Here is a 144179-nt window from a genome sequence, read left to right as displayed (position 1 = left end):
AATAAAAATAAATAAATAAAATAAATAAGTTAAACCACTTCACCCACTCCCAGCTCTCTCTCTCCCATGGCCTGTTGAATGAGGACTGCAGTGTAGTTGGACACCCTTGTTGCAGGGAAGGGGAAGCAACAGGGCATAAACTTGATCCTTCGCCATCATCTATACCCATTTGAACTTTATTACATTTATATCCCACCTTTCCTGCATGGAACTCAAGGTAACATACATGATCCTCCCCTTTTTATCTTCACAACAGCCCTGTAAGGTAAGTTAGGCTGAGAGCTGGTCCAAGATCACCCAGTGTGCTTCATGGCTGAGTGGGAATTTGAACCCTAGTCCAAGATACTAACCCTATTATCATGCTGATCCATAGTCCAAACTAGTTGCCAAGCAAGGCTCTAATGGAAAGGCGGACTATAAAAGTGACACACATATATGTTTGCATCAGTTCAAAGTTCTGTATCTTCCATTTAGGTAGAGCTGAGCAGGACAAAAAGCCAAGAAAAGACAATTTCCTGGAAGTATCACCCAGCTCCCTTCTAGTTTCTGAACCTTAACATAAATTATTTATTTATTTATTTATTTAGTATCCCGCCCTTCCTCCCAGCAGGAGCCCAGGGCGGCAAACAAAACACTAAAACACTTTAAAACATCATAAAAACACATCTTAAAATACATTAAAACAAAACAGCATTAAAAACATTTTAAAAAAACAACTTTAAAAAAGGGTTAAAAACATTATTAAAAAACATATTAAACAATTCTGACAGAGATGCAGACTGGGATAGGTCTCAACTTAAAGGGCTTGTTGAAAGAGGAAAGTCTTGAAATTAGTCAAGCTTTTCTCCAAATCCATGAGAACTAAAAACTCGCCTGTTTTAACACCACTATGCATTAACAGGCTGTTGATCTCACTAACTCTCCCATCATGGCTTTGTTATCTAAACCTTTCTCATATGCATAAGCAGGCAATAATGTACGTAAATCATGCCCCTTTGATGTCTGTTCACCTCCATAAGGGAAAGTTGTTTAAAGGCTTTACGCAGAGCTTCACATATGGTGATCACCTACACTTCCTTTCTCTACATGTACAAGTGCTTGGAAGCTGCCATGGCCACCCAGTGCAATGTACAAGCAATGCAAGAGATAACATGTACAATCACTGCATGTAATTATCTACATGTGACTATTGGAAAGGTAAGTCATAGCAGCTAGAAATGGAGTGAGTATTTGACTATGTGAGCATCCCTGTTCAAATTGCTTCAAGAAGTGTCAAGTCAGGAACAGTCCATTTCAAGCAAGCTGCCCAACTAAATTCTGCTTGCTCAGTTGCATCCCTGCAACCATTTCCCATTCCTCCAGAAACTTTTTTTTAAAAAGCTTGCTGTAGGGAAGGGGGATCAGGTAAGAAGAACACAACATACAAAAAACCCCATAGGACATCATTGATCGGGGCTTGTAGTGACACTCCATCACCATCTCTGAAAGAGAGGATGCTCTGAGCATCTTTTCCTGCAGAGATGGTGATGGGGGTGTCACTATAAGCCTCGATCAATGATGCCCTATGGGGGTTTTCTATGTTGTGAGCTGTCACTACCTCCATGAGACTGAGAGGAACAGAAGTTGGGGGGTTACCTTCTACACCTTTCCTGCTCCTTTCTGCTTCTTGAATAAATAATGAGAACATCTGAGTCTTCACAAACTTTTTCAGAAACCTGCGGCTGGCCTTGGAGGTGAGGGCCTTGCAGAATGACCGCTCCTGGAAGCAGCCCTGACCATTCCTGTTCCATTTGATGTGCGCTGGATAGTGTCCAATTGTTTTGACAAAGAACTGTACAAAGGTGTCTGAAACACATGTGTTGAGTTCCTCAGAGGCTGGAATGAAAAGAAAAGGAGAGTGTGTCCAGTTCACGTCTTGCAAAAATATCTTGCCCCTGTCTAGTTCTCAGGATTTAGGGCTGTGTTCCCTCCTCTTGCACTTCCCAAGGCATGAGGGTTGGGGGGGCGGGGGGGCAAATGTTCAGAGCTGTCACACGGCTGATGGTTTAGAATTACCTCACATGGTGGCTGTCATGAGATGGAGAACTGTTTGCATGCAGTGGCTCACAATAAAGACTGGACAGTTTTTTGCACAGCATCAGATGACGTTTTGTCTTCCTGTCTCTCCCTCTCTGTCTTAGTCTTTAATATTCTTCCATTTTACAGCGCCTTTAATCAAACACCTTTAAAACTCTGCATACTAATTCATTAATGAAGAAATGTCATCTGCTTCCATTCAGTGAAGGCAGTACAGTGTATTAAATCTTCAAGTGACTACAGTGTACTTGAGTCATAAAATCCAATTTCCTAGGATTAAATTGCTAAGAAGCTGTTACTATGGAAACTTATGGCTCCGAAAGGGAGATCTACCTGCACTGCTAGCTGGCATATAAGCTGTAAGGGAAGAAATAACTATCCCCATCATCCAGAGGCTTCCAACTTTAACAACTCCGAAATGTCACAGATGAGACGCTGTCGATGTTTCATCTGGACCTCCTTCCTCATCCCACCCCCAATGTCTCAAGGTTCTGCCATGGAGTATGTCAGACATTACTCCATTTTGCAGCCTTAGCAAAAGTATGGGGAGACACACTTTTGATATACAAGATTTAATCCAAGTTACAGATCAAACCCACATTCTATCCTCAACCAGGCCTTAGCCCTGAAACATGTGCTGTAATAATGAAGAATTCAGTGTTTCAGCATATGCAGAGTGCAATTTCCCTCGCATCACTGCTTGATCAGATAGATGGTCTCTCCAGTCAAGCATCCCATTAAAAATTGGATTTAAAAGAGGAAGGTTGTTTTATCCCCAGCAAACTAGTATTCAGAGGTATAATGCCTCTGAACATGGATGTTCCATTTAGTGAGTTTAACTAGTAGCAGCTGATAGAGACAAATTCAAGGAGAATTTGTCTATGAAAAGTCTGCCTCATTTTAGAAATAAATCCCATCACTTATGATTTGCCTTGATACCCTGCTACAGCATTATAATCCCTCATCATAACCCTACCCTGCCTTGATACCTTTGAAAAAGGAGTGAGAGCGCAGTAATCCATGCTGCAGGCCCAAATGGATCTATATTGGTCTGGACAAGACCCCAAAGTGGTATGGATTCTAAATTGATCTAGGTGGGTGGAATGGACTCCAAAAAATGCAGTGTCTGAAAGCCATCCCCCCTCCCATACACACACATTTCACAGTGTTCCACCTACAGGCAGACTATGTAGAAATTTTCCTGGTTAACAAGGTTGAATCAAGATCCTCAATACCAGGGTACCATATTGTTTGACACGTTCTTATCCTATCACTTGCATGCAGGTAAAGACCATGACTGCCCACCAGCTATTTGTCTTTCTGCTTTGCCACTTATATAGACCACACAGAAACAGATCTCTGAAAAAGCAGGAATAACGCAACGGAGAGGGCACTGTGCACCAACATCACTCCTCCAGTCTGGCACAGACTGTGTGCCTGGCACACAGCAACCACAGTCTCTTCCATCTTTAGAAACAAGGATCTTCTCTCTCAGCTTATCTGTCCAAGGACAGCCACTCTGGACCCCTGCCTCATCACATATGCAAATTTTTCAAATAGCTCTGTTTTCTGTGTATACAGAAGACAGGCAGGCTTACTCTGTACGCTGTTGTTCATTGTGGGCAGAGAGGACAGCATCTCACTCTGTAGCTTAACAGGCAAAATCTCTTCTTCATCACCAACCTACAGAATTATTAAAAGAGAGTTTATTGCAACAACCAGCCACTGAAAAACAGCAGAAGCAGCAAGGACAAGGGGCTGTAGCTCAAAAAGAACCCTTTTCTAGCGGCACTTTCAGGTCTGCAGGGGAATAAACATGTCTCGCCAGCAACTCCCCAAAGATACATTCTGCATGGTTTACAGACATCTCTGGCCATCTGGATAAGTGGTCTCTGAAGAGCTCATTATCTATCACTAGAAGCTATTAGCCATCCCCTGATACCAGATAGGGTGCTAGGAGGACGGGAAGGTTGTCTCACAAAGGGAACAAGAAACAGGTGATAGAACAACCCGAGAACTGACTTTGCAATTAGATCCTACTGGTCTAGCCTGGTGGAGTGAAGCCTAACTAAAAGATCTCAGAGTGTGGTCTGAAAACACATGATCTAGCAACCTTTTGAAGACTATGCAGGTTTGGATTTGTTCAGATGAATGGATAGATATACATACATGCTATTGTTATGTGCCTTCAAGTTGATTACAACTTATGGCGACCCTATGAATCAGCGACTTCCAATAGCATCTGTTATATACCACCCTGTATGTTCAGGTGTGTGGCTTCCTTTATAGAATCAATCCATCTCTTGTTTGGCTTCTTCTTTTTCTACTCCCTTCTGTTTTTTCCAGCATTATTGTCTTTTCTAGTGAATCATGTCTTCTCATTATGTGTCCAAAGTATGATAACCTCAGTTTCATCATTTTAGATTCTAATGATAGTTCTGGTTTAATTTGTTCTAACACCCAATTACTTGTCTTTTAGCGGTCCATGGTATCTGCAAAGCTCTCCAACACCACATTTCAAATGAATTGATTTTTCTCTTATCCGCTTTTTTCACTGTCCAACTTTCACATCCATACATAGAGATTGGGAATACCATGGTCTGAATGATCCTGACTTTAGTGTTCAGTGATACATCTTTGCATTTGGGGAGCTTTTCTAGTTCTCTCATAGCTGCCCTCCCCAGTCCTAGCCTTCTTCTGATTTCTTGTCTATTGTCTCCATTTTGGTTCATGACTGCCAAGGTATTGATAATCCTTGACAAGTTCAATGTCCCCACTGTCAACTTTAAAGTTACATAAATCTTCTGTTGTCATTACTTTAGTTTTCTTGACGTTCAGCTATAGTCCTGCTTTTGTGCTTTCCTCTTTAACTTTAAACAGCATTCATTTCAAATCATTACTGGTTTCTGCTAGTAGTATGTATCATCTGCATGTCTTAAATTATTGATATTTCTCCCTGCAATTTTCACACCTCCCTCATCTTGATCCAATCCCGCTTTCCATATGATACGTTCTGCATATAGATTAAACAAATAGGGTGATAAAATACACCCGTCTCACACCTTTTCCAATTGGGAACCGTTTCTCCATATTCTGTCCTTACAGTAGACTTTTGTTCTGAGTACAGGTTGCGCATCAGGACAATCAGATGCTATGGCACCCCCATTTCTTTTAAAGCATTCCATAGCTTTCATTATCTACACAATCAAAGCCTTTGCTGTAATCTATAAAGCATAGGGTAATTTTCTAGTGAAATTCCTTGGTCCATTCCATTATCCAATATATGTTTGTGATTTGATCTCTGGTACCTCTTCCCTTTCTAAATCCAGCTTGCACATCTGGCATTTGTCACTCCATATATGGTAAGAGCCTTTGTTGTAGAATCTTGAGCATTACTTTACCTGCAGAGGATATTAAGGCAATAGTTTGATAATTACTGCATTCCCTGGGATCCCCACCTTTGGAATTGGGATGTATATTGAACACTTCCAGTCTGTGGGCCATTGTTTTCTTTTCTATATTTGTTGACAATTTTTTGTGAAAATTTGGACAGATTCAGTCTCAGTAACTTGTAGCAACTCTATTGGTATCTGTTCCTGGTGATTTGTTTCTTCCGAAAGCAGCTTTCACCTCACATTCTTACATTTCTGGTTCTTCATAATATGGCTCCTCCATGAATGAATCTGTCATCTTTGCATTTATTTTATAGAGTTCTTCAGTGTATTGCTTCCATCTTCCTTTTATTTCATCTTGGTCAGTCAGTGTGTTCCCCTGTTGATTATTCAGCATCCCTACTCTTAGTTTAAATTTCCTTTTAATTTCTCTAATCTTTTGGAATAGGGCTCTTGTTCTACTTTCTTTGTTGTCCGCTTCTATTTCTATGCAATTATTGTAATAGTTCTTTGTCCCCACGTACTAGTTGCTGTATTGTTGCATTTAGGTTTCTGACTGTGTTTCTATCTCCTTTTGCTTTCCTTCTATCTTTAACCATTTTAAGAGTTTCTTCAGTCATCCATTGTGGTCTTTCTCTCTTTTTAACTACAGGTATTGTCTTGTTGCATTTTTCCGTGATAATTTCTCTGACATCACTCCCTTGTTCTTCTGGTTTTCTGTCAACTAAGTTTAAAGCCTCAAATCTGTTCCTTATTTGATCTTTATATTCTTCTGGGATGTTATTTAAATTGTATTTTGGCATTATGTTTGCTTTGTTGTTCTTCTTTAGCTTTACCCTGATTTTCAGTATTACCAGTTCATTATCTGTACCGCAGTCTGCTCCTGGTCTTGGTTTTGCAGCAAGTATGGAACTTCTCCATCTTCTGTTACCAATTACATAATCAATTTGATTCCTATATTGAACATTTGGTGATGTTCACATGTACAGTCGTCTTTTCAGTTGCTCAAAAAATGTGTTTGCAAGAATATATACATACGATATACATACATACACACTTGCACACACACCCCTCCCCAAGTCCACATACATATTTTTTAAAGACAGAAGAGTAAGAATTACAGCTCCAAGCTTTACCTGATTAACCTGGTGTTTTATCATCCCACTCAGGGAACATGGCACAGAGGCTTTCCATGCCATTTTCCACACTGAAAAAAAATCACCCCTCCCCTGAAGCTGCTACTTAGCCCTTGAAGCTGTAAAAGCACAAGAAGGCCAGAGAAGAACATTACAAGCCAGGAAACAACCAGAGCATGAGCCAGTGTTTTAACGAATGGGGGAGGGAAGAACAGGAAAGTTTTGCCACATTGTGTACAGCAAGAAGGGGTATGAATTGCCAACATTTTGAATACGGGGAGCTAAAGAAAGGGAGGAATCAAAGAGAAAGCCAAGGCTACATGCCTCGTCAGTGGCATGCTGCTGATGGAGGACAATGGACAGTGATGTTGCTGACGGAGAATGGGTCAGGGAGAGAAACGATTGGGAGGCAAAAGACTGGAGGAGTGATCAGTGTTTGGCATGTTGAATTTGAGTTGGCAACAAGTGGGAATGGAGAAATGTTAGCAGAGTGAGGCAAAGCTGGGTGTTATCTTCTATGTGGATTCATGGAACTGCATGAGGCCACCCAAGGTGAGCGTAAGAGAATAGCAGGGGACCACAACAGAGAGGGAGGAAGGCTGAGGAGGCGTTAACAAGTAGTCTGGCATTTAAGAGAACCAGGAGTGCAAAGAGCCACAGAAATCTATGCCACATAGAGAGCCAAGCAAGAGAGAATAGTCACCTGCATCAAAGGCAGGAGAGAGCACAAGGAGGACAAGAATACTTTTTAAAATGTATCTGCGATTTTGTCTGCAACTGCAGCAAGAGGAGTTTCAGTAGAGTGCAGAGGCCAGATTTGGTGGAGGGGCCAAGAGCAGAACCGGAACAGAGAAAGTCAAGAGATTGGGAGTGAATGGTACACACCAGGAGTTTGTGGAAAAGGGGAGAAGGGAGATTGGCCAATATTTAAAGGGTGAGGAAGGGGCTAAGGGAGGGCTTTCAAAGAATGAGGCTTTTTTCATCACTATAGGAAAAAAGATGGAACAGAGATAGGTTAATGATGGGATGGAAAGGGGAGGAAAGTTTATTTATTTATTAAAACTTTCCCCACCTTTTAATTTCTCTATAGCAGGGTGGGGGGATGTGAATGTGTGGCCCTTCAGATATTGATGGATTCCAATGGCCAACAAAAAAGAATCAAGAGTGTACTTCTGAGGCCGTTAGAGACATGGGAATGACCCAAGAAGTACTGGAAAGCAGGATTTTTAGAAGGTAAAGGAAGGGTGTGGCAAGCAGAGTTACGGAGGGTGTAGAGAGGCTGCAACAGCAACAAATAACTGCGACTGCAATCCAGTACTGTACACACTTGCCTGGGAGTAAGTCCCATTGCACCCAATGGAGCTTACTTCTGAGCAGACATGTATTGGATTGCAGCCTTATTCAGTATCACTGAAGAAAGATGAAAAGTCCTGGGCAGAAGGCGAGGAGGGTAGTGCTGTAAGTGCAAGACTGAGTAAAGCATAATTGCCAAGAAGTGGCCATCGAAGTTGTGCACCTGAAGACAATGTCAGATTCGGATTGAACTTACCAATTTTAAGAACTTTCCTTCACACAGATCGACAAGTAGCACCTAAAAGGCAAAAGATAGCCATCTTTCTTTGTCCAGAAAGGCCTTAAGAATTAGCAAATTAACTAGAGAATGTTCAGAATTGGAGGGATGAAAGAGGATGGGGGATTCTGGAGCTTCTCACCCTTACAGAAGGCAGAGGTTCCAACCAAGTTGAGCCAAACTGCTCATCAATGTTGTAGGTTCTCACACCCAGTAATTGTGGGTGTAGTTATGTTGAGTTTGGGTTTTTTATGTTATTAAGGTTTTGATGTAAGCTCCTTTAAGGGGCTTGAGTCAGGCCAAAAGATGCAAACTGATGACTTAATTAAATTAAAATTAAACCAGCAGCCAAACTACAATTAGAGAGATCACCTTTTGCCATATATACCTAGTAGGTCACTGCAATCTACAGAACAGCTTTTCCTGTAAGTTCCAAAGATATCAGAAGGCCACTCCACTGTTACTCAGAACAGGGCTTTCAATGTGGCTACCCCATTCTGTGGAACAGCATTCCTGTCAAAATATGACAAGCACCCACTATCTGCACTTTCCAGAAACAAGTGAAGATATTTTTGTTCCAACAGGCTTTCCCAGCAGAATTAATGGGTCTGTCGTGGGTGTCGATTTGAACATATCTGCTTTCTTGTATTTTTAACTGTTTTTGCTGTTTTTATTGTACATCACCATGAGACGATTGTGTAGAAGGCAGTTAATAAAAATATCTACACTGAAAAAATCTGGGCATCAGTTTCAGTGTGGGCTCCGCTAATATTGTGGTTGGATGGAACCACATCCAATTTTATGGGTGCGAAATGTCCATGCCAAGCCTTTAAGATGTCATGAAGCTAGCTATGAAACTGGTAGTTAGAAGCCTTGTCAGCGGAAGGGCACAGGGAGTCACCACGAGTGCTGATCCTAGGGGCTATGATAGTTCCAATCACACAGTAATTTTTTGCTCTTTTGCCCATTCAGTGCCCCTTTTTCCTCACTCAGAGACATGCAAGACAATACCTCTTCCATGGGTTGATCCTGAACCTCATCCAGGTAGCGCTTTTGGATCCCAACCATGAAGGGCGTGGGGCAGCAGACAGTGCTGAGAAGCTGCTCTGGAACCACTGGAATGTACGTATGGGCCCAGGTAAAGGGGTAAAGGAGAGCTGCAGCTGCATGAATGCACTTGGAGAGGGAGCTGAAAAGGGAGTCACAATGCTGATGAGAACGTTATGGAGAGACACTCAAAAAGGTAAGGGGAGCATCTGAAAACATCAACTGGTGTACAAATGCCCTTCATGATTTTATTATTTCATTACTTGAATTTATCACCAGCTTTATCTTGATTTTATAAGTGTAAAACTGAAATTCAGGTAAGCGGCTAAGAAACTAAGACAAAAAAAAAGTGAAATATCCCAATTTTCTAATAGCCTATTTCTAGAAAATAAGCTCCAAAGACATGCAACTCTAGCCTTGCAGTGAATCTTGGAGGAGAGGAGGATTGCCAGCTCAGAACCTAGGGAAGCCTCCTGTCTTCGACAGCTCTGCAGCTGCAATTGCAATACAGCCACAGCTTCTCTCGCCCATCCCACCTTGGTCACCACTTTGCTCCCTATCCCTTCTGCTTTGGAACAGAGCAAGAGTTCTGAGGGAGCCGATCCACCAGGCAGCAAGGGAGAAGCAGCTGTAGAAATATTTCTTAGTCACCTTGTCACTGAAGCCAAGGTGTTTTACCTGAGTTCCTCAGCCAGGAATACTATCCGTCGTTCCAGGGCTGCAGAGGCAAATATCTGGAGGATCTTCTCGGGACTGAGACACTGAAAGAGGGCCTGAAATTCCACATGTTCCAAGTGAGAGTCCAGGGGTCGTGTTAGCTCAATTTGCTGTGAGGAACCAACCAAGACATGGCAGGATGATCATGTTAACATATGTAGACAAAAATGCACAGCCTTTGTTTCACAGGCTTAGCAAAGATAGTCCCTGCTCTCCCCACCCCACCCCATTCATGAGCATTAGAATTTGATCAAGAGGAATCTTTATGATCAGCTCAAATTACTTCTCTATAATTTATCCTAAAGGCCCTTTTTGGATATAACACTAAACTACAGTTTAGTGCACGAGCAGCAGCAAGTGACCTGCACACTCCCTTCCACTCTCCACTGGCCCCATGGTTTTCCAAGGAGCTGGTGGTGATGAAGCGTGTCAGACGGGGACTAGAGCGACGTTGGCGGAAGACTCAGAGTGAAGCTGATCGAGCTCAGGCTAGAGCCTATTTGAAGGCCTACTCCGAGGCAGTACGGGCTAAGAAGAAATCTTTCTTCTCAGCCTCCATTGCCTCTGCTGGGAGCCGTCCAGCGGAACTGTTTCGAGTGGTTAGGGGGCTTTAAGTTTTAGCCCCCGTGCGGGTAATTCTGACCACTCAGCAGACCGCTGTCAAGAATTTGCACTGCACTTTGCGGACAAAGTCGCTCAGATTCGCTCTGACTTGGACGCTGAAATTGATACAGTCTCTGAGGATGTAACTTCGGCGCCTGTTTGTCCAATTAAAATGGATTCTTTTCAACTTGTTTTGCCTGAGGTTGTGGACAAGATCCTTGGAGCGGCGCATGCCACCACGTGTGTACTGGACCCTTGCCCTTCCTGGCTCATTAGAAGTACCAGAGGGGGACTGGTCGATTGGGTCAGGGGAGTAGTCAATGCCTCTCTACAACAAGGCAGAATTCCATCATGCTTAAAGGAGGCAGTTATAAGACCACTGCTGAAAAAGCCCTCCCTGGATCCTTCTTTACTAGGTAACTACCGGCCAGTCTCCAATACTCCATTTTTAAGCAAGATAATAGAGCATGTGGTGGTCACCCAACTCCAGAGATTCCTGGATGATACGGATTATCTGGATCCATTTCAATCTGGTTTCAGGCCTGGCTATGGGACAGAGACGGCTTTGGTCAACTTGATGGATGACCTACGCAGAGAACTGGACAGGGGAGTATGTCTCTGCTGGTTCTACTGGACCTCTCAGCGGCTTTCGATACCATCGATCATGGTATCCTTCTGGGCCGCCTTGCTGAGATGGGACTTGGGGGCACTGTGTTACAGTGGCTCCAGTCCTTCCTGGAGGACTGAACCCAGAAGGTGGTACTGGGGGACTCCTGCTCGGCCCCTTGGCCATTGACCTATGGGGTCCCTCAGGGTTCCGTTCTGCCCTCCATGTTATTTAACATCTACATGAAACTGCTGGGAGAGGTTGTCCGGGGTTTTGGGGTTCGGTGCCATCAGTATGCTGATGACACTCAACTCTATTTCTCTTTTCCACCTGAAGCCAAGGAAGCCGTACAGGTCCTAAATCAGTGTCTGGCATAAGTGATGGACTGGATGAGGGCAAACAAGTTGAGATTAAATCCTGACAAAACAGAGGTACTCCTGGTCAGTCGGAGGGCAGATCAGGGAATAGGGATTCAACCGGTGCTGGATGGGGTCGCACTCCCCCTGAAGTCTCAGGTTTGCAGTTTGGGTGTACTCCTGGACTCAGCTTTGAATTTGGAGGCCCAGATTGCTGCTGTATCCAGGAGCACATTTGCCCAATTAAAACTGGTGCGCCAGCTGCGCCTGTTCCTGGAGCTGCCTGATCTGACTAGGGTGATGCATGCCTTGATTACATCCTGCTTAGACTACTGTAACACGCTCTACGTGGGGCTGCCTTTGAAGACTGTTTGGAAACTTAAATTGGTACAAAGAGCTGCAGCCAGAATGCTAACCAGGGCTGGTTACAGGGACCACACAACTCCCCTGTTACAACAGCTCCACTGGCTGCCAGTTTGTTTCCGGTCACAATTCAAAGTGCTGGTTTTGACCTACAAAGCCCTATATGGCTCAGGTCCAGGCTATTTGACAGATCGTATCTCCCTACATGAACCTGTCCGGGATTTGAGATCTTCAGGTGAGGCCCTTCTTGTGTTCCCCACACCTTCGCAAGCACATATGACGCAGACACGAGATAGGGCCTTTTCGGTGGCTGCCCCTAGGCTGTGGAACTCCCTTCCGAGTGAGGTACGATCAGCTCCCTCCTTGCCGTCTTTCCGGCGACAAGTAAAGACTGTTTTATTTCAACGGGCATTTGGGATAGAGAACGACCAGGATTAAGTGTCATAGGTTTGGTGACTACATTATATGATTTTATTATTTTAAATTGTCCGCTGTTTTTAACCTATTTTTTATGGTTTTAATTTTTCTCATAGTTTAATTCTTTTTTAATAGTATACTTTGTATGTTTTCATTAGTGTTGTTTTTACTTGTAAGCCGCTCTGAGTCCTACTGGAAAAAGGGCGGGGTAGAAATAAAGTTTATTATAAGTTTATTATTGAAGTGGATGTTTCTGATATCCTCCTTGCATCTGCACCAGGGAAAAGAGGTGAGAGGCAGTTTGTAGACTTAAGACTTGCTGCTGCTTGTGCACTTAATGCTGCACAACGGCTTGATGTAACATCCAAACTCGGTCAGTGGCCTGAGTCACTCTTCAAACCTCTTAGCAGAAGAAACATCAAGAATTTACTTACCTCCCTATTAGGTGGTTTCATGTATTAATAGACATTGGTTGTTAACAATGAATATGTCAGTTCTAATTTGTTGAAAATGTATTTCCAATATTGGGACTGTTAATACCACTTTAAAGTAAGCTCTCATATTAAACAACCATTTCATACATTTTTATTTAATAAATGTAAATGTACTGCCTTCAAGTCGATTCCGACTTACGGCGACCCTATGAATAGGGTTTTCATGAGGCTGAGAAGCAGTGACTGGCCCAAGGTCACGCAGTGAGGTTCATGGCTATGTGGGGATTCAAATCCTGGTCTCCCAGGTCATAGTCCAACACCTTAACCACTGCACCACACTGGCTCTCTTTACTTCCATGCAATACTATTTAAAGGCACAATCCTAGTTTTCACCTGCAGAGGGCAGAGTACAGAGATTCCTGCTATACCAAATGCATAGCAATACACACCAGCCCACAGAATCTGGAGATCCTAAGATTCTCCACTCCACTTGCTGGGCCATTCAGCAACCTAGGGTCCTGCATGCACACACAATGCATTTGCCAGGATACAATTAATATACAGAACAAGAGCTAGCAAAGCACACAGGTCGACCTCAGCTACCTGCTGTTTTGTGAAGCAAAGCACAGGCTGAAATGAATATCTTATGAGAGTGGCTGGGGTGAAAGGAGTAGTCTGGTGGGACATCTTCTCCCCTTCCTATCTTCACTTGCTATTCAATAAGATTAGCCCATGTTCAGAGACAGCCCTCCCCATTTGCCATCATCACTGACTGGGAAGCAAGCAGAGGACCAGAAAGCAAGGATGACTCAAGCTGCAATCCTACGCACAATGACTTTGGAGTACATCCCATTAAATTCATCCCATTACATTTCCCATTAAATGTACTTTCAGATGGAGACTGTACATCTATTTCCTCCTCTCCATCCTGTCACATGCTCCTTCTTATTTGCACAGATGTTTTTATTTCAAATGGCCACAGAGGGGCAATAACTTAAGCAACCCTTGGATTTGCCATACTGCCTATAACTTGCTACTGCCAAGGCAGAAAAACAAATGCTTGTTTCTGTACTAAACTAACTGTTCCTGTTGCCCTTACAAGCTTAATTTCAGCTGCCCACTAAAAGCGTACACAATAACTAAAGGCAATCCCAGCCAATGCTGCCTATATCCATCTTGGCCCCATGGACTGAGAACAGCTTTCTGCCAAGTGGCAGAAAGAGGACCAGTCTCTTTGGGAGGTACAAATGTATATACCATATGTACCAAGGGTGGGGAACTTTCAACCCATGGGCCAAATTTGGCCCAGCATAGGTCCCAATTAGGTCCACTAGGCTGCTCCCCCAAACCACGTCCAACTGCCCCACACCTGATGTCATATGTGGCATCAAATGCCCAAACAGGGGCCTTAAAGTGCACTCCCAATTTTTCATTGGCAAAGGGAGGCTCGCCATCAGCACCAATCAACTGATAGGCAGTGACTTCAGGCTTGGTAGGATCGGCTGCACAAATCAGTTCACCATGGGAAAAACTCAGTAGCACAGCAGACCCCTTCAGAAAATGGAGCTTAAACTCCATGCCAATCACTAGACTGGCAGTAACTTCAAGCCCCGCTTGACAAAAATTGCTCACCTGACATCATGGGGGCATCAGGTGATTGTTAGGCCCTGCTCACACGTCAACATGGCCCACAGAGAGCAGGGAACCCTGGAACCAGCCTCCTAAGCAGATCAAATTCCCCCTCCCTGAAATATACCAATCAGGATTTGCTATAGGTTCACCCCTCCCTGAGATCTCTAGCTTGGCTTCCTCCTGATTTTACAATACAGCAGACAGAGGCTGTAAATCAAGGTCAGTATATCTTTCCCCACTCCTAATGCTTTAGGCTATTCGGATTTTTGTTTGATTAAATGTACATTTGTTCTCCCTTTTTTACAAAAAGCAGAATCCGTTTCAAAACATTTCAAAACCATTCCAGGAAAGGGAGGGGGAGAAGGTGTTTTAGTGACATCACAACATCATTACAGCCAATCAGTGCTGCCCTAGGGTCAGCTTCCATTGCAAACAAGAGGAACTGGTTTCTCTAAGGTTGATCCTGGAGAGAATGTTTACACAAGTCTACAAAAGGCAGCAAGTAGGCTTCCACAACAGCCTGACTGCTGAAATAATCTGTTTTCCATGGACAGTTTCTCCTTCCCCATAAAAGCCAAGAAAAAAGCGTCTGGTGGAAATAGATACTGCTATGCCCATTTAAGGAAAATGAAAATACGCGGATGCTTTTGAGGAAAATGCAGTCAGTACCCTCTATCTAACTCCTCCAGCTGCCTGAAGCATTGAGCAAGCCAGGAAATCATACCAGAATTTCATTCTCTGGCAGCTGAAAGAGAGAAACTTTTGACATCAGAAGAGGAAGTCAAAAGTCACTAGGACAGAAGGAAGCAGCAGCAAAGCAAGGCAAGTCATGCTTTGTGGCCCAACACCTAAGGAATGCTTCTAAAGCAAGAGGGCACTTCCCCAGGGAAGAAACTTGCTGCAGGCTAGAAGAGATGCCAGAAGCATTAGAATGCAGGGCTGTGACACCTTTCATGGCTGCATCAAAGAGGGAATTTGGGCAGGTCCATATTGCCATGTCACAGGACTGCAGGAGGAAGAGAATTTGTACCTGCCCAAATCTCTCCTTCTGTGGAAATATTAAACGTACACAAGCCCTGTTCTCTATTGTACCTGGTGACTTTTTCTACATGGTAGCAAACCACATCCTAATCTCATTCTAGGGATTTGCTTGCACTATGATTCAATGTACCAATACCAAATCAAACCACTCACGTCATTATGCCCAGACAAGCAATGCTAGACAGGCAAGTAAATGAAGAAGCAGTCACAGTTGCTGGATCTGTAATAGAATAAGGTGTTTTTGGCAGGCACAGCTTACCATACAGTTGTAAGAAAAGCTGCACCTGCAGAAATCCCCTCTTCTATACAGCCGTTACAGATCCAGGAGTGCTTTCCTTAGCCCCTGGTCATCCTGGATGACAATGCAAGCATGCACAGGGCATCTCTATCCAGGGATCAACCTCTAGCACAGCCTTATCAGTTCAGGCCCCAAAGCATCACTTTAGGTAAGTGGTAGAGCACATAATTTGCATACATTCAGTCCATGGCCTATCCACATGGGATGAGGATCAGACAGCTGGTGATGTGAAAGACCTCTTCCTGAGACCCTAGGGCACCTGTAGCTCTCCCCATATTGCTGAACTGCAACTCCAAGCATCACAGATCATTGCCCATGTTGGCTGAGGCTGATGGAAGCTAAGCCAAACAACATCATGATGGCCACAATCTGGCCCACGGGCCAGACATTCCCCACCCCTGGTCTAGAGCTTTTTGACGGGTCCCTTCCATCTAGGCACCATTCAGCTCCATAAGTTCACTTCTACCATTGTGCAGTAGCCTCTTGAGGCAGAGGCACGGGCCTAACAGTGGTTTGTCAATGTCCTGTGAATTCAGATGTAATGCCAACCCACAGTAAGCTCAAACTGAGGTTTGCAAAGCAGCTTCAAACTGTGGCTCCAGATTTGAATAAACCATGGGTTGCAGGCAGATTTGGGTTCAGATGTTAACATGAAACCATGGCGTTCAAACCATGGTTTCGCATTAACATCTGGACCCAGTCATGGAGTGTTATGCAAACATCAGCTCCAGGCTTGTTGCACTCCCAGCTGAACTACCGCCATTACTGACTTATTTACTAGCCACAACAGAACCAGTCAAGATTATTATAAAAAATGCAGCGGTACAAGTGCTCACTGGGGAAGGTATTGCCAATATGTTAACCCTCTGCTGTAAGAATTACACTGGCTGGCCATTAGCTACAGGGCAAAGTTCAATGTTCTGGTTTTGGTCTACAATGCCCTATGCAGCTTAAGACCAGGACACCTAAAAGGTTGTCTTCCCCCTTATATACCCAGTTGATCACTGTGCTCTGTAGGTGAGGGCCTCCTGCAGATACCATCTTATCAGGAGGTCCGTTCTGCACAGGAAGCAGACCTATAAGCATTGTGGCACTGACACTTTGGAATTCTCTCCCCTTAAATATTAGAAAAGCACCATCTCTGTTATCTTTTCGGTGCCTACTGAAGACCTTCTTTCAGCAAGCCTTTTAAGAAGAGATCTTACCCTAGTGTGAGTCTGTGCTGGAACCACTGTTTTTAAAGTCATTTTTTACAGACTTTTTAAGATGTTTTGTTTTAATATGTTTTTTAAAATGTTTTAATATGCTTTAAAGTCTTTTGTTTTAAAGTGCTTTTAGTGTTTTTGTTTGCTGCCCTGGGGGCCTTCTGGGAGAAAGGGCGGGATATAAATTTAATAAACAAACAAACAGGTACAAACCTCTGTCCCCGAGTCAGGGATGAAGCTTTGAATAGTGACCGTTTTTCCTGGTGCTGGAAAAGGGGATTCGCGTAGACCCTGCATAAAGGGATAGATGACTGCTGCAGAGATCTGTCGCCTCTTCTCCACCTCATCCAAAATCTAAGGGAAGAAGAGGGATTATGAGCCACCTAACAGCCACTCTGAATCTGCTCCTGGTAATGGTTTTCACCCCTTCCAGGGATTGTTCAAAGAAAAAAAGAATTTCTATGCAAAGAAGCCACATTGTGATGTGCAAGACTGTAGTTTGCATCTTTACCCTTAAATATTTTGGTGCCAACTCCTCTTGTACCGTGATTTTCCTGAAAGGGCATCACAAACACTCTGTAAAGCAGGGGAGGTTGAGAGAAAGCCTTTCCCATACCTAGTCTACTGTACATTATTGGCTCTTCATTAGCCACACCCAGAGGGGGAATGGGATGATCTGCCTTCGGTTGTAAAATCTCTTTGAAGCCGTATATAAAAAAAAAGCACTCAGGCTGCTCCCACCAGGTTCTACAGTAATAAGGGGCGGGGTTTGAGTAGTGTCATGTGCCCCGGTTTGCAGAACAATGGTGCGCAGAGCACATTTCCACTCATCACTAGTTCTCTGACTCTGGGATTAAGAAGCATGGTTTCCAGGCAGGACTGAGCTTCTCTTCCTTTCTACTGATCCTTCACATAAGAAATACAGAACGCTGTTAGGTTTAATCATGGGATAACAAGGTAAGTAACTCTGAGACATATTTCTGTATATGTTGAAGAGCAAAAGGGAGCACTGTGGGAGAAAAGAGACAATCCAGAACCCCTACCTTTGAAAACAGGCCAAAACAACCCAAGCAGCTTATGATGCAGTAAACCTCTGGGAGACGAGCACCTCGTCCAGATGGCTGAAAAGTAATTTTGCACATACAAAGGTTAACCACTGCTAAATGTCATGTTCTCATTATGCATCTATATCATACAAGTAATACACAATATGTTCCCCCGAAGCAACAAGAAGAAGTGGTCTAAGTTATGAAGCACAACATTTAAGGGGCCTAAACTGAATTGTTGCTTATGGAGTGAATAAAGCTGAATGTTGGAAGACTCAGGACAGACAAAAGAAAGTACTTCTTCACATAGCACATAGTTAAACTATGGAAGACTCTCCCACAAGAAGCAGAGATGGCCACCAACTTGGATGGCTTTAAAAGATTAGACAAATTCATGGAGGATAAAGCTATCAATGGCTACGAACCCTGATGGCTGTGTTCTACCTCTACTGTTGGAGGCAATATGCTTCTGAATACTAGTTGCTGGAAACCGCAAGAGGGGAGAGTGCTATTGCACTCAAGTCCTGCTTTTCGGCTTCCCACTGTGAGAAAAGGATGCGGGATTGGATGGGCCACTGGCCTGTTCCAGCAGCCTCTTCTTATGTTCTTATGAAGCGGCCAAAACAAAAATGCAAGGTGATTTGCAATAACCTCTGTTGGGGTGGGGTTGGACTGCGTTTCTTCTCATCTACGATGGCTTGATCTCTGTACTGTGCAGACATTTGGTCATCCAGGACAATAAAGACAGAAAGAGAGCCCAGATCTCTACATCAGTGCCCCAATCACTGGGATGCCCTCTCACTCTCTTTGAAGACAGCAACAAGACACCAACTTAACCCACTGAACACAGAAGCAGGGGAAATTCTGGATGACTGTGTTTTGTAGAAATCTCCCACAGAATGTGCAAATTGGATTTAACAGCAGAAAGGAGCACAGCCTCAGTATACCTACAGGGCGAGAAAAAACGCTTCTGGTTTTGTTTTTTGGAGTGGTTTTCTTTTGGCTAGTTAAAGCAGCACAATATATTTCTAAATATAGCTGAGTCCAGAGCAAGTTTCAGGTTACATCTCCTCCAAAAAGCATCCTCATCATGACACAAAATGAGCCTCAAGTGACTCTCTCCTCCCCCCCCCCACCTGAGACATGAGAATTCAGTAGATGTGGAATAAACTGGATGGTGGACAGAAGCTTAAGCTCTTTGTCGCCACACAAGCAGCCTAAGCTGCGGAGGGAAAAAGTATAAGCATTTCTGCATGGATGGATGCTGGGAGGAAGACATCTGTGTGGAGTTTCCTTTGGGAGCTCAGTGTCTGCAATCCTGAATCCACTTACTGGAAAGCAAGTTCCATTCATTCTAGTAGGGCTTACTTCTGAGTAAACATGCGCAGGATTGTGCTCCCAAATAACAGCACACTGTCACTGCATGCACAACATCATGCCCGTACATCCCTGCGGCTGGTTTCCTGGTAGTCCGCATGACAAATCAGGGGAAATTACCATGGAAAGTCCGAGCCATTGCAATCTGTTACCTTTGTTTTTTGGGAGAGGTGGGATACTGCTTCCTGAACTCCCAGTTTCACACCAAATCACTGAACTGGAAACAAGGAAAGCTCCAACGGGCACTTGTCGTGGTTGTGAGTCCAGAATTCCCTAAGATTATGGCATGCTCAAATTGGATCACACCAGATCCTTATAAAAAATGTGTGGACATGTGCACACACACACAAATTTAAAGTGCAACATGGCAGATGGGAGTGAAACCCTTCCCTTACCTACATGTCTCACCTGAAGCCACTTTGGGGCTAGTTTTTACACAGTGCAGGGTTATTTCTGGTCACACGACCACACTGGGAGGGGAAAAAAGGCTTTCAAAAACCAGTAAGGGGGAAGAGGCTCAGCCTCCCCTCCCATGGTGTGCTTTAAAGATCCATACTCCCAACTGCAGGGATTTGGTGGTGACCCCATCTTGCCATCATGTGTCAGGATGCGACTCAGGAAACAGACCAGAGGTTATAGTTAATTCGTGTTTTATTAGGGTAATGTCCAAACAAAGACTGCGCTTTCTCATGAAGCAATACAGGGATACAGGTCCTGCGACATTGGGAGAAAGTTGACAGAGCAAGGGGCTGCTTCCCGCCTGTTCTTTAAGAAGGGGCTAAACGGGCACGCAACCTTTCACTCCTCCTTAACTCCCCCTCAGGTACTGCCCGCCCTCCCCCCTTCTCTCCTGTCTTTTCAACCGTCTGCGTGTGCGTGGTGAGGCATCACCTCCTCCTCTTCTGAAGTGTCCGATTCCACTATGGGTGATAAAGAAGAGGCTGAGGGTAAACCATCTCTCCGCCTTTCTGCTGTCATCAGCCCTCCCTCTTGCTCTGAGCTGTGGAGAAGGGAGGGCCTGGGAATGTCTGGGGGGGCTTCTAAAACTTCAAGGCTCTCAGGCTCCCCGTTGCTACGCGACCCTATCTCTGGCATGTCCTCTGTTTCGGCTTCGCTCCACAGACGGTAAGTTCCTCCCTCCTCCCTCTGCCAGCCATCTGAATCCTCTCCTTCCAACCCCCCAGGAGCCCAGCTCATCCTCCCGACACCATCCCCCTTCTCAAGCTGTGCCCCCCTCCCCCTGTCTGGCTTGGGGCGGTGAGGAAAACGTTGATGGAAAAGTTTTACTAACTCTGGAGCATGCACATCATCTGCATTTTCCCATGATCTGTCAGCCACTCCATAGCCCTTCCAGTGAATCAAATACTGCAGCTTGTGGCGTCTGATCCTGGAATCTAAGATCTCCTCAACTTCAAACTCAAGCTGCTCATTTATCAGGAGTGGAGCTCCGGGAGGCTCCTCCGGCCGCAGCTCACTGGGAGGGGCAGCTTTCGTCAAGAGGGATCGATGAAACACAGGATGTATTTTAAATGTGTCAGGTAGTTTCAGCCGGTACGCCACGGGATTAATTTGAGTTTCTATTTCAAAAGGACCCACCCTTTTGTCTTGTAATTTTCTACATTTGCCCGGCATCTGGAGGAAACGGGTGGACAGCCATACCTGGTCTCCTGGTTGAAGGGGGGGGCCCTCCTTCCTGTGCAGGTCAGCAACTCGCTTGTACTCCATTTTGGCTTCGTTTAACTGCTGTTTCAGTGTTTGTTGCGCCGCTTGCAATCCTCAGCTGCCGGTACCAGCATTCCTTCTGAGCTGCTTGGAAAGACTTTAGGATGGAATCCATAATTCGCAAAGAATGGGGTTTGTTGAGTGCTGGAGTGTAGAGAATTGTTGTAGGCGAACTCTGCAAAATGCAAATACGATACCCAGTCAGTCTATTGATAGGACACATAACTTCTTAAATATCTTTCCAAAACGGCGTTCAAGCGTTCCGTTTGCCCATCTGTCTGGGGGTGATGGGCGGAGGAGAGTTTTAATTCCGTCTGCAACTGTTTCCACATTGCTCTCCAAAATTTGGCTGTGAACTGAGTTCCTCGGTCTGAGACTACACTGTTTGGCAACCCATGCAGTCGGTAGACTTCTTTGATGAATAACTTGGCCGTTTCCTTAGCCTCTAAGGCCCCTGCACAAGGGAGGAAATGCGCCATTTTGGTGAGTAGATCTACCACGACTAAAACGGCTGTCACTCCTTGGGATTTGGGTAGATCAGTTATAAAATCCATGGAGAGATCCTTCCAGGGTTCATGTGGGACAGGTAGCGGTTGTAACAGTCCTGCTGGTTTTCCTGTTTGTGTTTTTGTCCGCAGACAGACAGAGCAGGACTTTACATAGCTTTCAATATCCCTACGCATTTTAGGCCACCAGAAGTCCTTGGCCACGTTTTGAATGGTCTTGTAAATCCCAAAGTGTCCCGCTGTGATGGAATCATGGCACTGGCGTAGGATTCTGAGCCTTAATTCTCCTTCTGGTACATATCTGGCTGTTTTGAACCATAATAGTCCATTCCTCCAGTGAAAGGTTACTTCTGAGTCTTGACTTTGTCCCGTCTCCTGCCCATATTTTAGTACGTCTGCATCTTCTTGTTGTGCCTTTTTGAGTTCCTCTTCCCACGAAGACTGGCATGATCCCAACATTAATTTCTCTGGCGGGATCACATACTGAGGCTGGTCCTCGGATTCACTTTCTTTGTACTGTGGCTGTCTGGATAAGGCATCAGCTCTCTGGTTTTTGGCTTGGGCTTGGTAAGTGATCTTGAAGTTAAACCTGGTGAAGAACTGGGACCATCTTATTTGTCTCTGGTTCAGCTTTCTGGCAGTTTGGAGGCTTTCCAGGTTCTTGTGGTCGGAGCGCACTTCGATCTGATGAGGGGCCCCCTCTAGGTATTGTCTCCAGTTTTCAAAAGAGTCCTTGATGGCCAGCAGCTCCTTCTCCCAAACTGTGTAATTCTTCTCTGCAGGCTTTAACTTCCGAGAGAAGTACGCACAGGGATGCAGCTCCTTTCCTTCTTGGTCTAATTGCAGAAGGACCCCCCCGATAGCAAAATCTGAAGCATCTGCTTCCACGATGAAAGGGCGGGTTGGGTCAGCAAAGTGCAGAATGGGCTTGGAAGCGAACCTTCTCTTCAGCTCCTCAAAGGCCTGGGTGGCATCCTCTGTCCATTGAAACTTCTTCTTTCCCCTTAAGCAGTCAGTCAGAGGAGCTGTCAATTTGGAAAACCCTGGAATGAACTTTCTGTAATAACTGGCAAACCCCAAAAACCGTTGTACATCCTTTTTGGTGACAGGTTGGCCCCAGTCCAATATACAGCTTACTTTCCCTGGGTCCATCTCCACGCCTTCCGCTGAGATTCGATATCCAAGGAAGTCTAGAGACTTGAGGTCAAATCCACATTTCTCTAATTTAGCATACAGGTGATTTTCTCTCAGTCTCTGCAACACCGTCTTCACATGCTGGTCGTGGTCTTCCTGGTTCTTTGAGAACACCAGGATATCATCTAAGTAACAGATTACATTTGTGTCCAACAAGTCTCTAAACACGTCGTTCATGAATTTTTGAAAAATTCCTGGACTTCCACAAAGTCCGAACGGCATGACCAGGTATTCATACTGTCCATAAGCGGTCAAGAACCCTGTTTTCCATTCATCTCCCTGCTTCATCCTGATCAGATTGTACGCTCCTCTCAAATCCAACTTCGTGAAGATTTTTGCAGAGCGCAGTCGGTCCAACAACTCTGAGATCAGGGGCAGCGGGTAGCTGTTGGGGATGGTGATCTGGTTCAATGCGCGATAGTCGTTACAGGGTCTGAGTTCCCCCCCTTCTTTTTCACAAACAATAGTGGCGCTCCAGCAGGGGATTGTGAGGGGCGTATGAATCCTCGTCTCAGGTTTTTATCCAGGAATTCCTTCAGGGCTCCCTCTCAATCTCTGTGAGAGAGTAGATTCTCCCTGATGGAATGCTGGCTCCTGGCACTAGATCAATCGCACAGTCGTAAGGGCGGTGGGGGGGTAAAGTCTCTGCCTCCTTTTCATCAAACACATCTTTGAATTCTTCATACTTTGGCAGCAGGGTCACTTGCTCGATCTCTTGCACTGCCCCCGCTAAGGTGTTCTTGATTCCTTCAGGTTGACAGTTCTCCTGGCAATACTGTGAGGTGAACCACACCACCGCCTCCTTCCAACTTATTGTGGGTTCATGCTTTGCTAGCCAGGGCATTCCCAGAATCACCTCAAAGTTCGAGAGATCTGACACATATAGCGAAATGAACTCTTCGTGCCTGGGGATTTGAAGTTTCACTTCCTCCGTGGCTTGTGTCACCCCTCCTGACTTCAGGGGTCTCCCATCGATAGTCTCCACAGCTAGGGGAGCGTTCAGTTTCCACCGGGAAATTCCATGACGCTTGACTAACTTTGCATCAATAAAATTTGTGGAGGCTCCACTGTCAATTAAGGCAGTGGAATTAAACACCACTCCTCTGGAAGTTGTAATCCGAATAGGCAAGACCAACACCCCCTTTGAGGGAGGTTGGATCGTTGGGGGGCCTTTATACAACGCTGCCTCCAGTCCACCGGCCTGCACGTGGACTGGGTATTCTAGTTTCCCGACGGCTCAGCTTTCCCCCCTTTTAGTCCACAGTCTCTGGCCACGTGGCCCGGCTTTGAACAATAAAAGCATAAACATTCTCGGCGGCGTCTTTCCTTTTCTTCTTCCGACAGTCTTGGCCTAGCCCCTCCCTGTCCCTCAGCTGCATTACCTGCCATTCCTGCAGAGGGAAGGGTCTTGCTGCGAGATGCCGAGGCTGAGTATCTCGGGACCTCCTGCTTCCTTTCCAGGCGCCTTCCTTCCATCCGGTGATCTATCTGTAGGCATAGCCGGATGAGCCCTGGTAGGTCAGCGGGGGGGGAGGTCCTGGCCAACTCATCCAGGATTTCAGCATTTAATCCACTCCGGTACATGAACATCAGGGCGGCGTCATTGTAACCAGTTTCCTGGGACAGAATTTTAAAAGCGTTAGTGTACTCGGAAACGGTCCCTTTAACTTGCTTCAGAGCGCCTAGTTGCCGCGCTACTGTTTCAGCCCTTTGCGGGTCTTGAAACATCTCGGTCATCTCCTGTATAAATCCTCTGTACCTTCCTAAGACAGTATCCTTTCTCACGAGATACGGAGTCACCCATTTTGCAGCTTCTCCCTCCAGGAGGCTAATCACGAAAGCTACTTTAGCCCCATCGTCTGGAAATTCCGTGTGCCTGACATCCAGATATAACTCACATTGAGCCACGAAAGTTGCCAACTGATCACTTTGTCCCGCGTATTTTGGGGGCAATCCAATGGGAACCTTTACTGCGGCAGCTGGAGGGGCTGTTTGCATCTGGTCTATCGTGGCCTTCAAGGTTTGATTATCCGTCTTCAGCGCCTTGACTGCTGCTAGCAGGGCTTGGACATCCGTCTGCAATTCAGCTACCTTAGTCCTCAAGAGTTTCACTTCTTCCGTCTCAGAAGTGGGGTTCGTCCCCCCCGCTGCTCCCTTTGACATCTTGTCCCAGTCAAGTGAAGAGAGCGTTGAGGGTGATTTAGGCGGCTCTGTCAAGCTGTCAGGCCCAGGATGCGACTCAGGAAACAGACCAGAGGTTGTAGTTAATTCGTGTTTTATTAGGGTAATGTCCAAACAAAGACTGCGCTTTCTCATGAAGCAATACAGGGATACAGGTCCTGTGACATTGGGAGAAAGTTGACAGAGCAAGGGGCTGCTTCCCGCCTGTTCTTTAAGAAGGGGCTAAACGGGCGCGCAACCTTTCGCTCCTCCTTAACTCCCCCTCAGGTACTGCCCGCCTTCCCCCCCTTCTCTCCTGTCTTTTCAACCGTCTGCGTGTGCGTGGTGAGGGGGGAGGCATCACCTCCTCCTCTTCTGAAGTGTTCGATTCCACTATGGGTGATAAAGAAGAGGCTGAGGGTAAACCATCTCTCCGCCTTTCTGCTGTCATCAGCCCTCCCTCTTGCTCTGAGCTGCGGAGAAGGGAGGGCCTGGGAATGTCTGGGGGGGGATTCTAAAACTTCAAGGCTCTCAGGCTCCCCGTTGCTAGGCGACCCTATCTCTGGCATGTCCTCTGTTTCGGCTTCGCTCCACAGAGGGTAAGTTCCTCCCTCCTCCCTCTGCCAGCCATCTGAATCCTCTCCTTCCAACCCCCCACGAGCCCAGCTCATCCTCCCGACATCATGTCTAGTTTGGCTGCAAGACAATTCCTTCTTTATGTCCCATCACTCACCCAAATGCCTCCCCCCTTCCTCTGAATCTCTGATACATTTACCCTGAAACATGTGTGCGTATTTCTTCTCGCCCTACATCTAACATCAAAACAAAATGTTTATCTCCATTGGAAAGTATTGCCCTTTAATCTTATGCAGCAGTTCTTACATGCAAAACACTTTCTCATTTGTCCTCACAAAGTGTTATGGTGTGGGTGTGTGCCAAGCAAAAAATCCATGCTTGAGTTAAGTCAACTGGGCACATCAGCAGAGAAGTAACAGGAGGTACCTCTGCCTCAAACCTTAGCCTCATTGTACAGATGCAGGGACTAAGCCTGAAAGTTTAAAGCTTGTGCAAGAGTTCATCTTTCCAAATGATATCATCTGGGGGAAGGATATGAACCAGATCGCCAATATGTCACCTACTAAACAACAATGGACTTTTGAATCATGGCAACTGAAAACAGCCATGTCCCAATTCATTAAGATAAGAAACAGTTGTAAACTGCTCCATTATTTGACATTATTATTATTGTTTATTAAATTTATATCCTGCCCTTCCTCCCATAAGGAACCAGTATTTTGGCTGGTTTTGGGGTGTTTTGATTGGTTTTGGGGTGCTTTGATTTTGGAGTGCAAATACATTAATTCGTTAAATTATTGCTTAAGAATGTAAAAGATAATCTGGAATTTGGGCATTATATGACAAATACTGGTTCCAAATGTATGACAATTTTCCATATTCAGCTTCTAAATCACACAAAAGAAATCAGTTAGCTGATGCAGGCACCGAGTCTGGATTCCAGATGCACAAGAAATGCCCTTATTAACAAATAACTTGGGACTGTTCGACATGCAAAAATGAAAGTACTGCAGCCCAGCCCATCTCTTTACTGTTTTGAAGATGTTCTGGTTCAGAATATAGAGCTGGTCCTGCCTATAGGTAGAGTGAGTCAACAGTCCCAGGGCAGCAACTGAACTGGGCATAGTAGCAAGGCGTTGAAAGATAGAGCTGTGTGTGCCATGGCCTGACCTGCATCCCCTAAGCTAATTCTTTGTCCTCCAGTGCAGTGGAGAGCAATGACCTTCCATCAGTATTGACGTAAGATTCAACTGCTAATCTGGTTAGGTCCTGTACGTAGAATGGGTGTGTTGCCATCTTGTCCTTTGCCTTAGACAGCAAAATATCTCGGGCCAGCCCTGATTTAAACAACAAAAAAATCCAACCACAAGCTGTCCATATCGTTGTTCCCTGATCAAAGGACCAAACAACTCACACAAATATGTTCAACTGGTGGGACTAGCAAATAGAATGCCAATATGCAAACCTTTGAGAAGAACAAATAAAACCACCTCTGAATTAGACTGCTACAGATCAGTTCGTAGGGCTGTTGCATTAGCAGACGGTTTTGTTTTCAGTAAACTGGAAACAAGCAAAGACAAAACTATCAACCACAGAATAAACTGTCAACTACAATTCAAAGAGCTAGTTTTGATCCATACAGCTTATGCAGCTCAGTACCCCAAAACCTCAATGACCATTTCTTCCCCCTCTAGACTCTTCTCTATGTGCCCCTTCCTAGGGAGGTGTGGAGGGTGGCAACATGAGAACTGACCTCAGTGGTGGTACTCCATTTATGGAATGCTGTCCCCAGGGAGGCACACCTGGCGCCATCACTATCTGTGTTTAGGCACCAGGCAAAATTGTTTTTATCCATCTAGACTTTGGGTCCTTAATTTGTAGGGTACTTAAGTATTTTATGGCCTCTTTTTTGCTCATAGTTTTAGTGGGGAGGGCTTAGATGGATCTGCCCTTTTAGACATTTATTAATGTTTTAGGTTTTTACTCTTGCTTTTATATTTGCTTCTGTTTGTTTTGCAAGCTGCTTTGTATTACTTGTGATAAAAGCAGCTGATGATTATAATAAAATTATTATTATTATTGGAATATTTAAAATAAACTAAAACAGGAAGGAAGGAAGGCAGTGCAATATGCCTCACAAGATAAATTAGGATATGGATATTCTGGTTCATGGTCTCAAATTTAAGGAAGTGTACAAAATAGGCTTCCTCAAAAAGAGGTCACAAAGTTTATGTGAAAATGAAATAAGGACAAAACACAACTATCCCTGCAGAATAGTAAGGGACAACAGACACTGCCTTGTGTTAAAAAAGGAACATATCATAGTGAATAATTGTTCTTAGATCTAAGGCTAAACAATAGAGGTAGCTGTGAAGAGCCCTGTTTCATCTTTACAAAGAGTGGTCAAAAGGCCTTTTCTGGCCTTGTTCTTAGCAGTCCTTACTTGAGTGCTCATTGCTTTTTCCTGTGGGACTTGGAGCCTCACATCTTTCAAAAGCCTGACCCTTTGTTATAATCTGAGTGAAGTATTTTCAAAATGGCTGAGAAATGTCATCTATTTCCTGTTGATAGCCCACCCATTAAGCCTGGTAACCAACAATGATGGTTCAGCAGCACTTCACCCCAAAGGCATTTCCTTTCCCACTTTCAGGTTGCCCTAAATCTTGAGCAGTAGGCAATCTGTGACCCTAGGGCCACATGCAGTCCTCAGCCTAACCTTCAATCCAATCACAAAAATCCAATCCGCTACTATAGAGAATAAACAAATTAATGGAAAATTCTATACCAAATCCGAATTAGGCAGAATTCTAGCACATCCCTATCTACAACTGTCTCGGGGATTAATTTCTGCACCCCAGCATAGCAGCTCCACCACTTGGCCTTATGCTACTCAGATTCTGGGCATCTTCCTTTGTTCCAGGGCACTTCTTTCTGACTGTATATGGACACCCAACAAGTATTCTCCTATAACCTCTAAAAATTGGGGTGATGGTAAGCTCCACATTACCACAAAATAAGCTCCTGGCGTTACACTGGGTGGAGGGCTGCAGCTCAGTGGTAGAGCATCTGCCTTGCATAAAGAAGGTCCCAAGTTCAATCCTCCATATCTCCAGGTTGGCCTGGGAGAGAACCCTGCCTGAAACCCTGTAAAGTCGCTGCCAGTCAGTGTAGATAATACTGAACTAGATGGACCAGTGGACTGATTCAGTATAAGACTGCTTCCTATGTTCCTATGTACACCAGAGACCACAGGAGAACTGGCCATTTTCCACAGTAGTATAAGTAGTACACAGCAATGCATTCAGAAGTGCACCTCCCCAGTTGTTAACCTGAGTGTCACATGACTTACTCTGTCCCTCCAAAAATCCTGGGGCAGCTGAGACCACATTTTGCTAGTGGCTTCACCAACCTTAACACATGGACAGCAAGCCAGCCAATGCAAACAGACAGACAGAGAGAGGCCTTGGTTTTAACAGTGGAAGACTGGGTAAAGGTGTCTACTTTGGAAAAATAATCCCTGTTGGGGAAAGAATTAGCTACAATTACTACCAGCGTTCAACAAGGAATCCAGAGTGGTAAGCAGTGGTAACGCAGCCGAAGCTCTGCTCACGGCCGGAGTTCGATTCCAACGGAAGGAGGAAGTCGAATCTCCGGTAAAAGGGGTTGAGGTCCACTCAGCCTTCCATCCATCCATGGTCGGTAAAATGAGTACCCGGCATATCCTGGGGGGTAAAGAAAGGCCGGGGAAGGAACTGGCAATCCTACCCCATATATACGGTCTGCCTAGTAAATGTCACAAGACGTCACCCTAAGAGTCGGAAACGACTTGCACTACAAGTGCGGGGACACCTTTACATTTTTACTACCAGCGTTCAACAAGGAATCCTTCAAAAAACTAAGAATAAAATTAGCCCAGTGACCATTTGGACAAACACATAAAACTTTTAAAAATCTGGAAAAATACATTCTAAGAAAACCAGCAAAGAGTAGAAATATTCCTCCATATAAATCAAGATGTTTGCAATGCGAGTCTATGCAGATTTCTAGTGCAGGCAATGCCCATCCTAAGCAATATCCACCACAGGTCATCTGTCCCCCACTCCAGGGTTATACCTGGCGCCAACATTACTATCTTTTCGGCGCCAGGTTAAAACTTTTCTCTTCACCCAGGCATTTTAATTAGTTAGTATATGTTGGAACGGTTTTAATCTTAACATTTTTAAATTTTAATGTTTTATATTGTTATATGTATATTGTATTTCTGATGCTGTTCTTGTTCTTGTAAACCGCCCAGAGAGCTTCGGCTATGGGGCGGTCTATAAGTTTAATGAAATAAATAAATAAATACCTACAGTTTCATTTTGACTCTTATCATTTCTTCTATTTCTGTTATTCAGAGGTTAATCCATTAGATTATGTAGCCAAAACGGCACCACTCATGCACAAGAGGGAAGTATTCTTATAGTTGGGGAAGCCTAAAGCTTACAGAAGTACAGTCAAATTTTTTGGGGGGAGGGGGAAACAAAATTTAAGAGGGAAACCTCTTTCCCAAAACAGTCCATTGCAGGCTGTGCATGTGCACAGAAAGCTAATTGACTGCAGGACATGGGGAGAGAAGGCACGACGTTTACTGAACAGGAGCATTTTATAGTGCAACATTTTGTTGCAAGTCCAACTTGTGACTTTCTAAAATGTAATCAGGCCCAATCAATAAAATCAGGAATATCAATGACTGGCGATACCATTACAGTAACAAACAGCATACATTTTATCTGTTTTTACACTTCTGCTGGAAACACTGGAACATAGGAAATTTCCATATATCGAGTCAGACCTTTGGTCCAACCAGCTCAGCATTGTCTGTACTGACTGGCAGCAGCAATCCAGAGTTTCAGACATGGGACATTCCCAGCCCTACCCGGAAATGCCAGAGATTGAAGCTGGGACCTTCTGCACACAAAGCAGATGCTCTACCATCAAGCTAAGGCCCTTCCCCAATTAGAAAGCCCCTCATTAACACAGTGTGGCATAGTGGTTAGAGTGTTAAGACTACAACCTGGGAGACCAGGGTTCGAATTCCCACACAGCCATGAAGCTCACTGGGTGACCTTGGGCCAGTCATTGCCCCTCAGCCTCAGAGGAAGGCAATCGTAAACCCCCTCTGAATACCGCTTACCATGAAAACCCTATTCATAGGGTCGCCATAAGTCAGGATCGACTTGAAGGCAGTTCATCATCATCATCAAGATATACAAATCTCTTTCTTGACACCCACTTAGTATTTATTTATTTATTTCATTTCATTTTTAAACCGCCCATAGCAAGTAGCTCTCTGGGCGGTGTACAAAACAGAGTTAAAATACAATGTTACAATAAAATCCATTTCAAATAACAAGAAAATTTAAAACATTAAGATGAACAATTAACATTAAACATTAACATTAAACATTAAAATGCCTGGGAGTATAGCCAGGTCTTAACCTGGCGCCTAAAGAAAATACCGTAGGCGCCAGGCGTATCTCCTCTGGTAAGCTGTTCCACAATTCGGGGGCCACCACAGAAAAGGCCCTAGATCTAGTAGTAATCCTCCGGGCATCTTGATAAGTTGGTACCCGGAGGAGGGCCTTAGATACTGAACGAAGTGGACGGGTAGGTTCATAGCAGGAGATGCGTTCCACAAGGTACTGCGGTCCCACACTGTGTAAGGCTTTATAGGTAAAAACCAACACCTTGAATCTGGCTCAGAAACAAATAGGTAGCCAGTGCAAACGGGCCAGGACAGGTGTTATATGCGTGGACCGATTGGTCCTCATCAGCAGCCTGGCTGCCGCGTTTTGCACTAGCTGTAGTTTCCGAACTGTCTTCAAGGGCAGCCCTACGTAGAGCGCATTACAGTAATCCAATCTAGAGGTTACCAGAGCGTGAACAACTGAGGCGAAATCGTCACTGTCCAGATAGGGGCGTAGTTGGGCGACTAAGCGAAGATGGTAAAACGCATTCCGTGCCACCGAGGCCACTTGAGCCTCAAGTGACAAGGAAGGGTCAAAAAGGACACCCAAGCTACGAACCTGTTCCTTCAAGGGGAGTGTAACCCCATCTAGAACAGGTCGGGCATCCACCATCTGGGCAGAAAAGGAGTTCACCAACAGCGTCTCGGTCTTGTCTGGATTGAGTTTCAGTTTATTAGCTCTCATCCAGTCCATTACCGCGGTCAGGCAACAGTTTAGTACATTGATAGCCTCACCTGAAGAAGGTGAAAAGGAGAAGTAGAGCTGCGTGTCATCAGCGTACTGATGGCAACGCACTCCAAAACTCCTGATGACCGCACCCAGAGGCTGCATGTAGATGTTAAAAAGCATGGGGGACAAAACCGATTCCTGAGGGACTCCACAATGGAGAGTCCAGGGTATCGAGCAATGTTCCCCAATCTGGCGACGATCCGCTAAGTAAGAGCAGAGCCACTGCCAAGCAGTGCCCCCAACTCCCAGAGCCTCCCCAGAAGGATACCATGGTCGATGGTACCAAACGCCGCTGAGAGATCAAGGAGAATCAACAGGGTCACACTCCCCCTGTCCCTTTCCCAACAGAGGTCATCATACAGGGCGACCAAGGCTGTTTCAGTGCCAAAACCGGACCTAAAACCGGATTGAAACGGATCCAGATAATCGGTTTCATCCAAAAGCGCCTGGAGCTGGATGGCGACGACCCGCTCCAAAACCTTGCCCAAAAAAGGGACATTCGCCACCGGTCTATAGTTGTTCAAAACATCTGGGTCCAAAGAAGGTTTCTTTAAAAGAGGTCTCACTACTGCCTCCTTGAGACTACCAGGGACTACTCCCTCTCTCAAGGAGACATTTATCACCTCTTTGGCCCAGCCAGTGGTTACAGCCCTGCCAGCCTTCACCAGCCAAGATGGGCAAGGGTCCAGAGCAGACGTGGTCGCCCGCACCATTCCAAGTACCTTGTCCACTTCCTTGAGCTGCACCAACTGAAACTCATCCAATAATAAAGGACAAGGCCACGCCCCGGACACCTCAATGGATTCAACTGTCATAATATCAGAGTCCAAGTCCCGACGGATGCATTCAATCTTTTCTTGGAAGTGCTCCGCAAATTCGTTGCAACAGGCTTCTGATGTTTCCTTAGTATCAGGAGGGCCAGAATGTAAAAGCCCTCGTACCACCTTAAATAGCTCCGCTGGGCGGCAAAGAGATGATCTAATAGTGGCAGCAAAATAAGACTTTTTCGCCGCCCTGACCACTTTTACATACAACTTAGTGGAAGCACTTACCAAAGAATGACTACATCCGTCAGGAGTACGCCTCCACCTGCACTCTAGCCTCCTTCTCTCTTGCTTCATCACTCTCAGCTCCGGGGTATACCACGGTGCTGTATGAGTTCTGCACCGAAGGGGGCGCGCGGGAGTGATCATATCAATGGCCCGAGTCATCTCCGTATTCCACAGATCGACCAGGGCCTCGACAGGCGCGCCAGTACTATCAGCCGGAAAAAACCCCAGAGCCCTCTGGAAAACTACAGGATCCATAAGCCTCCGGGAGTGGACCAACTAATAGGTCCCCCACGTCTGCGGAGGGAAAGGGCTGTTGTGAGTCTAAAACTCAACAAGCGGTGATCTGTCCATGACAATGGAGTAGATGAAAAATACCCCACCCTCAGATCACCATCTCCACGACCAGTGGCGAAGATCAAATCAAGAGTATGTCCTGATACATGCGTCGGGCCAGTAACAATTTGAGACAGCCCCATGGTTGTCATGGAGGCCATGAAGTTCTGAGCCGCCCCAAACAAGACAGTCTCGGCATGAATGTTGAAATCCCCCAGTATCATAGGCTGTGATATACATTTTGAAAGCATTACTCTGAATCCATGATGTTCCACTCTAACACCCACATCCACAGCATGAATGCTGTAGGATAAACTACGCATGATCCAAGACAACAACAACAACAAAAATGGGCTGTCTGATACAAGCCTGGAGCTTCCTCCCAGAAAAAGTTTCCCCTTTGCTCTGTTAATTGCTTCTGTTTACCATTGACACAGGTGAGCCAACGGCAGTGTGCCTAGTACACCAAGGTTTTCCCCTCAACTTACATAGGAACGACTCCAGAAATGATCACTGTTACAGCCAGGAGCAGCTGATGCAGTGGGAAGGTGCCACAGAGCTGTCCCCCCTGACAATGGCGCCATTTACCTGGACAGTGTGGGGGCAGGGCAATGGTTATGGCGGGGCTGTGCAGGTACACTAATGAAGCCAATCCAGCACTCTGTCAGTGCACTTGCACAGCCTTGACCTCGCCACTACCCTGCCTTCTCTCCACGCTGTCTAGGTAAACGGCAGATGGCTCCTCCAATCTTCTCTCTCTTTCTCTGGTATTACTTTATCTACTGCTAAGGAAAAATCCCAACCCAGGTATGCATTTTAATAAAGCAATCCTTCAGTCACCTCACCCTGTACATTTCTGGTCAGAAATTTCAACTGACTGTCCCACTCCCACAGGTCTCTGTTGGATTACCCCCTCCCTCTTCCTATGCCGGTTCTGTCTAGTAGTCAGACTGGAAATCCTTCTGGCTAATGATTATTCCCTGCCCCCCCCAATATATGCATGACTCATTGCACAACTTAGCCTTTCCCCTCCCCCACCCCAACTGTTCCCTTGAAGGAATTATCATAATAAACATCAACCCACAAACAACTCAAGGGCAACTGTGCTATAACTGATATAAAGGCGCACACACACAAAAATCAGTTGTTGTTTCATTTATCTGGGAAATTGCCCCAGAATCAGATGTGTTGGAATGTAGGCCCAGATCCCTCCAGAGGTTAAAGGGGCCTTGGCTATAATCTAAGTGTCCTCTGTAACATACAGTGCAGAGCTCTGGCTGATCATTCTCAACTTCTTTAGAAATGGAAGTGGATCCAAGCTACTTAGAAAAAAAACCCCTCCCTCTCAGCCTTCTCTTTCTCTCATCTCAAAATTCTAGAGCCAATCCAGTCCTAAATGCTGTTGCAGATTCTTGCTCTTTGGCGGGACTATGTGTGTACTCTCCAACACAGAAAAGGTCCACATTTTTAGAAGTCTGACGGCATTAGGTGCACCTACCACAGATGCTTATGTAGTGCAGACGTTTAAAGCCAAAGGTGCCACCGATATAAAATTTAGATTAGCCCTTGCCAGTTTGGTGCCCTCCAGATATTTTGGGCTATAACCAGTATTGTAGTGGCAAATTCAGAAGTGCAAGGTCCTGTCATGTTAGTAACAGCCACGCCTCCTCCCCCCCTTTTTTGCTGCTGGATTGAGAATGAGATCCTTAATGCCTTCTCACAGAACGACATCCCTAGGAGCCAATAAGCATTAAAGGAAAGTGTTGACTACTGAGAAGAGTCTTCCCAGTAGCTGACTCATCTCCTTTCTTTTATGATTGGCTCCGATCAACAGGAAAGGACAAGGAAGCATGTTAGAAAATTCTTCTCAGTGGCTAACACGCTCCCATCGTGCTGATTGGCTCATAGGATGCTGGAGATATAGGGACCCTGCTACGACCTTGCTCCCTAAAATGTAAGAGGTCTAAGACACTCCCTCTCCAAGACCCTGGGCGACTACACCCCTTATTGCAACCCCCATCAGGCCCCAGCCAGCTTGGTTTGGGAAAGACTGCCCTACATAATGGAGAGGTATAACAAAGACTGCATACTAGATGTGGATTTTACAGAAGTACTCATGAGGGCTGTGATCTCTTGAGACAATTTACTATTTATTTATAAATGTCATAAAAATAGTGGGCACCTTTACACATGTGGAAAGAGCTGCATATGCACAGGGGGACTGGACACTTTGCAGACACTGTACGGCAGCAGACAACTATGTTTGGATAAGGGCACATATTTTTCCAAGCATGGTTATACTATACCCAATTCTTTGGCAGTATGGTCCAATCTCCTCGTGCCATCATTACCATTATTCCTAATTTGTACCACTTTGGTCATCTGAAATCAGTACTATTTTCATTCCTAGAGCTTGACTTTCACTCTGCCTCTCTTTTTTAAATTGACTTTTTTTTCATATTTATTTTTTGTAACTGATAACACTCTTTTATTTCAGGCCCCATGCATTTTGGGGCAGAATGTGGTGGATTTCATACAATCCTGCTAATAGCCCAGTCCTGCTAATGCATTAGGACCTGACAAATTCTCACGCCCTGGAGAGGGCCCAGAGCCTCCCACCCACCCCAAAAAAATGCTGCTGCAGAGTCAAGAATTTCCATCGCACCCTTTGCCCTTGCCTGCACTGCTAACCTTTGGAAAGAAAAATTTCATTACAGCTAAATTAATACATTTGTGCATTATATTGTGTTGTAGCTGTGTAGAGCTCCACTTGCTGAATTTATCAAACTTGTTTTTAGATACCGAATTTAGGACTAAATTAAATTTAGGCAGCTAAATTACATCTTTAGAAAGCAGTGCAAAACAGATATGATCAAGGGTGAAAAGGATGAATGACTGGTTCATATTATCCAGACTTCACTGAAGGAGGCAGCAAAATCTGTTTGCCCCAATTACTTCTAGCCAGGTATTTTGTGTAAGAGCAATTTATGGTCAATGCGTGTGGAGATGGAATGGCTGTAGTCCATAACGATCCTATTCCCTTGCCAGATGCCCAGTCCATTTGACTGAATACTTGGTGTTGGACAACTGGCACAAAACAGATTCTGTTGATGTACTAACCACCTCACTCCCTCACTCTGTCCAGCGGAGCTCTTTAAAGTTGTCCGTGGGCTATTGTCTTCTGGCCCTAGGGACTCGGTGGAATCATCTGAGGCCCGCTGTAATGAATTTGCTAGGCACTTCCAGGATAAAATCTTTTGCATCCGTCGGGACTTAGACTTATTACAGCAGTTGAATCGAATGAGGTATCCAGAGCACGGCCTTGTCCTGATTCTTTGGATGAGCTTCAGTTGGTACAGCTTGAGGACGTTGACAAGGTGCTTGGATTGGTGCGTGCAACCACTTCTAAGTTGGACCCTTGCCCCTCTTGGCTAATAAAAGCTAGCAGGCATGGAACAGCCGGCTGGGCCAGGGAAGTGATAAATGCCTCATTGTGAGAGGGAGTGGTCCCTAGCTGCCTGAAAGAGGCAGTGGTAAGACCACTTCTGAAGAAACCGTCCTTGGACCCAGAAAATCTTAACAATTACAGGCCGGTAGCAAATGTCCCATTCCTGGGCAAGGTACTCGAACGAGTGGTTGCCAGCCAGCTCCAGACACTCTTGGATGAAACCGATTATCTAGATCCATTTCAATTGGGTTTCAGGCCTGGTTTTGGTACGGAGACATCCTTGGTCACCCTGTATGATGACCTTTGTCGGGAGAAAGACAGGGGGAGTGTGACTCTGTTGATTCTCCTTGATCTCTCAGCGGCTTTTGATACCATCGACCATGGTATCCTTCTGGGGAGACTCGCTGATTTGGGAGTTGGTGGCACTGCTTGGCAATGGTTCCGCTCCTACTTGGCGGGTCGTCTCCAGAAGGTAGCGCTTAGGGAACACTGCTCGACACCCTGGGTACTCCAGTATGGGGTTCCACAGGGGTCAGTTTTGTCCCCCATGCTTTTTAACATCTATATGAAGCCCCTGGGTGCGGTCATCAGGAGTTTTGGAGTGCGTTGCCATCAGTAAGCTGATGACACGCAGCTCTACTTCTCCTTTTCATCTTTCTCAGGTGAGGCTGTCAATGTACTGAACCGTTGCCTGGCTGCGACAATGGACTGGATGAGAGCTAATAAACTGAGGCTTAATCCTGACAAGACCGAGATGCTGTTAGTGGGAGGTTCTCCCGACCGGATGGTGGATGTTCAACCTGTTCTGGATGGGGTTACACTCCCCCTGAAGGAGCAGGTTCGTAGTTTGGGAGTTCTTTTAGAACCTTCACTGTCACTTGAGGATCAAGTAGCCTCATTGGCACGGAGTGCCTTTTACCAACTTCGTTTGGTGGCCCAACTTCGCCCCTATCTGGATAGGGATGACCTCGCTTCAGTTGTCCATGCTCTGGTAACCTCTAAACTAGATTACTGCAATGCGCTCTACGTGGGGCTGCCTTTGAAGACGGTTCGGAAACTGCAGCTCGTGCAAAATGCAGCAGCCAGATTGATAACGGGGACCAGGTGGTCCAAACATATAACACCGATTCTGGCCCGCTTGCATTGGCTGCCTATATGTTTCCGGGCCCGGTTCAAGGTGCTGGTTTTAACCTATAAAGCCTTATATGGCGCAGGACCACGATACCTGATGGAATGCCTCTCCCGATATGAACCTACCCGTACGCTACGCTCAGCATTGAAGACCCTCCTCCGGGTGCCTACTCAGAGGGAGGCTCGGAGGGTGGTGACAAGAAAGAGGGCCTTCTCAGTGGCGGCCCCTGAATTATGGAATAGTCTTCCTGACGAGGTACACCTGGCGCCGACATTACTATCTTTTCGGTGCCACGTTAAAACTTTCCTCTTTTCCCAGGCATTTTAGTATGTGTAAAAATGTTTGTTTTTAAATTTAAATTTTAAGCTTTTAAAAATTGTTTTAAATATGTGTTTCATTGTATTTTATTGTATTTTATGTTGATTGTTGTGAACCGCCCAGGGAGCTTCGGCTATGGGCGGTATATAAATTTAATAAAATGAAATGGAAATGAAATGAGTGATCAGAGAGAGGTTGTGTCAGACATGACACTAGACGCTCCCAGGAGAATAATCTTGGGGTACTTCAACTCTGAGATCGCTTTAACAGGTGCAGCTCATGATTCATGGTCATCATGGGTCTAGTGGTCCAACATCTGTGACAGGGCAACACTGAATCAAGGTTAAAAACGTAAGAAGAGCTTGCTGGATCAGGCCAATGGCCCATCTAGTCCAGCATCCTGTTCTCACAGTGGCCAACCAGATGTCTGTGAGAAACCTGCAAGCAAGACCTGAGCACACGTGCACTGCACAGAAGAGCACTCTCCCTCCTGTGGTTTCCAGTAACCGGTATTCAGACATGTACTACCTCTGATCACAGAGGCACAGCATAACTATCATGACTAGCAGCCACTGACAGTTTTATCCTCCATGAATTTTTCTAATAATCTTTTAAAGCCATCCAGGTTGGTAGCCATCACTGATTCCTGTGGGAGCAAGTTCCATAGCTAAACTATGTGCTGTGTGAAGAAGTACTTTCTTTTGTCTTGTCCTGAAACTTCCAACATTCAGCTTCATTGGTCGCCCATGAGTTCTAGTATTACAAAAAAGGGAGAAAAACTTTTCTCTGTCCACTTTCTCCATGCCATGCATAATTTTATAAATTTCTATAATTTTATAAAGTTTCCTGTACTGAACAAGATTAGAGAGGGATGTGTGCAAGCCATTGTTTATTACTTTGTCAGGTTAAGGTAGGATTAACCTCCACAAGGAGTGGAAGACTAGTTAGGATAGTCTGTCCTTGAAGGCAAATGGATCGAGATGATTTCCTGATGACCTCAAGGGAGTACTCTGCATACTCTGCCAGCTTTTCTATTGAAATTCTAGTAGATTCCTAGAATAGAGAACTAGCTTGGGCACTTCAAGTAATAGCCTTTGCATCTAGCCAGAGATTAAGCTTATCCACAGTTTATTGGGGAACAAGGGACAATGGGAGTGAGATCATCTGATTTTTGTTCACTGCTCCTCATTTTGCCATGTGAATTTTAAGAAATTGTGCTAAGATTAAGTAATTGATGTTTTTTATTAGTGATAGCAAGCCACTTTGAGGGTAGAAAAGCAGTGAGTAAATCTAGTTCAAGTTCAGGTTTAGATATAAACCTACATACATACACATGCAAAATTTATGGGCAATGATTCAAAATCATTCACATGAACAATGAAGAGTCTTTGACCATAGCTGATGTCTCCATCAGTCTGGGTCCTCTATGGCAGTGGTCCCCAGAGTTTCCATCCCCATGGACAACTTGAAAATTACTGAAGGTCTTGGTGGACCACTTAATAATTTTTCGGCCTGTTGTAACCATTCTAATGCTCTGTGCTTGGTGCTGTATGAGTTTTCATTGTTTTGTGTGTTTTTACAGTCATGCTACGGACCACTTGAATGAAGCTCGTGGACCACCAGTTTGGGAACCCCTGCTCAATGGCAATTCTCTCTCCTTTGTTCTGTGTCTTCTCCCAATTATAATCACCACTGCACACCTCCCCCATTAAGAACATAGGAAGCTGCCTTATATCAAGTTAGACTATTAGTCCATCAAGCTCAGCATTATCAATACTGACTGGCAGCAGGCTCTCCAGAGTTTCAGACAGGGTATTTCCTAGGCCTACCTGAAGCCAGGGATTGAACTTGGGACCTTTTGCATGTAAAGCATGTGCTATGTTTGCTTTTGCCGTGAGGCTAGGCAAGCGCAGCAGACAAGAGGTCTATGAACGTGGCAACAATGATGAAGAGATGTGTGCCTGCACATACCCAAGTACCAGGCACCCATTAGTCAGGCTCTTAGATCTTGTCAAAATCAATTTTGCCCCTTCTCCTAACTCGGGCTAAAAGCTGTGGGCTCCAGAAACCAGCATATTAATTTTGGTAATTTAGTTGTCAACATGCAGCTGTTTGTTTCCCCCCCCCTTCACCTTCACATTCTAGTTTTCCATGCCCAGGGAACCACCCAGCCTCAGGTTTGGCACTACAGTATGAACTAGGCCTAGGACATTTGATTCAAACATGTATTAGCAACTTTTTTCTTTTGTAACTCTTAACTACTGGCCAATATGAAAACTATTCCTATTCAGGCATAATAAGGATTCATCCCGGGGTTGGGCCTGACAATGAGAAGTGTGTTGGCTCATTTGATTAGCTAGCCCACCCCCATCTGGGCCTAAAGAACAAACTAAGGTAACAAAAGCGTTGTGTGTTTTTTTTAAAAGGAATATTCACCAACAGTCGCCTGCAGTAGCCAATCTTTCTACTCCCATCGACATTGGTGAGGACAAAAGAAAATGTTTCACTGTAAAGAAAAATAAAAGACATGGGGTTTTATCAGTCTGCTAAATATCATATCGGAAAAGCAGAAGAAATCAGCCAGTGAAACGAATAAAATGCTGTTTTGGGACTCAGACCGCAATCCTAGCCCCACTTACTTGGGAGGTAGCCCTATTGAATTGAATAGGGCTTACTTCCAAATAGACATGACTGTGATTGCATTTTCAGTCTCTTAATATTTCAGGGCTCAGCTGATGCAGTCTTCAGGTGAAGACCTGACAACTTTACTAATCACTTACTGGAGAGGTTCTATGCCTGATCCAAACACGCAGATAAAAAGAAAGGAAGTGTCCATTATTAGCACCGTTATTAACAGAATCACAGACTGCATTATTTTTCCTGCCTGATTTGCATCATGTTTGGGGCAAACAGATCATCTGGACCGTTCACCACAAGCACAAGCTGCGTTTCTGCACTCCAGCATCAGTCTTCCAAACATAAATTGAGAAGTGGCATGAAAAACTGGGATTTCTTCTTATGACAAGCAGTTCAGATGATCCTGTTCACTACAAATATGGAGCCACCAAAATAGCATTTGTCTGAACATCTTCAATAACTCAAACTGGGCACAGATGTTATGTTTTCTGGGCATATTACTCAATGGTGCTATCAGCTTTGTTTAGCAAAATGCACTGCAAAAGGCAACAGAACTAACTCTTCCTGTGAAGGGAAGTGAGAGTTAACAATGGTTTACTCAGAACTAGGGTGACCAGATGAAAGAGAGGATAGATCTCTTGCCCTTTAGTAGTTCTGTAGAAGAAGAAAATTAGCAGGAGTAGCTTACATCTGTCTACCCTACTCAGAACTAAACTTTTACATTTATGAAGTGTGGCCAGTACATTTCAGTGGCGTGGAACAGGAGATTTTTTATCAAACTGAAAAATGTGGCATCTGTTAAAAAAAAACCTTGGGGTTTTTATCATGATGTTATATCATCATGCAGAACTGTAAGAGATGGTAGAAAAATAAAGCAATCAAATATCAGATATAGTCTTCAGAGAGAGTTTTAAATGATTGTAACTTAGACCTTTGCAACAACAACAAAAAAGTAACGCAAATACACTCCCTAAACTAAAGATATTGGCTAAATGAGAACCAGGATTATAAAGCTTTACGCTTGATGGGAATTAAGATCCAACAATCCTGAGCAAGTGGTTTTGCAGAATTAAAAAAAAAAAGTTCTGCCCAAAAAGATGCTATTTGAGGTCTCAGATCTTAGTCCCTTAGAGTCCCTTTGGCTTTCCTAGCATGCCTAATCTCTTGTAATACAATAACAGAAATAGCTCCTTGCTGCTCCATAGCCATAGGACACTTACCTGTTGTACTCCGTAAGTGGTGCCCACTCGTTGCCATCTGGAAAGCAGAACAGGGGAATAGCTTGCAGCAACCTCTCCTCCTCTTCACGCTGTCCCCTCATCAAGTTCTCACGCTGAAACAAAATAGAAATGAGAAAAGCTGCTTTCCCATGACGGAGATTTCTTTTGAAACATTAGGTATATAAATTAACTAAATAAATCAAAATAAATAAATAACCCAGAAGAAACAAATGTCTAGGCTTGCCATGAGCTATAAAAGTGATGATCCAATGGAAGGACTCAGCTGCTACAGAAGTCAACTCTGGCAGATACATATCACCCTCAGTCTTATAGGATATGTAAAATGCATATATTTTTGAAATATTATCTAGTTATGGTTGTAATTTTTAAACTGTTTTAATGTGTCTTATATGGTTGTGGCCCACTCTGGGACCTTCTGGTGAATAACAATAATTATTATTATTCACCAGAATTAGTATAACAATAATGCAAACATATCCTTATAGCCATTCTCAAGTAATATCTGTATGCATTATATATGACCAAGGATCATACGAATCTGCAAGAATGGACCTTAAGAGAAACCCTCACGCATGGGTCACCATTTTTATATTTGTAACTGCTTCACAGCCAAAACTACAATTACTGATGTAAGTATTAACAAGAGAATATACATAAAGCACTTTGTATACAGTTATATAAATACTAAGATTATTCATTGTGCATGGCCAACCAATTTGTAGGATTTTTCTTCCTCCGTTTAGAAGATTCAGCAGGGAAACAGCTTTGGTTATCACAGAGAGATCTGTCTCAAGAAATGTGGGTCCAAAGAAAAACCACCACGTATCTGGGAAGGGACATGACTCAGTGGTAAGGCATACACTGTAAGTCTTTTAGCTGGCCCTAAATCATAGTCTATTTAGCATCAAGATGAAAATCAAGTCCTCATTCTGAACACACACTATCCAAATTGTCAGTTTACAGTACTATGAAGCATAAGTGACCTGAGATCATGGCACTGAAAATGAACAGTCAAAACATAGAAAGCAACACTAGTTGAGAAATAATTGTGTAAAAAATCCTTTTTTTTTTAAACAGATGCTTTAATTCACTCACTTGCTTGTGAGGGTGTTTTTTTCTGGGTGGGATTATATGAAGTGGATCAACTTAATTAAAAACAGAAGATGAGACATTTGAGACCCTGTGCACTAAAACTGTCAGCAAGGTTTTCAAAAAACAAAACTTTATTTAATTCCCTGCAATATTGATGATGTTAATTAATGCTCATTTGTGTTTTTATTTGACTACTACGTGTATTTGGTTGCCTTATTAATAAATTAATTGAGAGCATATGCAGGAGGTCCCAAGTTCACTTCCTGGCACTTCTCCAGGAACAGCAAGAGAAGAGAAAGACCTCTCTCTACCCTCTGTTAGAGACCCAAGAAGGTAACTGGCAGTCAGAGCAGACAATGGCAGCTAGATGATCTGAGTCAGCATAAGAGAACTTCATATATCCATATCTGCTGAAAATGTTCCTATGCCCGAGATGGCAGGAACCAAGGAGTAGGTAGTACTTTGCAGAAGAAAACAATTGCTGACTAGCAAGAGCACAGTGAGCACCTGCTCACCTTCCCTCTTATACTCTCCCCCCTTACCCAGTGAAGTAGAAGGTGAGAATGAAGCTATCCAGCCACTCTCCTTCTCATCCAATTGGTTAATTTGCTTATTAATGTAAGTGAGATACATTTAGAGACTAGGGTTGCGTACATACCATACAATTAAAGCACATGGCTTTCCCTAAAGAAACCTGGGAACTGTAGTTTACCTCTCACAGAATTACAATTCCCAGCACCCTTAACAAACCACAGTTCCCAGGGTTCTTTGGGGGAAGTTGTGTTTTAAGGGTATGGTGAGTACAGAACCAGGTATGTTTGACAATCCCACTAAACGTTTCTTAAGCAAGGCTGCATCTGGGTGTGGGATGTAAGGATACCAGCACAGCTCTCTGCATAAAGGTCAAACTGGAGCTAGAACAGTAGGTTACACATTAAATTTACACACTATGTTGAGGTGGGAGTAATTGCTACACAGCCTGTAGCACAGATCCAAGAAAGTTCTGTTTAAATATATATATATATACTAGCTGAAGCAATTCTGTAGATTTCCTCACAAAACAGACTAAGTCATGAAAGCGTATGTTCAGATAAAGTACAACCGCTGCAGTGTCAAATGAAGTCACGTGACGCAAAGCCACAAAGAAACGTGGTTTTATTTTGTTTTTAAAAGAAACACTGAGGCACAGACTTTCACAAGAGCCATTCCATCTGAAAAAACAAACCTGTTTCTGTGTTCTCTTTGCAAAGACCAGCCATCCCCCTCAGTGACAGCCTCCCAGTAACTTGTTCTATCAGACAGAACTACTTGGTGAAACACAACACTAGATCAAAACACCATGGGATTCAGTGGAAGATCCCTGCATTTCTCTGGCAGCCAGGGAACTGAATCTTGATATAATGAGCCACTGATTCCTGGCCCAGCAGCATTAGATAAGGGCAAGGAAAGAACACACAAGCCATCTCCTACAAGACATTAAAAAAAACAAAACCCCACACATGAATTGGAAATACTTCCAGGAAGTTGCATCAGCTTACAGCAGTGTTAGGGAGCCTCAGACCCAGGGTCCAAATGTGGCCCTCCAGTCACACCCTCTCCCAGAGGTCACATCTTCCTTGAGTCCTTTTCCTGGCTAGAATGTGTCCTGAAACTGCAATAATGCCTTGTACTTCCCTGGACGGATGGAGAGACATGTGGCACATGAGTGCATGTGCATGCGTATGTGTATGTATCTGTACACAGCACATACTTAGGAAAACAGGCAATTGCCTTGTACAGAGTCAGGCATTGATCTGTCTAGCTCAGTACTGCCTACACTGACTGGCAGCAGCTCTCCAGGGTTTCTGGCATGGGTATCTCTCAGCCCTAACTTGGGACCTTCTGCATGCAAGAAAGATGCTCTACTACTGGGACACAGTCCTGCACTGAGTGTAGAAACCTCTGGTTTTTGCAAGGATGGAATATAAGCTACTGTACAAAGGTAAGAGTCATGTCTGTTGCTGTACCCACTTTTGCATCTGACCTTGCCTGATATGCGGCCCCCGGAAGCTTGCCCACGAGGGTAAGTGGCCCTAGAGCTGAAAAAGGTTCCCCACCCCTGACTTACAGGAGACAGTTTTAACCCAGGAATGGTTTGCTCACAGGAGTGGGGATTTGCATGACTAAAATGCTCCACCATACAAAAAAAATCCCAAAAACTTAAATCCCTCCACATATTATATGCAAGTTTGATTCATGGAGGGAATGTTTGATATGGAGGAGCATTCAGTCACATGAGCTCGCACCCCTGCAGTCTGAAATGGTACAGTCCAGACACAGGCCTACCACCCCAGTGAACTGAGCACTAGCCTTAAGACAAAGTGTGCGGGGAGGGGGGGATGCAGTTGCCACCACAGCAGAACTTCAAGGTACCATCCCCAGCCACTGAATCACAATCAGAGATGTTAAGAAATTGTTTGCCATCGCTGCAACACTGTTCTCCCGCCTTCTCATTGATCCAACAAAGTGGCAACCTGGGAACAATGGCAACAACAGTGGATAGGGTAAAAGAAGCTAGGAGAAAGCCAAAACACATGTGCATGAGGAGAGAAAGACTGTTTTGGCCATTAGGAGGATGGACGGCTGTTTCCACCTGCCTTGCCCCACTCACCACGCCCCACAGCAACAGAGACCACTTCATGTTGGTATTCTCTCTCATACCTGCTTGACGCTCTGGGCCTGACGTTCCTTCCTTCCCCCCATCAGCAGCATCTCTCCTGCTTTCATTATGATCAAGGCAGCCCTTTCTACAACACAGCTTTAACCAATATAAAGATACGCCGTGAAGTGAAACAGCAACGGACACTTCAAAAGAGAATGATGCTAGATACTGGCTTTTACAAGCAGGATTTTCTGCATCTCTAAAGATAAATCAATTTCACAGATAGTTTCGCAAAGCAGGGCAAACTCTGTGGAACTGGAGAGGAAGGCAGACCAAGAGAATCTAAGAGATGTTGGTTCCAAGTCAGCATTTTTTCCCAGAGTTCCCCATGCCTTCATTTTCTAGGAATGGTTGAGCCTGCCAGTATGAACTGCAGCAGCAAATGTGGCCCAATGTTCATCCAGATACCAATTCCCGTTTTGAAGGAATCCCAGCCCTTTTCAGATGTCACACAGCATCCCAACCTGTCTGTGATAGTTTCAACATCTGAAAGGCTGCACATGTGCACTTGTATGCGCATAGGCTCATTTCAGAAATGCATGTAGGTTGGGGTAGAGCAGCCTTCCCCAACCTGGTGCCCTCCAGGCGTTGTTCGACTACAGTCCCCATTATCCCTGACTATCGTTGGCCATGATCAATGGGGCTGATGGGAGTTGTAGTCCAAAACATTTGGAAAGCACCAGGTCAAGGAAGGCTGGAACAGAGCCTGCCATCACGATGCTATCCTGCTGAGAGGCCACCAGGTATAATATAGGCATAATATCTGAAGAGAGCTTCTCACTAATATGTTCCGATTTCTTCATCTGACCAGAGAATCAAGCTGGATGTCTTACCTTTGGGAACTGATACGTAATTTTGGGCTCATAATCTCCTTTAACATTCTTTTTAAGCGAGACCACAACCAAATATTCAAAGAACAAGTGTCCTGCAGAGTAAAGGAAACTGCTTCTCTCTCCTGGCCTCTCACCAATATCCAGCTTTCTTTCTGTAGGAACAGCTTCCTGGGATTCATCTATAATGCAACACAGACAGCGACACAAAACAAGGGTTAAGCCTTACAGCAGGATTTGAGAACCATTTCTAAAATCAAACAGATCAATATACTCCGTATAAGGAAAACGGTTTGAACACCCATTCATGGATCTGAAAACAAACGCCCTCAGAAAGCAGTGAATTTGTGTGAATAAGTGGTGGCTGATGCTCATTGGGACAGGGGAGGTAGAAGGCAGTGAGACTAGCAGTAGGTAGAACCAGAGCCAATGACAGGCAGAGCCACCACCTGACTGGTTGCAATTAAAAAGGCAGACAGGTAGGGGCTGGCTGAGGGCAGACTGAAGTTGGAGGGGCAATGCCCTACTTCCCCATATGGACCAGCCTCCATTGAAGCTACTGACTACTCTTAAAAAAGTGTCAATGGACCATGCCCCCCACCTGCTATGTTTAGCTCTAATAAGAGAAAGGGCCCTAGGCGTATACAGCACAGCTGTATTCATGTATGGCTCTTCCCTGGCTATTGTAACCCTTATAGGCCCAGGACTCCTGTTTCAAGTTAAAGAGCTGCACACACTGTATATGTGGCTGCCAGAGGGATGAAGGCAGCTGTTGCAGCAGCATCAGGGGTGGTGATAGCAAGTATGGTCCCCCTTCCCCCTTACGTAATCAGTGAACTCGTATTCGCAGCTTCATCTGCACAAACACCCTCCGTCTTCATGCAAAACTCCCCCCTTAGTGAGTTCCGATCTTTGCCTTATTGTTCTTGACTTGGAATCATAACAGGTATAAGCATTTAATATTCAGGAGATATCACCTGCATGAATTTTGCAGGTTACATTGCCGCATTCAAATTATCCTGAGCATATCTGAATGCTTTCATGCAATTCGGAAACCCAGTTGCATAAGACTGAAAGCCACTATCCTTCCCATGCATGTGCAAAGCTACATGTGCAAAGGCTTCATTAGTACAGACAGCCGTGCTGTTCACACAAAGGTTAAGGGACAGGCTACTCCACACATCTGTGCTCTCATGTTGAACAACACAGGAGTATTAACACTCATGACTTCAGTGCCTGTATAACCTGGGCTTTTTTAATCCTTTGGCATACACCTCTGATGGCTAATGAAGTATAGTGTTCAAACCATAAACTATGAGTTTGAACTCCCCATTTCAAATTTCAGCTCCTGAACTCAATGGAGAGATTTAATCAAATCTCTGAACACACAACTCCATATTTGTAATATTGTAATGCTGAAACTAATCTACCTAACAGTTATTGTGAAGATTACGGAAATAACATGAACTGTTCTGAGCAGCTAAAAAAAATGCTAAATAAATACTTATTTAAAATCTCTTGTCTGCATTATCCTGTAGTCTTGTCTGCATTATCCTGTAGTCCTGCAACATCTGGGGGGGGGGGCACAGGTTCCCTACCCGTGCATTAGCCACACTGTCCCTGTTGCAGAGTATGCTTCAAGCAGAGAGCAGGCACGAGAGCCAGTGTGGAATAGCAGTGAAGAGTGTACGACTGGGATCCAGAAGACCAGGGTTCAAATCCCCACTCAGCCACCCATGAAGTTCATTGGGTGACTCTGGGCCAGTCACGCTCTCTCAGCCTAATCTACCTTGTTGGAATGATAAAATGAGAAGGAGGTGAAGCATATATACCTCAATTTGAGCTCCTTGGAGAAAAGGTAGGATAGAAATGTAAAAATAAAAAGGTTTGCCATGCCAGTGATGCCTGCAGGGCAAAAAGTATGATCAATACATCCCAGTATGTTATACTAAAATAAGGAGCCAAATTCAGTGGAACTTTTTATTTATTTATTAGATTTATATCCTGCCCTTTCTCCCAGTAGGAACCCAGAAGGAATAAGGTGATACAAGTAGCCATGAAAAGTGCTGACCTTTGAACAAACAAAACTGGATATCATCATGATCCAGTAAATATATACACTGAATTGGAAGTACTTCCTTCCCTTTTCTACTGACAGTCTTGGAATGGCATGTCTTTACATGGGGCACGATCCAGCCAAAACATGAGCTTAAGGCTGCAGTTTTAGGCATAGTAAGTCCCATGGTACTTCATTAGAGTTTATGAGTTAGCATGTTTGGGATGGAGCTGTAAATCCTCCCAAAGCTTTGCTTTATCCGGATCATACCCTTATCATTAGCTTGTTGTTAAACAATGGTCATTGCCTCATCAAATAAGCCTGCAATCCTATCCTATACACACTTACCTGCCCTGTATCTGTGTGTGCTGGGAGGGGGGGAGAGAGGGAGAGAGAGAGAGAGAGAGAGAGAGAGAGAGGTTGTCCCAAGGTTAACACAAAACACTCAAGGCAGGTGACTTGCACAACTGTCGATTAACAATTCTGGTTTTTGAGGTTTTATCATTTTTTCCGAGCACTTTTTTTTCCTGTGCAGAGGAGTGGGGTTTTTTTGTTTGGCTTTTTTAAATCGCAGCTAGAATGTTTTGAGGGGTTGAGTTCAAGCTCTGCCAAGACAAAAAGAAAATAACCGCAATTGCATCAGACAGGTTGTGTGCAGGAATGAAGAATTACCACCACCCAGGAAGTAAATTCACTTCAGTGAGCCCAGAAAGGAAACTGAGCAAACAGAAAAACTGTGTCATTTGGTACAACAGTTTTAGAAGCAATTCTGCAGCAAGGAATGAGGATTTATACTTCAGAACGTGATTTTGGCGGCTGCTGAAATAGTTTTTATCCCCACCTGCCTAAACAGCAGCAAGTACAAGGAGCATATAGGTAGCAGTTTGCAGCAGAATAAAAGTGGGTGTAAATCAGGCCTCTGTTCCAAGCCAGGGAATTGTGCTTGTTGCGATTACCCCTTGAGGGCACTAAATGCTAGTTGCTGATACTGGATTGCTGCCCTATGAGAACAAATAGATATTCAAAGTTAGCAGTGGTTCTGAAGCATTGAGCAAATAAGAGGGAAATTAATTCCTAAGATTACATACAAGCCATATACACACCAGGTGTGTGCCTATCATGCACGTTCAGGAAAGCACATTTCTTTATGGCTAATTTTTTAAAACTTTGCTTTAGAATCTAAAGATTCCCAAACTCCACACACACACCCAAAAACACTTGAAAATGGCTTATTAATGTTTATTTGCAAATTTAGCAATAAAGAAATAGAAAACAAAGTAAAAGTTATGAAATAAAATAAAAAATGTTAAAGATACAAAAAATAAAAAATAAAGAAAGAAATAATATACTACTAACAACAAATCATCAGTTTACACTATGGATACAATAATCATCAGAAAATTACTGAGGGTCCTAAAGAAACACTTAATTATTTTTCTACCTGTTGTAATAATTGTTTTTATTGATTCTTTTATTTATTTCTTATTGTATTACAATGTGAATTCCACAGAATCTAAATTGTAATACAATAAAATACATTATAAGAAAAGAAGCAATAACAATACAATTAAAAATCAATGTAAATATTTAATGTGATAGATGTGCCTTCCCCTGCCTTCAAGCGCAAATGCCATGGACCACCTGAATAAAGCTGATGGACCACCAAATGGTCTGCAGACCAGGGTTTGGGAACCCCAGCTTTAGATGATCAAAATTTATAGAAATCAGCAATATCTCAACTTTAAGAAAACAGTGATGCCAGTGAATATTTCCTAATATTTCAAAACTGAAGTTAGGTTTGTTTGGTTTTTTCCTTTTGACCAAAACAACCTTATAGTACAACAGTGTACATGTCTGCTCAGAAGTAAGCCCCACTGAGATCAATGGGACTTACTCCCAGCTGAGGAAGTATAAGATTGCAACATCAGCCAGTTTTTTTTAAAAAAAAAAACTGTTAATTTCTCTAGGCACTTAAAAAAATATATGTTTATCTTCTTTCCAGTTTCAGGACCAGACAAATGACTTGTATTTTTAAGGGGGCACAAACATTCCTGGCTAAGCTTGTGCCATCACTCTGGGCACTTGCATGGGATAGAATTGCATCAGTAACAGTTTGGGAGCTGTGTGCAGTGGACATAGACGTTAATTTTACTTCCTTTATGCATTTTTAAAGTAATTGTTCCAGCGTCTTAGGACCCGTCTTAACGGCAACTTTACTGCTCACTGATTGTGAATTCATTTAAATTTCACATCCATTCACCATGGGTATTTGCACCACACTTCTACAAATCAAAGCGATCCCAAGTTATCTCACTTCTGTTAGTGGTGCAATTAGGCAACTTTATACTCTTGACTTGATGGTTTTATGGATTCTCCCCCTCCCCCATCTTTAGATGGTAGTGTGTATTACTTTGCTTGTTTCAACAGATGGTAAACCAGCCCTGCTGCATTTGGAGGCCCTCCTGCTCATTCTGCTTCATGTGACTCTGAACTTTTGCCCTGAAGTCCTGTCCTGACGGCACCACTAAGTGTAATTCATTAATTCTGACCCACCACCATGCCATCCTATTCGTAACACCAGCAGTAGTAGCCAAGCTTCAGAGTACATAGGATATGAAATACCACACAGGAACTGAATCCTGAGATACAGACACATATATTTGCTTCAAATGTGCTTCATTAATAAGGTAAATGTAAGTAATAGACTGCAACAAAGGAAATGTTGTCTCCCCATCTTCTCTTAATAATTTGGCAAGGTTTTCTTGTCTCTGCAGCTCCTCTGCAACCAAGCCTTGTTGCAACAGTGTATTGTTTAGGCACTGCAAGCAAAAGTGCAAACAGCATGGCTGCTTTCAGAGACAGATTTGTTGGATTTTTCCACAGAAAGCTTTACAGGATCAGTGCAAACTATGGCCTCCTGGTCAATCCCATCAGCATCTTGGCTAGCTTAGGGCTAGGTTACGTTGGATTTTAAACACTTCCCTTGAGACTTGCATGAATTTAGCTGGCAACAGTGGGGCACACCAATGGCTCACTAAACATTTGCAATCCAACTTCAGAAATGCTTTGTTTATCTACAGTTCTCTAATAATTACCCACTGTTTCCTGGAACACAAAGCTGTAAACCCACAGGCCAAAATAAACAGAACCAATATCCAAACAGAAACATGCCCATTTTTATAGGGCACAAAGACACTTTCAATTAAGAGTTGGATTAGTGATTAATTCCCATTTGTGACAGCAGGAGGCAGAGGAAATGCAAAGCAGCTTGCATCAATTGGTGCATTCAACAGAGGGAGGAGGAAAGGTGTAGGTCTCAAAGCAGAAGGTATGTAGGAAAAAACCCTTCCGTGTTTGCCGTAGGCAGGTGACTCTGCAGATAATAAGCCAATAAATTCCTATTCCAGAGCACAGGGTGCATGTGGGCGTGCAGAAGGAGCAACTGCTTAACAGGCAGTACTGCTTTACCAGCCTAACTGCCAGGGAAAGTTTACCAAGCCTGTTTCCAAGCCGATATTTAGACAAGTCTGCACCATATCCCTCTTGGGGGCAGTGGTGCAGATTGGGAAGGCATTTTCTTGACCACAAAAGAACATAACATTGAGTGGCTATTAAGCCCCTTTGCTTCCCACTCCACAAGGCTGGTGCATCTGGACAGCCTTGAGATGATTTCATCCATGGCATAGGAGCAAGCTGGGTCTGCCATCATGTCAGGTAATGACATCTCAGTGAGTGTACCTGTATGATACATGTGCTTGCAAATGTGCAGTTACACTTTTACATTTGTCTCTCTCATTTACACCTTTACTTGCTGGCTGGGGCTGATGGGAGCTGGGAGTCCAAGAAATCTGGAGAGCCACAAGTTCCCCATCCTTGCCCCTAACCTATTTTACTTCTTCCAGTCCTAGGGCTTTGCCTCTCCTCCTTTCTCCCCACATATGGGGTTGGGCTAGATTCCAAATGCAAATAGAGCCTTGGTTGTATATCTAATAGACTCATTGCGTAACTCAGAAAGCACCAGCACTTCATTGCTTTACAGCCTCACAGATATCAACTAATTACTCTTACACAACTCCTACAAACAGAAATGTCCCGCCACTGGAGTATTTGCATGGCAAGGGAGCAGCTGTATCCCACCACCCTACAGGTAACATTTTAAGTGCTGCAGTGACACCACTAGGGTGGCCAGGTACAAAAGAGAACAGGATCCTGCGCCACTTGAGAAGAGAGAATTTCTGCTGGTTCAGCAAAGGGCAACCAGTCCTTCTTTAAGGCCCTAACCCACCATCCACCAGAACACACCAAAACATATTGCCTTCCTTATTGGCACATAATTGGACATATGGCATAAGGCCTTGGTTGGATAAGTGGATTTGCAGACTTGCAAAGATGATCTTTCTGAAACAATAGGTGAACCAGAACACAATCATCATCAGATGAATCACAAACTTCACACTTCTCCCAATTTTGCAATGCAGTTCTCCAGCCAAGATATGCATAGATGCAGCCAAAAAATGCATAGATGAGGGTAAAAGGTACATAAAAATACATATATTAGTGAAAATAGCAAAAATCTGAAAAATGCAAGACTGGAAAAATGGGAAACCAAGAGAACAGATACTGACAGATCCATCAATCCCTAACCACCACACAGCTCAGCAATCAAGCCATTTTGCCCTTATTCTGTATTACAATCGTCAACCTGAATTAGAATCAGTACTTTCCCCAAAAGTGTACATTAAAAGGAAGGAAATGGTGCCTTTAAAAAATATTTGCAATGTTAACTTGCAGGCCACACCTTTGTTCTCTGCATTAGTTAATCCAGAGCAACCACCGCCTGCCTTGGTACTCAGTTATTAATACAAACGTCTAGTCCTCACAGTCTCTCTCACACGCTTGCTTCCCTACAACACACGCTTAAACGGTGATGACTTGCTTCTCTCTCCGGTAACACTTAAGCACGCTTGAGGCCTTTCCGACTCCCGGCTTCTCCTGAACTCGCCAAAGGGGGCGGAGGAAAAGAGAACCAGGGACTGTCCAGCCCGCCGGGAACGGGACTGGCTGATCTGACCCCCGGGGCGTGCCTCGCTCGGCCAGTTACTGGAAGTTTGGCTGCGAGGTTCGCGTTTACAGCAGAAATGGGCCTGATCCCGCAGTCCGTTCCCAACACACACAAATACACTGTGGCGGGCATGCCTTCCCACAGAAGCGAGACCTGTTATAGCCGATAAACTCGCAGAGGAGATCGGGGCTGGCGCCAGACTGACGGACAAGAGCGATTGGAGAGGGAAACCGGTCCAGTAGCGCCGCTGAGGCTCTGCTCACCTCTCCGGGCCGATCTCCGGCGCAAGCTGCTTCGGAAGAAGCGGATGATCCCCTCCCCCGCCATGCCGCGCCGCTCAGCTGTGCTGGCCGCACTGCCGGGCTGGCCACTCTCTGTCTCAGCGGCCACCAAGCTTCCGCCTCACTCCTTCCCTGCCGCCCGTCCCGCTTTCACTTTCGGCGCGGCTGGATGAGAAGAGAATCGCACACCTGAGAGACGGGAAGGAGCAGTGATGTCAAGGGGACTTTTAGACGCGGGAGACGTGCATCAGCGGCTGCCAGGAGGCACTTCGTGCCTCCCAGGCAGAAGAGAAGAACTGCGTGGAGAGTAGCAACCCCTGGAGGAAGGCGAGAGGACACCTGAAGGGGCTGGGAGAACCCGGCCAGGATTGGTTCAGCTCTCAGGGCCTGTAGGCAAACAGCATGTTCTAACCCACCCACGACATGAGCGCACGTGTGTGACTGTGTACTGTTGCACGGGGGATGTGCGTTTGTGTATTATCTGACAGTATTTCTAGAAGGCTTCTCAGCAATGTTGGAGTTGATCAATATTTATAAAGGACTTTTCAACAAAAAAATTAGCAGTGTGATTCACATCAAAATAAAAATGCAAGCATGAAATGAACCCTAGTGGCAGAGTAGAAAACAAGCATTTTAAAACTACACAAACACAATAGTACATTTGCCAACTGATTCCCAATTGCGCATGTAATGTGTGTACACTTAAATACATCACTGAAATGCACAAATGTGGGTTTCATATGTAATAGGAATGTTACATTTCATGTGGTTCTAAATATACTTACAATCCCTTAATTTTCTAATGAGGCATGAAATCCCTGCTTTCAGGTGGTCTCTTAATATGTACAGTATTAGGGATAGGGAAGCGAGTGTGTGAGAGAGAGAGACTGTGAGGACTGGACATTTGTATTAATAACTGAGTTCCAAGGCAGGTGGTGTTCTGGATTAATTAATGCAGAGAACAAAGGTGTGACCTGCAAGTTAACACTGCAAATGATTTTTAAAGGCACAGTTTCCTTCCTCTTAATGTATACTTTTGGGGAAAGTGTTAATTCTAATTCAGGTTGGCGATTGTAATACAGAATAAGGGCAAAATCAGCTGTGTGGTGAGTAGGGATTGATGGATCTGTCAATATCTGTTTTTCCAATCTTGCATTTTTCATATTTTTTCCTATTTTCACTAATATATGTATTTTTATGCACCCTTTACCCTCATCTATGCATTTTTGTACACATTACTTGGCTGGAGAACTGCACTGCAAAACTGGGAGAAGTGTGAAGCTTAAAGGTGTTGTTGTGTAAATTTGTATATTTGTTTAGCAGAGAACAACAGCTGTCTCAACAACAGGATTATTGTGTTCTGGTCCACCTATTGTTTCAGAAAGTGTGGATTTGGTAGGTTAACCTTTAAATGCAAACTTAATCAAATTTATCCTCCATCCCTAGTGGGGAGATATATATATGAGTACAGCATAAAGGAGAAAGTTGGAGATGCTGAGGCCACAACATCACTGTGCTGATAGGAGATGAACTTTGCCAATGTTTATGGTTTATCTGAGTTTTGGTAACAGTCTTTGATTTTTCCAAACATGTCCATTTTACAGCTTCACTGACTGACTCCAGCTACCTATTCCTAGAGGTTCTTCCAATATTCATTTTCCTTGGATGCGCCTCAAGTTCTAGAGGGAGAGAGGGAGAAAACCTTTTCTCTACTAGCTGCTTTCTTCATGCCATGCATAATATTACATAATTGTATCATGTCTGCTCCTGCTTGCCTTTTCTCTGAACTGAAAAGCCCCACATGTTGTAACCTTTCCTCACAGGGGAGTTCTTCCATTTCCTTGAATGTTTTGGCAGCCCTTTGCTGAAACTGCAGAAATTTCCTTTTCTTTGCAAGACTACAAATCCACTTGTCCAACCCAAGGCCTTATGCCATATGTCCAGTTATGCCCCAATAAGAAAGGCAATATGATTTGTTGTGTTCTGGTGGATGGTAGGTTTTATTTGCATCACGGGGTCTGCCTTTTTGGTGTTGTAGTTTTAAAATGAACTATTTTAATCTGGTTGTGATTTTTTCTTGGATGTGTAGTATTTCATGTTGTATTCCACTCTCAGGGCCACATGTGTCGCTGAAAAGTGGCATATAGATACAGGAATGAATAAATAAATGTGTTTCCTCAAACTTTACCATGCTGGATTTAGACATTTATATTGTCATATCAGCATCAGACATTTTAAGCACTGTTACACAACTTTAACAGTTAAGAACTATGGGAACTGTAGTTTGTTAAGGGTGCCAAGAGTTGTTAGGAGACCCCTATTCCCTTCACAGAACTACAGTTCCCACAGTTCCCTGAAAAGAGGGTTTAATTGTTAAACAACTCTGAGAATTTAGCTCTGTGAGGAGAATAGGAGTCTCCCAACAACTCTCGGCACTCTTAACAAATTACAGTTCCCAGGATTCTCTGAGGGAAGCCATGGCTCTTTATAATATTGCTTTAAAAGTATGGTGCGGATGTGGCCATAGTTTGTTCCAGCACTGTAGATTTCGTATTAGTAATGTACAGTGGCAGCTGTCCACTGAGGCTGGTGGAGCAGAGGGCAGGACAGCCAGAGCACATTTGACACCTACACTCACAGGTAGTGGGGGAGGGGGGGAGCAAGGCTAGGGGCTGAGAGGGGGAAGAAACAGGTTAAGGGATGGTAGGAAAAGTGTGGGGCTAGTGGCTGGGAGGAGGAAGAAATAGCAAGGTTAAAGGGTGGGAAAGACAGAAATAGGGAAGTTAAGGGGGGTAGAGATCTTGTCATGGTTCTCTGCTTCTGCTTTAAACCAAAGCAGAACAACTTTTCTATTTTCCAACCAGTCTCCAAAGTGGTTGCCTCTCTCGGAACAGAACTGCAATTGCAGCACTGTGATTGGTTGAAAGCATCTGAATTAATTTTAATTGGTCCAGGGACACCAGAGTAAAATGGGGAAGGGGTCTTTTGAAGGGCTTGAAGTCGATTGGGTTGTGGTCACCTTGAACAAACCACTTTATGCAAATTGCAACAAATAATTATGTCAGGATTGGCTAGGTGTTTGCAATCTCAAGGAAATAAGACTATTTGGAGAACAATCTTGTCGCCCTGCCTGAGCACTATTTTTCTATGGGAGACTCTTTTTGAAAGCTGGGTCGTCCCTCCCTCCCTCCTGTAGAATTATGGGTGTGGGGCCAGGCTACAGCAATGCAAACTCCAAGCAGAAACACGGGCCGAGAGTTAATTTTTATAATTTAGGGTGAGAGGTAGAGTAGGTTCAAGCTCTGGAATTAAGGGAAGGAGCTAGGGATTGCAGTGGAGGGACGACTACCTGCTGTTGATGAATCTCTGCCTCTTTTCACCTTACAGGCTAGCCAGCTCTGGGAACATATTATTGACAAATTAGCAACAAAGAAGCAACAATTAAAACTTCACATATTGTGTGAAGACATCCTCAATTCCCTTCCATTTAAGTGCTTTTTTTTATGGCTTCCCTGGCCAAATAAATCTTGCTGCCTGAGTTGAAAGAAAAAATGGCACTCCATCTCTATTCAATATACAAAAACCAACTGGACAGGTAATTGAATGTTACTTCAGCACTGGTGACAGGTGAGCATCTTCCACCATACATGAGGGAAGCAGGACAGTTTAGGGTATGCCATGTAGATCCTCCGTGGCGTAGAGTGGTAAGCGACGGTAACGCAGCCGAAGCTCTGCTCATGGCCAGAGTTCGATTCCAACGGAAGGAGGAAGTCGAATCTCCGGTAAAAGGGGTCGAGGTCCACTCAGCCTTCCATCCATCCATGGTCGGTAAAATGAGTACCCGGCATATGCTGGGGGTAAAGAAAGGCCGGGGAAGGAACTGGCAATCCCACCCCATATATACGGTCTGCCTAGTAAACGTCACAGGACGTCACCCTAAGAGTCGGAAACGACTCGCACTACAAGTGCGGGGACACCTTTACCTTTTTATGTAGTACACACAGCTCTATTCTCCCTCACTGCTGTCACCTGCCCCACAAAATTTGCCGCCTGAGGCAGCTGTCTCACTTTGCCTAATGATAGGGATGGTCCCAAGAACATAACAATATTTCTTATGCTTTACTACCCCAGGAAAAGGATCCCCTTTGTGTAGACAGTATAGCTGAAGTTTTCAGTTTGAAGAAAATGCCTGAAAGTTCATTCTGGGGAGACAATAACAGGCTCCCACAATGTGAAAAGAAGAATGGTCTCCTCATAGGGCATGCCTTGTGTTGACTGGGCTGGTAGCCAAAGCAGCAGCACAATGTACAGCAAGGTCACATTTCCCACTGATGCTCCCAAGAAACAATAGGAAGGGAGATATCCTTTACAGCCAATCAATAGAAGCTGGGCAGTTATTATCTGTCAGCACTGTACTCTTCCTGCGGAAATATCTTGCACTCAGAATATGTAAATGGATAGATACTTGTGGCAGCTTGTGAATACTTTCAAGTAATTCAAACTCCTTGAAACTATAATTTCACAACTGACATCATTTATTAAGGTTACATTCTGAAAGTGCAGGCATAGTACCATCTTGGCACCCAATAAATATCCAGGTTGCGACCATCCCTTCATATTGTAGTGGTGTTCCTGGAATGCAACACCAGAAGCTGTGTATTCAGCACTGTGAGCCCAATGGAATGCCCTTCCAGTTGAGGTCAGACAGGCCCCCTACTTGTTGAACTTCTGAAGACCTTTTTATTCCAGCAGGCCTTTAAACTGAATTTTGATTTTATAGTTTTAACTCATTTTTATTTTCATGTTATTTAATTTCTTGTACACAACCTAGAAATAACTGTAATTAAATGGTATATAAATTGTCTAAATCAATTAATTAAATAAAGTGATTATACTCAGCTATGTTTATTCTATGATGCCTGATGAGAAGGTAGGTAAAGTGGACCCTACCTAATAGTGGGGTTTGCAATGCCCTAGTATAGGGATTCCCAAACTGTGGTCCATGGACCACCAGTGGTCCACGAGCTTCATTAAGGTGGTCCATGGCATGTCCGTGTTAAATATTCAGACTGATTTTAATTGTATTTTTATTGCTTCTTTTATTTCTTATATTGTATTTATAGAGCTACAGTTCGAATCCTATGGAATGCAATTGGTAATACAATAAAATACAATATAAGAAATAAAGGAGCAATGAAAATGCAGTTGAAAATCATGCAGCATCTAGCACAGCAGGTTACAGTTGCTAAAACAGGCAGAAAAATCATTAAGTGGTCTGCTAAGACCACTGGCAATTTTCAAGTTGTATGTAGGAAAAAGCATTTGGGAACCAGTGCACTAGTACTTGTCTTGCAATACGTGTTTCAGAAGGAAGTGCTAGGACTGTAGATAGTAAGGCCAGAGTGAAGCAATGAGTGATGTGCTTGGCTTTCTCTTCTAATAAATCAATAGAAGTTCATATCCTTGGGTGGATTTGCTCTATATATAATGCAATATATATTATATTACATTTGGTACTACTATATTTGAGAACGAATGTGGTGTTACAGTGTTGGACTAGGTCTTGGGAGACCAGGGTTCAAATAGCCAGATGGCCCCCTGGGTGTCCTTGGGCCAGTTGTTGTCTTTCAGTCTAACCTACCTCACAGGGCTGTTGTGAGGATAAAATGAGGAGGGGAAGAACTATGTATGTCGCCTCAAGGAAAAGTGGAATACAAATTTAATAATAAATTAATATCTAATTTTTCTGCAGTGTTAATTATATACTCTGCAATAGTTTGTGTACCTTTCCTAATAATCCCCAACTTTGTTAATGGCTCCAAGATAGTGTCAATATTTGACTCCCAAGATACCAAGGTGTGAGTATAACTGAAGTTATATCACCACTTATGTTGCATTTAGTAGTGTTTTATCTGCCACTGTCTTGTTGTCAATGACTTCTGTTACTTTTCATAGGATGATTAATAAAACTGATGTTCTTGGTTCTGACCTGGCAAACTTAGAGTTGTTCAAACATCCACTTTTGTATTTTTATTCATTTTATACCAAGGATGGGGAACCTCCAGAAATCACCAGCCTACAGCTCCCATCTTTCTTGATCATTGGTCATCCTGGCTGCGGCACATGGGCAGATTCATAGAATTCTATGAGTGTTAGACTCCAACAGTATATCTGGAGGGCCACGGATTTCTCATCCCTTGTTTAGACCCTGTTTTTTTTGGCCTAACAGGGTCCTCATGTTGGCATGAGGCCTAGTAGTTTTCCATCAAGTCTGAACGTTTTGAAAGTTAAGAGGAGTTATGTCTTTGCCCAGTCTGGGAACGGACAGTGAAGGTCGTTGTTATGGTAACCATCAAGATAGACTGGAAAAGTTCTAACAGAGTCTGTAAGTTGTTGTCTTCTGTGTATTGCCTCTGAACTGAGAGGTTCTCTTCTGTGTTTACCCCCAGAGGGGGGGGGGGTTACTGAAGAAACTCTACATGTATTTACTCTTAAGCCTCTGGCCATAATGTCTTAATAAAGACTCTTAACATGCTCTATTGCTCTGAAGAAGTTTCTTGCTCAACTTAACTCCAACGTAATGTATGCTGTTTCACGCAACAACGCACACACGCCAACAGGGGTTATGGGCCCAGATCCACAGCGCATTACACGGGAGTAAGTTGCTGGTCTGAACGGCAGACGGAGTTCCAGAGAGGGCAGCTTGATTGATCGTACCAGACGGAGGTGAGCAACATGGCTGTAAACCTGTCTGGGGGAGGCTTGCCGATGGAACGGCTTAATGAAAAGAATTATGGCAGCTGGAAGCCGAGGATGCAGGCTTTGCTGATAACAGAGGATTTATGGGACATTATAGATGAACCACCCCCGGCAGTATTGACCGCGGCCTGGAAGCGTCGAGACCAGAGGGCGCAGGCGTTTATAATCTTGGCTCTATCGGATTCTCAACTGATGTGTGTGAGAGATGAGCCATCGGCTAAACAGATGTGGGACGCGTTGCAGGATTTGTCCCAGGAATGGCAGCGGAGACAGGAGGCGAAAAGAGCCGAGTCGATGGAAGCTGTCAGGAGGCAAGAGGTGAAAAATGCCATGCCGAAGGATAATAAACAGGAGCAGCAACAGAGGCTGAAGGCTTGTTTTATTTGCGGAGATCGACGGCATCTACAGCGGGAATGTCCCGTCAAGCGCAACTCCAGGGACAGAGGCTTGAAGCAAGGCAGTGTGAACTTTGTTTGTAAACAGAAGTCTCAAGATTTACGACCTATTGACTGGCTGCTTGACAGCGGGGCAAGCCATATATTAATTAAAGACAGAAGTTTGTTTTATACTTCAGAAAAAGTGCAGGATTTTGTGCAACTTGCTGATGGATCACATAAACGGGTGGAAGCCCGTGGACTGGTGAGATTTGATAAACTTGGGATAATGTCAGATTGTTTGTTTGTTCCGGAATTGGCTCATAACATATTGTCAGTCAGAAAAACTGGTGAGTTGTGATTTTTCCATATTTTTCCACAGACCAATGTTATATAATGAGGGGAGATCAAGTGTGTTTGCAGGGAAGCCTTAATGATTCACAGTTTGTAATAAAGAGCAGTCAAGCAGGGTGTGCTGTGTTAAACGCTGAGGCACAGGTACATCAGGGCTGCGTTCATGAATGGCATCAAAGGCTGGGGCATGCAAACCTTGACACGATTAAGAAAACCCCAATGCATAGTGAAGACATGCGTTTAAAAGATTGTGGACAGTTAATGGATTGTGATGCATGTAATAAAGCTAAAATGACTATTGCACCAATAAACCGGGAGGCTGAGAGAACCACAACAGCTCCCTACCAACTAGTTCATGTTGATTTATCAGGGCCAATAAATGCTTCACGAGGAGGTGCAAAATTCTTCATGGTACTGGTAGATGATTTTTCAAGATTTTGTCATGTTTTTCTGTTAAAGCATAAAAGTGAAGCTGAGCAGAAGCTGAAACTGTTCATTAAGAGAATTGAAACTCAACACGGCGTCACGGTGGGGGCTATACGCTCGGACCAAGGTGGGGAATTCACGAATAAGGCATTGAGTGACTTTCTGGAGAGTAAGGGAATAAACCAGAATTTCACTGCTCCATTTAGCCCGTTTTCCAATGGAACTGCTGAGAGAAAAAATAGGGTGCTTGGGGAAGCAATGAGAGCCATGCTGATGGATTGCAGTTTAGGGAATTCTTTCTGGGCAGAAGCAATTCTTTATGCGAATTATATTCACAACAGGGTGTTACACAGTGCACTTGGAATGTCTCCTTATGAGAAACTTACTGGCAGAAAGCCTAAAATACAACACATTCAAAAATTCGGGGCAAGGTGCTGGATCCACATTCCACAGGGAAAAAGGAGGGGCAAGCTTGCGCCCAGAGCACAGCAAGGTTTTGTTTTGGGATTTCAGAATGCATATTTCAGAGTTTGGTGTCCAGAAACACAGCAGTTAATTCTGAGCAGAAGCATTAAAGTCTCAGAAAAGCCTTGGGATCAAAGGGAAACAATTGTTCTTACAGGGTCAGATGACACACAAACACGAACACAATCACAGACATTTAAGCCAGATCTTGACATTAAAGTGGAAGGCACACAAATACCTCTCAGAGATGCTTTGAATGAGCTCATTTGTGCAAAACGCAGATCAAAGAAACGAAAAGCTGAGGAAATGGAAGATCCTGGGCACGCGGTGCCAAGCACAAGCACAAGTACAAGCACAAATGGGGGGGCAGAGAGAGCCGAAGCCCTGGTTCCTTTAAGACGCTCTACAAGAGCAAATTTAGGCAAACCGCCTGAAAGATTTACCGTGGGATTAATAACAAGTCCTGGAATGAATAAAATTGTAGAAATGGATCCTGAGACACTTTATTTGACATGTGTTCAACCAAAGTTTGAGTGAATAAAGTTTTGAACTGTACTGAGATGTAATTTTGAACTGTACTGAACTGAATATGTATGATGCAATGTACTGAAATGTATTGCAAGAGGTATTGTAGAAATGTATTACCGTATGACTATGTATTGTGGAGATGTATTGTTGAGATTTCTTTGTAATTGACAGACATGATGAGAAAAAGGGGGGCTTGTTGGCATGGGGCCTAGTAGTTTTCCATCAAGTCTGAAAGTTTTGAAAGTTAAGAGGAGTTATGTCTTTGCCCAGTCTGGGAACGGACAGTGAAGGTCGTTGTTATGGTAACCATCAAGATAGACTGGAAAAGTTCTAACAGAGTCTGTAAGTTGTTGTCTTCTGTGTATTGCCTCTGAACTGAGAGGTTCTCTTCTGTGTTTACTCCCAGAGGGGGGGGGTTACTGAAGAAACTCTAAATGTATTTACTCTTAAGCCTCTGGCCATAATGTCTTAATAAAGACTCTTAACATGCTCTATTGCTCTGAAGAAGTTTCTTGCTCAACTTAACTCCAACGTAATGTATGCTGTTTCACGCAACAACGCACACACGCCAACACCTCAGTCCATCTAAACATTGAAAATATTAAAAAGCCTTAGCAAAGCACACATACACACACACAAAACTTAAAGGCTTGTCTACATGAGAGCATTACTTCATAAAGATGCTGTTTTTACCTCCGTTTTCTCTTTTCGACCTCCGCAATAAGGGCTCAATGCCAGCTGCAAACATGGTGTTTTCTATTCACACTGAGGGGAAGGATCAATAACACAGTTTCCTAATGACCACATCCTCTAATTTAACATTTCCACTCCCTCTTGTTGCTTGGCAACCAGCATGCTGCAGTGGGTTCCTTTAAAAATAAACCCGAAAGTGCAAATATCTTGTGTTTTCCCTGGCAGGATACAGCTGAAATACAAATCTTTGTTTGAATAGTGTTATGGTTTTACGCACAAGGGGGGGGGAAAGAAACTAAAGGCACCGTTTGCAGCAACATAAAAATGTTAGCAGAACAGGGAAAAGCAGCCAGAAGTTGCTTCTCAGCCCTCAGGAAACAAAATGAACGGAGGGGGAAGGAGGGAGTGGGCGGGGAGAGGGGAACTATTGACACACCCACGTAAAAGCATCAGAGCAAAGCATCTGCAGGCATACACGGAATGAAGACTTTTTTCCTTCCTGTTCTTATCAGAGGATCGGGTTAGTACAGATTTACAGGGGCGAAACTGTGATAGCTTCTGTTTGCCAGTAACATCATGTGAACCATGTGAATTAAAAGGACATGTGAGTAGCACTAAACACACAGTAAACCACCATGTAGATGAGCCCTAAGTCCCATTTGTTATTTCAAAGCCCTTCCAAAACAGCCAGGGCTCACCCATGTGTGATATGGTGGTCTGTAGTTGGATCTCTGCCCTAACTCCACACGCAACACCTTAAAGTTGTTCCACGGGGCACTAATTTTGGAGCAGCAACATTAGGGACTAAGAGTTCATCCTTACCCCCAGATGCTGCTATTAGCCTCACAGCAGAAAACATGCAGGCTCTAGTGGAGTTAATAGCAGATTCAGTTAGGGGATTTACATCTGGGAAATGGCATGGGAGAAAGGGTTAAGCATCATTTCCAGTGCCTCTGCTTCAATCAAAATCAGACCCACTCCAATTACAGATTTCTCACATGTGGTTTGGCCTTCAGTTAATCTCCTAAAAGCCAAAACAGAGCAGAACTGGCCCCCTTAATTTATTACATGTATTTCCCACCCTTCCTCCAAGGCAGCATACATGGAATTTGCCCATTTTATCATCATAACAACCCTGTGAAATAGATTAGACTGAAGAAGTAACAGTGTCATCCACTGGACATGGAGACTGGAAGGCAAGTCCCCCCAGTCTAAGGGCTTATCCACATGGGAGAATTACTTCATACTAAAGATGCTGCTTTTACAGTTTTATTTTTCCACTGTCCACAGTAAGGGCTCAGTGCCAGCTGCAAACACAGTGTTTTCTATTCACACTGAGAGGAAGGATCAATCACTCAGTTTCCTAATGACTACTAATTTAACATTTCTAAGCCATTTGGTTACTTGGCAACCAAGCATGCTCAGTTTGTTCTACCAGTAAGTTTAATTTAAAAAAAAAAGCAAATGTGCAATTATTTGTATTTTCACTGGTATAATACAACTGAAATACTAATCTTTCTTTAAGGAATGATATGCTTTTGCGTACAAGTTAGGGGGAAAAGAAAAATAAGGCACTGTATGCAGCAACATAAAAAAGGCTTGCAGAACAGGGGAGAGCAGCCGGATGTTGCTTTTCAGCCCACAGGAAATAAAATTAACAAAGGGAGGAGGAGGGAGTGGGCATGGAGAGGGGAACAATTGATACAGCCACCTAAAAGCATCAGAGCAAAGCGTCTGCAAGCACTAGAGATACAGAGTTAATACTTTTTTTCTTCCCTTTTCATATTATCAGTAGATTGGGTTAGTACAGATTTACAGGGGGGAAACTACATGATAGTTTCTGTTTGCCAGTAAGGTCGTATGAACCATGTGAATTAAAAGGAGATGTGAGTAGCGCCAAACACACACTAAACCACCATGTAGATGAGCCCTAAGTTCACTGATCTTGTCCACTGCACCACACTGGTTATTTGAAGGGAATTCCAAAAGAGCCTGCCACCATCAAAAAGGCTCTGTTACTGTTAGGCTATTTTCATGTATTTATTGCCACTCTGGTGTGGAAGTGAAGAATGAAGTACGTTGCATGTCATGGATCTCAGAAAGCAATACAGTTCCTGAAGTCAGGCAGATATTGTGACAGCAATAGCTTCACGGCTCATGCTAGGTTGCAGTATAGTTCCTATTGCTTAGTGATGGATTGATACCCAACTAACATAAAATACAGCTGCAGCATGATGCAGGTCACATTTGATGCTAAAAATGGCATTCAGCTTCTCTTGATGTGCTATTGGTGAGCATATGAACAAGAATGGATTACTGCACAATGCTCTGTAGGGAGCTGCCTTTGAAAAGTTTTCAGAAACTTATGTGCAGTTTTGCATCTTTTTATGTCATTGGTTTTATTATTATTGTTTTTACTCCTGATTGCTAGCCACTCAGACGGTCCCACATGTGGAGAGAATGGCAGGGTAATATGACACAATGATCATAATGATAATACATTATTATGTCAGGGTAGGAAAGTGGAAAAGAGATATTGGTAATACATAAAATCTTAGCTAAGCCTATGTGTGAAAATTGCCATTGACGATGCTAAATTTGCTGCCCTGGGCTCCTACTGGGAGGAACGGTGGGTTATAAATCTAATTAATTAATTAATAATTAATTGTTCTTTCTTTCTTGCCCAGACACAGCTAAGAATTAATGCATTCATTATGTTATCTTCCCTAATTTGCTGAAATAACTGCTCTTGCAAGTGGTTAACTGTTATGAGCAGTGAAAGGTGAAATAAACTAATGTGAAACAAAGTATGCACAAAAATCTATTTATTTATTGCATTTTTTATCCCACTCCTCCTTCACAGAGTTCAGAAGAGCTCCACTCGGCTCTTCTTATTACGTCAACTTCATGAAATTGGTTAAGCATAGTTAAGCTCATTGATTAAGCTCAAGTTTACCCAGTAAATTTCATGGCTGAGCAGGGATTTGAACCTGGGATTTCTCACTTAAATCTCAACACTCTGCGCTAGGGATGGGGGAGAAATTTGATTCAGTTCGCATTTAAAGCCAAATATATCCAATTAGCACTTTCCAAAACAATATGAGAACCAAAACACAGCCATCCTTCAAAATTTGCACTTATCCAAATTTTGTGATGCAGTTCTTCAACCAAGCAATGTTTACAAAAATGAATATATGAGGGGAAATTGTGCACCAATTGAATATATGGGTGAAAACGACATACAAAATGCATTATTTTAGGATAAAATTGCTTGCAACATTATCGTCAAAACTGCATACAAAAATGCATATATTAGGAGAAAATCACACTAAAATGCTGAATTTTCATGAGGATTTTTTGAAAAAAATTATAAATTGCTGCAGAAATATGGAGAATCAAATTTAAGATTAAAAAAATGAGAAACTGAGAGAACCAAAATTGACAGAACATTCTATACCTACTCTGCACTGCACTGTCCTTCTCAGCAATGACATCTTATCTTCCATAAGGAGGCATCCTTGGCTATGCATCCTCCTCCGGGCAACCAGCTGCTGGAATTTGCTATCCTATCTTCCATGAGCACTTAAAAAAAAAATCAGACCACCCTGCTCACATGAGTAGGCCACTCCTGCAAATGCAAATACATGCAAATACATATAATGGGAAGATGCCATGAGACAGTGGTTTCCACACTGCTAGTGGGAAGTGTGAATGGAGCCAGGCAACTGGGTTGCCCAATGGCTATAGGCACTATAGTCAGGCTGGCTGCATACACACTAGCCCATTTGTAGCAAAAATGTAGCTTTTCTCAATATAAAATTGTTCATGCTGGTCTTCAACATGCTGTTTTCAATCTTGATTGATTATAGATCCTACGGTCCAGACATGTGAGTGTGGTTAACTGATGTTTTTGAAAAACCTCCCCTTGATTAGATTACATGTTTGAAATCCCTCCCCTTGTGATCTTGGTATATGCCCACCCACAATGTAATTGGGCAGAGTTGCATAAACTCCCCATTGCTGGGACTACTTGTTTTCAAATGGACACACTGCTGGGTAATGCCAGTTTTTATTTTTGGAATGAAACCAGCTTGTCAAGAAATGCTTTTCAAGGGTAAAAATATGTTGGTAAATTATTGTCTGTATCCACCCCAAAGACATGAAGCTTCAGCGATTTAAACTGAATCCAATCAGACTAAAAATCAGGAAGAACTTCCTGATGGGATGAGCTGTTCAACAATGGAACAGACTGCCTTGGAAAGTGATGGATTTAGAGGTTTTTGAGCAGAGACTGGATAGCCACCTATTAGGAATACTGTTGCAGCTGATTTCCTGTAGGGATTTTAACTAGATTACTTTTAAATTGAATAATTCAACTCAATTATTCCAACAAGGCCCTGCTAAATTGTAAAAGCAAAACCCCAAGGACACTTCCAGACTGCCACTATTTTACAGATGCGATTTGATCACATATCTGCAATTAAAGTAGAGTTGGTTCTCTTGTGCAACAAACCTACTTCCAAAAAATCAGGAGGAGGGAGGGAATGCACTGGAAAGTATGGGATAATAATTGCTCCATCTTATAAATTCCTTATAAACAAATCAGAATGAATGCTCAATAAACAGCCAATGTCATCTAACCTCCCCACAAACTTTGAGCAAACAAATCAAGATTACTGAGGGCTTATCCACATGGGAGCATAACTTCGTGCTAAAGATGCTGTTTTTACCTCCATTTTCTATTTGCACCATATAGTAAGGGCTCGATGCCAGCGGCAAAAATTGTGTTTTCTAGTCAGGCTTGAGGAGAAGCATCAATCATGCAGTTTCCTAAAGACCCACACCCTTTAATTTAACATTTCCACTCCCTTTCATTACCTGGCAACCAAGCATGCTATGTTTGTTCTACTAGTAAGCTTCATTTAAAAAACAAAACAACCGGGAAGTGTGATTATTTGTATTTTCACTAGTACAATACAGCTGAAATACACATCTTTGTTTGAGCAGTGTTTTGCTTTTGTGCACAAGTTAGGGGGGGGAAGAAAATAAAGGCGAATTTGCAGCAACATAAAAAAGCATTGCAGAATGGGGGAGAGCAGCTGTAAATTGCAGGAAATAAAATGAACAAAGGGAGGAGGTGGAAGTGGGCGTGGAGAAGGGAATGATTGACACATCCACTAAAAGCATTGGAGCAAAGTGTCTGGAAGCCATAAAGATATGAAGTGAAGACTTTTTTCCTTCCCTTTTCGGATTATCAGATGATTGGGTTAGTACGGATTTACAGGGGGGAACCTGTGTAATAGCTTCTGTTTGCCAGTAACATCATGTGAACCATGCAAATTAAAAGGGGATGCAAGTAGCACCAGACATACAGTAGAACCCTGTGTAGATGAAAATGGAAATGGACTGCCTTCAAGTCGATTCCGACTTATGGCGACCCTACGAATAGGGTTTTCGTTGTGAGCAGTATTCAGAGGGGTTTACCACTGCCTTCCTCTGAGGCTGAGAGGCAGTGACTGCCCCAAGGTCACCCAGTGAGCTATAAAATGTCATCTGAAAGTGTACTTAGTGAATTGGTTTGATGCAGCTTTTATTCGTTACCACTAGGTGTCAGGGTTACAACAAAGAAACTACAAATCAGCAAACTGGGCAAAGATGGTTTTGCTGTGCAGGGAAGATCCATTTGTAACATACAAACTCCCTCATCTTCCCTGGCAGAAATATAACAGATAAGATTCCTTGTTTTGTCACCATTTTGAGACTATCCTGAAGTGGAACATTGCTTTTGAAACAGCTTCATATTGAGGGGGTGCACATTTACTTTTATTACCTGACCATGCAAGAGAGATGCTGCTGATGGAGAGGGTGGGGATATTTTATTACTAGAGCTTGTAAGGCCCGTGAGCTGAATAGACCTCTTTCTGGCCCTCAGGACTCTTCCTAGACTGCACTCCCTCTCCCCAGGACACACGTCTCATGATCCTGGCCCAAAGCCTTGAGTGCTTTTGCCTGGCTGTAAGTGGCCTTCAACTGTGATAATGCCTCTTATTTGCCTGGATGGAGGTCTGTGTGGGTAGATATAGTGTTTGTATTATTGTTCAGTATCTCACTCCTAACCCTCTGCTCAGCTTGCCACAGCTGCACAAGCCAGCCCCTTCCTTGTCTGCAACTGCCAGGTGGGGGGCAAATGGGCTCCTTGGGACTATGCAGCTTGCCCATGGCTGCACAGGTGACAGGGCACGTAACCCCTGAGCCACTCACTGTGGGGGTGATCTTTAGCTGGCCCTTTACACCCAGGAGACACAAGTGGGGATTTGAACTCACAGACTCTGGACTCCCAGCCAGGCTCTCCTCCCCACTGTAATTACCCACCTGTATTAAGAGTTCAAATTCGTCCTGCTTGTTTCCCATGCTTTGCACATTAGTATACAGACATCGAAGACCATGTCATTTATGGCTTGGCTTCCTTACTACATTTTTCTGAGGACTGATACTGGGCCATTAGATCCAATCTCTCTGGTCCCATTACTGTGCACAAGCGTTCATCCATCATTACCACAAAGTTTACATCTCCCTCCCTCTTAGGATTCGGTTTAAAGCCCTCTTGATGAACTTCTCCATGCTGTGGCCAAACACATTCTTCCCAGTCTTTGTAAGATGCAACCCATCACTTGCCAGCAGTCCATTTTCCAGGAAGCATAGCCTGTGGCCCCAGAATCCAAATCTCTCACGTCAGCACCACTTACGTAGCCATTCATTCACACGGAGTATTTTTCTTTCCCTTTCTACTCCTCTTCTACATACTGGAAGGATGGATTAAAAACGATCTGGGCCCCAAAGTCCTTGAGTTTCCTTCCTAGAGCTTCAAAGTCTGATGTGATTTCTTCATAGCTCCGTTTGGCAGTATCATTTGTTCCCACATGGATGAGGAGAAAGGGATACCTGTCGGTGGGCTTGATGAGTTATGGCAACCCTTCCGTCACAACTCTAATCCGTCCTCCTGGTAGACAGCATACCTGGCAAGTCCACGGATCTTCTCAGCATACTTGGGTTTCAATCCCACGCAGTAGGGAGTCTCCCACTACTAGTACTCTTCTCTTCTTGTTGTGGGCCGTGGTTTCATTGCCCCTGCTTGATTGAGCTTCAGTCTCTTGCTCATTGTCTCATGGCATCTCCTGCAATTCTTCTACCACAGGCTGTCCTCCAGTCTCATCCTCAAGTGGTTGAAAGCAGTTCTATAGTTCTACTGGTGAAGGGTGTCTTCTAGCTCTTCTGCTCCTGTCACCCTTACCCATGGAGTTTCCTCCACTTCGTTGTTCCTCTCCAAAGCAGGCTCCTCTTCTGCTACCACATGCTTTTGTTCTTCCACCTCCACTTCTCTTTGCAGCTGTTGTTACAGCGTTCTGTCTAAGAACTCTTCATCTTCTCTTATAGTCCTCAGTCTGCCACCCACCGTTCCAGGCCTCTCACTTTTTCTTTCAACAGTGCCATGAGCTTGCACTTGTTGCACGTGTATGCCATGTTGTTCTCAGGCAAGAAAGTGCCTCCCATCACCAGGCATCACCTGCCTCCCATCTCCAGGACATACATAGCAGTCATTCATAAAAAGCTCTCCAACAATAACCTAATAAGCAGGTACCACACATTGCAATTGCTTGTAAATAATGAATGTGTGTTTCAAGCTTATCTGCCAGCTGAAGTATATTTGGAGCCAAAGTAGCCATTATGTTTATTGTACAAGTAAAGTTAACAAACTTTTTTTTTTTGTAAACTGCAGCTGAGGGGAAGCCTGAACAGCTTCAGGACTGAGGTTTTGGGGTGGGGTGGGGAGGGGAGATGTGCAAACAGAAGCTTTGCTGAAGTGATTTTTGTTGGGATCCTAGCAGGCAGAGAGACTAACACTTCCCATTCTTCATGGACCTGAGGCTGCTCAGGTTTCCCTTTGCTATATACATAACAGCATGCAAGCAATTAACATTGCCTCTAGTTTGACCTTTAGAAATTGGACAGGTGATAGTATATTTCACACTGAAGCATAACTCTTTGTTACACTTTGTAACCCTCAGTACCTTGCAATATTCTTAATAATTAATATATTGCAATATTATTTATTCTTATTCTGCAGCCCTTGCATTCATGTATAGTTCTTCCCAAATTAGAAGAAACAAGAGTGACAACAAGAAATAATCTCTGCTTCCAAGATTCCCGATGACATGGCAGGAATAAAGGGTCTGTGTAGGCCTCCTGCTTAGGTTTGCCAGAAGATAATTATTAAGGTTGGAAGCTTCCTTGGCCAATCAGTTTGGAACCCTTGTTTAATAAATTCTGATAATCCTTAACTATCTGTTGGCATTTGAAGCTGTAATTTACTATGTGCCTTACTACATGGAGTACTTTCTGAAAGGCCATGCTAAATTTACTCTGGAGCTTATAGGATCAGGTATATCTCCTTTTGTAGTCTGGCTTTGTAGAACCTGACTTATTTGTGCATTTCACTGGTTGGTTCATAAACCACACAGCAGCCTACAAACTCAAACACCTCAGATATTCAACCCTACTATAGAAGATGATGCTGTGAGGAACCCTTCGGAATGAGGCATGACAGCTGTGTATAAAATAAGTTCCTTGACCTCCCCACCCACACAACAGAGGTGTATGGAGCTGTCGCAGTACCAGAGATTATTAAACTAAGTTCCCAGGTTACAAGGGTAATGGCTTTTTTAAAAGGATTAGATAAACTGCTAATACTTTTGAATATACTTCCGAATACCATTTGCTGGAAACCATGAGTAAGAGGGAGAGTGCCCTTGTGTTTGCGACCTGCTTGCAGGCTCCCCATGGGCATCTGGTTGGCCACGGTGAGAACAGGATGCTGGACTAGATGGGCCAGTGGCCTGATCCAGCAGGCTCTTCTTATGTCTTCTTATGTTAAATTCAGGGGGGGCAACTCAGCAAGTCATAGCTCTGATTTCACTTATTGCCTAAAAACGCTGACAGGCAGGAGCAGCCGGGCTGGCTCATATCAGAGAAATCATTTAGAAGGGTACCTGCACGTTTTGCTTCATAACTTTTTTCTAGGGCTAGAGACATTAAAAATGAACGCTCAGAGTCTGGGGCCCCTGCCTAGGGTTGCCAATGAAGTGCTTTGTGGGTGCCATGGTGCCTAAGGGTGCTGTGTTGGCAACCTCTACAATAAGCTTTGTGATTGAGTGGGGATTTGTATCTGGGTCTTCCTAGTCTACAACCAACATTTGAGTGACTACACCACACTGGCTCTTTTGGGGATTTACCAAGCCAAACACAACACATCAGTGATGTGCGGTGGCCCACCAAGGGCTCCATTAGCACGTATTTTTGTTGGGAATGCAAAAGCAGGCATTTTATTGCTGGGAATGCAAAAGCAGGCATTCCCTGTCAAGCACCCACATCGAACATCTGGCAGGACACAATAAATAACTGATGGGTTGTGTCTCATTTGGTCAACTGTTTAGGATTGCTCAAGAGCTATGTCACCATAGGAAAAGAATTTGCTTTTGTTTAGACACTGCTGTGTCTGCCCAGCAAAGAGAAAAGAAAGCTGCCAGAGTGGATATATGCCTTTAATATTAGTCCTGCACAGAGAAGAGATCCAGATCTGTAACACAAATTTTTTGTGTTTTAAAATTTGTATATTTGTTTTTAATTGCTGTAAACCACCCAGAGAGCTTTGACTATGGGTCAGTATATAAATGTAATAAATAAATAAATAAACACACAAGAAAAAGAATACACAGATCATGATGGAGCATGGCTTTTTGAAACACGGCTAACCCTTCACCTCTCACTGACATATTTTGCAATAATAAACCCATCATTTTAGTAGATTTCCATATAGGGGATGTAGAGACTAGATCTTCTTGGTGGTGGTGCCCTGGTGATGGAATGTTCTCCCCAGAGTCTCTCATCTGGCATCCATGTTACAAGTTTTTCTATGATAATTGAAGACTTTTCTCCCAGGCTTTTTCTGGGATTATTTTATCTTCCCCCTGTTGGTTTTTAACTGCTGCTTACTGGTTTTATCCGGTTGTATAGTACAATGCTGCTTTTAAAATTAATTTTGTGGTGTTCCTTTTACATATCGTTTTTAGTATTTGTTGACTATATGTATTTTTTTGGTTTTAAAATGTGAACTTTTCAGAGAACAGTTGATTGTATAACATAAACATGCCAAAATAAACAAGCAGTTCCTTTAAAAGATTTCTCTACTACTGAGCCTTGTTCTGAAAACTAAGAGTATCTCTCCTGTTCTCCTTGATAATTGTGTTAAGAGTTCTGTAATTATTCTTGAAGTTTCTTGAAAATTTGCTGCCAAGAACATCCTTAATTTTGTTGTTCATTCAGCTCTGTTTGGTATGTGAGGTGGGGGGGATCAAGATCTCAATTTAGAAATGTTCTCCTTCCTCTAGGGGTGTCAGCAATTGACTTTTCTAGGCATTTCCAAGGTATACACATAGAGAGCTACCTAATGGAAAGCAAAATGGAGAAATTATGGATGTGTGCTTGAGGGAAATTATGTATTTTGGAAATATGGTAAAATCTATTTGTTTGGGTTGGCTTTTTAAAAGTCATAATGTGTAAGCCAGCAGTTAATAAGTTTGTTTCTTTAAAATGTATTTTAATGCTTGACTTTTATTCTGTTTCTCTTCCACTTTCATGTTCTTTTTCCATGTTACATGATCCAAAAGTTATGATGGCAGTGTATTCCAAGAATGCATGCCCCTAGTTATTTTTTCTTTGCCATGTTAAATACTTATTATTTTAATATAAAATTGAATATTTGGAATTGTAATAAGCTCCCTGAAAAAAATATGTACATGCAGGGAAGCCTATGCATACTTACAGAAGTAAGTTGTCCCACTTGTTTAATGGGGCTTACTTCTTAACAAGCATGCACAGGATTGCAGGCAAACAAGACTATATTAATCAATTCGAAGTATATGTTCTTGGTCTGCAGGTAGTGTACTTCTGGTGGGCCATAGTGACTGCACGGTAATTGGTGGAGAACTTGCTCCACAATGGGTATAATAAAAAATACATTGTGCTGAAAGTGGTATATTGGTATGGTGGGTCCATACAAAAGAGGATGTTTCCCTTAAAAATGAATGTTCTGCTGAAGCAATCATTATTCACTTGTACTATCACTGAAAGTGGGATAGTTTCTCACCATCTCTCCTAAATATAAAAAGCTAGGAAATATGGTCACAACAAATCTGAGAACAGCGAAATGTGCAACTAGTTAGGATGCAACAACATGGGAGTACCTAAAGATAAAAAGATGAAATTCAGCATTAGTTCATCTACAGACACAATAGAGAAATCTGAAGTCCCAGAATGGGAGTTACTTCCTTCTTCTAAAATATACACACATAGACCTGCAGTCACACAGACAGAACTCCCAAACCATTCTTTCTCTCTCTCCCACACACAACACTTCATACATTTGACACTTACCCCAGCCTCCCTCCTCAGCAAAATGATACAGTAATGCAGGAGCAGCTAACCGATGGCCTTCAAGAACCTGCTCTACTCCAAATCCCATCAGCCCCAATCAGCATGTCTGATGGTCAGGGATGATGGGAAATGTAGTCCAAGAACATCTAGAGCACTGTTTTTCAACCTTGGGTCCCCAGATGTTGTTGGACTACAACTCCCATCAACCCCAGCCCGCTTAGCCAATGGCCAAGGATGAAGGGAGTTGTAGTCCAACAAAATCTGGGGACCCAAGGTTGAAGGACAGCAATCTAGAGGGCTCCAGGTTTGCCACCCCTGCTCTAATGGCTGTTGTTGAAGCAGTTTCCTGTTTTGCCAACCATAGGGGCCTTCTTCTCCCCGACTTTTCTTCTCACATGTTTTGAAAGGAATGCCTGATCTCAGTGGAGCAATCAGATGCCCTTTCAACCCGTTAGGGTTGTGCCTCACCAATGAGGAATTGGGCCAGTGATTAGAGCTGTGGTCCCTCTCTGCCTCATCATAAAGAAAGACTATTTTTGATGACAGTGCTTCTCGCATGTCAGTGCCTTGTTGACTGACGTGTGGGCAAGTATCCATTTTCTTCATCTGCACTCTGAAATGGAGATCAGAAATAGGCCAAGGATTTGCATTTATCTCTTTTGACATAAACAGAAAGTGATGCCTTCGGTTGGTCAATCAGTGTAATACTATGTCTGACACAGTAGATAGGAATACAATTTGACCTGTTACTCAGGCTGTATGTCTGGATATGGATAAAAAAAACAAAAACAAAGTTTGGTTGCCTGGTGGCAGCTCTTCCATGAGTCAGACCCTTATTACAGTTCTCAGCTGCTGTCTCAGATTGTGCAGCCCATAGAAGTGAGGTAGCCTTTGTAAGGACAAGCACGGATGGATGATGCGGGCAAGATCCAATACATACAATCCTCAAAGATTACTTCCATGATATGAAGGCTCTTGTTGGGTATTTTTGTGGAAGTGCAATTTTCAAAGCATGTGTAGTAGAAACAGGATCCTTCCAAAGAGATATTTCACTTACCTTTTCCCTGTTGTTGTTATGTGCCTTCAAGTCGATTACGACTTATGGCGACCCTATGAATCAGCGACCTCCAAGAGCATCTGTCATGAACCACCCTGCTTAGATCTTGTCAGTTCAGGTCTGTGGCTTCCTTTATGGAATCAATCCATCTCTTGTTTGGCCTTCCTCTTTTTCTACTCCCTGCTGTTTTTCCCAGCATTATTGTCTTTTCTAGTGAACCATGTCTTCTCATGATGTGTCCAAAGTATGATCACCTCAGTTTCATCATTTTAGCTTCTAGTGACAGTTCTGGTTTAATTTGTTCTAACACCCAATTGTTTGTCTTTTTCGCAGTCCATGGTATGCACAAAGCTCTCCTCCAGCACCACATTTCAAATGAGTTTATTTTTCTCTTATCCGCCTTTTTCACTGTCCAACTTTCACATCCATACATAGAGATCAGGAATACCATGGTCTGAATGATCCCGACTTTGGTGTTCAGTGATACATCTTTGCATCTGAGGACCTTTTCTAGTTCTCTCACAGCCGCCCTACCCATTCCTAGCCTTCTTCTGATTTCTTGACTATTGTCTCCATTTTGGTTAATGACTGTGCCGAGGTATTGATAATCCTTGACAAGTTCAAAGTCCTCATTGTCAACTGTAAAGTTACATAAATTTTCTGTTGTCATTACTTTAGTCTTCTTGACATTCAGCTGTAGTCCTGCTTTTGTGCTTTCCTCTTTAACTTTCATCAGCATTCGTTTCAAATCATTACTGGTTTCTGCTAAAAGTATAGTATCGTCTGCATATCTTAAATTATTGATGTTTCTCCCTCCAATTTTCACACCTCCTTCATCTTGGTCCAATCCCGCTTTCCATATGATATGTTCTGCATACAGATTAAACAAATAGGGTGATAAAATACACCCCTGTCTCACACCCTTTCCGATGGGGAACCAATCGGTTTTTTCATATTCTGTCCTTACAGTAGCCTCTTGTCCAGAGTATAGGTTGTGCATCAGGACAATCAGATGCTGTGGCACCCCCATTTCTTTTAAAGCATTGCATAGTTTTTCATGATCTACACAGTCAAAGGCTTTGCTGTAGTCTATAAAGCACAGGGTGATTTTCTTCCTTGCTCCGTTCCATTATCCAACGTATGTTTGCGATATGATCTCTGGTGCCTCTTCCCTTTCTAAATCCAGCTTGGACGTCTGGCATTTCTCACTCCATATATGGTAAGAGCCTTTGTTGTAGAATCTTGAGCATTACTTTACTTGCATGGGTTATTAAGGCAATAGTTTGGTAATTACTGCATTCTCTGGGATCCCCTTTCTTTGGAAGTGGGATATATATTGAACTCTTCCAGTCTGTGGGCCATTGTTTAGTTTTCCATATTTCTTGACAAATTTTTGTCAATATTTGGACAGATTCAGTCTCAGTAGCTTGTAGCAACTCTATTGGTATGCCGTCTATTCCTGGTGATTTGTTTCTTCCAAGAATTTTAAGAGCAGCTTTGACCTCACATTCTAAAATTTCTGGTTCTTCATCATATGGTTCCTCCGTGAATGAATCTGTCATCCTGTCATCTCTTTTATAGAGTTCTTCAGTGTATTGCTTCCATCTTCCTTTTATTTCATCTTGGTCAGTCAGTGTGTTCCCCTGTTGATTATTCAGCATCCCTACTCTTGGTTTAAATTTCCCTTTCATTTCTCTAATCTTTTGGAATAGGGCTCTTGTTCTTCTCATTTTGTTGTCCTTTCTGGCCAGGCAACTACAAGTGTGGGGTTAGTGGCATCAGACACAATCACCTCAGATGATCAGGGGAGAGAGCTTTCTCTCTGGCAGCCCCTAAATTGTGGAGTTCTCTCCCTACGGAAGTGTGTCTGGCACATTCACTATACAGTTTTTGTTGAATGCTAAAGACACACCTCTTTATCCTGGCCTTCGGTTCCTGAGATGTATGTTTTCAGAACAAATCCTATTCTTGTGATTGAAATATGTTTTACATCTTTTTAATATTGGATTTTAGATTTTGTAACCCGCTCTGGGACCTATCGGTGAAGGGCAGGCAAATAATAATATATTTTCTGCAATATGGATCTATACACCCCTTAATCAGTATATACTTACATTAACAGGGAAAGTAACATATGAAGCAGTCCTAATTCTCAGCTCATGTAAATTCAGCATATTTGTCTATTTCAGCAGGTGCATTTTTCAGTACCTAGAATTTTGTACATTCAAACCCACTCAAGCAACTGGGGAAGGCTAGTGGTCAAGGGGGAGATGGGTAGAAGATAGATCAGGATCCGCTAGTAAATTTCTAGATGAATGACAGTATATCAGCAAGAATTTCTGAAACACTCACATTCTGATTGTTTAAAAATATCAATAACAAAAAGGCTTTTTTAGGCTACTCTGATGAAGAAAGTGTGAGGATACAACAAAGAGTTGATCTATGTGTGGAATTACTGTAAGCACCATTCTGGCACTGAACACAAATTCCTGGGCTGAACATGTGTTCAAAGGCATCCTGCTTCTTTATTTCCCAAGGCACTATTGTGATCCTGGCTCTGGTTGGTTGGAGGTGAATACCAACTTCAGATTCCCTTCTTTACTACACCTGCTCCTACACCTGGAGTACTTCAGCCTGCTGAGGAGCCAGAAGGCTGAGCCAGCTATCCCTACCCAGGAGAGCAACTATGAGAACTTTGACACAGCTGTAGCTACTTCGGAGGGGAAGCTTATGGTATGGGCTCTTGTTTGTGGATAGCAGCTGTGTTTGTGGTATAACGTGTTCTTCATTTATTCTGTTTATGGGCCTTTGTTATTTTAGATTTTTATTGATACATTGTATTGTATTGTGCTTTTAAATTTGTATTTCATTTTATTATGTTTTCTTCTGTTCACCACTTTGGTGGGCTTGTCCAAATGTGGTATACAAATAACCAAATGATGAAGGCGATGTCACCTTTGGGTCTCTAGTAACCCCTCCCCTCTCTTCAAAAAAGTAGATCTTGGAAACCTGAAGTCTTCACATCTCTGGTGTAAGAACATAAGAAGAGCCTGCTGGATCAGGCCAGTGGCCCATCTAGTCCAGCATCCTGTTCTCATAGTGGCCAACCAGGTGCCTCGGAGAAGCCCGCAAGCAGGACCTGAGTGCAAGAACACTCTCCCCTCCTGAGGCTTCTGGCAACTGGTCTTCAGAAGCATGCTGCCTCTGACTAGGGTGGCAGAGCACAGCCATCACGGCTAGTAGCCATTGCTAGCCCTGTCCTCCATGAACTTGTCTAATCTTCTTTTAAAGCCATCCAAGCTGGTGGCCATTACTGCGTCTTCTGGGAGCAAATTCCATAGTTTAACTATGCGCTGAGTAAAGAAGTACTTCCTTTTGTCTGTCCTGAATCTTCCAACATTCAGCTTCTTTGAATGTCCACGAGTTCTAGTATTATGAGAGAGGGAGAAGAACTTTTCTCTATCCACTTTCTCAATGCCATGCATAATTTTATACACTTCTATCATGTCTCCTCTGACCCGCCTTTTCTCTAAACTAAGAAGTCCCAAATGCTGCAACCTTTCCTCATAAGGGAGTCGCTCCATCCCCTTGATCATTCTGGTTGCCCTCTTCTGAACCTTTTCCAACTCTATAATATCCTTTTTGAGACGAGGCGACCAGAACTGTACACAGTATTCCAAATGCGGCCGCACCATAGATTTATACAACGGCATTATGATATCGGCTGTTTTATTTTCAATACCTTTCCTAATTATCCCTAGCATGGAATTTGCCTTTTTCACAGCTGCCGCACACTGGGTTGACATTTTCATCATGCTGTCCACTACAACCCCGAGGTCTCTCTCCTGGTCGGTCACCGCCAGTTCAGACCCCATGAGCGTATATGTGAAATTAAGATTTTTTGCTCCAATAGGCATAATTTTACACTTTATATTGAATTGCATTTGCCATTTTTCCGCCCATTCACTCAGTTTGGAGAGGTCTTTTTGGAGCTCTTCACAATCCCTTTTTGTTTTAACAATCCTGAACAATTTAGTGTCGTCAGCAAACTTGGCCACTTCACTGCTCACTCCTAATTCTAGGTCATTAATGAACAAGTTGCAAAGTACAGGTCCCAATACCGATCCTTGAGGGACTCCACTTTCTACAGCCGTCCACTGGGAGAAGATGCAGGTGTAGTAGGAGATGCAACAGGTACATCTTTTCCTCAACACTCTGGGCATTGAAAGGGATAGCTAAGATCTATCTTTCCAAGCAGTAGGCATAATATAAAATGTCCATATTAAGTTCACATTAGCTATATTTCAACTGCAATAAAGGAATTAATCAGATAAAACAAACAGTAACAGCAGCATGTGCTGAAAATACCCAGGATAAAGTGGTTTCTATCTACAAAATTGTATTTCCTGCTATATTACTATAACTAAGGGTGGGGGAGAATCCAAACACATTTTAATGACAGCTCAGTCATGTTTATCACAATACAGATGCCATGGAAGAGCTGGTTTTTCCATTTTGCCAATTAATTTCTGTGGCAATACTTTCTAGTCAAGCTGCCCCTGTATTTTGAGGCAGGCATATGAGAAAAATCAAGCCCCTCCAATTGTGGAATTATCTTCTCAGGGAAGCTTGCCTGGTGGTGCCAACTTTGTCATCTTTCCAGTGCCAGGCCAAGGCATTCATCCCGTGTGGATAATTTGTGCTCTTTTAGATTACTTTTTATTTGAATGAACACTTTCAGTGTTTTACGGTTGCATTGTTACACTGAATTTTTAATGCATTTGTATTTTATTATTGTAAATCACTTTGGGACACCTCTGGTTGTGTGAAGAAATATATAAATGTAATAAACTCAGCTATTATTGGGATAGCTAGCTACGTTAGTGGCCAGTATACTGTAATTCTTTTTTGTTTCGAGGAGTACCTTCATTTACTATTTAACAATAACCATCTCCACAATCCAGTCAGGTTTAGCAGCATAATCCCATTGAACTCAACAAGAACCAGTTCTCTTAAAACCTACCATTTTGCCTGAAATGCATTATGAATTATGTTCTTAATAAGATGAATAAAAAAACTATTCCCCCAAATGCACTACCGCTGAGAACAGATCAGAATGTTCTGTCTTACTACAGTGAAAATTTCCTAATACTGCCTAGGCTCACACCTGCCATAATTGTTCACAAGTGAGATAAGCAAGCAATTGTGTGTCATACACATGAAAAGCTTCTCTGTTTATGGGTCCACCTGCTGGGTATCCAAGAGAATATGACTAAGCTTGCTCAGAAAGTCATGATGACAGCAAGTCTAGAAACGTTACATCTTCAAGCCTAGGGACATATGAAACATCATTGCATTCTGCCTTTAAGGTAGCCTTGTCTTCAGTAGTATTTGCAGGCAGCATTTGTGAACTTTCCTCTGGAGTAGACCTTTCCAGATTGTGTATAGCTCTTTTTGTCATTAATGGGACAAATCAATGCAAGGGATAAGAGATCAAGGGGAAGGCCTGAAGCAGATTGCATGTACCAATCATCAAATGCCCTTTGATTCTTCCAAGTTGGCATGGCTTGTAGAAGTCTGACAACTAAATGATCGGACAGAGTATGGGTAACTTTTCACTTTTGCAGGATTGTATCCAGTCACATTCAGAGCAGATCCACTGAAATAAATTTACTTGATTACTAACTTAATTGATTTCAGTAGGTTGACTCCAAGTATAACTGGATTGGATTCAACCAGAAGTTCTTCAAAGTTGGACAGTGCTTTGTACAAGTCAAGCACAGCAGCAAATTCTCACACATCTTCTGAAATGAAATTATCTTAATAGATCAGCTCAAACAGTAGTTTGTGCACTGATTTCATAGCTGAACAAGCCTACACCACTGGAAATGTGTTTTTCAAATTGCACTCAAGGGAACCATGGAGTTCCTTAGTAGCTTATCAGCAATTCCTCAATGAGACCAGTAATGGCAGAAAATCCTTCGTGAAAGGCAGGCTGTCCACCATTATACTTGAATGCCCACTTGGTCCTCTTCTGCAATGTGCAGTAAGAGAAAGATTGCCCCCTCTGTTGACATATGCCTACCCAAATCTTAAGACCCTCTTTAGAAGCTCTGCTCAGCCTGCAGAGCAAGGTGAAGTTAGGTATGTCGTCATCAAAGAGGAAGCCTTTTTGGATGTGCCATCTCAGCTATGGAATAGCCTGCTCAGAAAGGCTCGCCTTGCACCTTCCCCATAGTCTCTTCGGCACCAGATGGCGACCTTTTTATTCACCCAGGCTTCTAAATTGTGATATTTATTTATTTATTTAAAATATTTACATACCACTTAGAAATGCAAATGATTAAATGGTACATAAAAATAAACCATACATAAAATAAACAATAAAATCATCACAAAACCAATCATCTTAAAATGCTTGCTGGAGCTCCATAGGCTTGGGCCACTACAATAAAAGCACAGATTCCAGTCATTATGACCCTTGTATCTGAGCCATGGGGGACCACCAAGCGAGTCCCCTAAACATCTCAGTGACTGGGCTGGAACATAAGGGATCGGGCGGTCCTTAAGACATCCTGGACCCATGTTTTTGTTAAATACATACAAGAACCTTGAACCTGTCCGGGTAACATATGGGCAGCCACTGCAAGCTTTTAAGCACCAGAGTCGTGTGCTGGTGGCAATCTGTCCCCATCACAGTCTAGGTGCAGCATTTTGCACTAGCTGGAGCTTCCAGTTTTAAACTGTTGTGGCCTGCTGTACTTTGGTCTGGAAGCTGTTTATACTATTTCAGTTGCAAGGAAAGGATTGGGTTTTTGACTGTTATTTTAATGACTGTATATTGTATTTCAGTATTATCTTGCTTGTAAGCTGTCCAGGGAATATATATTGACGGGCAACTATATCAATTTAATAAATAAAATAATGTGTGTTCCCAGGCCAGGCCTCAACTGCTGTGGAGCAACAATGGGACTCAACAGGCCTGGCCAATGTCATGCAGAAACTGACTATGCACCCTAAAAAATGCCCCAGAATCCTCTGCAACTGCAAGGGTCCTATGACAGATAGGCAGAAACACATTGACAGACCAATCTGTTTGCCGCCCTGGGCTCCTACTGGAAGGGCAGAATATAAATTTAATAATTAAATAAGTCAATGTGGTGTAGAGTTTCCAGACAGTTTCAAAATTGCTGCCTTAAGAGTAAACTTCAATCACTGGACTGATCCCCTACAAAAGGGTGGAGAACTAGTAGTCCATAGGCAGGATGCAACCTCTGGAACCTCTTCATCCTGCCCACAGCCTCACACCCTTCTCCGAGTGTTATAGGCAACAATCACACCATACATTTATTTATTTAAAATATTTCTATCCCGTCCTTCTACCCTATGATAGGGCACTCAGGGAGGATTACAAAAATAAAATCAAACACATACATAATAAAATTGTAAACAGTAAAATCACAAAAACATTAAAATACATAAAATACAATTAAAATACATAAAATACAATTAAAATACATAAAATACAATATATATATATTTATTCCACTATTCCACTTTAACCAGTCATGGCTTCCCCCACAGAATCCTGGGAAGGGTAGTTTGTGAAGGGTGCTGAGAGTTGTTCGGATAGTCCTCTTCTCCTCACAGACTTACAATTTCCAGAGTTCTCTGGGAAGAGGGACTGACTGTTAAACAGCTCTGGAAATGGCAGATTCCCTATGCCTACCATAAGAATAATAAAAGAAACAATTTGTTTCTGATTTTAGATTTCATAGCACTGAACTGCGATAATGCTTGGCTGCTGTGTTTTGACATTATCGCAATTCTCTTGTACAGTTTTGAATTTGCTCAGGCCAAAGCACAGCGGTGTGCTACATGTCTCACAGGACTCCCATAGTTGTTCATAGTGATATATTTGGCCCTCGCGCCTGAAGATATTTAATACCTGCCTGCCTATGACATACAAAACATTACCACCTTGACTATCTAGACCATTATTTGCATTGTTAAATAAATATAAATTAAATAACAGATCATTGCCAAACACTGAGACAGATCTGAAATGCATTTAAGAAAAAACACAGGAACATGAAGTTAATGAGATTTATCTTTTTAGAGAAGTTAGCCTTGCACTCTTTGACTTTAAAAATCTCTATCAACTGCTTTCTCAAGCTACAGAAAAGTTGCTGGCTGTTTCTTTACCGAGTCACTGGAGATGAACATATATCAAATTAAATCAAACACCTGTCATGGTGTTTCAACAGATTTGAGACATATGCCCAGGACATTAAGCAGTGACATAGTGCGTGTCTGCTTCCTTAGAAAATCAGCATCCAGATAAACAGAAATGGTTCCTTGTTTCTCACAACCAATTTCAGGACAGTTTTGTCAGGAACAATGCTTTGCAACAGGGTCGGAAGTCAGGACTATCTTATTTAAATACCGTAGGAAAATTGTGTAAAATCAATAGTGTAAACATGCTCCAACAGTGGGCTCTTTGTTAAATCTCTTTCAACACCCAGATCTGAAAAGACAAGCATGAGGAAGAAACATCTTAAAAGGATGACTGTACCACCACATCACCACCACCACGAGGGGCTCAGTACTGGCTCCGCACTTATGAATGCAACTAGTCTCCTCTGATTCTAGTACTATAGTACTTTTTAAAACATCACCTACTCTCCTAAGCAAACTCTTATACACCTTCAGGCACACCAAGTTATCATATTATGATTTAGGAAACATGTTAAAATCACAACTCCTGAATGCTCACATTTATTCCAAACCTCCTTCATTTGGCAAAATAGGTCTTTATAAAAGTAACAGTTTCATTACATTTTATGTATTTGTTATTTACATATTGTTTGTTTATTATTACGCATCATTTTCATAGTGCATTTTATTTCACAAAAGATTATCCCACAATAAATCTACTTATCTTTAATGTTTAATGGTGCCACATTGTTTTTCTTGCAGCAGATACACCTATTCCTCTGGAATGTATAATGTGATTCTTTAGAGAAATTTGTTATTCTGCATATTGCAAGGTATTGTGTTTACCTGCCTTAAATTTTCATCAGCTGTTCTCCACAGTAGCTCATTCTAGTGTGCAATCCAGACCCAGCAAGTCACATGGTCCCGCACTAACTCTCCTATTAGTCTCTTTGGAAAACTGGAGAATCACAGTGCTGGTGGGGGGTGGGAAAAGGACTCCCAAATTCCTACATAACACAAAACTTGAGGTGGGTACTGATTCCTTAATTTCCAGTTTTAATCAAAAAATGGTGAACAGGAAGCTTGTGAAGCTTTAGCACCCCCTCCCCTCCATCTGCTTCACTGCAGGGCATAATTTTTCTTTAAAAACAGGTAAGGAGAGAGATCGGACAGGGGAAAGAGATGCGTTGGGGTTCAAATCTACTTGGATGTTATATACTTAATTAACCCCCCCCCTAAAAGTGTAGGTGCTCTCTGTGTTTACCTATGGCTGAAACAAAGTTATTCTACACATGCTCAGCGGCAATCCTGGGCATTACTTCTCTGCTTGAGGGCAGAGCTTCATCATTTCAAACAAAACACAGCTGAACTCCGGAGGGCCTCGCAAAGCCTTGCTTTCATGATAATTACTCTTGTTTACCGAGGGCTGTAGGAAAACTGCCGGCGGGATAGTCCCGCATTGGCCCAGAGGCCGCAGCTACTGCCGAAGTGGTGCAGAATTTGCAGCTCGCAGCTGCTGGACGGCTATTCCTGGCTCCCCCGCCCGCCTAAACAGGTGGGCCAAAGCGGTGGGAGAGGAGGGGGCAGACTGAAGACCCTATAAAACCCCGGACCCTGCTGAGAGCAGAAGAAATCCTTGCTTCCCAAGTGAACAGGGAAAGGGCGAGCAAGGCCCCCTAGCCGCAGAACATCCATACGCGGGATCGTGGACACAACTGAGCCATACGCGACAGTTCTACCGGACGCCACATCATCACCCCGGGGCAGAGAGCGGAGTCCTCGAACCATACAAAAGGCGCCCCCACCAGAGGCCACTCTCTCTGAAGCACCCGCAGAACCCTCCCCGGCTCCCGAATCGGGCATAGCAGTAGTAGGAGCAACAGCCATCGAGCATCCAGCCCCATCTCCACCAGGGCCCCAAGGCGCCCCACCCGCCACTCCAACTTCAAAGATGTCCAAAAAAGGTAAGGGTGGAGGCCGGCAAAGTGTTGGAAGGAACAAAAGGGAGAGAGCGGGACCACGTGCGGTTCTTCCTTTCCAGACGAAGCCCTGTGGCGCTTAGAGGGCGTGGGTGGACCAGGGAGGCCGTTTACCAATCCTGCCTTTAAAAGAGGTACTTTCAGCACGGCTGCTGATGGCACCTTTGTGCTTATCGCAAGGCTGCAGATAATTCATTTTTCTAAGAAAAAAAGTTGAAAGTGGTTTGTGTGAAGCATTATTGCCCTGTAGAGGTAGTTTTCTTTTGCACCTCATTTGCTTCTGTAATTAAAGGGTGCTTCCAGACCGATGTTTATGGATTGGGGTTCCTTATGCATGCCTTTTTATTGTTGTTGCAGTGCCTGCACACGTTCATTAGTATCAAAATGCCAACTAGCAGTGGCGTCACTAGGGTTGGTGTCACCCGGTGCGGTAACTCATGGTGTCACCCCCATGGACCTCCTCCCGTACCAGACCATACAGAATCCTTAGTAGTTTTTTTGTACTAATGTTACTCGTAAATCGTAATTCCCATATATCACTGAATGTAATGGCAGTAGTAGTGACATAAACAACTAGCAAAATTAGAATTACACCTTTAAATTACAATATCATATGCACAGCTCAAATTCTTGCTCTTATTACTAATGGGAGTTAATCATCTTGCATATGCCCATAGTACATTTTCAGATACTTTCAGACCCTCAGCAATTTTCAAGTGGTCTATGTAGAAGAAAGGTTTGGGAACCCCTGGAATAAGACACCTGCTTATGTCCCTATGCTGTTCTCACCCCTCATTTAGGTGCCTGGGATGCATGCGTGTGGACACACCTCCTTACAATTATGGAAAGTGATTCTTAATAATAAGTCTCCAGACACAAAGTTACATAGGTATTTATCAGTTGTTTAGTAAAAAATTCAGAGCTGCAGGATCCCTTCATGATAGTTACAGCCACGTACACCCTTTTTTGCTCCTGGATTAAGAATGAGATCTTTGTTAATGCATTCTCTCACAACAACAAACATCTCCAGGAGCCAATCAGCATGAAAGTGGAGAGCGTTAGCAACTGAGAAGAGTCTTCTCAGTGGCTAACTCACCTCCTTTCACTCTGATTGGCTCCAATCTGCAGAAAAGGCAAGGAAGCATATTAGAAGACTCTTCTCAGTGACTAACACACTCCCTTTTCATGCTGACTGTAGGATGCTTTGAGACATAGGGACCCTGCTCCCAAAAAAGCAGAGGGACTAAGATCCCCTGGGCGACTACCCTCCTGGTGCTTATGGACACGACCGTAATATATTTTGTGACATGCAAGTTCGATATTATATATTAAGTGTGATTAGGATTACACTGATGGCATTCCCAAATATGTACTTTCACACAGACTTTGGTTTTCCATAACACAATGTTTGTCCAAGCCTCCACACTTGGGGGGGCACTACTTGCACACCCCTTCCATAAGCACATCAAAGTTGGATACACACCTGAACCAAGACCCAGACAAAAGGGCACTCAAAACAAAAAGGTAATTACAGTGGCTGAGTAGATCTTGTACAGAGGTTATACTGACTGGGCAGCCACTGTCCTTCACATTTTACAAAATACTTTTTCCTATACAAAGATTAAATTTCTGTGTATGAAAAAGCAATATATGAAGCGGTCTCAATAGTGAGAAAAGTAAACAAGTGAATGATGATCCAAATGTTTTTCATTCTCACGTTACGAAGCTAGCTGCCAGATGATGTATCAGCTTCCCTGCGCATGTAGCGTAGACTGAAAAAACAGCACCCAAGCCACCATTCAATATGTGCACGTGTTCTTTCCAACATGAATCTACAGGTCTCAAAAAGTAATGTGTGACAAAGTCCTCAAACACCTTATAACATGCCTCAAACATGGTCTCTTGTTCTTCTAGCATGCCTTCACACCATCACTTTGCCAAAACATAAGGATAGGTAAATTGCTTTTAGGGAGGTTCACAATTATGATTTCCTATTTATTTAATCTAAAAATATTTAAAATACATAAAAACAGCCAGGGGAAGATGTTGGAGAAATATAAAATAAATACAAATAAAAAAAGGGGGGAGGTGAAGAGACCTTAAATGTGCTACTCACCATCTCTCAGCCTATCCTCCCCTCAGGATGAAAACAACGGAGAACCATGACCACCCCTAGGAAGAACGGCACACTTAAAAAGTAGAGGAAAAAATCATCTACAACCGTAGTGTGAAATCAAATACTTATTGGGACATAGTATGAAGAAATATTTATATAAACATGACTATCAAATATGTTTATGAATTACACAATCTGTAAATATATTTATAGTGCAATCCGATGTTTGTTTACTCAGAAGCAAGTCCCAATGTATTCAATGGGGCTTACTCAAACTGGGAAGTGTGCAGAGAACTACAGCCTCAAGTGATAAGGAACTTGTTCTTTCAACTTGTTCTTTTAAGTTGAGACCTTCTCCAAGTCTGAGTCTGTGTTGGAATTGCTTTTTAATATGTTTTTAAGCCTTTTCCTATTTTTTTTTTAAATTTAAGCTTTTAAAAAATATTGTCAAAGATGTTTCAATATATTTTAAAGTCTGTTTTTATGATGTTTTAAAGTGCTTTTAGTGGCTTTGCTTGCTGCCCTGGGCTCCTACTGGGAGGAAGGGCGGGATATAAATCAAATAATAAATAAATAAACTTCATTCACCCAACCCAAAATTCAGAATCATGCCTCTTTAGGCTGTTTTCCAACTGTTTATTCTTGCTTTATGGTTATTGGATTTTAAATGGCTTTATTTCTTGTTGTGAGCTGCCTTGGTTTCCAACCCTACCTCACAGGGTTGTTGGAAAGACCACACACACACACACTGCAGATGTATAAATACATACAGCCCATATAATAGTTTATTGTCAAACCAGTTGGTCATTGCAGAAAAATCAGTATTAGTTTTTAAAAAATCAGTATTAGTTTCCTACAGAATAAAAACTGTAATACCTAAGTAAGCCCTGCCTACTTGCTTTAAAATAGGACTGGAGGAGGGGGGGGGGACAGAAAGACAACACAAACACAATTCTTTTTTACATTCACTCCAAAGTCCCATTGATTTTCAGCACATTCATAACCATGTCTACTCAAAAGTAAATCCCATTGAATTCAATGGGATTTACTCTGGAGATATGGGATTAGCAATGCTTTTACCCCCACAAAAGCAAGTATTGGGAAGGTTTTGAAAACACTGCCCAGGATCTGACTCCTACGCACAAGAGGGGAAAAAACTGAAAAGTATATACTTACCCGATTTATGAGATTTTCAGATAAATGGGGGGGAAACCACAATTTTCTGGCCTTGCAATGAGGTTTACTAGACACTGCCACAGGTCAAACAAACACTTCACTGATTGGTTGCAATCCTGAACGGGCGGGGTTAAAGCTACGAAGTGCTATACAGTAGTTTAAAAAAAGATTTAACGGGGCGGCTGACGTTTTTATGTATATCTCGAGAACCGGACCACCTAGAAACTTAATTTTTTTTAAATTAAAGCTGAGAGTCACCCCCCTCTGATGGTGTCACCTGGTGCGGTCTGCACCCCCGCACCCCCCTAGTGACGCCACTGCCAACTAGTATCCGGATTTGCCCTTTCTGGGGAAAATCTGGGAAGTTATATTGCGACCCTAACCATATCTACCCAGAAATAAGTCCGATTGAATTAAATGAGCTTAGTTGCAGCTAAGTGGGGCTAGGATTGCAATCTTAAAAAAAGCTGTTGCCACTCTCTCATTTCCAATATCTAAACCACCCATTTACAATGTTTAGCCCCTGTCTGGACACATTCGAGGTCTTGTGAATTTTGTAAGAAAACTCATTATCCATGCCTAGGGATGGCCGAGAATTCTAGTTCAGTTTGCATTTCAAGCCAAACCTATCAAATTTGCACCTTCTGAAACAATGTGAGAACCAAAACACAGCCATCCTTCAAAATTCAGACTTATTCGAGTTTTGTGATGCAGTTCTTCAACCAAACAATGTTTACAAAAACGTATATATTAGGGAAAAGTGTACATAATGAATATATGAGTGAAAATAACATGCAAAATGCATTATGTGTTGAGAAACAGCTTGCAAAAATGCGTACATTAGTCAAAAAAGCCTAAAAAGGGGGAGTTATTAGGAGAAAACATAAAATGCTGGATAATTTTCATTAGGATTTTTATTAAAATAAAGCAATTTGCTGCAAGAATGTGGACAATGGAACTTAATACAGGAAAAATGAGAAACGGAGAGAACCAAAATTGGCAAAGCTTTCCATCGCTATCCATGTCAGAAATGGAATGAACCTGTAAACGAGGACCAATAATCCTCCATCAAAACACTTTCAGTTGAGCTTCCTTAGGAGCGGAGGATGCACTCAACAGTTGTCTGTCTTCAGCTGTTTGTGCTCCCAGTGACTGCTATAAACAGTATCATAGGATAGTAAGCAATCAGAGCTGCAGCAGGATTATAGTGCTGGTTTCTTTCCAGAAATCTGAAGGTGGTAGGAATGAGACCTGGTTGCCCAGGGAGTGCATGCCCATGAGTCATATACATTGCTGGTGTATTTTACAGGATTATAAGGATTACTGCTGAGACAGCATTTGAAGTTCTTTCGGCACTTTGGGACAGCACTATAGATTTCTTCAGCTGAAGTGCTCTCACATGAACCAGGCATACTTCAGATGTTGGTGTTCCCCTCTAGTCATACCCCTACACACATTCTCTTGTTCAGTTGAACAAGTGAAAGGGACCCCACATGCTTACAATTGTACCTGTGTGAGAGCTTCCATGCAGTCAGAAACCCAGCACAATTCAGGTTCCTGATCACATAAAAATCACTATGTCCATACATGTGTAGGGGCTCCTTTCATGCATTCAGCTTAAAGCTGGATATTGGGGCATATGGCCAGAGGGATGCATCAGTGTGTGGGGAGAGCATAACCCTACTGCCTGCTCACACATTCACTGAATGTGTGAGTGCTTCATCTCAAATAAGCATTTACATAGCTATAAAGCTATAAAATAAGGTTGGGACGTGCATTTTCTGATAATCTGACTAAGTCCTTAGTCTAATGAAATAGTATTATGAATTTGCACGGTTTAAGTACTGGACTAGTGGGGATGGAAAATGCTTTATTCATCCTTTTGTGTTTGTGGTGGCAGCATCTCCCGGTGCACCAATGAATTTGACAGTGGATGATGTGAACGACAACTCTGTGACTCTGACCTGGGATGCACCAGAGATTGTGGGCTCTTCTGGCGTGGATGGATACATGGTGGAGTACTGCAAAGATGGAAGTAGGCTTGGGCTTCGACTCTTGCAAGCATGAAGAGCTGCATGTATTAATGTGGAAAATAGCATAATGTGGTCAGGATAAATTGCTTGTCTGTCACGTGGCATATCTGCATGTGCTGGAACCAGATGACTTTCATGTAAAGTTCATTAAAACCTTAAAACTGCCAAAGGTGTGTAAAGAAGATTGCGTGTCTACTGTTGTTAGTATGTAATGTTCTCTGCATACCTGATCATTTGTTTTTATGCTGTCAGGGAACCCCAGGTCCCTCAGCCTCACTTCATGTGCACGCAGGTTTTCCTTAACTCTTTGCTATCACCAGTCCACACAAAATACTTTTAACATCCTCCTAGTTGCCTGTATGGAAGGCTTTAGGTGTGAAATGAACACCAATGCTGAGACAAGATAAATCTAAAACTATGTTCGTAGGCTTGTTAAAGGGATACTATTTACAAAAGGGAGTACGGAAACTTATTTGGGAATTTAAAAAGTGTTGGCTGACTGGTTCTAAAGACTCCAGAGACACAGTTGCTGACCATCCACCCCAGCCCACCACTCTCATCAGCAAGCCCAGCTACTGGGGCCAATCTACTCAAATTCTTTCAAGCTACACAGAAATGGATTGGACTGTGAAAGACCAACCCAAATTGTGTTTGCATGTTTACAAATGTGTAGGGCAGTACAATATCTCAGAGAGGAGGTCAGTTCTCCTGCTCCTCTGGTGCATTCTCTATAATGCCCAATTTCCCTGCTTTTTAAAATTTGATAGAAATATCTGTGGGCTATAGCATATAACATATTTATATGTTCTTAAACTGCAAGGGTTTTTTTTGTTGCCTGTTAGTGAATTTCTCTGCTTTTTAATCCGGGAGGTAAGAAATGGGATCCTGTGCAAGTTTGCTGAGAATGGATTGATCATTTGCATGCTTATTGAGTTCAATTGAATTTACTCCCCTGCAATCATGCTTAGGATAGGTGAAACTCAGCATGGGGGAGGAGGAAAGACAGAGGGGAGGAGGGGGGATGGGAGCAGGCAAGAGGGGGAGGGGGAGGGCAGGTTTGATCATTTGTATGCTTACTGAGTTCAGTGGGATTTACTCCTGTGCAGTCATGCTTAGGATAGATGAAACGGACCACAGGGGGGAAGAGGAGAAGGGGAAGGGGGTGAGAGAGGGAGGGCTGGAGTGGGCAGGGGAGGAGAAGGAAGGGGGGAGGGGAGGGGAGAGGAGAGGGGGAGGGAGAGGCAGAGGCGAAAGGCAGGTCTGATCCATTGCATGCTTATTGGGTTCATTGGGATTTACTTCTGTGCAGTCATGCTTAGGATAGGCAAAACTGTCCAAGAAGGAGGAGGAAGGGAGGGGCGAGGGGGCAGGGCGAGGAGGCAGGGCGAGGGGGCAGGGCGAGGGGGCAGGGTGAGGGGGCAGGAGGGAGGAGGGGAAGGTAGCCATGCATTTTTTAACTTTGAAACTGCAGAAGATGAAGGTCAGAGAATGGGACAAGGTCAGTAATAGGACTACAGGTACTCTGTAAACATGGCTGATTTTTAATTAATTTCAACAAGTTATGAGAGCACTGACAGAAAAGTCCAACGGGTCTGAATTTTTTTCTCGTTTTGCATTTTGAACTCTAGATTCTCTCTGAATGTTGTGTATCACCATGAAAACTTAGAGGATTGTTAAGCAAGCATTTCTCAGTTCAGGACTATAAGTTTTGTAAGATTTTGTTTTGAAATGAGCTTATGGGAAGCAGCAGAGTGGCATGGCGGAATGTGAAAAATCCATGCTGGGTATTTTATATAGCCACTCTTGTGGCTCTATAATAACACAAGGCCTCATGGCAGTCACAGAGGTCATGCAATTTTTTTTGTTCTAAACACAAACAAACAAAACAATATACAGTGTTTCTGCACATATGCCTGTTGTTGTTGGCATGTAATGGGTATATTATGTGAGCTCAAGTTGAGGAAGGCTCAGAATGCCAGAAGCAGCAAGTCACAGGGTTGTAAACTCTACAACCGTGCTGTGGGTCTGCTTTTCAGAACTCCAAGGCAGGAAGATACTCCACAGATGTAGCTTCTCCTATTCAAGTTTTGCCTTAGTTCTTTTGAAGTGCTGAGAAACAGAATTTGTATGCTGGAGCAGGAAATACTTGCACATGTAGAAAGTCTGCTTTCTGTGAAATTACTGAAAGAAGGAAATCTACTTCCATTCGGGAAATGACAGTCTTGGCATTCAGCCTTTTTTATATGATGACAATGGAAATGGCTTTCCAAATTGGGAAATGAGGAAGAATAGTTCTTTCTACCTTCTTTCTTGCAATTTTAATCCATTATGTTGCAAGGATAGATGTCATGCCATCAACACTGCTGAATATGCCCCCTCCTGAGTAATGCTTTTCTAGAATATAGAAAATACAATAGAGCAGTGCTTTATATTGTGCAAAAAGGTTGCAGAGTCTGATATCTGCTTTTAAAAACTGAATAATATTAGGAACCAAGATTGCACTTGTGAGTAAGTTGGTTTATAAACCAATGATGGATTGATCATATCACAGTCTGAGTGGAAGATAGTTGTTTTTGGTTTTTAAACAAGGTTTATCTTATACAATAAGTATGCTATAATGATAATAAATAGGCGATGTCTGCTAAATTCTTCAGCCATTGGTGGCATTCTTACTGATTGCTATGAACAATTTATGTTACCTGTTTTCATTCTGAAAAGCTGATAGGTTTAAGTGGGTTGTTTAGTTATGGTGTCTTGTGAGCTATAGCTGGATGAGGAATAATTTCTCATAAATAAATTATTTTGAATTTAGCTCTTTTCCTTGCTTTCAAATTACTTTTTGAAATCCAAATTGTTTGTTGAATATTTTATTTGAGCCAGTTTCAGCCTGCATGAATGCATTATCACATATTTATCACTCCATAGCTGCATGGTGTATTAGGAAAGCTGTTGTCATAGGGTAGCATTTCTACTCACTGATGATTGCTCCAACCTTACACATCTATTTTGTTAATTGAGTCCAATAAAAAACTTGTTTTTGTTGTGGTTAGAAGCTGATATCCTTGAGCCAAGAAACATTTGCTTTCAGCATGGCACAAATGTACACAAAAGACAGCCTGGGCACAATTATACCAGAAACATATCTAGATGTTGACAAAATAAATGCTGCAGCCCAATAGGCATAATTGGAATGTAAGAATGAGGCTATACACAATCCTTTCAGACTTTGAAAGCTAGAATGGACATCTTGCAACCTCAGATTTGTTTTTTGTTCTTTAAAGAAGTGGACATGTAAGTTAGCAGCAAGGCATGGCTTTGTATTTTAAACTGTTTTTGAATAGCTCAGTCTTACTTTGAAATAAGTCCTACAGTGTTCAATGGGATTTATTTGGAAGTGTGTTTAGGACTGCAGCTTTCATATTTCGTTCCCAATAAAGAACCGAGTGTACTCTATAGACAGATACATTTAAAATGTCTCCTCATTGTCCACTGAATTGACTGTTTTTGCAATAGCCGAGTAGCTGAAGGTGTGGTAGAGCAGCAGCATTCACCTGACCTGACAACCAAGTTGCTGATGCTTGCCAGGAAGAGGAGGGATGAGGTGGTGGGGAGGTTGGCCCAATGCAAATGCACCAGCTGAGCCAATCCAGTGCTCCTGGCAGTGTCTTTGCACCATGCCACCACTCCTTCTTCCCATCCTCTTCCCAAGTCAGGTGTTGGGAGGTCAGGTGAGTGCCACTACCCCACCACACCACTATTGCAGTAGTTTTTCACTACGAAACTGATTGCTTTTAATCATTTGTCTCATCGTGTATTTTTTGTTCTAGCTATAGACTGGGTGACAGCCAACACTAAGCCCTTCCTTTCTACCCGTTATATAATCGGCAATCTGACATCTGGAGATAAACTTCACATTCGTGTGAAAGCTGTGAAAGGTGATGGAGTTAGTGACCCAGCAGTCCTGGACCAGCCACTCCTCATCAGAGAGGTTCTTGGTATGTACCTTGAATGCATTCCATATAACAGAACATATGCATTAACAGGGATTATTTGGTCAGTTTTGCAACCCGGACAGCAGAGGGCCATCATAATATAATTCCTCAAACCCAATTGAAAGTGCAGTCATAAATGGCTAAAATATATATGTTACTGGGAGAATTGTGATTGATTTCCTGATGAGTTTTTTAAAAATGAAATGCAGTTGCAGGAGGCTGCCAAATTGTAGATAGGAAGAGAAGATTTAACCCTCTCTGCCCTCCTCCCTATCCTCCCCCAAGCTGCTATTTATTATTTATTTATTTATTTATTCAATTTATATACCGCCCCACAGCCGAAGCTCTCTGGGCGGTTTCCAACAGGTAAAAAAACATCTGACATACAATTAAAACCTCATATTAAGCAGTTTAAAAATAAGTTAAAAATATCAGGAATTAAAACATAATTAAACACACAGTAAAATGCATATTAAATACTACTAAAATGCTGAAAATTCCTGGGAGAAGAGGAAGGCTTGCCTCATTGGGTAAAGTATTTTTTCCCCATGGAAGTTGGAACTATGTGAGTCCACAATTTTGATCAGCAAAACAGTATGGTGTGAAAGGATTAAACAATCCCCCTCTCCCTCTCCCCCTACTGCTCCACACAAATTGGTAGTCCTCTGCAGCTATGTTTCAAGTTTTTGCTTTATTAAAGCTGGGGATATCAGTTGCAGATCATTAACATGTAGTTTGGCCCTTAAATACAAGCAGACCTGATTCACTTTATTGTTTTCATTTGCTTCAGGAACCTCCATAAGGCTGCCTATGGCCCACATTAGTATACCCTTGGGAATTTTGTCTTTGTTACAACTAAAGCCCCACCTGCCCTATGCATTTAAAGCAGTATCACACCACTTTAAACAGTCATGGCTTCCTCTAAAGAATCCTGGGAGCTGTAATTTGTTAAGGATACTGAGAGTTGTTAGGAGACCCCTATTCCCCTCACAGATTTTGACAGTTAATCCATCTTTCCAGGGAACTCTGGAATTGTAGCTGTGTGAGGGGGAAAGCGATAATAGTTCAAAGTAGTATGATACTGCTTTAAATGAATAGTGCAGATGGGGCTTAAAACCTCCTGGTGACTAGTGTGAATAGTTGTAGGTAAAGACACTATGGTATACATTCGAGAATTAATTTTAGATGACGTCTAGTTTGGGGAATTTTTCCTTTGCCCTCCTCATTACTCTTCCATCTGTTGTCCTTATTTCTTTGGTTTTTAAAAAATTACAAACTTTTTTGTGTCATGTGCAATTTCCTGAAATGAAAATGAGGCAAACATTCCACTATACAACAACCAGGCATGCCTGTGGGGAAAACATACTCACATTTAAGTAAGTGAAGAAATGCTTTTTAATAAATACGTGCCATTGATGCTCCCACTGCACCTGTTTTTGGACAGCACAATGAGTATGTAGGGTAAGTGAATATCTCCTATGACAATATGCATTGAAATGGCCACCAGACATTGCGTATGGACCTTAAATGTGCATCTGATAGGCCTTCTACAAACATGTTTCATCAAAACATCATAAAACTGTTCTTCAGAATACAGGAATAACAGTGCAATCCTATACATGTCTATTCAGAACTAAGTCCTTTTGTTTTAATTTAGCTTACTCTGATAGTTCTGCCACTTCCCATGCTCTTTCTTTAGCATTGTAGCACACAACCGGAAGTGCTGGATACCTGTCTGGACAAGGCAGGTTCCTTATAACCCAAGATGCCCTCATGGCTGTGATACTACCTTGTCTTGATGCTTTGGATAACAGGAGATCAGAGCAAGTTGAAGTCAGTGATGATGACTGCCCAACCACATTTAGTTCTCAAAATAAATTCTGTGCAGACTGCAGATATGTCCTCACAGTTTTCACACATAAAATGCAAGAGCATCCTGATCGGTAAGTCCTGGATATGCTACAGCTCTCACTTTATGGTATCAGCTGCTGATAACATTAATGGGCCAACACGATGTAATAATAAGTACATTGCACTTTTAATTGTAATTCGTTTAGCATCAGTGGTCATGGATCTGAGTGCTGTAATGTGCTTTGGAACCCATACGTAAATTTCTTCTCCAGCTAGAGACCAGCTGGATAGAAGAGGAAATTTTGCCAAGTATGGCTTTTTTAACTACATGACAAGCTGCCAAAGATTTTTTTTATACATCTACTAAAGATTCAGGAATCTTGTCCTCCTTTGCATCTGGTCACTTTACTATTAGCTCCTTCACTTCCAGTTACAGCAAGGATGTGTGACCTTCAATGCATTGTCATGAGTTTTAAAGCACCTTCAGCCACCTCAAGGTATTGCTGGCCCTATGGTGTGTTGAGTATCTTGAGTGGCGTATGAAATTCTAAGACCCTGTAAAGCCTGGATAGAAGGATTACACTTCAGACTAACCTAAATTCTGTTTCCACTGTGAAGAGGAATTATTTTTAGACAAACCTGTTGATGGACAATGATGAATGCTGGTGATGAACATCTTTCTCTGTCGGCCAGTCTGTACGTGGGTTCTCTAATGTAGCATGTAATCATGCTGACTGGGGTTGGGCTTACGGAACAATCTTCCACTGTTTATGCACCACTAGCATGAGGTGTGCAGGAGTGAGGACATTGAGACATCTGCCGCTGTCTTGTAAAATTTGTAGGCAGTTCTTTTTTAACCTGGCTCTGAATGAGTGAAATGCAGGGATCACATTTAAGATATTGGCAGTACTACATTGGCAGATGGATGATTTTAACAAACTGTCCAAGTATGAGCAAGATCATTGTGTGTCTTTGCTGTATTTTACTATCTGTATTTGAAGGTGGCTTCCAACTATAGTTGCTTACTTGGTATATACAGTGCTTTACTAGAAGAGCTCAGTTTCGTGCCATGATCACCATAATTATAACTCCAATGTTTCATGTAACATAGTACACACAATGCAGATTGACATTGATAGCACTAATTTTTCATGGCAGCCAAATCAGGTGAGAACTTAGATCTCAGTGAATGTTCATAGAAGCTGGATGTCATCTTCCTGCCCTCAAGTGCAAAAACTTTCTTGCTCTGTTAAAGGATTTGAGGGCTAGGAGACATCTCACAGATCATCCAGTCCACCACTGGACATCAAACCATTCCAGTTACTATAGCATCAAGTCCCCAAAGCAGTGTTTGCCAAAATACTATTTTTTCATAATTCATATGTCTTTGCAATCATAGTTGAACTAAATTTAAATTGGCTTCTTTCAGAAAATTGATTTGGCATACTGCACATTGTGATGGGGTAGGTTCTGTAGCTTAAGTGTCCCAGATTTTGCAAATACAAAATCAAGATCAGGATGTTGTATTTAAATTGTTCTTGCAATTAATTCTAGCTGTTTCCATAATAATGATGCTTCATGTATGCTTCTGGAAGCAAATTGCAGTTGAGTGCCTGTGCTCTTCTGTAGTAGCAGGTAGACAAAAATAAAACAAAACAAAATGCTACGGCACCTTAGAGACGGAGGGTCTATTTACACAATTAATTAATTTTCAATTAGTTTTATAGAGAATTGGAGCAGTGTAGCAGCACCAAATCTTGGCTTAGCCATGTACTCAGGCAACTCACCATCTCCCACTCCCAGCCAGACCTTCCTATGTACAATATGGAGATAATACTGATCAACTGTATTGCAAGTTGAAAGGATTGTTGGGATAATGTAATTACTGCAATGCTCTCTCCCTTTTCTTTAGCCATATCCTAAGACTAATAAGATGGATAAGTGTGCCTTTGGAACCCTGCAAGGAGAAAAGTGGCTGGAGTAGTGAAGCAGCAGAGAGGGGAAAGATTAAACACCCCCCTCCCAGACACCTCCCCCTCAGACACCTCCCCATTCTAAACTGCCCCTTATCAAAGAGACTTTTCTCTTCAAAATGGTTTTAAAGGCCATTCAAGTTTCATTACATGCAAATGTTGAATCCCCCCCTTTTTAATAAGAACATTCATTTTTGGAGGGGGAAATCATAGCAGCTTACTGGTTGGGCAGTGGAAATAGTAAAGAGGGTGTTGGAAAGAGAGAGAAAATGAGCCCACTGACCGCCAGCATTCTCATTTTCAGGGTCCCTCCCAAGTGGCTTTTCTGGCCAGCAGAATTCCAAATATGTTGTTATATGGGGAGAAGAACCATAGCTCAGTGGTAGAACATCTGCTTTGCACACAGAAGATCCCAGATTCAATCCCCAGCATCTTCAGGTAGGGCTGGGAGAGAATCCTGCCTGAACTCTTTGGAGAGCCACCGCCAGTCAGGATGGACTGTATTAAGCCGGATGGACCAGTGGTCTGATTCAGTATAAGGCAGCTTTGTACATTTCTTTGGTTACCCAAACGTGTTAACCTTCATGCTAGTCTTGGAGTGTGGATGAGGAGGATGGAGCAAGAATTCTTGGTAATTACATTGTGTCACCATCTTTTCAACACCCTGTAACAGGGATGGGGAACTTGCAGACCAAGGGTTACATGCAATCCTTGGACTAATTTTATATGGAGGAGGACCCTAGTCCTTTCAAGAGTGATCTGCCTCTCCCCCTGCAGTTTGCTGGTTGGGGAATAGGAATAGTAAAGGGGTGTTGGAAAGAGATAGAAAATAGGCCCACTGACTGCCAGTATGCAGCCCTCAACAGAGTAACCTGAGGAAATGCAGCCATCAACGGGGGGGGGGAAACCAGTTTTTCACCCCAACTTATAAAATAGGTCAGTATTATCACATATTGTGTGTATTTGCACACAGTGGGGAGGAGAGAGAGTCTGTGAGTTCAAATCCCTGCTCGTGTCTCCTGGTTGTAAAGGGCCAGCTAAAGATCACCCCTACAGTGAGTGGCTAAGGGGTTACATGCCCTGCCACCTGTGCAGCCGTGGGCAAGTTGCATAGTCCCAAGGAGCCCAGTTGCCCCCCAGCTGGCAGTTGCGGACAAGGAAGGGGCTGGCTTGTGCAGCTGTGGCAAGCTGAGCAGGCCCTAGCCAGCTGGGGAGGACTAGCCTCAGAGGGCGGCAATGGTAAACCCCCTCTGAATACCGCTTACCATGAAAACCATTTATAGGGATTGACTTGAAGGCAGTCCATTTCCATTTTGCATATATAGTTAGACGCAGGGGAAATTGGGGGGAAGAGGAAATGTTAAATGTTATAGAGAGTTAACTGTCCCAACTATAGAAGATTCTAAAGAACTTACGAGGGAAGAGAGAATGTGCCTGTGAAGATAAGGTGGTAGGGCAAAGGGGGCAGGAGGAGCTTCTGTGTCAGGGTAGCAGTAACATAACTAGGGGTGTGTGACTTGTGTCCCAACACTGATTGCAAGATTAGGGGGAAGGGGAGCAAGATTTGTTGGAGGGTGGCTTTAAAATAGGATTAGACCAATACCTGAAGGATAAGGCTATCAGCGGCTACTAGTCATGATGGCTATGCTCTGCCACCGTGGTTGGAGTCAGCATGCTTCTGAATACCAGTTGCAGGAAACCATAAGAGGGGAGAGTGCTATTGTGCTCAGGTCCTGCTTGCAGGCTTCCCCCGGGCACCTGGTTGGCCACTGTGAGAACAGGATCCTGGATAGATGGGCAACTGGCCTGATCCAGCAGGCTGTTACGTTCTTATATGGCTTAAAATTGTAATAGCATGAATTTCACACAAGAGACTGTTCATATTTATTTTGTTATCAAAAATTCAACAATACCCATGTGTGATTAATAAAACCATTATGAACAGTGAATGTTTTTATAGCAAAATAAATATGAAAATCATTAAATGTATGAAGCTTTCTCAATTTTAATGAGTTAGCTCAAATTTACTGTTGATTAATACATTGCACTAATGTGGTTTTGTAAAATTGGAATGTTTATTTGAGCCTCATTTTAATTAGACTGAATTAAGTCTCCTTCAAATTATATTTTTGGTTTGATTGTTTATAGTTTATACAAATAGCAATATGAGGGGGTACAATACATGGTTCGCGGCAGGCACAGTTATGGCTTGGTTACAGCACTGCAGGGTAGTGCTTAGTCACAAACGTAAAGATTCATTTTCATTATTGTCAAAAGGCACCTCTGCATTTTTGATGTGCTGTTGAGTATCCTCTCAACCTTAATCTTAAATGTCCATGTTGTAAACATTTAGTGCTGGAATATCTGTCCTAAATGGTGATATATTGCATCTCAACACCATCTCAGCTGACAGCATAATATGGTGGTTATGGCTTGTGACCTTGTCTTGGCACAGCAGTTAGTACACTTCATCCTAAGCATGTATTTGGCAAGTCCATGCAATATTCCAAGGAACTCTATTTCATGTTATTTTCCTGGTTTAACTTGTTGCTTGTTGAGAGAACTTGTTAATGTCTATACATTGTTCACAATAATCTATGATATGTTATGGTTTATGTCTAGGCCACCTTCTGGCGAAAAAGGCCCCCAAGGCAGCTTACACACAAATAGAAAAACACATATACAAAATACAAATAAAAACAATACAATTTACAAAAATTCAAGCCAACAAAATCCATTTTTAAGAAGCAACATCTAAAAACCAAAAGCATTCATCTTCCTGGTCCTCAGAAAAATGTCACTAAGAGTAGGGGTGAGGGGGCAAAGAACTGGTTACCCTTTGATGGTCCCAGCACAGTCTCACCCCTGCAGCAGTCAAAGAATCACCCTATCAAAAATTCAGCATGCGGGTTTAATAAAGCTGGATGATGTGATATGATTGGTGAAACTGGAATACAATATGTTTATTGCTTAGTCCGAAGACCATTGCATAACAATACAAAACATTGTGTAAATACAAAACATTAATTAAGACATTAAATGACTTTCATACAGTGTCAGTCGCAATTAAAATTAATAAAATTGATAAATAAAATATATAACTAGTCTTAAGATAAATAGAGCTTTACTTGTAAGACAGTTAAACATTGCTATAACAGGAAATGATATGATATTGGTGATTGGTGAAATGATTGGTGAAACTGGAAAAAGAATCATAGAATTGTAGAGTTGGAAGGGACCTATAAGGCCATTGAGTCCAACCCCTTGCTTAATGCAGGAATCCAACTTAAGGCATACCCAACAGATGGCTGTCCAGCTGCCTTTTGAATGCTTCCAAGACTGAATGCCCTGCCCATCAATCATTATTTACATTGCTGTCATTGTTATGATATTTATAACCCATCTTTACTCCACAGAATGTAAGACAAAGCACATGGCGGGGGTGGGTGTATCTCAATTTATTCTCACAACAATCCTGTTAGGAAACTAAGGCTGAGAATGACTTGCCCAAGGTGAACTATTGAGTTTCGTGGCCAATGGGGAGCTAGCTATATTTTGTGCTAATCACACTTTTTTTTAAAAAAAGTAATGCTTAATGTTGTCATTCTTATTTTGAAAGAAAAGCTGTAATGGATTCCCAGTGCTCCCAGTTGGGAGGTTTCTGTGCTTGAAAATCTTGCCCTGCTATTTGCCTATGAAGATGCTGTTTTGTATAGTAGGGATTCAAACAAATTTCCCCTGGTGCAAGTCTAATACTCTAGCTACTACACCACAGTTGGGTTAGCATAGAAAAGATACTTTTCTGCACATGTAAACTATTAGCATAATATCTTGAATACCTTGCTTTGCATGTAGGGTAGGGATATGAAAAGTTATATAGAAAGTAACTTCTATATAGAGTGTTGTATTTCCTAGACTGATAAGGATAAATGCCAGCAAGGGATTCCAGGGTGACATAGATGGATGAGTAAAGATGCTGTTTCAGTTGTTGGCAGGACTCTCCTCTGGTATATCCTAGAGCACTGCCAATGCTTTATGCACACAGTTGCTAAAGTATCTTCTAGCTTTTTAATCCTGGGTCTTTCTTTACATGATCACTTGTGGAATGTAAGCTGCTGCATGTTTAAGTCTTAGAGGCACACAGAGTTCTTTTATTAAGCCCCAACATAGTTCCTTCACCTTACTAGGGAGGGTGTTCCACAAATGGAGAACTATCACAGAGAAGGACATGCCACAAGTCAACACCAACTGGATAGCAGTCAGAGGTGGCACCACCAAGAAGGCCTCCCCTGCTAATTATATTATATTATTTATTTATTTAATTTGTATCCCTCCCTTCCTCCCAGCAGGAGCCCAGGGCGGCAAACAAAGTGCTAAAAATACTTTAAAACATCATCAAAACATTATTTGATTTATATCCCTCCCTCCCACCAGGGCCCTGAGATTATGGAAACACTGCAGTACAGGAAAAGTGTGCAAGCAGACCAGCTTAGGAAGAATTTTCTTTTGTCCTCACCAATGTTGATGGTAGTAGAAAAATTGGCTACTGCAGGTGACTGTTGGTGAATATTCCTTTAAAAAAAGAACACTTTTGTTACTTTTAGTTTGTTCTTTAGGCCCGGGATGGGGGTAGGGGATAGCTCATCAAATGAGCCAACACGCTTCTTGTAGTCAGACCCAACCCCAGGATGTGTCCTTATTATGCCTGAATAGGAGTAGCTTTCATAGTGACCAATAGTTAAGAATTACAAAAGAAGGAAGTTGCTAATACATGTTTGAACCAAATGTCCTAGGCCTAGTTCATACTGAAGTGCCAAACCTGTGTTTGGGCAGTACCCCTTTAGACTGCAGATGGGGTTCACACAACTGAATGATTTTCCTTAAAAAAAAAAAAAAAAGTTTCCTGGACATAGAAAACTAGAACGTCAAGGGGAATGGGGGAAGAAACCAAATGGCTATACGTTGGCAACCTTTATTAGGACTAACCAAAATGTCACAAAACAGTGGAAATGTTAGAGTTATCTAGCAATCTTAAAACAGGCTAGATGTTACCTGATTTAAGAGTGGTACAACATTATAAAAATTAGGCTGGATGTTATATGCTCAGTTCCAGGACAGATATTGCAAGGTGACTAAGTCTCTGCTAAATGCTACAGACATCAGGTAAAATGTAAATGTACTGCCTTTAAGTCGATTCCAACTTATGGCGACCCTACGAATAGGGTTTTCATGAGGCTCAGAGGCAGTGACTGGCCCAAGGTCACCCAGTGAGCTTCATGGCTAGGTGGGGATTCGAATCCTGGTCTCCCAGGTCGTAGGCCAACGCCTTAACCACTACACCTACAATTCTGAATAAAGAAGCAATGGCTGTTGCTCATTTTTCAGAATATAAAGCCTGGCTGTAACCAAGATCTGCCCAACTGTGGATTTTGGAATGTTTTCTTATGGACTAACATTTTATGTAGCTTAGGATGGATATAGATTACTATTTGCTGAGCGATCACTTATCACAGTGAGCAGACAATCATAAGAGAGAGATTGGCCTGGTTTACATGTAATATTAACCATAGTTAAAGTAGATTGTTGGAAACTGGCCCTGCAGTTTAACTATGGTTTATCAACCATGGTTAAAATTCTTGTTAACTAAGGTTTGTTGTTGGTTTATAAACCTTCATGAATGTTAACTGTAGCTTAGCATTACAGGTGCTAATGCCCAAAAGCTGCAGAACAGCAATTGAAGAGTGACAACAAATTTAAACTGCTCTCAAGGCTTGCCTGCTCTTGCTGGTGCATTTAAGGGATCATTCGCACAGCAATCTAATATGAGATCGAGGCTGGCTGCATTCCCTTTTAATTTGCAGCAATCGCATGACGTTTTTTGGAAAGGGAAGCCTCTGCATTTCCCTTTAAATGCGAATCAAACCAATGTGCTGAAAATCTGAATAGTAAGGGAAAAATCGCCTCTGCTTCGCTGTATCCCGCTCATGTAGTCCCTTATTCCGATGTTTCCTGCTGGGTGTGTGTGTGTGTGGATCGTAACTTGCAGATACTCCCCTTTCTCCACCCACTACCCATCAACTCCATTTCATTTCCGTCTGCTTAGCCGGCCATGTCCGCTGCTCTAGCCTTCCTTTCCGTCTCTTCACTCTCCCTCCCCCCGTAACATTAATGCAGGTTTGTGGGTGTGCAAAAGGGCAATGTTAATGCCTCCCCCAAGTGCAAGCAAAATAAACATCTGGATTGTTTCAGGCTGGGAGGAGAAGAACACAACTTATAGCGCATGTGTGTGCTCACACACGCACACAGAGGGAGAGAACCTGATTTCCCCTTATGTTCCTGGATTTTTAGCTCCCCATCAGCTGTTGGGCAGGAAAAAAGAGGCTTTTCAGCCCAAGGAAGCTCAGTTAAAAACCTCCTCTAAACTTTGTGTAATATTGCAAAATTGCCGTTGTGGAAATATTATTCATTGAACATTTGATTTTATGTTTGATTGCTAAATAGTAAAAAAAATTTAAAAAACCAGATGAGAGAGGAATACCCCAGTTCACTGTCAGAAGCAGGGATGAAAGGAGAAGGCTCCATGTCTCTCCTCGGCCTGCAAAAACTGCCCTACTTTGCTTTCACTCATTCCCCCCATGTTTCATGTCAATTTCTCCCCCCCCCCAGGCTGCAGAGAGGTATGTAATTAACAAGAAACAATGAAACTGGAAAAAAAACACCATTCCCTTCTTCAATAGCAAAATTGAGAGAGAAGGGTAGTAATGACTTCAGGAGAGCCCAGAGTGGATAACTACTAACAACTTCAACGGTCTATCTGTTGGGAGGAACCTCTCTATGGTTATCAGTGATGAGCCCTGAGCAGAGGGTAAGCACTGTTGAAGCTTATTTCTGAGTAAGTAAGGACTGGCTAGTCGCTTGAGGCTGCAGAAGGCACACACGCACTTGTGTGCGCGCGCACACACACATCCACTAAAAATCGCATTTCATTGGCAATACTCCAGAGGGAGTAAACATGCAGATTTGGGGGCAGGGCCACAATGAAACAGCGATATTTATTTATTTATTTATTTAAAATACTTATACCCCGCCCTTCTTCCGAGGAACTCGGGGCGGCTCACAATTAAAACAATAAACAATCAGAACAACCAATATACATGTTAAAAACAATTAAAAATAGATTAAATCAAAATAGATTAAAACTATAACATTTTCAGTTAAAAGCCCGCCTAAATAAAACAGTCTTCACCTGGGCGCGAAAGGATGATAGCGAGGAAGCCAACCGAACCTCGCTAGGGAGGGAATTCCACAATCTAGGGGCAGCCATCGAAAAGGCCCTATTCTGTGTCTCAGCAAGAAGAACTTGCGAGAAAGGTGGAATAGTAAGGAGGGCCTCACCGGATGATCTTAAAATCCGGACAGGTTCATAGAGGGAGACACGGTCTAACAGATAGCCTGGACCTAAGCCGTATAAGGCTTTATAGGTCAAAACCAGCACTTTGAATTGTGCCCGGAAACAGATTGGCAGCCAGTGGATACTAACCCTTTCCAGAGGAACGCCATGTGAATTGAAAGTAAAAAAAAAACTTATTGGAAGCTGGGGAGTGTAAACCTTCTAAAGCTATCACGATGGCAAAAGGTGCGTATTTACTATGAAGTTAAGCTACCACGTGAACCAGCCCTAACTCTGCCTGTCAAAGGCCACTTATCCCACTCCCATGTTATGTTCTCAAAGCACTTTTTAATTTTGCCTCACTGCTGCTGCACTGCAAGGCAGGGAAGTTTAAAGGCACTGACAAATGGGGAAGCATTGAAAAGGGTGTGCATAAGGATCATTGGCATATTTTGTTCAGGTACTTTGTAAAACAAAACAGGATGTGACTGCAGGCTTCAAGGCCATCAACACCCCCTTTCATCCATTTAAATAGAACTTGGGAAACTTTGCAAGAAATGTAGGCTGGAGTCATGCTAGAAACAGTAGGTCCATTTTGAGAAACGTTTGAGAAAAGGGGGTAAATCTAGCATTGCAGTTTGTGAAAAGTGGAGGAGAGAAGGGGGCAAATTCCCCCCTTCAGCACCTGCTTTTAAACTCCTAGTTTCCAATTCAGTACTTGGGAAAGGAAGGGGGAATATCAGGACTGGCCTCACAGTTGCTGAGGGGAGATTTCTCATGTCCTGTCAGTCCATTCGTCTAGCCAATAACAAACAAGCTACTGCTGCTGAGGTGAGGCATTGCGGATCTAAAGGCGCCACAAAGGCCTTCTGGATAACAGGCTGGAGCTGCAATGAGAGAAACTGTTCTATAACATAACAAGCCATGATTTAAGTGATCATCTGAGATGCCTTAGCTTTAACTTTGGTTTGTTTGTTAATATTAATCATGGCTTAGCATTATGTGCAAACCAGGCCATTGTTTATTTTATGTTGTTACCGAGTTAGCATAGGTAAGTAATTTATCATCGGTCTTACTGTTTCAAAACAGCAGTAGGGGGACATAGTGAGAGAGGAGGGGGAATATAGGGTTCATTCTGTTTTAATGTTAATTTAGATTATTTGGCCATTAGCTGTAACAACAATTATACCAACATATTAGACCAGTCTCCAGGTTTGAAGTCTTCCCTCAGCAAACTGCTGTCTGTGGGTCTGCTGACATCATTGGGTCTCAGCCCACTAGACATCAGCAACACTGCAGTTTGCAATGGGTAGCTGCAATTTGTCCACCATGATGTCCTGATGAAGTACTGCTCTGGGGAAATGTAGGAAGTTTAAAATGATAGGCAGCTTCCTAGACTTAGCTGCTGTTGCCAGGTACACCACAGCTGTGAGCAGGTGGAATAGGCAGGTAGGAGGGCCAAAACAGACACCAGCACTGGTGCGATCCAGGCGGACATCACTGCTGGTGCTGTGGAGGGGGCATGTTGATGCTGACTCTGATAATAGCACAGAATAAAATCCCAGGCTAACAGTACACACATAGTTTTATCCAGTATAGATAACTCAGTTATCCAGGTGACTACAAGATGAGAATTTATTGTGAGTAGTCTTGGTTTGTCATTGTGGAGGCGGGACACTAACTCAGTTCTAGGCTTTTATATATGGTCCTTTAATTCCAGATGAGGAAAATGAACATCCAGTGTTCATTCGTCTCTGCCCATCAAGATGCTGGGGGAGAATTGGAGGAGTCTTGAGGAAAACTCCAAGACAGGAGTTTACTCAGGCAATGCTCAGTCTAGAAATGACTCTCCTTACTCTTAGCCAGGGAGCCTTTTTATATCTCACAGAAGTACACCTCCAACAGGTGAAGAGGATCACAGAGCCAAAACACATTGTACATTGCTTTGCAAACAAAAAACAAACCCCTAAATATTGCATCACTTCCATATTTTCATTTGGCAACAATTATGTATTTTCTTGCAATTTGCACCAGTACTTTTGATTCTTTAATTAAAATGGAAGAAGCTTTCTACACACATTTTGAGTAACGGAGCAATAATTGAGTAATTTATGTGGCATATCCTTTGGGACTACACAACGAATAGTTATGTTTTGCAATAAATACTGAGAGATGCTAGCAGTTGCACAAAGCTATTTTAGAATAAGCAGGTGTGAATCCAGCTTATTGTTCATGAAGATTCTATTTAGCAACTGGCAACATCAAGTCCTCCAGTTTATATAAGAATACTAGTATTCAACACTAGTCCTACACAGAGTATACCTACTGAAGTTAATAGACATGACAAACTTAGATTCATTCATTTTAGTAGGTCTGCTCTAAGGTGAATACAGCCCCAAGTATTAACTTCCTCATCTTGGCTCAGCTAGGGATCTGCTGGCATAAGTCCCTCAATCCAGTTGAGCCAGAGCTGTGCTGGCTCAACTGATAGAATTATTCCAGTGAAGTCCCCAAAATTGGGATTCAGGCCTGGAAACTGCCTTGGTCACCCTGTATGATGACCTGTGTTGGGAGAGAGATGGGGAGTGTGACTCTGTTGATCCTCCTTGATCTTTCAGTGGCTTTTGATACCATTGATCATTGTGTCCTTCTGGAGCGACTGTCCAAGTTGGGTTTTGGGGACATCACATTACACTGGCTCCATTCTTACTTGGATGGATGGCTCCAGAAGGTGGTTCTTGAGGAGCATTGCTGAGCTCCATGGGCTCTCCAGTATGGAGCTCCACAGGGGTTGGTTCTGTTCCCCATGTTGTTTAACATTTACATGAAACTCTGAATGGGGTCATATGGAGTTTGGGAGTGCATTGTCATCAGTATGCTGATGACACACAACTCTATTTCTCCTTTTCATCTTCTGCAGGTGTGGCAGTGGATGTACTAAATCGGTGCTGGGTTGTGTTAATGAACTGGATGAGGGCCATTAAACTGAAGCTTAATCCAGATAAGACTGAGATGCTGTTGGTGGGTGGTTCCTCTGCAACTGAGTGGTGCGCGGCCTGCCCTAGATGGGGTCACACACCCTCTGAAGGAGCAGGTTCATAGTTTGGGAGTTCTCCTGGATCCACTGCTGTTGCTTGAGTCACAGGTGGTCTCAGTGGTGCGGAGTGCCTTCCATCAGCTTAGGCAGGTGGCTCAACTGCGACCCTATCTGGACAGGGATAACCTGGCTACAGTAATCTGCTCTGGTAACCTCAGGGTTGAATTATTGCAATGCACTTTACGTGGGGCTGCCTTTGAAAATGGTTCAGAAGCTTCAATCAGTGCAGAATGCAGCTGCCCGATTGTTCATGGTTTCAAGGCAAACAGAGCATATAACACCAATCCTGTTACAATTGCCTTGGCTACTTATACATTTCTGAGCCCAAGTCAAAGTGCTGGTTTTGACCAATGAAGCTCTATACAGCTCAGGACCGCAATAAATTTTGCAATGCATCTCCCAATATGAACCTACCCAGACCCTTAGATCTTCCTCTGAGGCCCTTCTGCAGATCCCCCTTTTGAGGGAAGTTCAGAGGGCGGTGACAAGAGAGAGGGCCTTTTCAGTTGTGGTTCCCCATCTGTGGAATATGCTCCCCAGTGAGGTCCGCCTTGCGCCATCATTGACATCTTTTTGGCACCAGGTAAAGGCATATCTTTTCTCCCAGGCATTTGATAGATTGAGATGATGTGGGTTTTTTTTAATATGCTGCCAAGCCTTCCTGTATCTGTGTGGGGGTGATATTGCTATTGTTTTGTTTATTGTTATGTTTTAATAGTTATTTTATTTGTTTTGTTTTAACATTGTGTAAGTCACTTGGGGACCTTCGGGTATCAAATGACTAATAAATTTAATAAATAATAATTATTGATAATAATAATAAATAATTACCCCTACTCCAAATCTCTTTCAGCTCATTCACATGATCTGGCAACCTAGTGGAAGTTACATGGCAAATAGGGTGGTATAAGTCAACTCTATTTTAAAGGCTTGCTATCCCTCTTCCAGGCTTGGGCTGGCTCAGTGACAGTAGCCCCATGCCTGAACTGAGTTTGGAATTAGGTTACTTATGCCGGCTTAATTTATGCCTATTTCCGGTACTTAGGATCGGGGTGTAGTTGTCCAGGGTCTCAGGTGTGTGTGTGTTGTAGACCTTTTACTTTTTTGTGAGCAGGGTCCGAGCAGGGTCTCTGTGACTCTAGCATCCTGTGAGCCTATCAGCATGAAAAGGGAGTATCCTAGCCACTGAGAAAAATCTTATAACATGCATCTTTGACCTTTCCTGCTGATTGGAGCCAATTAGAGTGAAAGGAGGTGACTTAGCCACTGAGAAGAGTCTTCTCAGTAGCTAACACTATCCCCTTTCATGCTTATTGGCTGCTAGGGATGTCTATTGTGGGAGAAGGCATTAACAAAGATCTCATGCTCAACCTCACAGCAAAAAAGGAGAAGGGGCATGGCTATGACTAACATGAAGGGACCCTGCACTTCTGAATTCGCTACTATACTACTGCTTAGGATTGCTGTGTTAAGCATTAGCATCTCTAAGTGTTTGAGGCAAAGTGAGTGTTCCAGGCAAAGGGGATTCATCCATCTGTGATTCCACAACAGACTTCTGAAATACCAATGACAGACTGCAATAATTCTGCTTTGTCCAGAGCACCCCAAGATCCGACTGCCACGCTACTTGAGAGAATTATACATGAGGACTGTGGGAGATGTGGTGAATCTGATGATTCCTTTCTGGGTACGTAGATCATGACTCTTGTTTATGCCTTTTGCCCTTTGGGCTTTGAAGAGTATTGGTCAAGAAGGTAACAATAGTGGAGAAACTGAAACAGTTGCAGACAGATTGCAAAGGAAGACTAGCCCTGAGGATGGTTTCAGTGGACAGAAGGAAGAGTTCAGCAACCCAAAGCAGGATCCATAAGGGAGCAGTTTGATCTGACTTTAAATAATTAAAAACAAAACAGTACATAGGCAGTGGAGCAACACTTCTTGGAAGGCTACACAACAGAAGCCCTCCAAAAGCCTTCCAAAGTTAAGAACCAAATGCTTGGGAGAAGAGAAATGTTTTTGCCTTGCGTCTTAAGATATTGATGGCGCCAGGGATATCTCCATAGGGAGAGTGTTTCTGCCACTGAAAAGGCCTATTCTCATGTTGCCAACTCTCCTCACTTCCTTTGGAGGGCGCACACACAAAGAAAGGCCTCCAATGCCAAGTGCAGGGACTGGGTTGGTACATATAGGGAGAGGCAGTCCTTGAGGTATTGGGGTCCTGAGCTGTATAAGGCTTTATAGGTCAAAACTGGCACTTTGAATTGAGCCCAGAAACTAATTGGTAGCCAGTGCAGTTGCACCAGAATAGGGGTTATGTACTCAAACTAGCTTATCCTGGTGAACAGTCTGGCAGCTGAATTCTGCACCAGCTGCAGTTTCTGAGCTGTCTTCAAAGGCAGCCCCACATCTAATACATTGCAGTAAGCTAACTGAGAGGTTGCCAGAGCACAGACAACAGAAGTCAGACTATCCCTGTGCAGATAGGATGAGGAAATACTAGATCTTGAGAAGAAATGTATATTAGGACAAGGTAGGACTACAAACTAGCATGTGCTAGAATTCCCTCCAATTCGGATTTGGTACTGAATTTTCCATTAATTCACTTACTGTCTATTGTTGCAGATCAGATTTTTATGTAGTGATTTTCTGTGGCTATTTTCCAAAATTGATTTTTTTAAAATCTGCCTGTAAAATATTGATATTAAGAACAATAATTGTATCAATATTCCCTTTCAAACTATCAATATTCCCTTTCAAAATATTGATATTTCCTTTAAAATTATTGATATTTCCTTTCAAAATATCGCTATTAGTATCAATATTTTTAGGAAAGAGAAAATGAATCGATAAAAGCAGTGGATAGCAGACAAAGAACAAACTTGAATCGATACTGGCCTGTAGGTCAACGGAATGCTTTCAAATCGGCACCGGCCATGAATCTCAACCTTACTATAAACAAGGTACTCTGCACTAGGGATGTGCTAGAATTCCACCCAATTCGAATTTGGTACCAAATTTTCCATCATTTCACTTAATCGCTATAGTTGTGAATCGTATTTTTATGCAGTAATTTTCCATGGATATTTTCAGATTTTTTAAAAAAAGTCTGTCTCTAAGATATTGATACTAATATCGATATTTCTTTTAATTTATTGACATTTCCTATCAAAATATTGACATTTCCTTTAAAAATATCAATGTTGCTATCAATATTTTTTCCCAAGGGGAAAAAATGAATGAGTAAAAGCAGCAGCTAGCCGGCAAAGAACAAACTTGAATTGATACCAGCCTGTCAGGTCAATGGACTGCTTTTGAACCAGCTCTGGCCAACTGATCCTATTCCTATTCTACGCAAGCCACTGAACCCCAGGCTGTAATGTGTAAACAAGCCTAAGCTGCATTTGGCTGATACATATTTTACAAAGGTATTTCATCTGTCCATTGCAAGTCATGCAAAGCCCATCAGCTCTTGGTAGCCTCCTAATTCCTGAAAGCAGATGAAAAAGTGTCTTTTGTTTTCTTTGATTTTTTTTTGGCACTACATTCTGACACAGGATTTCCTTCTACCTTCCTCTGATTTAAAGAGCTCTTATCTAACAGAATACCTCTACATTGTAATCAAGTTTGTTATCTGCATTTGGATGGCACAGGCAATATGTTCCAGTCAGGCACGGACGGGGGTAGGGGATTGTAGCCCAGAGCCTAAAATAGATCTCTACCAAAAATAGGGAGCACAAGCCATATGGAGTGGCATAGAGAGGCTTGTAACAGAGTATAGCACTCCATGCATTTTCTCAGTTCTTGGGTATTTGTAGACATACGATGGATCTAGGCCCCTCCCTTAAAGGGCCAGCTGTCAGAAGCAACTGCATTTGACCCATATTCATACTAGCTTCAGCTGCCTCTGTGTATTTTGTAGGGGAGGGGACTTCAGAGCTCAGGGGTTTTGGCAAAAAAACCTCAGTATGAGCATTTGTGTCTCTCTAATGCAGGGACACCTAGACACATAAATGCTTTTGCAATTGCCCTGCCTCTAGTGATAGGGAAGAAATTAGATTCAGTTTGCATTTAAAGTCAAATCTATCAAATCCACATTTTCTGGAACATAAGAAAAGCCTGCTGGATCAGGCTAGTGGCTCATTTAGCCCAGCATCCTGTTCTCATACTGACCAACTAAATGCCTGTGGGAAACCGGTAAGCAGGACCTGAGCGCAAGAGCACTCTCCCCTCTTGCAGTTTCCAACAATTGATATTGAGAAGCAAACGGCCTCGTGAGAACTGAAGCACAGCCATCCTTTGAAATTAGCATGTATCTGAATTTTGCAATGCAGTTCTCTACGAATATATACAAAAGTACATATATTAGGGGAAAATACGTATGCAAATGAAAAAAAAACATACAAAATGCACTATACTAGGAGAAATTGCTTGCAAAAATATGTACATTTGTCAAACCTGCATACAAAAATGTATGTATTAGGAGAAATTCACACGTAAATGTTGAAGAATTTTCATGAGGATTTAAAAAAAATGCAAATTGCTGCAGAAATTTAGAGAACTGAATTTAAGATTGCAAAAATGAGAAACCGAGGAACCAACATTGACAGATCTTTCCACCTCTACCTGCCTCTGAATAAGAATCTGAAAAATGTCATGGCTTATTGCATCACAGTTTAATCATGCGTGACTAGAAAGTGGAAGCCAATGAGCCATTGTTTCTAGAGTAAAATTTGGGTTCCCAAACAGTCATGATGAGTATGGCTTTTTCCCATGAGACCATCAATCTTATACACTAGTTTGGCTTGGGCACATGACGCAAGTGAGCTTCTAAAATCCTGCCACAGACATTCTGCTTAATAGTGTTTTACTGAGGACTGATCTACTCAAGGTCACTATTTATTTATTTATTTATTTGAATATTTATGACCACTTCCATGAAGAATTTCAACACAGTTCACACAATAAAACCACAATAAAGTATTCAGTAAAATCTAATCAGTAAAATCCAATTAATAAAGTCAAATCAAAACTAGACAATGTAATTATAAGAGGAACACCAGGAGCCTTCATAATCATGGAAGACCAGCAGCTGTCCATAGCTGACAAGTCACTGTGTGTTCCTAAGAGTTAGTGGCTAGACAAATAGAACAAAACCAAGTTCTACTAATTATTTTCCATATACTTTTCCTTAGGGAAAGCCAAAGCCACAGGTGACCTGGACCAAAGAAGGCCAACCTTTGGATCTCAAGCGAGTGAATGTGCGCAACAGTGAGAGGGACTCCATCTTCTTTATCCGTGAAGCACAGCGCAAGGATTCTGGAAAATATGAAATAACCGTTAAGATCTTAGATGAACTAGAAGACAAGGCTACCGTTGATCTACAGGTGATTGGTAAGGGCAATGAAACTATATGGTTTGATTTACTATCTAAAGTTTGCGTAGCTCAAGTATATTTTCCTTTGCAGCAAGATTCTCTAAAGTAAGAGCCACAGAGTGCTGTTTTCCATGTGGCAGTTAGCTGGGCCTGGCATCATTGCAGGAGGGAGTGGTTCCAGCTGCCTTGAAAGAGGCGGTGATCCGACCACTCCTGAAAAAGCCCACCCTGCATCCATTGGTTTGTGACAACTACCGACCAGTTGCAAATACCCCCTTTTTAGGGAAGATGATTGAGAGGGTTGTGGCACAGCAATTGCAAGTACTCTTGGATGAAACAGATTATCTTGACCCATCCGAGTCTGGGTTCAGGCCTGGTTATGGGACTGAATAGGCCTTGGTCACACACCCTGATGGATGACCTTTATCGGGAGAAGGACGGGGAGTGCAACCCTGTTATTCTTACTTGATCTCTCAGTGGCTTTTGATACCATTGACCATGGTATCCTTCTGGGCCGACTTGGTGAGCTGGGTATTGGAGGCACTGTTTTACAGTGGTTCCGATCCTATCTCCAGGGTCGCTCTCAGAGAAGAGCATTGGGTGACTGTCTTTCGGACCCCTGGCAGTTGTGCTGTGGAGTGCCGCAGGGTACCATCTTGTCCCCCATGCTGTTTAACATCTATATGAAGCCGCTGGGAGCAGTCATCAGGAGCTTTGGGGCTAGGTGTCAGCAGTATCCTGATGATACCCAGCTCTATTTCTCCGTAACATCTGAATCAGGAGAGGCCGTGCAAGCCCTGGACCGGTGATTGAACTCGGTGGTGGACTGGATGAGGGCCAATAAACTGAGTCTGAATCCTAGCAAGACAGAGGCACTGTGGGTTGGTGGTTCCCGAGTTTGGATAGTTGGTCAGTTGCCTGCTTTGGATGGGGTCGTACTCCCTCTGAAAGAGCAGGTCCGTAGCCTGGGGGTGCTCCTGGATCCATCTTTGTCACTAGAGGCCCAGGTGACCTCCGTGACTAGGAGTGCCTTTTACCAGCTTCGGCTAGTAAGACAGCTGTGGCTGTTTCTGGACTGGGATAGCCTGATCACTGTTGTCCACACACTGGTAACCTCCAGGCTGGATTACTGTAATGTGCTGTATGTGGGGCTGTCCTTGAGGTTGGTCTGGAAACTGCAGCTAGTGCAAAATGCTGCGGCGAGACTGCTCACTGGGGCAGGGTATCGGCAACATGTCACCCCACTGCTGAAAGCATTGCACTGGCTGCCCATTTGCTACCGGGCCAAGTTCAAGGTTCTAGTTTTGGTGTACAAAGGCCTATACAGCTTGGGACCAGGTTACCTGAAAGACTGTCTTATCCCTTATATAAGCAGTCGATCACTGCCCTCTGCACATGAGGGCCTCCTGCAGATACCATCTTATCAGGAGGTTTGTTCTGCACAATATAGGAAACGGACCTTTAGTGTGGCTGCACCTACCCTGTGGAATTCCCTCCCCTTGAATATTAGGCAGGCGCCATCTCTGCTGTCTTTTCGGCACCTTTTGAAGACTTTCTTCTTTCAACAAGCCTTTTGAGTTGAGACCTATCCCAGTCTGCGTTTGTGTTAGAATTGCTTGTTAATATGTGTTTTTTTAATAATGTTTTAACCCTTTTTAAAAAGATTTTTTAAAGCTTTTTTAAAAACCTTTTTAATGTTGTTTTGTTTTAATGTATTTTAAGGTCTGTTTTTATGATGTTTTTAAGTGTTTTTAGCGCTTCTGTTTGTCACCCTGGGCTCCTGCTGGGAGGAAGGGCGGGATATAAATCATATAATAAATAAATAGATAAATAAATAACTAGGCCAGAGTTTGGAAGATTACTTTTAAAAAGTAATAAATTACAATTACTGCTACTGTTACATGGCCCCAGAAAGTAATAAATTACCATTACAATTACAATTGCTCTGAAAGGAACTGATTACTTTACCGTTACTCAAAAGTAATCTCCACAATTACACTTAAGTTACTTTTTTAAAAAATGAAGTGTATACAAGGTGCTGGGCCTTGGCTGCTGCACATCTAAGTAGCCTGAAACATCATTAAAAATAAACACACTCACACAGAGGGTAGTAGACTATTTTCCCCCATAAAATTAACAGAATGGCATAACAGCATCTCACATCCACCCCCTCACACCCACCCCAGCACTGGTTATACCCCAACACACATACTTTTTCACTCAAAATCAGATTTTACACTTGAAATGCTGGTTTTACAATACATTTCTGTTATGTCTCATCTTTGCTCAAAGAGCACGTCAGACAAGTAATGTCTTTTTACAGCCATTACGTTGCCACCTGTACTGAACAGGTGTTCTACTGCAGTGCCTGAAGGCATGCCTGTATTGTGCTGCTAAAAACACTGCATCACCCCTTTCAACTAAAACATATTTTGATCAATATGGCAATCCTCTATCATCCAAGAAAAATGCAAACTTTAGTACTTTACTAGTTGCCTTTGTAATTTTTTCTTTCAACAGTATAATTTAGAGGTAACCTAATCCTGTACATACTTACCTGGGAGTAAATCCCATTGAACTCATTGGGTAGACATGTATGCATGATTGAACTGTCAGAGGTAGAACTTAAGAGACATAATGTAGGTAAACAGAAGGTGCACATATCAAAAGTAATCCACCAGAATAAAAGTTATCCCTTCTCCTGCAATTAAAAATATTGTCTTGCACACCATGTAGTTAAACTATGGAATTTGCTATCCCAAGAAGCAATGATGGGCACCAACTTGGTTGGCTTTAAAAGAGGATTAGACAAATTCATGGAGGATAAAGCGGCACCTAGCAATGATGGCTATGTTCTGCTTCCACTGTCAGAGACAGTCTGCTTCTGAATAACAGTTGCTGGGAATACAAGTGAGGAGAGTGCTGCTCGTGCACTCAGGTCCTGCTTGTGGGCTTCCCTTTAGGGCATCTGGTTGGCCACTGTGAGAACAGGATGTTGAACTAGATGGGCCACTGGCTGGATCCAGCAGGTTGTTCTGATGTTCTTGTATGTTTTGGAACAAACAACAAAAGTTACTTGTGAGGCCTTACAGACCAGGGATAGCCAACATGGTGCCCTCCAGATGTTGTAGGACTACAATTTCCATCATCCCTGATAATTGGTTATGTTGTCTGAGACTGATGGGAGCTGTAGTCCAACAACATCTGGAGGGCACTATGTTGATGACCCAGTTAAATGAACACAACTCCCTTCCCAGTTACCCACCTGCTTCAAACATGTCCAGAAAAGTATGTCTCTTAAAATCTATGTCTGACAGAGTGTTCCTTTCAGAGGTGAAAATTAATTTGCAATCCTATATAACTATCCATTTAACTCAGCCTTTCCCAACCAGTGTGCCTCCAGATGTTGGACCACAACTCCCATCAGCCTCAGCCAGCATTGCCAATGGTCAGGAAGATGGGAGTTGTGGTCCAACAACATCTGGAGGCACACTGGTTGGGAAAGGCTGATTTAACTCAATGAGGCTTAATTCGGAGTAGACATATATAGGACTAGACTCCACCAGAATACATTTCAGCATTTTAGGGGCAATACTTTATTAATGCTGTGCCAACTACAACTACGAACTGCTGCTGATGTACACATACTGTCTCAGCCTGTTACCTCTTTGTTGTAAAGATATATGGGGGGAGGGAATGGCAATGGGCATGGCATTCACAGATCAAAAGTAAATCTGGGGAGGGAGCACACACAACTAATAAGATGTCTGACAGACAGAATGTTAACAGCTGACGCTTTCCTCATCATTGTATTTCCATAGCAGAAAAGGCTTACCCCATTTAATTTCTACCTCCCCCACAGCTGTTAAATTCACAAGATTCCCTGATCTCCTGCAGTGCCAACCCTAAACCAGGCAAAGAACTCAAGTTAAAATAAATCTACAAAATTTGGGCAATTTTTTTTTAAAAAAAGAACATCTGTAACTGTATGAAATACAACATTCTCAGGCTAAAAGAAGCGATGAGACAATAGACATAAAACACCCACACACAAGACCTCGACAAACAGCAACAAAAATACTCAGAGCAGGGAGCATCTTCACATTTTAAATTTTTACTCAGTGTTTTTGCTTATTTTACCTTGGGCCAGTCCCTAACTCTCAGCCTAACCTACTTCACGTGGCTGTTGTGAAGATACAGAAGGCAGAATTAAAATGGCTCCAAAAGGAGACTAAGGCTGCAATCCAATACATGTCTACTCAGAAGTAAACTCCATTGGGTTCAATGGGACTTAGTTCCAGGTAAGTGTGTACTCCAATACACACTTACCTGGGAGTAAATCCCATTAAACACAATGGAACTTACTTCTGAGTAGATACGTATTGGATTGCAGGTTAGTCCTTGTATTGTAGGCAACAAATTTTACTTGCCTTAACCGAATTGATGTATCTTTGTACTATAAAGTGTCATATTTTTCTCTCTCCCCCCCCCAAATTAGTACAGCTTCAAGGCTTCAACTAGTCCTTATCTGGCCTAATTTGTGCAATCCTATACCCAATTTGATTTACCTGGGAGTTAGCTCATTAAACATAAACAGACTTACTTCTGAGTAGACATGCTGTTACATTACCTATACAATGATTTTTAACAAGTGCCTGGACAAGCACCTGTTTGGAACTCTTCGCATTTGCCTTGAGGAGGAGGATTTTTTAATTTGTTCAAAAGAACTTCCAGGAAATACCTTCCTCAGAAGACAAAGATGCATCCTGGTTGTTAGGAAGGACCCTAGCTGCTTGCTGCTGCAACTTCTGCCTGCCCCTCGCTTGTGAGGAAGCTTTTGGCTATGCTCCTTGCTCTCTCAGCAACCCTGCTACTTCTGGGTGGCTAGTGAGCAGCGGCAACTAGCTACCAGTGGTGGCCACTTGTCTCTCCACTGGTAAGAGAGGGGAGGAAAGAAGGAGGGGAGGGAGGCAGAAGCCACCACTCAGAGCTTTGCGCGCCAAACCACATGCAAACTCCCCCCACACACACACACTCTCTCTCTCTCACCCAGCACTCAACCACCCCCACCCCCGGACCCTGCCCTCCCACAAAGCAAACATTTTCCCTTGGGGTGCAAAAAAGTTAAAATACTGCAAATGCAGCAAAGTAGCCAGGGAGGGCTACTCCCTTGCACCAAGTGCAAACACAGTATTCACACACACACATAACGTCATCTCTCACCACTGTTCTTCATGTCCATTTATTTATTATTTATTTATTATTTGATTTATATCCCGCCCTTCCTTCGAGTAGGAGCCCAGGGCGGCAAACAAAAGCACTAAAAACACTTTAAAATATCATAAAAACAGACTTTAAAATACATTAAAACAAAACATCTTTAAAAAAGTTTTTTAAAAAGCTTCAAAAACATTTTTAAAGGTTTAAAAACCGTTTTTAAAAGGTTTAAAAACATTTTTTTTTTAAAAAAGTAGGTTTAAAAACATATTAAAAAGCAATTCCAACACAGATACAGACTGGGATAAGGTCTCAACTTAAAAGGCTTGTTGAAAGAGGAAGGTCTTCAGTAGGCACAGAAAAGATAACAGAGATGGCTCCTGTCTAATATTTAATGTCCATACTGCTGCTGCCTCCTTCCCTTCAGCTCCTTTCTCCCTCCACCTCATTCTTCTCCACCACCATCCATTTTTTTAATAATTGTTTTCTGCACTCCACCCCCGTCTTGCTCTCCACCTCCTCCATCGTCGCCTCCTAAACACCCACAGGGCATGAGGGAACTGTTCAGAAGCTCATGATTTTCATCCACATATCATAGGAGTGGAATGTTTCTCCTGCTCCCCCCCCCCACAGCAACGCCCAAAAGCAATGCTGGAATAATTACAGCTCAAAAGTAATAAAATTACTCCTCATGGTATTATAATCAAAATGTAAAGAAATCACCCACTCATTCCTAAAAAAAAGTAATAAATTACAAGTAATTCATTTTTCTGAATTAGGCATTGGAGCATGTGGCACTTATGTCATTATGTGTTTTCTGGTTTTGAATCCATTACACAATTGTGTAAGAGAGAAGAACTATATGAAAAAAAGCATTTGTTGCCAATATTAAAGCTACACCTGAATGTGGGCAGCTCATGAGTGAGGAATGTATTCCAGTGCAGTTATAGATTTTCTCCTCCTTCTGGATAGCTGAATTGGCTGCTCTCTGTTTTATCTGGTACCCTGCTGAATTGCTCTGTCCTATGCTGTGGCAGGTATTTATTTATTTATTTATTTATTTATAGAATTTATTAGTCGCCCATCTGGCTGGCTGTCCAGCCACTCTGGGCGACGTACAACTTAGGCATATAATACCTAGACATTGAAAATCTAAAAACAATGAAGATAAAATCTAGCCCACCCCAAAAGCCTGCCTGAAGAGCCAGGTCTTCAAGGCCCGGCGGAAACTCATCATAGAAGGGGCATGGCGGAGATCATTTGGGAGGGAGTTCCACAGGGTGGGGGCCACAACTGAAAAAGCCCTCTCTCTCGTCCTCACCAGTTTGGCTGTTTTGACTGATGGGATGGAGAGAAGGTCTTTTGAGGCTGATCTTGTTGGGCGGCATAGCTGATGATGCTGGAGGCGCTCCTTTAGATAGACTGGGCCGAAACCGTATAGGGTTTTAAAGGTCAAAACCAACACCTTGAATTGGGCCCGGTAAGCAACTGGTAACCAGTGCAGCTCTTTTAGCACTGGAGTAATATGATCTCACCGGTAGCTGCCTTTAATCAGGCGCGCCGCCGCGTTCTGTACCAGTTGCAGCTTCCGGACCGCTTTCAAGGGTAGCCCCATGTAGAGCGCATTACAGTAGTCTAGGCGAGAGGAGACCAGGGCATGTACCAGGTACAAGGTAACACTGTCATGATGTTTCAGAAGTAATGGGTCTACACTGTGTGGCTTATCTTTTCAGAGAGGCCAGGCCCACCTGAGAACCTGAAGTTGGTGGATGTATGGGGCTTTAATGTGGCATTGGAATGGAGCCCACCCAGAGATAATGGCAATGCAGATCTCAAAGGTTACACAGTCCAAAAAGCAGACATGAAGACTGGTGTAAGTACTGGGGACTGGGAAAGATACAGCCCAGAAAAAAGGGTATATGGGAATGCAAGTTCATGCAAAGATTAGGGGTGGGTCCTGAAACCATCACTCCAAACAATGTCCTTAGATGGATTTAGTTAAACTACTGCAAAACCCCTTGTGACATTACTTGTCTTTCAGAATCTCTCTCTTGAATTAGCTGAAATTGTACCATAATCCTTCATCGATAGAATTTTATTATTTATTTATTAAATATATATCCTGCCCTTCCTCCCGAAAGGAGTCCTAGATGGCAGACAGCAAGTGATAAAAAAACATCTTAAAAACAAAACGTCTTTTAAAAATATTTAAAAACAATTTTAGTATGGATGCAGACTGGAATAAAAGTATCTACTTAAAAGATTTGTTGGAATTGATTCTAGCAATCCAGTATCTGAGTCAAATGTGCCCCAAGAAAGCCATACAAATAAAATACCTGGTAGAAGTTATCAAGTGTGGCATTTGCAAGAAAAAACAATAATTTCTTTATTGAGACCTTCCATTTCCAGTTAAACAATAAAGGTTTGTCACTGAGGTCAACAATACCCCACAATAACAATGTAAAGTACAAAAAACGACACAAACAGTATATGAGGTCTGATTGGTCCTACAGTGTTTTTTAAAAAATAAAGAAACATATTGTGCCACTAACATAAATAATCTAGCTGTAACGCTTGCACATGTGTAACCATGAAACAATCATGAGTTGTGAATTATCGGTAACAACAACAACAAATCTCTCAGATTATAGGATATACTAACACCACATTTCATGGCAGCAGAAGTAGAACAGACAAAATAGTTTCATAAAGCACATAATTGCTATGATTTTCTGTTGTTACATCAACTGCAATAACAGTACCAGTTGTTTACCGGGCCCAATTCAAAGTGTTGGTGTTAACCTTTAAAGCCCTACACGGTTTCAGTCCAGTTTATCTAAAGGAGCGCCTCCAGCATCATCAAATATGCCGCCTGACGAGATCAGCCTCACAAGACCTTCTCTCAGTCCCGCCAGTTAAAACAGCTAGGCTGGTGCGGACCAGAGAGAGGGCATTTTCGATTGTGGCCCCCACCCTCTGGAATTCTCTGCCATGTGACCTTCGTCATGCCCCCTCCCTGGTAGGTTTCCGCCGAGAATTGAAAACCTGGCTGTTTAGGCGGGCCTACGGGACTTTTGGGTAATCTAGTTTTATTCTGTAAAGATGTGGGCGGGTTTAGATTAAGTAGAGTTTGATGTTGTATTTGTATTTATATGTTATATTTTAATTTTCTGTACGTCGCCTAGAGTGGCCGTTAATTCGGCCAGATAGGCGATTTAGAAATAAAATTTTATTTATTATTATTATTTCTCAATACCTGCCCGCGATGCTGGGGCATCTTTTCTCTTCCCCACATGTATATCTGCATCATAAACATATGAGGTTTTGGAATCACCAAACTTTTATGCCATACTTGGCAGGTTTGGATGGCATATAGTGTGTTATTGGACATCTTCCTTTGAATGGCATTAATTGTTCATTAATTATACCATTCTCATATGGCATGAAACATTGTGGGAGAGTGTTGATCAACATATCCCACAGGTTGCCTATAGGAGCCAGCACTGGGAACATCTCTGGAATTTGTTGGTGGGGGGGTTGCTATCAGTTATCATCCTCTCAAACCAAAGAGGAAGTTAACTGATGGTAATTCCCCACTCCGCTACACATACACAAAACCAAAATGAATTCCAGAGAGGATGTTACCAGTGCTTAGATCATATTTTGCAGTCCAAGGTTAGTGTTTGCAATCCTCAACAGTACCCTAGAAGGAAAATTCCAGGAATCAGGTTATGGTGCTCAGAGCATAAGATGGAGCCTACAGGACCAATGTGAACCTGATTAGGGAACAGCAGGAAATCCACATAACAGGCAACAGCAAAAGATATTGTGGTTGGCCTGGGAACTTTTGGAAAAAAGAATTGTGGAGGTATGACAGCAGACAAGGATACCCATTTTGTTCTTCATTTCATTGCCGCAAATGGAGCCCAACCATCCAGCCACCCCACTAACATGAAATAAGAGGGTTGACAACAAGGGCCTAGTTAACAGCATAATGGTTGTAGTGTGGTCTTTGATCTAAGATCTGCATGGTGACAATATCATTAAGTGTGGGGTCTTGATTCAAAGTCCAGATTAGCTTTCTGGGCATCCAAAGGATGTCTGGGAAATCGGTTTGCTCTGTATTAGTCCCAGGTTGGATATGGAAGTGTTTGCCCATCTCTTTGTTAAACCAAAATGCAGTGATATGAGATTACATGGTTCACTAAATTCTGTGAGGATTCTAGTTGAGCAGTCACACCATAGCTCTGGCATTTTGTTTGGATCCCATAGCTCAGTTGTGCACAGGCTCTGAGCTGCAATCATGGGTGAGATCATGTGTGTCTGTTGTGAGACATCAGGAAGCCAGTGTACAATCAATGTGCAAATATAGACACATCTTTAGTGCTTCTGTTGACACTTGGTCAAACACCTGGATTTACTGAGGATTATGGTGTGACTCCTACTGGTTTCTATAGTTTATGATGTTACTTCTATAATTAGAATGTTTATATAGTTTAGAATGTTTTTTATGTCTTTTGGAGTTATTATTTAGTTAATTTATATACCACTTTCTATTTCAACAGAAATCTCTAAGCAGTATACAAATCCCAACAAAAAGGAATCAATATAAAAATACAGTACTAATTCCACATTCAAAACCAACAATACTAATAATAATGACCATAATGATAATAATTGCACATTTTAAATGCAATAAATATCTCTAAAAATGTACATAAGTAAAACAACTAAGAACCTCAAAAACAAATTGTATACAAAACATCAAAATATATCAAGATACATCAAAATAGAACATAACTATAATACATCATGAACATTTCATAAATACTACCAAAAACATCACCAAAATCATTCACCTACACAACTTTATATCCACACAATACAAAACTAAACTGCACAAAGCACTCAACAATCTCCTTACAACTGCCACATGATTCCATCCACTCAATTCTCACTTCAACAAAATACTCCAGAATTGAGCTAATGAATAACTAACCAATAATAACGTACAGAAAAATAGGTCAGCTATATAAAAACAACCCAATAGCAGCAGAAAATAACATGAAACGTAAGGTTTCCTCCCCATTCCCTCATCCTACCTTGGAGCCCCCTGAACATGCCCAAGCAAATGCACTCCATAGCTATGAAACCTTTACTGCTAGGTAGCACAGTTACTTGTTTGCTACGTTTCTTTCCTACCATTCCTCAAAAGAGCTCAATCAGCATACATGTTCCATCCCCAGGTTATCTTCATAAGAACAATGTGAAGGTAGGATAGGCTGAGAAGAATGACTGACCCCACACCTCCAGTGTGCTTCATTACTGAATGGAGATTGAACTCAGGTCTCCCAATTCCAAATCCCAACTACTACACCATGCTAGCTCTCACTTAGTTTATAGACCCTGTTTTGTTTGAGTGGCAAAATACCTTTCAGCAGCCCTTACCACATTCTGGAGAATAGAATGAACCATGGCAATGCAGAATTTGGCCACAGCTGGTGTAGACAGTGGAAATGAGAAAAGGAAAAAGAACATTGCTTAGAGCGCCCTCTCCCACATTGTGGAGCCTGGTCTGCACCTTGGTACACCAGTGAGCAAAGGGCAATGAAACAGGCTGGACGACGGCTAGAGCGCAAGTGGGGAAAGACATGCTGTGAGGCTGATCGGGCACGAGTAAAACATCGTAACCATGCCTACCGTGTGGTGGTGAGGGCGGCGAAGAAGGCCCACTTCTCTGCCTCCATTGCATCCTCAAGTAGCCATCCGGTGGAGCTTTTCCATATTGTCAGGAGTCTGTTGACATCAACTCCAGGCAATGGAGTTTTAGACCCTTCGGAGGCCCACTGCGAATTGTTTGCTAGGAACTTTGAGGGTAAAGTTGCTCGTGTCCGTAGCAGTCTTGATGCCCCATCCACATCTACTGTAGTCCCCAATGAGGTATCCAGTGCAAAGTCTGCTGCAACTTCTTGGGAATGGTTTCAGTTGATGTGGCCTGATGACGTGGACAAGGTGCTTGTGATGATGTGGCCAGCAACGTGTCCTCTCGACCCTTGCCTTTCTTGGCTTATTAAAGCTTGCCGAGGGGGTTTGACCAAGTGGATCCAGAGTGTGGTCAATGCATCATTGCAGGATGGAGTGGTTCCAGGCGCCTTGAAGGAGGCGGTGATCTGACCTGAAAAAACCCACCCTGGACCCATTGGTTTATGATAACTATCAACCGGTTGCAAATACCCCCTCTTTAGGGAAGGTGATTGAGAGGGTTGTAGCGCAGCAATTGCAAATACTCTTGGATGAAAAAGATTATCTAGACCCATCCCAGTCTGGGTTCAGGCCTGGTTATGGGACTGAATCGGCCTTGGTCGCCTTGATGGATGACCTTTATCGGAAGAAGGACAGGGGGAGTGTGACCCTGTTATTCTCACTTGATCTCTCAGCGGCTTTTGATACCATTGACCATGGTATCCTTCTGGGCTGACTTGGTGAGCTGGGTATTGGAGGCACCGTTTTACAGTGGTTCCGATCCTATCTCCAAGGTCGCTCTCAGAGAATAGCATTGGGTGACTGTCTTTCGGCCCCCTGGCAGTTGTGCCGTGGAGTGCCGCAGGGTACCACCTTGTCCCCCATGCTGTTTAACATCTATATGAAGCTCTTCGGAGCAGTCATCAGGAGCTTTGGAGTGAGGTGTCAGCAATATGCTGACGACACCCAGCTCTATTTCTCCATAACATCTGAATCAGGAGAGGCCATGCAAGCCCTGGACTGGTGATTGGACTCGGTGGTGGGCTGGATGCGGGCCAATAAACTGAGTCTGAATCCTAGCAAGACGGAGGCGCTATGGGTTGGTGGTTCCCGAGTTCGGATAATTGGTCAGTTGCTTTTGGTTGTACTCCCTCTGAAAGAGGAGGTCCATAGTCTGGGGGTGCTCCTGGATCCATCTTTGTCACTAGAGGCCCAGGTGAGCTCTGTGGCTAGGAGTGCCTTTTACCAGCTTCAGCTGGTAAGACAGCTGTGGCCGTTTCTGGTCCGGGATAGCCTGACCACTGTTGTCCACGCACTGGTAAACTCTAGGCTTGATTACTGTGATGCGCTCTATGTGGGGCTGCCCTCGAGGTTGGTCCGGAAGTGCAGCTAGTGCAAAATGCAGCGGCGAGACTGCTCACTGGGGCAGGGTATTGCCAACATGTAACCCCGCTGCTGAAAGCATTGCACTGGCTGCCCATTTGCTACCGGGCCAAGTTCAAGGTTCTAGTTTTGGTGTACAAAGGCCTATACAGCTTGGGACCAGGTTACCTGAAAGACTGTCTTATCCCTTATATAAGCAGTCGATCACTGCCCTCTGCACATGAGGGCCTCCTGCAGATACCATCTTATCAGGAGGTTTGTTCTGCACAATATAGGAAACGGACCTTTAGTGTGGCTGCACCTACCCTGTGGAATTCCCTCCCTTTAAATATTAGGCAGGCGCCATCTCTGCTATCTTTTCGGCGCCGTTTGAAGACTTTCCTCTTCCAACAAGCCTTTTGAGTTGAGATCTGTCCCAGTCTGTGTCTGCGTTAGAATTGCTTTAACCCTTTTTTTAAAAAGATGTTTTTAAAGTTTTTTTAAAATGTTTTTAACGTTTTGTTTTAATGTATTCTAAGGTCTTTTTATGATGTTTTAAAGTGTTTTTCATGTTTCTGTTTGCCGCCCTGGGCTCCTGCTAGAAGGAAGGGCGGGGTATAAATAGAATGATAAATAAATAAATAAATAACTTTTATGCTTTTATGGTTTTTTAAAATATTGAATCAACAACAGTACAATAAGAAGGTATAGTTTGGTCTATGACCGTAAATAAAAATCAATCAATCAATAAGAAGGTAAATTAGGATTAAAAAAGACTTCGTTTGCACTGATTTTTTGAAAAATAACCAACCTAAATAACTCTCCAAATATATCCATATTTAGTCATAACAAATCTTTCCTTTGAGAACATTTTCCTCTCTAATCCTCCATCAGCTGTATTTATTTCAGAAATGGCAATAGATCAGCGTTTGCCTTTGTAACAGAGCTTTGTTCCTGGGGTCCAATTGCACCCTCTCTGGAAAAATTGACACCCTTAGCTATTTCTGCACACCTGATGCTATGACATATGCCTCACTTCAGTTGCTTTGTGGAATAATTGTTAAGTGTTTTTAAAGATTTGGTATGTACATGCTTTTGCCTTGCCACATGTGAGATGCCTATGAGTCTTTTCGCCCATGTACACACTTTGGGGAACAAGGGCCAGCTGTGGATCTTCTGGTTTCCCATTGTAAACATGAAGTGGGGAAAAACACGTAACCATCTTATGTAATGGGATAGAAGCAGTTACATGCTAAATTTTTAACATGTACCAGTGTCTGATGTGTCTTATGAAGCAGCTCAGCACAGTCTTGCTTTTCCAGCACTATCTTCTTAGCCTTTCTCTCTCTCTCTCTCTCTCTCTCTCTCTCTCTCCACAATGTCACTGCTGCCCTTTAGCAGGGCTGAATGTGCCACATTCTCCCCTCCCCCCACACTCTTTTGGGAGACGATTCAAGGTGGCCTCTCCCAGGGAGAGAGGATCTTGGGAATCTCATGGGTGCCCAATATGAAGAGGCAATCAAGCTGCTGTTTAAGCCTGCTTTGATGCCTCGACTTCCTCCTTCTCTTTTCCACAGCCTTCAGCTTGGGGGGTCTTTGGGACGGTCTTTTAGGCTGTCATGCGCACCTTGGTGAATGCTGGACAGAGGGATCTGGGTGCACATATTGGGTCACATACCTATGGCTCACTTAGTAGGGAGGAAGAATTTTCTTTCAATCTTTGGCTGGGGAGCCATGGAATGCGGCTGTTAACATGCCCAGGAGAGTGCAGGGATGTTTCCCTCATATTTGTTAATTTAATACCCACCTGCTCACACTTAGATAATTTGATTATTATTTGGTAGATCTTCTGTTGTTATATTTGAATAAGTATGACCTTTCCACCATGACTTTGCTTGGAAGAGTCTTCTTCCAAGGTGTGTTGGCAATCCCTCCTTCCACTTCAAATTGCCTTCTCCACATATAAACAAAAAAAGCATTCTGTGCCTTCCCCAGGCTGAGAGTCCATTCAGTTATTCAGAAAAACAACACAGTCAGGGTACAGCCATCCTAGGAATAGACCATTTCAAATTTAGTGACCAGGGGGTGATATGTGTGTGTGCATGTATTGAAACCTTATACACCACTTTTCATTTATAAATTTTAAAAGTGGTTCATAATATACATAAGGCTTGCTAAAATTAACACACCCAAAATTAAAACACCCAGATCATCATAAAATATCACTGTTTCCAAATGTGCAGTTATTCTCTTACTTCTCTGAGAGAATCAAAGGCCTCCATACAAGATACAGAACCTTTTGCAAATACAAGGGTTGTTCAGTGCAGCAAGTTAGCATTTCTTAGTGTAGCCCACATCAATTTCAAGTAAGAATGTGCCAATGGGAGAACATGCTAGGAGAGAGGATGAGGTTTTTTTCTGTTTTACCAGTGTTGCACATAATGAGGGGTAGTTTGCTGTGCAAAGGAGAATTCCAGTCATTATTCCCCACTCCACTCCAAAAGAAACACCTAGAGCAGTGCAGTGTGTGGCCCCAGGGGGAGGGGGAGGAGAGACTCTTTTCTATCTGTTTGCTAATTGTATTGTGGGCTGTTTTTCACTTCTTAGAGAACCACTGGAGAAGCAGTAGAGAAAACTACATGGCTAAGTAACACGTTACATCAAAAGATATATCTTTGGTTCAACAGATCAGGATGAGGACTGCGGCATTTGGGGAGGGGAGGTTAAACCTTTCCTCTCATGCTACAGTCCCATCTAAAATCCCCCCCCCCGTGTGCTGTGTGGCACGGAAGTGAAGCTCTCATTGGTGCTGTTGCCTCCCTCCCCACTCATTTGCCTTCATGGGGAAAAATGCAGCACCCCAGGGTAAATTGGTCAGCTGTTCCATAGATCTTGGCTTGGGGAGGTTTCTTTTGTTGGTATATTTAACAAGTCCGTTTTTGAGGGATTCTTGAGGGCAGTCATGTGCCCTGAACCTGAACCATTTCATGTCTAAAAGGTTGGCCTTTCTTGCTTTCCAGCAATGGTTCACAGTTCTGGAACACTACAACCATACCAGCTGCACAGTCTCCGATCTCATAATTGGCAATAGCTACTCCTTCCGAGTTTTTTCAGAGAACCCCTGTGGCCTCAGTGAGAAGCCTGCTGTCACCAAGGATGTGGCTCACATCAAAAAATCAGGTAGGGGCCAAAAAAGCAGAATAGGAAAGAGGAGGTGGTGGAAATCTATCCCTTTCCCTGTAGGACTAACGGTCATGTGGATGAAAGGTCAAGCATGGAAGGCAGTCGTGGCAGCCAAACTGGTCCAGCCAGATTACCTAAAGCAGGGGTGGGGGGCCTTTTTCAACCCTAGGACCACATTCCCTGAAGGGCAACCTTCAGGAAGCTGCATGCCAGTGGGTGGGGCCAGAGGAAAAGTAGGTGGAACCAGCAGGTAAAGTGGGCAAAGCAATGCACGTGGCTCTTGTTCAGTATGCTACATTCCAGCCATGCAAAAGTACTCAAGGAGGGGTCAGTGAGAGGATGGTCTGAGGAGAGGCAATGTGGCTTGGAAGAGGGACATGGCCTGAGGAAAGTCCTGAATGCTGTATAGAGAGGCTTGGAGGACCGTTTTTAGTCCACAGGCTGGAGGGTCCTTTATTTATTTATTTACAAAAGTTATATACTACTTGATTGCTAAAAAACAACTTCTGAGTGATTTACAAGAAGCATGATCTAAACCCAGACAGGCTATGGCTCAGGCTGGGAGGCGTGAGAGAGTGAGACATAGTAGTGCAGCTGGGGGGAAAATAGGAATGTTTCTTTTCTGCCTGTCAAGGAGAGGTCAATTACAAATGTATATATAGCAGGAGACAGACGATAGTTTTTTCAGAGAGCCGAAGATGGTGTGAAAGAGGAACTGAAGCTCATGGTCTGTACGCTTCTTTTGACAAACAGTGCTGCCACATTTTTGTGTTTCAAAAAGCATAAAAACCTGCTCTTCCTCTAACATGTATCTATCTGCCTGTTTTTTCAGCTATCATGCACAAATCAGAGAAGGTCAATAGCAGGGATTTGTCTGAACCTCCAAAATTCACCCAGCCTCTCACTGACAGAACTACCACCCGGGGCTATAGTACCCAGCTTGTCTGTTGTGTCCGGGGATTCCCAATGGTGAGTACTGCTGTTGGTTGGGAGCTCACTGAACAGTGACCCAACTGTAGTAATACTGGATCCTATAATGGGTGCAAGGAGAGAGAACTGACGTATTTTCTTTGGTAGACAAGGTGGGTTTACCTTTTTCGTTATGGAAATAAATCAGTAGATCAATCTATCTCAGGTCTGTGCCATTTTTGCATGTGTTCATTCATAAGTCCACATTAATCTGCAAACATTTTTTTTTAAATCTGCATTTAAGTATGTTTTCAAATACGTATTTTTGAACATGTTTTCTTTCAAAATACACTTTTCTAGTTTTATTTCAAAATACAGATTTGGATAAATATCTTTTTTTTGAGCTGAGATCTGCATCGCAGCATTCAGAGAAGTGTGAAATCTAATGGATAGCTACATTCCAATGAACACATTAGTCGAGGAGGTATTGATCAGGCCAGATTTATCAGAATTTGCAGACATCAAAGTCCTCAAGCCTCTTGTGCTTAGTGTGGCTCCCCCTCCCATTAACCCATCTTTGGTTTTGCTGAAAGAGATGCATCCTGATCCCCAGCTGTAAAGGCCACCTCCTCTGAAGTTTTGCATGATAGAGCAGGGTCCCAAAACTGGTTTGTCAGCTTCATTCAGGCAGTCCATGGTGTATCTGTAGAAACACCGTTAAAAACTACAGCATCTAGCACAGCACATTACAATTGCGAAGCAGGCAGAAAAATCATTAAATGTTCTGTCAGTACCCAAGTGGTCCATTGGGCAAAAAGTCTGGGGACCACTGTGGTAGAACAGTGGAAAGGATATATTCAAATAACTGTTGTCAGCCCAGGTTCTAATCCTAGCTTTACCATAGACTGTACAATGTTGGTTGTGAGATTATATATAATTCACTCTGTCCATGACAGGGCTCCTTTACCGCAAAGAAAGAACATTTTCTTGTAATTGAGATGGAAAAATATGCTTTCTACCAGCTTCCTGAATGCCCAGCAATTTCCCAGAAACTGATAGAGATGCTCATAAGTTAAAAATAAAATACAGATGGGCACATGCACAAGTGCCATCTTGTTCCGACAGACATGGGATGGGTGTTGCAGTCTATCACAAGACTGGGAGATTGTCAGTGGCATCCAGCATAAATTAGTCCCAGTGAGTTATATTCAACATAGAGCTACCTCAGGGTCCCATCAGCTCAAGGATTACAGGTAGTGAAATAGGACTCCCCCCCCCCACTCCTCACATGCCCTAATTCTATTCTTGGAGTTCCCCCAACCCCCCAGAGCAGATTTGGGGAGGGGAAGGGAGGGAGGGCAAGTCCCATTGTGCTAGCAGTAATCCTTGCATTGACGAGATGTGTTTGTTGAATATTGCCCAGTGAGTCTACAGACAGGAGGGTTAAAGGTGGAAACGTAATGAGGGGCAGATATTGTGTAGAAAACTATAACTAAGTAGGGGAAAGCTGCTGCTCACCTGGGACCGATTAATATCCCCGTTCCACTTTTGTTGGAGATTTGTATCTATTCAGGATCTTAACTCTATTTCAGCCCAAAGTGATCTGGATGAAAAACCAAATGGAGATTCGAGAAGACCCCAAGTATCTCGCCCTCATGAACCAAGGTGTTTGCTCTCTAGAAATCCGCAAGCCTAGCCCTTTTGATGGTGGTGTCTATACCTGCAAAGCTGTGAATCCTTTGGGGGAAGCTTCTGTAGACTGCAGGCTGAATGTAAAAGGTATGCATGTGCTGTCTCGGTTGTTTAGATGTAATTGTCATTGCCTGATGTAATTGCTAAGATTTTCAAAGGGAAGTGTGGCAGTTCTGGGTGAATTCCACTGTGACTTGGAAACGGTTGTCCCTTATGGGAATTCCAGCCATGATCATGTAATGAATTATTTCAACCCCCTGGTGAGATGTGATTGACAGGCAGGGTGTGTTGTTAGATGCAACTGAAAGCTGGTGCTTTGCCATCCATTTGCTTGGATTCTGGCAGCCATTTCCATCTGGGACATTCCCAGAATCACTTTCATACATTGTTAATGCTGGTTTTCAGGATTGATGGCCCGTCATACAAAACGTCTTTCTTGATTCCCCAATGAAACACTGTACAGCAGCAGTTAGTGACTTGGAAGCTTAATAAATGCTGCATGTTTTACTTCGATTCATTAAGAAAGTGCTTCAGTCCAGAGAGGTGAATGGATAGTGCAATGATATCAACTGTTGTGTAGAGCAGAAGAGGTGCCATTTGCCACGAGCTAGCTTAATAACAATGTTTAATATTTATGTAGCCCTTCAGAGTATTCTTTCAAAATGCCTCATTTACATTATTTTGTGTCATTCCTTATACCAGCCCTGTAAGGTGGGTTAGTATTATGATCTTCATATTGCAGGAGGAGGGCTGAGATATTATGGATTGTCTAAGGCCAGCTGGCAGAGGTGTAACTAAACCAGAAATATGATCAGTCTCTTATGTATTATACCACACCAGCCTGACCTGTGTTTTGAAACTAGAAGAAAGTAGATTTTGGTTAAATACTGCCTATATGCAGTAACAGCAGTGAAATGGATTGGCAGTCTGTTCTTTGTAGGTTTTCAAGGAGAGGGTGGAGAAGCATCTGTTGACAAAGCATTAGGTTTTTATTTCCTTTCTGCCAGGGTTCCCTGTACTACAGGCCCCAAATCCACAGTGCAGTTAAAACAGAGGCCACATCCACCCCAGACATTTATTCCACTTTAAACAGTCATGGCTTCTCCCAAAGAATCCTGATAAGTGTAGTTTGTAAATGGTGCTGAGAGTTGTTAGGAGACCGTTATTCTCCTTGGAATAGGGAAGAGGAGCTAACTGTTAAACTACTCTAGCCACTGGAGCTCTGTCAAGGGAATAGGAGTCTCCTAATAACTCAGCACCATTCACAAACTACATCTACCAGGATTCTTTGGGGAAAGTCATGACTACTTAAAGTGGAATAAATGTCTGGGGTGGATGTGGTCAGAGAGAGGAGGGAGAAATAAAACCAAAACTAGCTAAGAGAGAGTGTGCAAGTCAACCTGGCAATCAAGATGTTGAAATACCATATGTTGCATCCAATCATGTTTCCAGCCTCTGGAATCCTGCAGCCTTGTAGTATTTCCCTAGTAGGATCTCTTTAACTATCTGAGATATTAATTTCTCATTACTCTATTAATGGTAGAGAACCTCCTGTAAGTGGGTAACTGGCTCTTTCCATTTGCAGCAGCCCCAGCCCATCTGACTGGCTGTAATTTATTGTCTGCACAAAGCTTCCTGATAACATATCCTTGCTTCAGGAAAGAGGTCCCCAACTCCCCACCACACCCCAAAATTTGAGAAGACGAGTAAACAAATGGAACACTTAAACATCCAGAAAGATGTTCTGCTCTCATTGCAGAGATCTAACCCATGTAGCACATTCAGTGCTAGCCCCAAGCCTGCAAGATACCTGGCACACTTCTTGCATGGCAGAGTCCAAGTGGTTGGAAAGCAGTTGGCATTTCACACTCAGCTGACATTGTGTCTTTCTGTTCTTATGCAAGTAGGCATAGACATAGGGAAGACTCTGGTCTAGTTGAACGTATGAACCATGATGATGGTGGTGATGAGTTGCTTTTTTTTTCAAAAGAAAACTCAGTGACTTACAACGTTAAAAACATATATAAAAACAAGAATAACATACAATACTAAGATATCAGGAGGAAAGCTCTGTTAGAACGTCTAGTTTCTGCATGCAGGACTTTAATTTTTTTTTATGAAGAATAGAATCATAGAATAGTAGAGTTGGAAGGGGTCTATAAGGCCATCAAGTCCAACCCCCTGCTCAATGCAGGAATCCAAATCAAAGCATTCCCGACAGATGGCTGTCCAGCTGCCTCTTGAATGTCTCCAGTGTCAGAGAGCCCACTACCCCTCTAGGTAATTGGTTCCATTGTCGTATGGCTCTTACAGTTAGGAAGTTTTTCCTGGTGTCCAATCGAAATCTGGCTTCCTGCAACTTGAGCCCATTATTCCGTGTCCTGCACTCTGGGATGATTGAGAAGAGATCCCGGCCCTCCTCTGTGTGGCAACCTTTCATGTACTTGAAGAGTGCTGTCATATCTCCCCTCAGTCTTCTCTTCACCAGGCTAAACATGCCCAGTTCTTTCAGTCTCTCCTCACAGGGCTTTGTTTCCAGTTTCCTGATCATCCTTGTTGCCCTCCTCTGAACCTGTTCCAGTTTGTCTGCATGCTTCTTGAAGTGTGGAGAGCAGAACTGGACGCAGTACTCAAGATGAGGCCTAACCAGTGCTGAACAGAGGGGAACTAATATAATACTTCATGCGATTTGGAAACTATACTTCTGTTGATGCAGCCTAATACAGCATTTGCCTTTTTTGCAGCCCCATTGCACTGTTGATTCATATTCAGCTTGTGTTCAATGATAATTCCAAGATCCTTCTCACATGTCGTATTGCTGAGCCAAGTATCCCCCATCTTATAACTGTGCATTTGGTTTCTTTTTCCTAAGTGTAGAATGTTGCATTTATCCCTGTTGAATTTCATTCTGTTGTTTTCAGCCCAATGCTCCAGCCTATCAAGGTCCCTTTGAATTTTGTTTCTGTCTTCCACGGTATTAGCTATGCCCCCCAACTTTGTATCATCTGCAGATTTGATAAGCATGCTCTGTACCTCCTCATCCAAGTCGTTCATAAAAATGTTGAAGAGCAGTGGGCCCAGGACCGAGCCCTGTGGTACCCCACTCATTACCTCTGCCCAGTTTGAGAAGGAACCATTGATAAGCACTCTTTGAGTACGATTCTGGAGCCAACTGTGGATCCACCTGATAGTTGTTCCATCCAGCCCACATTTAGCTAGTTTGCTAATCAGAATATCATGGGGCACTTTGTCAAAAGCTTTGCTGAAGTCGAGATATATTATGTCCACAGCATTCCCACAGTCTACAAGGGAGGTTACCCAATCAAAAAATGATAAAAGATCAGTTTGGCAGGATTTGTTCTTCATAAATCCATGTTGGCTCCTAGTAATCACTGTATTGTTTTCAAGGTGCTTACAGATTGACTGCTTTATAATCTGCTCCAGAGTTTTTTCAGGGATTGATGTTAGGCTGGCTGGTCTGTAGTGCCCCGGTTCCTCCTTTTTGCCCTTTTTGAAGTTCTCCTCCAGTCATCCGACACTTCACCAGTCATCCACGATTTCACAAAAATAATAGACAGCGGTTTTGAGAGTTCTTCAGCCAGTTCCTTTAATACTCTAGGATGCAGTTTATTGGGCCCTGCCGATTTGAACTCATTCAAAGTGATTAGATATTCCTTGACTGTTTTTCTGTCAAGCTCAAGCTCCAGTCCTGCCCCTTCTACTTCGTGTTTCCCGGCAGGTTCATAGACCCTTTTTTGGGAGAAGACTGAGCCAAAGTAGGAATTGAGCACTTCTGCCTTTTCTTTGTCAATTGTTATCATTTTGCCATCCTCACTGAGTAGCTGTGCCACCATTTATTTTATTTTACTATGGACGTACCTGAAGAAAGCTTTTTTGTTGCTTTTAGCATCCCTTGCTAACCTCAGCTCATTCTCAACTTTAGCCTTCCTGACACCATCCCTGCAATTCCGTGATACCTGCCTGTACTCTTGCTTTGTGGCCTGGCCTTTCCACTTCCTGTATGTGTCCTTTTTTGTTTCCAGGTCATCTCTAAGCTTATTGTGAAGCCACATTGGCTTCTTCTGCTGTTTTCCCCCTTTTTTCCTTGTTGGAATTGCTTGCCATTGCGCTTTTAGAATTTCCTTTTTTAGAAACTCCCACCCATCTTGGACTCCTTTTCTCATTAGGGTCACTTGCCATGGAACCATACTTACAATTGTTCTGAGTTTATTGAAATCAACTTTCCTGAAGTCCAGGGTGCGCGTATGGCTACTCTCAGCTTTTGCTTCTGTTAAAATCAAGAATTCAAGTATGGTGTGGTCACTTTCCCCCAGAGTTCCCATAACTGCCACTTCATCCACCAAATCATCTCTATTGGTTAGAATCAAGTCCAGGATAGCTGATCCTCTGGTTGCTTCCTCCACTTTCTGTAGGAGAAGGTTATCTCCAACACAAGTCAGACGTTTCTTGGAGGGGCCATGTTTGGCAGAATTTGTCTTCCAACAGATATCGGGATAATTGAAGTCCCCCATTACTACTATATCATGACTCCTCAAAACATTGGCAATTTAAATATTTAAATAAGATTTATTCATGTGAGCTCCCAGCCTGAAGTGGTACAGCTGAGAAATAGGTTTATCTTCTCATCTGTGAGAATGGTGCCAGAAGCAATTCAAATGTACACATGGCCGTTCAAAGTGGATTTGATGCATCCCAAGTTTGCATGCTTTTTACATTGTCCACATGATGTAGTCATCTTCCAAGTGGCAGCCTGCACCCCCCCATTTAATCAAGATTTTTCCCATCTATGTATGTTGCAATAAGGAAAAAAATTCCAACATTAAGTTGCATGTTACCCACCTGTAGACATACTGCAGCGCATTGTGTGGGTGGGCTTTTTAACAAATGTGGTGATGTTTTGCTGGGTGTCATCTTTCACTACACTTCCATTGGCGAGGTGCTCCTTGGTGGACTGCTGATGGGGTCAAGCATGACGCACACACCTTTTTTAATGCACTATTTTGTGTATACTGGAAACCTTGTATATATATAAAAATAAAATAGGCCACCCGTAATGTACCTCAGGCTTCCAGAACTCAGGGAGGATGGGGAAGTACTAATTGAGGCAACAACACATTGTGCAAATCCATCAAGCACCATCCACTAGTGAGGGCAGGAAACACTGCAGCAGCATTCAGCTGAAGCCACTCACTTATGGATGATCCTGCATAAAAAGCGCACATGGAAAAATCAGATTTGTGTGACCCACATGCACATTAACACTCTGGTGTGTACACAGCCTTAGTCAAATGAAAGGTAAGCCTGAACCAATTAGGATCATTTTTATCTGTGTTTGGATTCACCATAATCCTCTTGGTAACAGTTATATGGAGATTACTGTGTTTATAAAGAAACCATTGGCTATTACCATGTCAAAACTGCCTACTTCTCTCTCCCCAAAACAGCCATGTTGCAAATCTTTTATGAATGAACACCAGAAATAAATTCAGAGGAGAGATTCTAAATCCGGTAAAGTTTTTCACCAAGTGCTCAAACACTGTAAGAGAGGAAAACTCCAATACAAAAAGAAATTGACATTCACACTGCAGGAGTGAAACAGAGCATAGCCAATTGGGGATAGAGATACAAAGAAAGAAAAGCCTTTGAAGTATATAGTGTTTCAAATATAGTGCACTCTCTAAACATCTCCCTTCAGACTTGAGTCAGCTAAACGGCTATCTGTGCTTTGCATTTTAATCTTGTGGAGCATATAAAGAAGCATTTTGCAAAGGGGTAGCTCTCACCTACTGTACTGCATCTGATCACTGTGCGTTCCGCTAGTCTTATTCTATTTCCATGGCAAAAGCTTGCGCCACCATTAATGTCATCAGCAGGGGGAAAAAGACCTGTGTAGCATGAAGAGATGCCTGGGAACTAATCTTGCAAATTTTTTACGTTTCTACAGTCCCAGAATGAGGATGACACAGAGTCGAATGAAGCGCAAGACGGGTTTGAGGTAAGATGCCGTTAAGAGAATAAAAGATAATCACAACCTGAGGATCACCCAGAATACATTTGGTTCAGGTTCCACATCACATCTTAGAACAGGGCTGGCCCAAAGCATTTTGCTGCATGAGGTGAAGGACAAGGGGTTGTATCTAATGTAGCATTAAGCAGAGCTTGGAAGTAACTAGTTACAAGTAACGAATTACTTGTAATTCATTACTTTTTTGAGTAACGAGTGGGTAATTCCTTTACATTTTGATTGTAATAGAACTAGGAGTAATTTTATTACTTTTGTGGAGTAATTGTAACGTTTCCAGAATTACTTTTGGGCATTACTTGGGGGGGGAGCAGGGGAAGTCTTCTGCTCCTCTGATTTGTGGATGAAAATCATGTGCCTCAAACTGGGCTTATGTGCAGTGTCGCTCTTTCCTCATGCTCTGTGGATGGGCAGGAGGCGATGAGGGAGGAGGCGGAGAGTGAGACGGGGTGGAGTGGAGAAAACAATTATTTAAAAAAATGGATAGTGGTGGTGAAGAATGGAGTGGAGAGGAAAAGGATCTGGAGGTCAAGAACATGGATAAAGGAGGATAAGGAGGCAGCAGCAAATGGAGATAAAGAACTGTGGAGATGAAAGATGACAACGTGTGTGTTTGTGTGTGTGTATACTGTGTTTGCACTTGGCACACAAAGTGGCCTCCACCACCCTCTCTGGCTACTGTGCTGCATTTGCAGTATTTTAACTTTTTTGCATCTCAGGGGAAAATGTTTGCTTGAGTGAGTGTCCCTTAGTTGGTGGCAGGGCAGGGTCTGGGAGGTGGTTAAGTGAGAGAGATTATGCTCTGTCTGAGTGGGGTGGAGTTTGCACTTGGTTTGATGTGCAAAGATCTGAGTAGTGGCCTCAGCCTCCCTCCCTACCACCCTTACCAGCGGAGAGACCACCATTGCTATCTTATGAATAAAAATAATTATTCTACTACCTCTGTATGTGTGTGTTTATTTTTACTGTTGTTTTAGGCTACTTAGATGTGCAGCAGCCAAGGCCAGCACCTTGTAGGCGGTTTTTTTAAAAGTAACAGAAATGTAATTGTAGTGATTACTTTGAAGGAAAAGTAAAGTAATCAGTTACTTTCAGAGCAATTGTAACTGTAACAGTAATTACTACTTTTTGGGCCATGCAACTGTAACTGTAATTTATTACTTTTTAAAAGTAATCTTCCAAGCTCTGGCATTAAGTTTCATTCCCATCAGCGGAAAGATTTCCACCTGTGCAACTGGACTTCCCCCTTCTCCTCCCCCCTGCACCCCCTATATCTGTTCTAGGCATTCCCCCAATTCCCTGGAGTAGATTTGGGGGCAGGGCACACGTGGGGGAAAGGAGAGGGAGGAAGTCCCATTGCACAAGTGGAATTCTTTGTGCTGACAGGACACATCAGTAGAATACCCCCAAGGTCTCTTCCACCCCACCCCACCCCGAGTCTGTCTACAAAAGCAGACCAGATTTGCAGTTGAATCTTACTGCGATGCTGGCAACAGAAGAGCATCCTTCAATGGACCTGAGAGGAGAAGACTAGCTTCAGGGGTGCAGAGCAGGCTGTGTGGTGTATGGCACACCCAGCTTTGTCCTCCAACACCTCACAGCCACTCTGCATCCCCCATCCCAGCACCTGCCACCTTGCTCAGCCTAATGGTAGGGCAGGCCCTGCCCTGGAGATACCACTGGTACATTTGGTATTTCTACTGGTACATTTTGCTGTATGCCACAGGGATGAATGTATTGTGAAAGGAAGGGTACAGGACAGGCATAATATCCTACGAAACTGTCATGGTTTTTTGCCTGCCCTGACTCTTATACCCAAGCCTGAAACATAATTAAAAACCACAGGGTCTGGAGCAGTAAGAAATGTATTTATTGTGCAAAAAGCATTCAGAAAATAACATAAAACATATAAAATATGTGTTCCATTTAATACTGACGTTAATATGAAGAGCAAAAAAGGAGGTGAGGAATAGCAGAGGGGGCGGGGGAACAAAAATAAACAGGCTTCAAGATTCTGATCCTCACTGTCATAGTCTGCCTAACTAGCTGGTAAAACAGCAAACTGGGCCATTTTCAGAGTAACATATTTATCTGCATCATTTAACAGTTAGTGTTAATTTATACAACAATGGCCAAAAAACACAAAAGAAAGCTCGTAACAGTTCCTCTCTATGGTCAAATCAGTACACAATAATCATGCCCTTCAATAGCTCCTGACCCTATATAGGCCAGGGGTGGGGAACTTCCCGCCTGTGGGGCAAATTAGTCCCACGAGAGATTACTTTCTCCAAACTCTGTCCACCTACCCCAACATAATGAGATGTCAGGTGTAGGGCAGGAGAGGATGCAACTCCAAAGGAACGATCAGGAACTTAAAGTGAGCCTCTGATTGCTTCTTTTCAAACAGGGCTTGCTGGCAGCACCAAACAGCTGGTTTGCACTGACAGCAAGCCCCACTAGGATTGACAACCGAGGAGTGGGACTGAGGGGGCCAATCGGCACTGTCAGTGAACCCCTTTGAAGGCACACTTTCAGTGCCAGTCAGCTGACAGCACACTTACAGGGGCTCACTGCAAGCCCCATTTTGTCCATTTGCAGGTGTGATTTGAATCCAAACAGCACCTAGAAACAGACTTCAAAGGGACTTGATGTAATTGCCAGCTAGCGGTTACAGCAAGCCCCTTTGAGGTTGTCACCTGACAGTCCCTCCCACCTATCAGAAATTCTGGCCTGCAGCTAGATCCAGTCCTTGACCCCGACAGGCAAAATCTATCTCTGTAAAGTGAATTATGTCACCCTAATAGAAAATCTCATGGTTTGAAATCAAGAGAGATAAAGACTTAAAAAAAGAAAGACCTCAGATCTCATAAGTTACTACTAATGTTTGGCAGCTGTTTGAACATAATAGTATGGAAAGATCTCACTGAGCCTCTGGACCATGGTTGGAAGGTCTGAGAAGCAAGCTTATAGTGCTGTGTGTGGGGGGAGAGAAATTTCAATTATAGTAGGGCCCCGCTTTTCGGCAGCCTGCTTTTCGGCATTCCACTAATATGGCGGCTTTCAATTAGAGTAAGGCCCCACTCATACAGCGCTTGTTCCTCTTTTACTGTGTTTTTCGGGCATCAGGCACCATTCTATTGAATGAGTTCCGCTTTTCAGCGGGGGTCTGGAACGTAACCCGCCATATGAGTGGGGCCCTACTGTACACAGAAAAAGTGAGTGCTTGAGGCTGGGAGAAAGAAAAACTGAATGCTTCATCGGTGTAAGCCACAGCCAGGTGAGAATGACCCCTGACTTGAGTGAGATGGGTTCTGTTCTGGGTGTCTTGTATAAACTCCTTCCACTGAGTCTGCCCTTACCTCTGTTTCAGTGTTTCCAGTTCAAGGCCACCCAGACCCTTTACAAAACTCCCTCTTGGGTTCCCTGCTGTGGAGCAGTGCCCTATTCACGCACTCAACTCTGTGGTTCCTGGAAGAAATCCTCAGCTTGGAGATGAAGCTGCTGCTATGTCTTCTCAAAAACAAACTTCGTAGAGGACAGAATCTGCTATTGCGATGGCTCTACAAAGAACACTGGCCATGTCTCCTGTTACATGGACACTTGTCATTTACTCCTTTCTGGTTTTTGACTCTTCAGTACAGTCCTTATCAATGTGGAATAAATGTGCATTTTGCATGATGATAATAATAAAAAATCTTATTGAGAAACTGGGCACGTAGTCTCTCCCTACATGCTGTCTTCACCTATATAATGATGACACTCCATTCCAAACTGAACTTCAGCACTAACCTCTGAAACTACCCTGTCAGGTTGAACAGAACCATTGCAAAGTGATGTCTCCAGCTTGCCAACTCTTCCAGAAAGATTTGACACAGTGGAGTCAAAGGCCACTGCAAGGTCTAAAACAGAATCAGGGAATCTTTTTTTGTCGAGGGCTGTATTTTCTCAGGAGTAATCTTTGGGGGTCTGCATGTTTGCAGTGGGCAGAGCAAAAAGGATTGCATAGCACTCCCTCTGTGCCACTGTCCTGAGGACTGCATGGAATTAGGCTGGGGGACACGTGGCAGGTTCCCCACCACTGGTCTGAAAGAACTAACTAACTAGAATCACATCCACCCATCAATTGCCTAACAACTTGTTAAACATGGCAACTAATACGGAGTAGTTCTATGGAAGATTGATTTACCCACAGGACAAAAATGTAGATTCTGTAGATAATCCTTTAGTAACATTGCACGGATAACGGTGAGCTCCAGGGAGGAATGTAGATGGTGACTGAGCAGACCAAGAAGGCAATCCACTGTCTCAAGGGCTAGTATAGTGTTGCTAGAAGACAACCATAATCAGGGGTTTGAAGAATAAGAACCAGGTTTTCAGAAACCCTATGCCTGAAATAATATGAAATTCTCTGAAAAGGCCAGCATCAAGTGTGGCCCGGAGACATTAAAGTCTCCTGGAAGCCCTGGCTTTAACAATCGGTAGGTGTTGAATAATGGGTGAGATTGTAGTCTTGGTAGCAAAAGAGACCCTGTGGCTGGTCGGTCAAATGTAGATGTTATGCAATGGTCTCCATGGTGATTCCTCACAGCAAGCATTCCTTTTGCCCTCCACATGCTTTGGTATTAAGCAGCATTCAGAAATCATCAATCCTATCAGTTTCTTTTTCTGCTCTGCAGGTTTCTGGGCATTTTGACAAGTGACACACAGGATGTGATTTAGTCTAGAATGTTCTTCTTGTGAATATTGTCAATTGAAGAGAGAAAACAAGTGACACTGGCTCTGAATATGCA

The 144179-nt window shown here is 43.0% G+C and overlaps 2 protein-coding genes across 3 annotated transcripts in view; one reads left to right on the top strand and one right to left on the bottom strand.

Moving 5' to 3' along the window:
* The window catches only part of DENND2D (DENN domain containing 2D), a 60283-nt gene extending 5506 nt beyond the window's left edge, over nt 1–54777 (bottom strand). Inside the window, exons 1-12 of one of the 2 annotated variants that reach the window (XM_061631817.1) lie at nt 54683–54777; nt 53880–54086; nt 46502–46680; nt 41855–41967; nt 40434–40503; nt 17938–18015; nt 17108–17248; nt 9900–10048; nt 9186–9363; nt 8154–8195; nt 3675–3759; nt 1636–1875 (exon numbers count right to left, since the gene is read on the bottom strand). In XM_061631817.1, the coding sequence (XP_061487801.1) occupies nt 1636–1875; nt 3675–3759; nt 8154–8195; nt 9186–9363; nt 9900–10048; nt 17108–17248; nt 17938–18015; nt 40434–40503; nt 41855–41967; nt 46502–46680; nt 53880–53943 (1339 nt within the window). In that variant the 5' untranslated portion in view covers nt 53944–54086; nt 54683–54777. Of the gene's footprint in view, nt 1–1635; nt 1876–3674; nt 3760–8153; nt 8196–9185; nt 9364–9899; nt 10049–17107; nt 17249–17937; nt 18016–40433; nt 40504–41854; nt 41968–46501; nt 46681–53879; nt 54264–54682 lie in introns of those variants that run through there. The other variant, XM_061631816.1, reaches the window with a different exon arrangement.
* A 31134-nt stretch (nt 54778–85911) lies between these two features.
* MYBPH (myosin binding protein H) lies at nt 85912–143096 on the top strand (the record flags this gene model as incomplete). Its single annotated transcript, XM_061631815.1, has 11 exons — nt 85912–86224; nt 91432–91566; nt 95392–95559; nt 111466–111554; nt 115060–115258; nt 122192–122331; nt 130583–130742; nt 131578–131714; nt 133247–133433; nt 139312–139362; nt 142760–143096. Coding segments are annotated over 10 exons (1539 nt in total), but the record flags the coding sequence as incomplete, so codon positions are not given.
* Nucleotides 143097–144179: the final 1083 nt, after the last annotated feature.

This window comes from Rhineura floridana, chromosome 6, assembly GCF_030035675.1.
Source record: "Rhineura floridana isolate rRhiFlo1 chromosome 6, rRhiFlo1.hap2, whole genome shotgun sequence".
NCBI lineage: Eukaryota > Metazoa > Chordata > Lepidosauria > Squamata > Rhineuridae > Rhineura > Rhineura floridana.
This window is presented reverse-complemented; position numbering and strand designations above follow the sequence as displayed.